The following is a 144,179-nucleotide window of genomic DNA, read 5'->3' as shown; positions in this document are numbered from 1 at the left end:
AACTGTTTATGACATGTACTGCTGGAGGAAATTAATGTTTCCATGTGGAAAGAATTATTTTTTCTGCAAATAACAAAGGTATTTATGAGATTTAGCTTGTTCCTCAAAAATATCTTGCACTGCTAATATAAAGTAGTGCAGTACTGTGGTACAGTAACGGTAACAACATGACATCAACATTTCTATCTGGCACTTTAGTCTGGATTTCTTTAACAATCTGACGGGACAAAAAAGTGTGGTAAGTGCCCCAGTGCAGAGTGACATTAACACAAGTTGTTTACATGAAACTCTGGTTTCTAATTTCTAAAGTCTTCTGCTGTTACTAACCCATATTCAGGCTAAAAGTTGTACACTTTAAACTCAAAGCTTTAGTTAGAAGTTAAGTTCCTCTGCTATATTTCCTGAAAGGGAGACTTTAAATCTTGCTCCAGTGCTCACATTAAAGTTGTGCTGACGTATGCAATGAATGAATGATGCTTTATGTTGTCTTCCCTACATGATACTTGGCTATAATATGCAGGTTAATATCTTCAAGGCTGGGAAAGTGAGAAGTAAAGAGTTCTCTCGTGAGTACTTCCAGATACAATCACAAGATACACTCTCAATAGGACCTGCCTCAGTTAATTTTACAAAGATCATTTACAACCCGGACATTTTCCTGCTAGCTATTCTGTGTGCAAAAATTACTACATCTATTCCAAACTGCAATAATATATTATGCAAGCCAGTCTCCACTTTGCAGGCTCAGCATATTGCTGAGCTGCCAGCAGCATTGCATACAAACACTGTGCAAACATCCTCGAGTGTCTGACCCTGTTGTAAGCTGGTACCAAAATCTCCATCATCTCCAGGAGTGTAAGATAAAGCTCTCATTTGCTGGTTTGGGCCCCTGGTCAGAGTGCTGTGCATGGCGCTGCACAACAACACACGTTCCCACCTCTACAATCCAAAATGTCTTGGTATCTCCCAAAGCAAACCTTGTAGCCATGGGAGCGTAAACAAAATTTTGGTGTATCGCTTGAAATAAGAGGAGAGCAATAATGCCGATGGGAGATCTCGAAAACATCACTTACAAGCAAAGAGTGGAAATGGAGATGTTTAGTCCAGGCACTAAAAGAAGTTATAACAGCCTTAAATTATACAAAATGGTTTTATTGACTGCTCTTTTCTTTGCAGTTCTCCATATCCACTGATGATGGGCAAGAAAGAACGAGCTTAAACTGTAGAAGGGAGTTTAAAAACAAGAAAAAAACAATAACATCCCTTCTGCTGTTAGGGATAGCTCAGCACCGGCAGCACTGGAATAGATTAACACAGCAGGTTCTGAATTTGCCCTTATGGGATGAATGGACAGGGAGGGGATCTAAGGACAAATCAGACAAATATCTGTTAGAAATGGCATAGAAATAGTTAATCCTGCTTTGGGATCAGGATTATGTGACCTCTAGAAATCCTTTCCAACTCTATTTTTTATTTTTATATATTAACTATTGCTGGAAGATTTCTACGATCCCTCTAGGCAGAGATGATTCTGGGACTGATCAAAGGCAGCAGTATTTCTCCTAAGGAGAGTCTCACCTAACAACAGTGGATATATGGATTGCGTTTACTATTACTATGTGCACCAAGGAAGTAATTTATTTAAAAGGCAGCATTAGGTATCTCCTCCCTTGGTTTGTTAAAAAAGATGGTTGTAGTAAAAGCAAACTGGTAGGTACTCAGGTGACTGCGGGGCAATCTAGAAATAAAATGCTTTACGACAAGATTTATTTCCTACTTATTTCAATCCACAAATAATCTTCAATCCCACCTGATATTTATAAACCACCGCAGTCACAGTGTGTTCCGTCCTAATGAAATGACTACAGCACACGCACATTTTTCCCCAGCATGTGTTTTTCTTGCCAGCGTGTAGCTTATGAACTGGGTACTTGCCAGACTGCTGGTGTTTCAAAATTTATCACATTTCCCCTTGTTCTGTCCCTCTGAGGTACTTACGTTAAGGTGAAATTATAATCTAGCTATTTCATTTTGCTCTATTATGTCACTTTCGAAAGTCATTCAAGGGAGGAGAAAAAAACAGAAATGAAACAGCCAATATTTTAATTTGGAACATATCACTGGAGCATATAACGTACTCTCCATTTACCTGCTTCTTTCTTTCTATCGTGCAATTTCATTATTTACTCTTGACACAACACAGGGATAGATATAATAAAATCCAATGGAAGATTCATAGCAGCGAGCAAACTAACTATTGAGCAAACTACCTGTGAAAGGAAGACTAGAAGGAAGTAGAACTGATGCAAGAGCAACTGAATCAGTTATTTGACCCTGTTATACAGATCTGCATAGATGCTATAGATCGCTTTGGTTTTAACCGTCTCTCAGTGCGCTCACGTAGGTATGGAGGTACGCAGACAGATGCATTTCACAGTTCTGTTCAATGGAGCTTCTCAGATGTTCTTTCAGAATAGGGAGTTATTGAAGGACGAGGCAGTACAAATGCTCCAAACAGTACTAATGTTGGGAGCCTGTCACATCCTCTGTATTATAAGTCCTTAAATTCTAGTATATGACAAGAATACCACGTATTCTAGATGAAAAGCGCTGTTTGAGCCATGCTCTGCAGAAACCTGTTAAGAGGTAAGCAACTGGCACAATAGCGTATTAGACGTAATTATACTTCTTAGAGTCAGCCACAGTCATACGACTCCTTCATTCAAAAACCACAGTAAGTGTTGCCTGCGGATACACTGAATTGCAAATGAATGCGCAGACGTCCTTACTATCCCGAGTCATTGAAACAAATGCTTTTATATTTAATTATGGCAGAGAACGGTCAGAAGAATAGGTCAGACACAGAGTAAAGCAAGTATTAGCTTCTTTTTGTGTAATGAACACTACGTCGCCAGTGCCAGGTATACGGAAAACGTATCAAGAGATCAGCTCCACATACAATACGAGTCACCAGAAACGAGCAGGTAACCTGAAGACTGGTCACCTCCTGTAAAGATAGGCTGTAACTGAGTGCTTTTTAGGACTTAACAGTGAAGTCACAGATTGTCTTGTCCCCTGCCTATATACCCGGAGATTGCTTGTGTATCTGCTTTCCTTTTTTCTTTTACTAGTCTTTTCTTAGGTGGACAAACAATGGTTAAAGATATAATTAAAAAAAAAATCTGAAAAAAATTAACACTGAGAAATAAAGCATATTCTGAAGTTATTCCAAAGGTTGATTATTCTAACTATTATTTAAATGGATTGCAATAATACTTAGAACTCTGAATTCAGACCAGAAACCAGGTTTCATTATGCCACTTATTGGAAGAGATATATGACAGGGGTACCAATTTGCTGAACTTGTCAAAGAGATGATTTAATAATTGTCTTCCACTTTTCTCACGATTCTGTTGCTCCTGAGACTGCTACCAACATCAGAAATCTCTGAGCACTATAAAACAGAATAAACTTACCAATAAATGTTTGTTTCTCTTTTGAACACTTAGAAAATTCCACTTAAGTGGATGGCAGCTTGAATAATATCCATGCCTGTAACAACAACCTGTCTCTGAGGTGTCTTATTACTGCAATCCTTCTTGGGTTGAACAACAGCTTTAGATCAGCAGAGGTTACAAATTTTTGAGTGAGCTACTCAGCAATTAACTTTTTAGCCCTGAAAATGGTGATATATCAAATGACACTTTTTTAATAAACAAGTTATTGAATTTGTTTTAAAATTAAAAATCTGTGACCAGTTTGCCCTGAGTCTTGAAGAGGGATAGATACAAAAACCTCATAATAAAAAGCACTGCAAAAAAACCCCCTCCTAAAACTCCTGCAAACAGCTTTTGTTACGCCAGACCCTGGAGAAGTGTGGGTGCAATGCAGGCTTCTGGAGCTGCTGCTTCCCATCTGCAGTGCCCCGAGTGTGCTCAGAGCAGCTCCCCAGAGGTCCACGGCAGGGCTGGGGCAGGAGGAGCCCACCAGAAAGCACACCTTCCACCTAGAGAAGCACGAGGCTATTGCTAGCTGTGGCGGGAGCAAGGTCTGGAAGGTGAAATAGCTTCTTCCACACTTACTGGGCAGCAGGGTGAAAAATGAGAGGACCACAAGTACAAACTGACATCACGCCCTGGTCGAGAAAACTCATCCAAGAAATACCACAAAACCGTTTCCCGTTTCGCAGAGGTCCAGAAGTCAATATATGGTTTTCATTGGCTTTATTGGGTTTATGCTTTAAAAATTACACACATACCTAAGACACTGTGTACATTGTCACATAATCTTAGACACTAAGGCTTGCATGACTGAAACTCCCTACAGTTAAGCAAACATCACCTTCTAACATAATCATTAAAATCTTGCGATAGTTTTGCTAAGCAAGCCTGTAACTGGTGGACCCAGGCTCATGACAGTCTGAGAGATGGCCAGAAGTACATGTTCCTTTTCATTCTTCTTAGTCTCAAATATAATCCTGAAGATATTAAATATTCATGATACTAAATATTTAAATCTTTTCACCCTGCTGGCCTGGATACTTCTATATTCACCAAAAAAGAGAAAAAAAGAGAGTTCTAATATATGTAGAAAGCTAAAAAGAAAAAATGTGCTTTCAGCACATGAAGGTAAGTATTTGGGAAATAATAGCTCTAGCCAAATGGTGATAAAGAATCCCACACAAAATAGAGATGAATTGACATGTACTGCAAAAGCATGACAAAGAGAAATGACCTTCTCAGGGCACAGTGGCACACAGAACTGAGGGTCTGTGCCAGCTCATTTTACAGACCTGAAGGATTAGATACAAAATTTAGACCCAGATCTGAATCTTAAGTCCTCCAAACTTTAGTATAATCACATGCCAGAGGCCTGCCCTGTTTTATTAATAACACATACCTTTCTTTCTTGGAATATCCAAACACTGGGATGGAAGGCATTAGTAAAGCACACAAATAGGCAACGGGCCAGATACATTTGGGTCAGAGTTTAGGGCAGACCTATTGAAGAATAAACATACACAGATCCTCTGGGGACGTAGTTTTCCCTTTTCTTTAACATTTTATTAACAGAAAGGGAAGAGGGCGGAGAGGGGTGTAAGACAATGCATTAATAATGGATCTCACTGGAGAAGCTCAATATAGGAAGCCCTCTTTGATGGGACCTCCCAAAGCAGGCACCGGTGAGTGACATGCTCCAGGAGCAGGCTTCAAACCAGACTTAGCTAACTTGTGGGGTTTCAGATGACGGAGAACTTCCTCAAGAAAGGAACTGCTCCCCTCCCAGGAGTCAAGAGAAGAATATTCTCAAGTCATGATGGGTTAACCTTTTATGAGGGAGCACCTACTTTATGAAAGACAGTTTAAGAACCAATAAATTGAATTCAACATGACCTCTTTTCCTTAGATACTTATTAACTGAGACATCCAGATCTCCTTGCACACTTGATTTTTACTGTGCAGCCTTTATGTTTTTGAAAAACACATGTGAACCAGAATTATCCACAAACCCATGAAAAAATATTGATGTCAGTACTATGAATATAAAAAACACATGAGCAAATGTCCTCCAGATATATTATTAAAACTAAAGCAATAAAGTTTATCAGAGTCTGTCTGAAAACATAAAGTCACAAGCCAACAAAAAAGCCAGGCAAATAAGGAGCTAGTTTAACCTCGGCAGTTTGACTTTCAAATGCAAATCCATGACATTCAAAAGGAATGGAGCATTTCTTTCATTTCCAGTCATGTGAACAATGCCGAATTAATATATAGGTCGCATTTGAAATGTTTTGCTCCAATATTAGGCCTTTGAATATAATTTTTCTGTTCTTTATTTCTTTCTCCCATTCTGTTGTCTGTAATCCTGAGGTGTACACAGTACTTTTCATCTTTTAGTTCTTCAGGGTTTTATATGTCTTGGTACAGCTGCAACCTCTGCACTAGGTTACTTCACTGCAATACAAAAATGTTGTATTGTTACTCATTAAACCGTGATCAACAGTAATTCAGAGCTCTGAGGGAAGAATTAGTCCAGAGTAAGCCATTTTACATAATGGTTTAGAAGCATTATTCTTAGAATTTGAACTGACTGGGGAAAAATGTGCCAACTTATGAAATTTCAGATTTAATTGCATTTTCAGGATCTGATATGGACCCAATATATGGCACTTGAAATTTTCATGTCAAGCTTTTAGATCTAAATATTCAGTGATTTAAAAAAATATATTCTATGAAATGTGTAAAATATGAACTTCATACAGTACTAATAAGATGTATAAAATGTGTATATAGACATGATTACTTCTAATATGGTGACCTTCTTCATCCCTGCACAGCTGGGTGGTGCCATGTCCTTCATATCCACACCCACAGGGCATCAGAGCATGCAATTGGGGTGAGCAGAAGAGACGTGGTGAGCAGGACCAGCCTCTGCACCTGAGTGAGAGCATTCATGCCTACATGAAGCTTTTTGTTCTATTGCTTAATTTTGGCTGCCGCAACTCATTTTGCTCCGACCATAGGGTGTAGGCAGGAAATCAGCTTTTGCAGAACAGCAGAATGATCTTCTACCAAGCTGACAGAGTACGTACCCTGAAAAGCAGCTCTGACCTTGGCAAGCAGCCACACATTCAACTCTGAACCCTCCTAAAACATGACAGCAGGTAACAGAACCACTGCACACAGCTTTGGTTCTCGGCACAGCTAGTTAGTATAAACAAGATTATCAATAATAACAATCAAAAACTTTCTTTTCATTCCTGTTTTTTCTCTTCTATCTGATAAAAACAAAATTTGCTCATTTGACCTTGGCTACTGAACCAACTCACTTCCACATGGACTAAACTCCCCCATTCCATATTTAGGAATCAGCTAAGGAAAATCCTAAACAGACTGCAATAAAATCACCCCAGGAAGATTCGACTGATTCTCTTCAGTCACACAAGGTTTGTACTTAGATCATTCTCTCCACTTTGAGTGAATTCACAAACTGGAACAAAGACAAACAGGCAACTCATCCACCAAACGGGGATGGAAACTGAGAGTGGATTTTTAGGATTGCAATTCTGGCTTAAGTCCCTCAAATTCCATCATCTGCCACCCATTCCACCATCTCGGTCTCATCCCCGGCATCAGTATCATCATTTCTTAATCTGGCTCTGCCTCTGCCTATTGCATAGACTGCAGGAGCACCTCCACGCTCCTGATCCAGGTATTCACCCTGGCTGCACTGTGATCCCCTACTGCAGCAAGGTCCAGCAACGGAGAGGACTCCGTCCTGCTCCCTGGCTCCTGTGGGAAAGCAACCTGTGCGTGCAGGAGCTACGGCCTGTTTTCTGCAGGGCTGCAGGCTGGACAGTGAGGGGGTGAGGATCCTGGAGGGCAAGGATAGCTGCAATCTCTGCACCTCTATTCCCTATAGGCAAAAAAGGGGATAAGAGGGCCTTACCTTTCCTGAGATTGCAGAAGTACTTGTATTATAGCTGGTGGGATACTCAGATCCTATGACAAGGGGCCCACATACATCTTACACTGGAAGAATGTCACTTCTGTACATTTCCATCCTTTTCTATCAAAGACCAACTTTTGCTTTTACCCAGCCAGTTCCTTCACCAGGACTTACTTTCTAAGCAACTCCCGAAGCTGTTCTGCCCTCTGCCCCATAGGTGCCCACCACAGGAAGGGAAAGGGGTGAGGAGCCCTGTTGCAGTACCCCCTTTCCTCAACTTCCGTTAGACAAACTGTTTAATACGAGCACCGTCTGCCAATGTCACCCATCTGACAGTGCTCTGCATCTGCATGCCCATACGACTGCTTAATCTGCCTGCTTCATAAGAAGATAATCACTGCATGAGAAATTCATATTAGCATAGAGAGCTATAGCCTCGCTAATTACAGTGGCTGGTGTTTTGCTAGCGTGTCTAAACTAGTCAAGTTCAGACAAATTTTTTCAGAGAACTTTGAACTCTTCATTGAACATGAACGTTGAAAGGACAAAATTAGTATGGAGCCCAAAATCCACTACTTGTGAGCTCCATTTAACTAACTCCCGAGTTCACAGTCGGAACAGCCCTTTTGATTGTTAACACCAGGCAAGTGGGTGTGAATAATCCATCAGCTGCTTAAGTAACTTGCCTATGATATCTCCAGTTAATAAAATAGCATTGACTCTCTCAAAATAATTATATTTAAATAGAAAATGTCAAGGAGCATGTTAAATCTCTTTACAGAAAATTGTAACGCAGAACATTTTTCTGCATTTTGCAAATCAGTCCTCCAGGAATGTTACAGAGAAAACTCCCTGTTCCCAGCCTAACAAAAGTCAGAAGATTTCTTAAAGGAGATAAAGCAATGACTTTGCCTCCTACATTTCTCAAAATCAAGTATGAAATATCACTCATGGTGTGTGGCATGTTTATATTCTATAGGAGGTGTGCATGAGTATTTACATGTGTATATATTTACACACACACATATAAATATGTACAACACAAATGGTAAAAATTAAGAAAATAAAGTCATGAAGCATTATGTGGTAAAGGTAAACAAATTTTATTAAAAAAACACATGAAAACGATCCACACAAAAATGGTTGTTAGGAAATGTTCTTTACACATCATCTTTTGCATATATACTGCCTGAAATCTTAACTTATTTAAATCTAAGCTTTTAAAATTATATAAATCTAAGGACTTGTCATAATCCTCTCTCAATAAATAACTGATCCTTGCCAATGTAGGAAAAATATATTTATTCCTAAAAAAAAGTGTGTCTTTATGTGTTTTCCTTGGACGTATTTTTATGATTGCAACCAAAAACCAGTGTTACTATCCTCCAAACCAAGCAGATGCGACCGGACACCTCCGATGTTCTTGTACCGACAGACCGGGAAGGAAGCACCAGCCTCAGGTTTCATCATCGTTAGCGGACACAAAGAAAGGCAGGAGGGATGCAACAGTGAGACAGAAGAGCAAGATCTTCCGCTAGGCAAACACCACCAACCAGGCTGATATCAAAACAAACACAAGATCACTGAAGAGATGGACTCCTTGATGACAGACTTCTAAAGCTCTTCTCCTGGTACAATTTTTCAATGACTGAGTCACTAATTTTAATGACAATCTCTCACTGCTCATGACCTCAGAGATGACCTTAACCAGACCATTGCTCTTTGATTAAACCATTAATAAGACGTTTGACAGCAGCAGGATTGTATATTCCACTAAAGAGAGGAGAAACACCCTCTGAGAAGAAAGGTACTTTCCTTTAATTAAATGCCAAAGGAGAACAGTACTAAAAACTGAGCGAGAACAAGTCCTGCCAATACAGAAGACAATAGAGCCAATTCTTCTGTCGTATGACTCTACTGATTTCAAACACAAGGGACAAATTCACAGAATATGATATTTTAACAGGTGTTTGGGGTGATCCCCAAATCTCTGGCCTTCTTTCCTCTTCTTGTTTGTCAAAAAGACAACGGCTAACACTTGCCAAAGAAGATACTCTCCACAACCGTCATAACCCAAGCGTGGGCAGCTTGTGCAGCTCAGTGGTTCATTGCCTCCCAAACTTTGGAACCTTCCTACCCTGTTCCTGCTGGATAACTCATTGGACTAAGTCATTTTAGGAGTCCAGCTTCCCCTCTCTGAAAGCATGGAGTGTCTGTCATGGGTCAACTGACTTAGAGCCAGCTTTAATGCTAGATAACAGACAGGTAAGAAACAACGTTTCCTTAAAAACAATACATCAGCAACAGTGGAACCAAACTGCAAAAGACAAAATAACCAAAGATATTAAGATTGACAGTAACATCATTTATATGCTATCAGCAACAGCATTAAAGGCAGAAACAGATGATAAAGGTTCATTTATAAATGTGGCAATGTGATTTATTTTGCAATAACATTATTTTGCACAAATATTAAGAACAATTTTAAAAAGAACATTAAATAAACAGTTTAATCAAAATGTGTCACTACAATAAATACATTTCAACACCACTGGTCTGATTTTTTGCTCGTTTAAATCTCTCTTAGCTGGTGTAATCCCATGGAATATAAAAGCTTTATTCTTGAGGGGATAAAACCAGATGCAGCAATGAAATTACAACTGAGAATGATTTCAAAAAGTCAACAACATACCTTTCTGATCGCTCAAGGTGTCAGAGAAAGTCAGAAACTGGCAGAAATCATGGGTCTATATATCTGTCTACACTAGAAGACAAATGAATAGGCAAAAAGTAAATGTCATGTTAACCAGCACCAGACAACTCCATTTGAAATACTCCCAGAGGGATCTGACCAAGAAATGAATAAACAAAATCCAGAAATACCCAGCAAAAAGTCATGGTTCACTGTCCTTCAACATGCACCTTCATTTTATCTCCAGCGTGTGCCAGACATTCCCGACGGCAACTTCAGATACTTCAAGACTATTCCTTACTCATATAGGTATTAAAGCATTGATGCCCCTTAAAAACCTAATTTCTAAATGTCAGTGTATCAAAGATGCTGAAAGTTTATTCACTGAAGCAGGCTGAGAAAATGATTTTAATCCTAAGTAATGCCACATCCAGCATTATTACAACAGAAACATTGATCCATAAGAACAATATGGAATATGACTTCAAAGGAGAGATTCCAGGACTATAGCAAAATCAGCCTTTTACAAGATCTGTGAAACCAGCTTTCTTAAATGAAGAGTGTTAACTGTCATTCTGAGGCTATTTTTCATGGGAGTGCAGCTTCTGATCAGACTGCAGTAAATCTTTGTGCAGCATGAATTCCTTAAAATGAATGAATGCTAGCCCAGGGAAGGGATAGATTCAGCAGTGAACACTAGTGTAAAAAACAAATATCAGCATCACGAGCGTGAACCCAGTATCTCTTGCTCCACTACAGAGAGAGTCTGATGTGGCAGAAGTGAAGCTCACATGATATAACAACCTTGGACTCCAGAGTAAGTGCTTCTTACTTCAAATATTTTATCATTAATTTTTCAATGTGTATCAATAGCAGAAACTTCCCTGGTCTCTGATTCCTTTAGATTGCTCAGATCAAAGTCACTCAAACTGCACATCCCTTTAATCGGTACATTGTATTGCTCTCTGCGACAGGTTCTGAAGCACCAAGACCCCTCTGCTTCAGAAATATTGTGGAGCATACTCCAAAGCTTATTTTCTTATTATTTCTTTGTTGAGGAGCTAATTCCCTACTAGATCTAGCCCCTAGTGTGCTGGGTCTTGTAAAGACAGCTACTGAGAGACGATCCCAAGGGTTTTAACCTACAGAGAGGAGAGTCGAAGTATCAGCATCATTCCACAGATAGGAAATTGAAGCACCAAGGGTCATGTCTTCATTAAGTGCAACATTTAAGGTATGCCTGGGGAAAAAGGAGCCTTGGAAAGCAAAAATGAGGTTAAGCCCAAGCATGTTATTTGATAGGCTCAGGTAACGCAGGAAAACTATGGCGTAGATAAAGCACTAAAGGATTAAAATTAGGTTTCTTTGAACCCACTCAGAAGGACAAATAAATAGCAAAGAACATAATTGCTTTAAGAAGACGAAACAAGGGGAATAATCTCATGCCCCCTCAAAGCTAATCTATCCAGAAATTAGCTCAACCTTCTTTTCTATAGTGACTTTATTTGAAATAAATGCTTTAAGTAACAGCAATAAAATCGTTTTCCTGTCAATTAGACATTGAATTGTGAAGCAGCTAACTGAGGAGGCTGGGGTTTCTGCATAAAAACAATCAAACATAGTAATATAAAAAAGTCATTTGGAATTTTTTTATGACTAATTTTACAAAAATGTTAATAAAAAGCCAACTGGCACTTTGTTGGACTTTCCTCATGAATATAGTATCTTAAATCAGTTAGTTATGAGACAGTATTTTTGAAGAGTCCCCATTTGTACTAACAGAGGATATAACGCTTAGTAAAATCAAAATGAAGGAAAGATTATATTTTTATCTAGTCAGCCCAAACAAACTTAACTGTGGCTGAGTGTATTTGGAGGAAAGAAAACATTTCTCTGATAAGGCAACATCTTCCCCACCACGTCGTCATACAAAGGGCGCGATAAAGGACAACCTTGAATTTTGGAACATGCAGGACAGGGTGAGATAGTTATAATCACTTTTCTATGCCAAGAAGATCTCCAAAAGGGCCATGAGTAAATCAGTATTCTGGGCATGCCTGGAATCAGTAACTAAAAACTGAATCTGAATTTAATGGGAATATAATGGAAAGAGTATATAATGCCCATATCTTTGTATTGCATCTCCAACCAGGAGAGCTTACCCTTATAACAAATTCATGCCAACTTCCATATGCTGGACACGTAAAATCATAACAGTTATCAAGGACTAAATGTTGCACATAACTTTTTATTAGACTTGTGAATGTAATGAAATGAAAATCTGTTTAAAACAAAGTATTTTCAAGACTACTGAATATTTTATTAAGGAGTGCAGTTTTTGACTACATAACTGCTATCAGCTCTTACTATAAAGAAACCTTAAGAGAGATGCATATTGTGAATCTACTAAAACAAAGCTTCAGAAGAGCAAGGAATTGCCATCAGAATTTATTTTTAACTGATGAAGTTCAAATGTATAATCATTAGGCAATTAAGTTGACACTAAATATATTCTGGATGGGACTACAATTCAAAGGACTCATCAGCCTAAGATGTGCTAATATCAGCTAAAGACTCTTTTACAGCCTGAAGTGGCTCTGAAGTTGAAGATACCAGGATATTAACATTCCCCTTCTATAGACTTTTCCGCACACAATCTAATGGTCAGCATCACTTTATCACAGTCTAAACCACACAGCATTGGTTTCGGCCTGGAAACATATGGTCCCTCTCATTCTTGAACAAGCACTGACAGATTTTGCTTGTCATGTCCACGTGAACGTTTTCCAGAGGCAATTAGCACGACAGCATCCTGTACGACTAAGATGAACAGAACAATCCTGGGACAGAGGTGAACATTATTGGGCCCTTAATTATATGTGTCAGGCAATTGGCCAGTTAATGACAGCTTCATTAGCGGTTACCACTAATGAATTATGGGAATTCACTCAGAGTCTCTCAGTGGAGTCAGAAACCCAATTTTACCTTGAAAAAGTTAATTTTTTTCATACAGGACTGACGTCCAAACAAACTCACAGTGCCCGGCTAAATCTGTTGCATCTATTCAAGGTCGAGCTTTCTGAGACAACAACCATCTGTTTGTCCTGTGCTCTTCTAAACAAGAAGGTGTCCAAGTCTATTCCTTGGATTCTTAAGCTCTGCTGCCACACCAGTAATGACCAAATGAGAGCAAAAACAATCTTGCCTCAGATGCCAGAGAGCCAGCATTGATTTCTAGACAATACTTGTGTAAAGAAACATGTTTTTTTTTCCTGGAAATCACAGAGCCATAACATAGCAAAAACATAGGAGAAAGCACATGGCAAGACAGACACTACAAAAATCAATGTACTCCAATACCCTGAAACACTTCTTGCTCTGGGAAGTGGAGTTAACTAGATCAGAATATAAATTATGAGGTTGTATCAGTTTACATGAAAATAATAATATTTCTGTAACAGTAAAATCATTATCAGTCCTACCAGAATGTAAATCTGCAATCTAATAGTCCCTCCAAAACCCTTCTGCAGCCAGCCAAAATATATTGGCATATGAAGCTACAGAAAGCTATTTCTTAATTTTAAAGTCTCATCCTAAAACCAGAAGATCGTTATAGCAGTTTTGTTTTTTCCAGTCACCTTAATTCTTTCCTTCTCATATCACCAGTAACAAGGAATTTGCAGTCCAAGCTATGCCCTCTATGTCCTTGGGTCCCTTTTAGCTCTCGTTCATCCCAGAGCTCTGTGTGAACATAGTGACCAATTCTGCTGATGGTGCACAAAAAGGAGGATGATCTAGCCACTCCTCTCCTAGCAGGATTGCTTCGACAAAGGTGGAGAGGAGAGCAGCCCCATCAAGCACAGCAGCAGTCACGTCACTGGGTACCAGCAGGGAATTGGAGGTGCTGAGAAAAGCAGCACAATTTTTTCCTTAGTCATTGCTGAGAATAGATTGCGCTTTCAACTGATGCCTTCTGCTAATTTTTTGCGCTTGTGTTTAGATCACATCACCTCAAGTGCCCTCCCTGTTTTTATCTGCTGATGCATTTACAGATGAAAGGAGTAAGCATCTGTATTGATTTTACAAGCTTTTGCAGTAGAATATGAGCAGCAGGGCTGCAGAGTAGAACACCAGCAATAAAACACTATACTGTTGCCTGATAAATAAAAAGGTGCACTATATTTCTTGGTTCATCATCATGGACTGAATCACAGAGCTGCGTCCTGAGAGGAAAACACGCTGATGGACGTTGCACTGAACCAGACAGATACTGCAGTAGTAGTACAAAATGGCAGCATCAATAAACCACAGCAGCAACCAAAGTTACAAATTATGAATTATTAAAACTCTTTAGGTATATGACTAGGAACCAGAGAGTTGAAGGAGGCCACTGAGAGCGATACTAGAGAAAGCTTACTCATATTTCTACTGCCTACGTTACTTTATGAGCTTGTACCGATTTGCATTATTCCATTGTAATCAAAATCTTTTCATATTTCTAATTCTCACAGCAGATTAAACATTGCTAGAAGGAAAATGGACACCTATACACAAAGTCTGGGCTCAGCCATTGAGCTTTAGTTATCTAATTGAGGCAATTAAAGTAGAAAGATAGTCCCCTCTGACTTGCCATATACTTAATAGAGAAGGACAAGCAACAGGAGAAAGAGTCAGCCTATCTGAGATCTCTGTCACTCTCTAAGGAGCTTCTGGCTTTCCACTATCCGGATAAATAGTCTGGAATGAGTACGATCCAAATGAGTCTGCTTGGTTAAGTGAAATGGATCTAAGCCAAGTGCTACCATTGACTTAAGTCCCTCTAAAACACTTTTAAAGGGGGAAGTTCTGAACAGGGACATCTTGGAGACAGAGCTCATCCTGTGCATAAAACGCATGCATTAATGTAGCATTACCAGGGACTTAAAAGTTTCTGCAGTCTTTCTCTAAAACAAGGTAGTTTGGGGAAGGAAGTTTACAAGGCAGTAAAAACATTTTAACTGAATATGATGATCATTTCTGCTTCTCCAAAGAAGAGAGGTGCATGGAGACATGCCTATTGTATTTCTCCATGTAAAATGGTTAAAATGAACTACAGGAATTCTGGCTTCAAGACACAAAGAAATATTACAGTTACAATGAGTCTTCGAATTCCCTCTTCCCCCTTGCTTGCTGCCATACATTTATATGTAACGCCAGTGCTTGGTTATTTCCCAGGCAGGCAATAACAGAGCAACTGGTAATTAAGTTACCTCACTGGAATGCCAGATGCATTTTGAGCCCCGGTAATATCCCAGCAACTCAAACACCTTTCATGTCCTATTGTTTAATTATCAAAGGAGCAATGAAAAGGAGCACAGGAATGAGGTGTAGATGAATATGAATTATTGAAAGGGACTGGGATGAAAGCACCGCAGAAACAGGGGTATCTGTCATTCAAGCTCTGCAAAAGAGGTTTTAAAGCACAAAAGAGAGCATTGAATGTGAAAATGCTCTGACTGATGTTTATGCTGCTTAATAGAACATAGGGAGTGTTTCAGTTCCCCTCAACCTGGGGAGATCAGTTATGGCAGGAATACCCAACGGGTACCCAACAAGCGTACGTGGCTTCGGTACGGCTGCCTCCTGTCCTCACAGCTTCAGGAGGTACCTCAGTGAAGGACCACGGGACACTGGCATTTTCCAACTCCTCCCCTCTGTCTGCTGGGCCCTTCAAGACCATTACTTCTGTTTACAGCAGGGCATCTTGCCCTTACTTGACCCAGTGGTAAAACCATTTTCTCAAATGACATTGTCTCCTGCTTACACTAAGAGCTTTCACTCACTCCTCCAGACCAGCCCGGCTGCTAACATCTCCTGGCAGGACAAAACCTCAGCATAGAAGAGTAGCTTCACCGAAAAAGCTCCCTTCCCTTCAAGAGTCGAACTGACCTTTTTGAGAAGATATTTTCTGTTGTCTAGCTCAAACATTCAAACTGACATTTTCTGTCTGTTCTTACCTGTACCACCCTTTGCTTCATATTAACATTATTCAATAACTGCAGATGGTTATCATGTCACAGTTAATAACTTAGATAAGTTATTCTTYTTTTTTGGGCCTTTTTTCCTTATGACCAAATTTTCATGGTTTTAATTTTGCCACCCCCACTCTAGACTCCTGTCAAATTCTCTCTATTTTTATCAAACAGTGAAATCCAAAGCCACAGGAACTGAAAACCCAACACTACTTACATTTAATCCATGACATCACCCTTTTAAATATCTCTACCAGCATATTCTGATTAGTTTCGTGGATATTTTATTTTATGCTACTACATCATATTATAAAACCAAACAGCATTTCTGCTTTCCAGAMACTTGCTTTCATTGCATGCATCTCTCTTCCTACTTTATGGCTGTTTTCCTTTAGATTATCCCCCCACATTGGACATATTAGTCTGTTTTTCCCCAGGTTCAGTCTAATTTTATTAATGCCTACCATTTTCTCTAATCTTTCTAGCTCCATCTCTGTCTTTCTATCTATCCTCCTGCATATTTCCCTTGATTTCATCATTAATTAATGCATCTTTGTAATGTCTACAACAAAAGCATGATTATAAACGTGAATCACGCATCCGTTCACCACCCAGCCTGAGAGTCAGACCTTTTCCAAATCAGTGTGCTGACAATTTTAAGATTAAAACGAATGAAACAGTTTGATATTTTTTTCCTTCAGGTATTTCAGCACTGGTAGCTGATTAAGTCCTGACTTTGCAGGGTGGGATGYGGGGAATACAGATTGAGAATAGAGCAATCAATTTGCAAACACTAATGGACCAGCAGCTTTGCTTGGGGGAGCTCACAACAGGGACTTGCACCTTCCTTATGCTTGTGCTGTTGCATGCCAAGCCAGTTCCTTAACATACCTTTAAGCAATCCAAAAGTTCCTGTACACAAAGGGCTGACACAGCAGCCTAGCAGTAGATCAGTGAGGAGTAGAAGATACCCACCTGTTGAAAGCAAGGACAGGAATTTGGGCTATGCTACAGGTTCTTCACCCAAGACTTCTTCACCCAAGACATCTACAAGCACCTGGAAACACCCAGCCATAGACTGGCAGAGGAAGCTACAAAAAGGCACCTCAGCAGATCTAGGATCTAGGCCTCGGGGTCCTATAGGCCGAGAGTGAGTCTGTCCCTTGGCTGCAGACGCGAATTTCCAAACAAAGAGGGAAAGAGTTTGTTGGGAAAAAAAAGCAAAAATCAAGGCTTTGCAGCTCCCAATTCACTCAGGATTTTGAAATATGAACCTGCACTGTGAAAACAAAGAGTAAGTGTTGCTGTCAGATGGACTGAAGCAAAGGTCTGAAAGGGGTTTTGAGGGAAGAACTGGGTTTCTCACCTGATGGTGGGGTTTTTTTCAGTGTCAGCCCAATACTGTTCTCACCAGAGGTAGTGGTGGAACTCCCAGAGCAAGCACAATGAGGAAAAATCTCTCCTTTTCTCTCAAATGGAGAAGTTAGAGTTGTTCAGAGCCCACTGAATGGGAGTCTTCCCCCGAGTTTGCAGAASCCGCAATGCAACTATGTAGTCAGTCTCTTTCTACTAGTTGTATCCTAGTATGATCAAATCATGATATCTTTGTATTTTAGCATGAATGAGGCTAACATTTCATTGATTAAAATAGATACAGGTCTCTATGAGAAACTAACTAAATCCTTAAGAAGAGCTTAGGGTACATTTYAACAACTGGGTGGTACTATACGCACAACAACGTCTTTTATGTATATTGCTTTTTAACACAAGGCCTCAAGCCTTGGGAAGAAATATAACTAGAATAATGCTTTTTTTGACATTTCATGCATCATAAATGCGGGACTGGATTCTTATGGTAATTCATTTGAACAGTAGGGTATTAGAAAAAAACAAGATGAAGCAATCAATTCCACCAGTAACAACTATACAAATACTCTCAGACCTTCCTTCACTAGTTTTAAATAATTCTAGAAAGAAATCCTTACAGGAGAGGGAAAAAAAATCAGCAACATTCAGTATTCAAATCCACTTCACCTGCTTAGCAATTCACATTTTAATCTGGCAGTTCGTCACAGTGGCTAATGTAATTTTAACATTGTTTCTGTTTTATACATAAAAACTGAAAGCATTTGATTTGGATTCTGGAACTGTAAATTTCAGAAAATCAGTCTTATTAGTAACTTATCCACCTATGAAAAACCAGTCTTTTCCAACACAGTAAGTTGAAGGTGTACTTTTTTGTGCCTCCTGTCCTTCTCCCTGTACGGGTGCTTGCTGTCATACTTTACTATCACAGAGTTCTCCTTAYAAGACCAGGCTGGTTGTATGTATTTGCTTTAATTGCTTTATGGAAAGGAAACCAAGGCACACAGACATTAAGTGATGTGCCTGTGATGGCAAAGAAAGATTTTGACAAAGGTAAGAGATGTACTTACTTCTGAGACGTAACCACATTACCTTTTCTCTTTTGACACTGTATTATCTCACGGAAACAGCTTACCCAGCAAGTCATGTGTGTGTTTATGCATACGGATGGATACTGGCTCCCTGCAAGTTCCAAAATCAGCTACRCACAGACACGAGTAGCCCCGGGTGAGCTTCCCCTCAACACAAAGTAACAGTGTTTGTGTCGCTTGAACATCTGGTTAAGTGTTTCTTCAGTTTTTCTTCCTAGTGAATTTGTAGCACCTTCTTCTGCCCATTTCCCTCTTCAAATTCTGAAATGAGTGGTATTTTTCCCTAACTCAGGTAGYACAGACACAATTTCTCTGCTACCTATCCCTCTTCAGATTCCCTTCAAGTAGCTTCCCTTTGAAGCAAAGCTTTCTCTTTCTTAATCATGTCTCTTGTTACTGACAGTAGAAGTGCATGAAAATGGTAAAAAAACTACCTAGGTCATCAAATGACACTCAATCAGGTTTTTAGAGAGCCTTCTGAAATAGTAGGAGTTATATTTTCTTTTATCCCGTACTATATAGTGGGGCTAGGTATTTGCCAAACTACTGATTTCTATCCTGAGGTGGATGATTGAAATGTCCCTTTTAGTATCTGTCATGAAAATGGTGTGATTAATAAGTGCTTTGAAACCTGGAAATGAAAAGCATTTGGTAAAAAAAAGTCTGTATCATTTCCAGTTTTTATCCCACCAAAGGTCTTACAGTGTCAAGATGTTTTCTACAATGATAGAAACATCAAAATGCACAGTCCAAATTTGTATGCAGAAGAAATGAGAAAAAGAAAGTTTGTATTCCCAAAGAAAAACCTCCATTTAATAGCAACAATCCCACACTGATTATCACTGAGGACTCTGTTTTAATACTCTCAACTGTTGGGGTCTCAGTGAGGTCAAAAATGTATCGCACCAAATTTTTCCCTGATGTGCACTTAGAGACATACTCTCTTTTGTTTGGATTCTGAGGAAGGGAGGGTTGCATGTGTTTCCCCCAAAAAAAGTTTCAGCATCTGCTAATGAACCAGTACATATAGATGGTAGAAAGACTTCTTCCTCAAACGCTTAGCTTGTGTGTAGTGCTCAGGATGAGACTGATCACCAGAACTGGAATAAGGAGTGAACTATTCTCCAGATCAGGTTATAAGAGATTTTACATTACCTTCCCCTGAAGCATGCCTCTCRGATTACCTGGGCTTCTCTCACTTAACCAATTTCTTGCTATGCGGAGAGCATACTAGCACTCAGCTCTAAGCCATGGCATTCAGCTCTCAATTTCCTCTGCCCATTGCACATGACAGTTTAATCTCCTAAACCAAAGTGATACAGCCTTTAGGCAAAATTCACTGGAATCGATATAGGAATAATTATCCATTTGAAATTAGCTCCCTTGGATACTGTCCATTAACAGGTATAATTTTCTAGAAAGTCCAGAGGAAATGAGCAAAGAAAACTTCAGTAAACTTAACTAAAGTTAATTCCTAGGTTCAGTCTTCATGCATGGAGAAGAATGAAGGGATACAGAAATTTGTACGCGTTTCATATCATCAACTTCATTTTATATTTGCATATCTAAGAAGTGCTCTAAATAGTCCATTGACTTTAGTGGTATTTTGCCTACTAAGAAGTGACCCTATTTGGCTTTCATCAAACTCAACAGAGAAGAAAAAAAACAGATTTCACAGTGATGTATATACGGAATAAAACACTGCCAACAATACGTGACTCAGCTGTCTAAGACAGTTTGTGGCATATCAGGGCCACAGACCATGACTGGGGTTTCTAACGGCTGGGGTAAGGAAGACGCAATATATTATAACAGTGCTTAACAAATCAAAGGTAGCCATTGCCTGATTTACCCCACATACTCCTGGGTGATCGCTAGCATTATTCTATCGGAATCAATAAAGCTGCAACTCAGTAAGACTTGAATAACGAAAGGGTGAATCTAGCTCTTTACTGTCAATTTAATTATCCATACAAACTAGGCATTTGCCAAGAAAGGGTATTTCCATTGCTCTATAAAGACAAATTATGAGGAAATAATCAGGAACATGAAGCTAACACTGCTGGACTGAACAAAATGTTGGCATAAATCCTGAAAGTTTACCTTGCAATGTGCAATGTTATAATTAAACTAAGAAAAGAAGGCTAAACTCTATTTTATGCCCAATGAGTAATAGGAGGATCTGAAAAGATGTTGAATTTCCATGCAACAAGGCTATCTAAATCCAATTAATTCTAGAAGTGTTAACCAACTGTGAACACAATGGAAGCATTTAAACTAAGTTTTGAGTGTTAAAATGCTCCTTTCAATCTGTGTCAATTATTTTGCAAATAAATGAAAAATTATTTTATTTATCAGAAGAATTCACATGGCACAGACAAAAAGAACCTGGGAAAGGACAGGTCCATGCATTAGCTGAAGCTTAGAAAAGATTTAGTCCTCACAGACAAAAGGCTAGATGCTCAGCTGACAGAAAAAAAAAGCATCCAATAATTTTGTGATGAAATTGCACCAACTAAATATTCAGCACTGGGCTAACTTCTAAGCCTGTGAATGAAGCAGTGTAGGTTTTGAAACTGAATTTCTTTTATTCTTATTTTTCCTCCCTTATATGCTCATTTCTTCAGTGCATTCACATTTCCTTAAATAATTACTTTGATTTACACTTTTGTTTTCTCTCTGACTTTAAAAGCCTGAAAGGCGTCTTCTGTTATAGATGCCGGGGAAAGTAATTATCTTGGTATTACATTTAGGCATTACAAAAAGCCCAGTTGGGAAGGAAGGAAGATTGACAGTAGTGCCTTTATTAAATTACCTGCCTGTTCCCTGCGGAATGACTGGAAGACCTGAAAGCACATGCAGTTTCAGAATGTGCAGCCTACCCCTTTGTGAGATTGTCTATTATAAACAGGCATCATTAGTCTTGAATATATACACACACATATATATACATACATATATAATCAGAGTTTTGTTTCCAGCTCTCTTTTGCTGTTCTGACAGAAAAATACTGCCAGGAAAGTACTGCATGATCTACCCAGTAGAGCCTAGGCCACCCTCTTTGCCCTTTCCCAGCATAAGAACATCTCCACAAGGTCACAACCAGGTCCATGCAGCCCCCACGTACCCATCTATCAGAAATCCAAGAAAAAGCAGATCAGGGCAAGTATGCATGTTGCGATATTTTCACTAAAATACCTCTCTGCTGCCTAGCAATATGTGAATTCCTGACTTTCTGAGCTAGATGTTGGATTGACCTGGTGGACCCTCCTCGTATGAATTTGCTCAGTCATTTTCTGAATCCTTTATATTTTCAGCCACTGCAACATCCTGTGCCCATAAATTCCACAGTTTAATTATGTGCTTAGTGAAAAAAAGTACTTACTTTGGTACATGTTAAATCTGCTGTTTGATATGAGATTCTGGCATAATTACAGAAAACAAAATGGGGAAAATGAAATCACAGGTAGGAAAAACACTAGAGCCAGTGACCTTCACTTGGTTTCCCATTTTCTACGGCCTTTAAGTATTTATCAATACCTAAATACTAACCCTATGAATGACTTCATTACTGAACTACCTAGGAAGAACCTGGTGGGATTAATAATGGGATGATTCTCCTCCGTGTTCCATACAGACATGATGATAGCTGCACAATCATATCCACAAGGTTTCAAGCCAGCAGATCTCTGCCACGTGGATTTGAATTTGAATTCAGTAAGAGTTTCATCAATTACTGTAGTGCCAAGATTGAGGCTTTTACCTTGGTTTATATAGGACTAGGCTTGGCCCAGCTGAGAGGGCTGTACAACAGCATTCGACTGCTTTGTCCCTGGAGTCATCTGGGCAGGAACCACCTCTTCTGCTCAGCTTTCTTCTCAGCAGTAGCATGTTGCCCTCCCTGTGCAAAGGGGATGTGAGCAGCAGGTCTAAAGCAGATTACTGTAGACTGGCAGAAACAATAAAAAGGGAAAACAAGGAGGAGGAGACAGGATTGCTATTCACTTTAACAAATAAATAAAGTATATGGAAATTGCATTCAAGGTGCAAAGGGCACATAACAGAAATTGCTAAGCAGCAAGGAGAGAGCAATTCCAGAAACTGTAAAGGAAACAGAGAAGAGAAAAAAAGAGAATTAAGATTATGAACTTCATACTGAATAGGGCAAATTCATGGAGATTTAAAAGGAAAACTATAGCATTAGTTATGAAAAAGAAAAAATAAGTGAAAGAGCAAGCAAATAAGGAGGATCTCATGAGATTGATCTCTGTGGTAGTGGGGTTCAGGAGAGCAGAATGCACAGTTTGGCTAGAGTAGGAGCATAGCTTTGGGCTGAAGTTACACATTCAAGACTTTCAGAGCTGAGATTGGGGACTGGCTTTGTCAGATACCAGATAAGGTATTTATCATTTCTGTGCCTCCACTTTCGACTGATAAAATCAAGATAAAAATATTTCTATCTTTTCTCTGTCTCATTTATGAAGACACACAGCTCAAGGACTGACTGACAGATACTTGTATGGCTCTAGCTGGCAATGAGGTCCTGATCTAGCCACAGACACAGCTGCAGATCCCAATAAAATAATGACTAATACTAGAAGTGAAGACTTAAACATTAAAAAAGTGCATTTCTTGACAAATACATATAACACTTAAATTATTCTGTGCTTTGCAATATTTACTTATTGTTTCGGATTTATTCATGTCAGCTGGTCTCAGAAATACCACCCTTAACAACACCACACAAGGGCGTCACAAGGTAAGAAGGAAATGCTAATTGCTTTTATCCTTTTGTGAAACAATCCATCCAAAGTTAATTAGAAGAGGTTTGCTTTTTCTTTCCAAAAAATAATCCAAAAGAAAGACTGATAGGCAGAACAAACCGCATCTTGCACAAAGGTGGTAGGATTTAAGTGATTTTGAGCTATGCTCCCAGAACTCCGTTGCCTTCAGGCATCTATCTGGTCTTGCTCAGTGGATGGCATAATTAGGACCCGAGTGTAAACCCCAGTGGTGAAGCTTGATAAGAAGTTAATCTTCTGAGCACCACGTGGGCCAGGAGAGATGTGCCAAAAGGTCCAATTAGCAAAGACTCCCGCGCTAGGCTGTGCCTAGGAATGTGTTGCTCAGCACTGATAAACAGCTGCGGCACCTGCTCCTGGGCGCCTCAGTTCAGCAGCACGCAATCCTGCGGACGTTACGAGGGTAAGCGGCACAGCGCAAGCAAAGGGCACCACCTGCACCTCCTGCTCGCTGCGCAAACGAGAGAAGCAGCAGCTCTGAAATCCAAAGTCCGAAAAACACTTTGACATAGGACCTTAATTTTTGCAATGGGATAAGTAAATCCTGTGGATTCGCACACCTCAGTGGTAATAGGGTTCAGGTTCAGGGGTTTCAGCCAAGCTGGATATAAACAAAAGCTAAGGCTCTTCTTAGTGAATTTGGGAGTACCACAGAGGGCACTTGTCACGGGGATCTGACAATAAGCTTCCCGAACCCTCTAACTGAGGACAAGTAAATAGAATACAGGTCAAATCTGTGTCATCCCAGTTTTTGAATGAGGCAGCCCAAGACCTACTGGCAGTACAGGACCCCAAAGCATTACAGCATGCTCAGCCCCTCGCAGACGTAGGTGAGAAAAGGGAGAAAAGGATTATGTTTGATTTTCCATCATGTGAAAAAGAGACAAGAGGAAGTTCCTGATTGCTGGAAAACCACTGCTGAACTGGGAAAGCGAGTGTTCAGCATCTGTTCCTTGCAAGCCAGACACCCTTTCTTTTATGGGAGGAAAGCACTTTCCTGTTAGCCAAAGGAATGCTGAGGCCCAGCATCCCTGGAACCAAGAAACTTCCCTCTCCATCCAGGGATATTTAACATCAAATCCCTATTTCAATAGGGAGGCAGGACATGGAAGCTGCTCCTAAGGAATGTGACTGGTGTCTCCAGAGCAAGCAGTTATGGGATGACTATAACAAAGGCAGGAGTTAATAGCAATTGGAATTGTTTTATTAACTACTTTCGCCAGAATTTACTTAATACTAAACCTGATTAGCAGGAGACTGTCCTTGTACTCCATGTTCTCACTCAGTTGCTGCCTGCTGCCTGCTGAATAGACGGAGGGATGCTGGAGAGATTATTTCTAAGCCCTTCCCCCTTCCCTCTCCCCTCCTCTTCCAGGACCACATTGACAGTCCCATGGGAAAGAGAAGAGAGACAGGGAAAGGGCAGGATCCACCAGCTCTCGCTCAGCGTCTTTCACCATGAAGCCCCAGGAGTCCAGAAGAGGAGCTGCCACTTAAGACACTGCCTCCTTTGCAAAGGATCTATTAGTACAACATATATTATATGAACACATAAGAATATTTTCCCCTTCCACAGAAGAAGAAGAGAAAGAGAAAAGAGACTGTGATCTCCAGAGTGCTATTTAGATTTTTCATGTAATCAATACTGTAAAATATCCCCAGGTCTTTCTGCTGGATTGCAACTCGGAGGACAGCTGATCAGTTTGCGGCATGTACACTTCACCTGCGGGGAAGCCTGGCACTGGGCAGCAGCCCATGGCGGGGTGGTAAGTAACTTTGGGGAAGTTTCTTTGGGATTTTTGCAGTTCACTGACTTGGGGTAATAAATGCCTGTGAACCTTTAGAGATTATGAAAAAAAAAGGCTTTTGTCCATGAAAGGAGGAAGGGAAGGGGGGGTCTTTCGATTGCTTCTCTCCCCCTGAACTGATAGAATACTTTGCTTTCTGTTCATGTAACACAGTTTTCTCATGGGTGGGCAAATGTTCACCGTATTTTCTCAGTAATTTGCAGCGACATGAGACTGGCTTGATAAAAATACTCATCATTTATGCAGCACTTTACATCTTCAAAGCATTTTACAAACATCAGCTAGTTAATCCTTGCACTATCCCTGAGAGGCAGGCAAGACAGGCATGTAGTGAAAGGAAGAGGAATTCCAGGCTGTGAGCATTCAAGTTAAAGCAATTAAGAACCTCACATCCAGCTGAYGGCAGATAATTGACCACTGTAACTCTAATATTAAGCAGCTTAGTTGAGTTAGCGTGTATTTAAGGRTTTAGAGAAATAAGCAAGAGCCGAGCAACAAACAACATGGGAAAATGCAGAGAGGTAACAGTGACCACGAYGTGCTTCGTCTCGGGAGAGACGGGTCTGTTCACATTTTGATTTGCAGGCAGCCGACTCTCCGCAATAATTCTGAATGAGGCTTTAGCCTTTCCCCGTGTCTGTGTGTTGCCAGACAACCAATCGCACTGCAAAGCAAATTGCATTCACAGCCTGCAGAGCTCAGGAAGGAGCAYAGAGGTGACTTTTACTTACCAACAGGCACTCACTAATTTTGTCATTTAGGAAAGTAGCCTGAAACACCCTTTCTCTTGCAATAACCTCTACTATGTTTTCTCCTCCTTCCTGTATCTTTTGGCTGACAGATAACCCTGGTCTGATGCCATTTCGGATGTCCCAGTGAGAACTCTTAGAGATGCCTATTCTCTCAGGAGGCAGCGACCAAGACTACAGTAACATTAGCTACACTTCTTGTAATTCTCTGAGCCATTTCTTTCCTGTCTCCGTTGAAACCCCTTCCGTCAAAGGGGTCCATTACCAAAGAGCCAGGAGGATTTACCATCCTGATCAAGTCTCTGCAGTCGATCTAAAGACAGAGATTATGATAAATGTTGGAGGAATCAAATACCTGCTACCCTGGAGTACTTTAGATGAATTTCCCCTGACCAGACTGAGCAAACTAAAGTTTTGCAGCAGCTATGAAGAAATTATACAGCTGTGTGACGATTATGACGAAGACACCCAAGAGTTCTTCTTTGACAGGAACCCCAATGCTTTTGGGATGATTGTCAGCTTCCTAGCAGCAGGGAAGCTGATGCTCTTAAGAGACATGTGTGCCTTGTCTTTTCAGGAGGAGCTGAGATACTGGGGGATTGAGGAATCCAACCTGGAGAACTGCTGCTTTCGAAAACTATTTCAAAGACTGCAGGAGCTGGCTGAGATACGCAAAGAGGAGGAGCTCCGGAAGAGCAAAGAAGCTGCGTGTGTTTTGGATGAGAAAACCAAATTCGGACAGTTTATGAACAGACTCAGAGATATGGTAGAAAATCCCCAGTCAGGACTTCCAGGCAAAGTCTTTGCTTGTCTCTCCATTCTCTTTGTGGCCACCACAGCTATAAGCCTTTGTGTTAGCACAATGCCAGATTTAAGAGCCGAAGAAGACAGGGTAAGTAAGTCCCTTTTWAACTAGTCTTACAACCCTCTTTAAATCTACTACAGAATTACAAGAAACTTGCCTGCCCTGTTAGGTATACATCATTAAAAAAAGCTAAAAAAGATACAGAAAATCCATAGGAATGACGTTCAAAACTRCTTCTGGTAATGAAATGGTCTATAGCAAAAAAATGCAATAATGGCTTAAATTACTTTTGTCAGTTTCAAAGTGATATTCGGTTAAAAAATAATGCTAATTCTATTAATTGTCAGCTAAAATACAGGAAAGACCTTCTGGACAGAACAGATATTTCAGCTCTATAATACAGCATTGCTCTTCCTTTCTAAGAAACAGCACTTGCTAGTGAAAGTTATTAAATTAACTTGTTAGCTCTGAGACTCTCAAACTCACACTGTGGAGTTTTCTCTTCATCAGGCTTTACCCTCTAGTTATCAGCAATCTCTTGTTCGGACATGTCAGCTAAAGAAACATTTTCCCCTGACATCTTTATTTTTTAAAATAGCTGGATGTCTTCCCTTGTGATAATTCTGCCATAGAAGGATTTTAGGAGGAAAAAATATTCATTAATTTTTCCCCCAGAATAATGTTGCAGTTAAATAGCTGCGCAAAGATTAAAGGATGAGAGATATATGAACTATTTTGACAGAAACTTATATTCAAAGCTGGGCCTCCAAAACCAAAATTTTATGTCTACAGAATTCTGTACTTGCCCATATATGTATTTTTTGTAGGACCAATGCCAAATACTAGCTGAAAATGAACAGCTAACCACATATAAACTCTCTTCAAGAAAATCATCTGAAGTAATTCAGGGCAAATAAGTCAAGCCTGTATCATACAAGAAGGATCCTTTCTATAACATCATATTGAGCATTTCAGTGTTTTAAAGATTTGTCATTCTAACAAGACAATGGAGGAAACTAACAATTCAAAATTCTTTCAGACGTAATAAGGTCCAAATTAATCAAATAACCTTAGATTGATCTCCCTAATGACTTCTTCGGTTCATTTGTAAACTGCCCTTCCCAAAGTGTGCAAGAAGCTCTGGTTAAATAAATTCCTGCCCCAGTCACTGCTATAAGACAAGACACTCTTCAGAGTCTTGTATATTGATGAATAAAACTGTTTTTACATTTATAGCGCAGCATGATATGCACAACACAAAAATCTGTGTACATTTTATTGCTCAAGCAGTAATTCAAAGAAGCGCAGAATGCAGTCACGGTGAAGATATGTCATGGTATTTGATGTCTTTCAATAAAACTAATGATTGCACAGAGGGCTGAAATTGAAGATCATTCCCTGTTCCATTTAACCCCTTGAATATTAACTTACATTTCCAAAGGAGGACTATTACGTTTCAGTAGTAAGTCTGGTGCTTTTAAAATCCTCTACAGATATTACTTTAGGAAGGAAAAACTGTTACAATACTTCTTCCAAGGAAGCCTTTTTAAATACTGAGCATCCCTCTTACAATTAGATGTGAAAACAGCACCAACTCTCCTCTAGGAAGTGCTTCCTACTAACTTTGTTTAGGGAAGTAACCCCATGTATCTGATCTTAATTTTCAACCCACTGCAGGAAAAGCTTTTATCAATATTTTTTCATGAAAAAGGAGAACCACATAATGGTTCAGATCTCAGCTTAATATAATAAGTTGTGTGTTTTAAAAATAATTAACCATATTTTAGAAAGGGAAGAATCTTCAGTGTTAAAAACATATCTGGTAACTGAAAYGCAGCTGCTTCACAGTCCCTGGATTTTCTATAAAACACAGACGACATCATTACCACTTAGAGATCTGCATAAATCTCACTACTTTAAAAACAAGCAAACTGGATTTAAACAAGCTCAAAAGCAAGAMTGTTTAGAGTGCAGAGGAGAGGATGAAGGATGAACTTGAGCAAAGGACCACATTAGTCCTAATAGTAGGAAACATTACATAATTTACACCTACAGCACCCATCTAACACACTTTGTCATTGTGTCCCAGGAGCATAGAACAGAGTATTGAAAATCCAATTTTCTGAGTCATTTAAAATTAGAAAAAGCATAAGAAAGCATAAGCAGATAGAGGAGACTGAACACTCATGGGCTGCAGAGAAGCAGAGAACGTGAACAGCGAAATATTTTCCATTCCTAAACTCTCAGGCTGCARCACCCAAGATCTCCTCACTGGGACCTCAAAAGAGTATTTTAGCTAGAACTGGCCAGAGAACTCATATAACTTAATCGACTAAAAATACTGCTTCTTGATTGTGGCTGAATCATACCCACGCAAACTGCAGTTCTCCTAAACTGATTTGTAACTCAGAACTGCTCCCTGGCTGACCTCTGCAAATGAGCCCAGGACGGGGACACGTTTACCAGCAGCCTGGGACAGGCACCCARCAGGGGAAACGCTGGCTCTGGGGGCTGACCATGAAGGCCACACGACAGCCTTTTGCCCAGTGACTAGAAACAGGGAAACTCCTTCAGTYGAGTTTCTGGGGTTAACCAGGAACAACCTGTAACTCCACACCCGCCTTCGAAGATGCYCCAACCTGAGGTTTATTCGTTTCTGGAGTTACAGCTGGCTACACCTCCGTGCAGGAACGTGCAACCAGGTCCTGCAAGGATCCATCTTCCAGTGTCGCTACCACTGGAAACAGAATTTATCCATTCTGAAGCATGAAGAAAAAGGGCTTTACCTCTGCTGCATATGTACCACTCCAGGCTCCTTTCTCCCATCATCACAGCCACACTATGAGAGTAAGAACCGGCTGCATTTCAGCTGCGGGAGAAGAAAAGAAAAGAAGTAGGGAAAAATACTACAAGGTCACTTCTGCTCCACTCGGAGGCTTGGCTGTTCCCACCGGCAGGCATGCGATCGCTTGTGCTTTCGGCCGCCGGCGAGCCCGGGCTGCTGTGAGGAGCAAACGGGAGCCCTTGCCGGCACCGCTGCCGGGGAAGCGATGGAGCGAGGGCGAGGAGCCGAGGGCAGAGCAGCCGCATCCATGGGGGAAGCCCAGTTGCCCTGGCAACACGAGGGCCGCCAGGAGCCACCTCCGGGGCACGGCGGCGGGCGAGGGGGGGCTAGCGCCAGGGCGGGAACCCGGCCGAAGGTAAAACGAGCAGGCGACGATAAATCATACGGGGCACGTCCCCTAGAATACTTCGGACGGCGCTTAGAAACCTCACCCTTAGAGATATGAAAGCAAAACGGAGCCAGACGGGCAAGCGGTTCCGCRCCTATATAAAGCAACCCAGCGTGTCGTGGATCCAAGCCCCAGGGAACGGCCCCGGGCTGAGGAATCGCCCAAAAACCGGCCCAGAAATTCCTGCCGAGCGCTAGCGAGCTCCAGGTCAGTCCCCGGGGCCTGCCCACGGGATGGATGTACAAACGGACTTACCGCACGCAGTGCCGACGGGACCCGTCAACAACAAATTAGGTCATTTGGGGATAAAACAACTGAAAATTCACACCCTCCAGCGGCAATACAGCCTTCCCTCGGATATTTGCAGCCATTCTTTATGAAGAGCAAACTGTCATCAGCAAGGAAGCAGATATAAGCGTATCACCAAAAGGCAGCGACGGAGGGACGCAGCGGTGCGGGGAAAGCAGAGGGGTATCTGCAGGCGAGGGGCTCCGTTGGTCGCTCCTGGCTGAACGGGAAGCGTAACAGCACGGCAGGTCCGAACCCGGGAACGCACGTGTAGAATAAGGAAGTCCGAATGACAAATCCACAAACATTTCCCTCCGGTGAAGGAACCGCGATCAGCCCGTTAGAGACGAGCCACAAGTCCCACCTCAGGGTTACAAGCAGGATCCGAACTCGGAGGGGCAGAGGAGCAACTGAAATAGTCACTGCTCRGCGCACGCGATCCAAAGGAGAAAGATCCTCACACCATGGAAAGCTGGAATAAAACCACCGCAGATGGGCCTGGGCAGGGCCACTATCTGCTTTGAAGCACCCTCGGGATTTTCTTTCGGAAGAAATACTTCTTTTAATGAGTCCTTAAGCTTGGCATCCTCAGGAACAATCATTCAGCAGAAAGGACACAACAAGGTCTTTTCTTCAAGAAAGCCAAGTAAATTAAGATTAGGGAAAAAAAAAGCAAAAAAAGCAAACCCAGACATTTCCATTCCCTGTCCCTCAGCACTGGCAACAACCAAATCTCTTTCTCCTGGTGTGGAAGGCAAGCTAGCCGAGCTCCCAGCAAACCACATTTACGTGATTTCACATGGCCCTGGTTAAGAGAGAAGGAAATGTCTATCCTCAGTTCTCCCTCTACTATCCAGCGACCAGTGAGGGGTCAGGCCTGGTTACTATCAATTTTTGCATTTGCTCTTTAACCGACCTTGAGAAGCTTGTAATTGCTTCATGTATTGTATATAATCTAATGAAACATAACCAACACATATGTTGCGACCAGTATTGTCAGGCCTATGATCTTACCTTGAAACTGAGAATACCCATTTTTTAAAGCTCCAGTTTCTAGGGTCATTTGATTAAGAGCAAATCAAATTCCTTCTAAAAAAATAAGTTTTTAGCCTCTGATTGCACAGAGAATCCAGAAAACATGCACAAAGGAAAAACACCCAGTAGATACATAACACGCAGAATCTTTTTTGAAATGATTTTTCATTCTGCATCATAATTTTTGGGGCCCTGACTTATGTTTTTTCAGTGTTTAATGTCGCTGATGCTGTCTGTATCATACTGAAAACAGTCTGTTTGGCCTGTTCACTAGAAGAAGCTGCAGAGAAAAGCATTTTTTTTAAAAGTGGAGTTATGATACTTTAAAGGGGAAAAGATCATTTATTGGGCTTCCTGTGAAGAGAAAGAAAATCAAACAAGATATTTGTTTCATCCGGATTACTATCTCCACAGCTAAACGTGATAATTATGAAAGTTCACATTGACTTCTCTTTAACCAGTTCAGTATGTTAAGGTATGTTTGCAAGAGATATATCCTTAGTATTCAACCTATTAAATCCATTCCAAACACATTATAGCATAACGCTCCAACCCTGCCCATAACCCACAGATAATGTCAAACAYCTCTAGTGCATTTACTAAAGGAAAATCTGGAGAACTTGGAGTAACTGGAGGAGATAATAATCCATATGAAAGTGCCCCTGAGAGGTGTGTAAAACCAGTCCTACAGCTCACATATTCTGCAAAGATAAGCCTCTTCATCAAAGTGTAATTTGGCCAAGTGGTAGAAGCAATCACCTTTGCTAAATTGGATATGACAGTCAGGTTTTGACAAATACTGCTGGCTACCTTTTTTATAGCTTTTAAATAACGGGGTCTAAATATTGATCAAAAAAAAATTTTTCTAGCTGGTTAGCCAGGGCAAAATGATTCCTGATGAATAATATCTTTTTCAATGAGTAGTTCAGAGTAGTATTAATGAAGCAGGGCACTGCTCAGAATGTATCTGAAAAGCAGGGGTGTTTGACRCTAACTCTATGTTCAGACTTATCTTCTAATATAAGGCATACATCTCACAAAGCGTGGCACAGAATGACATGTTCAACTGCCAAGAGATTCATGAAGTTCTGACTTTCAGAAACACTTCTAACACTCATTTAAAAATGTAAGACTATAAAGGCATATATGTATATGCCTCTCTATAAATACATTGGTATATAYATGTATATAAAACCTGAAATTACTTGGAAGAAAATAAAGCTGGATGAGCTTTGGTTTTACTGCATCTGCTCAGTACATTTTTCTGGGTTCTTATCTGAATAATTAYTGTGGACACTCACTTTCCCAACTCATCTAGTACAATTCTGATTTCTTCCAACCATTTTGGTCAGAAGTTAAAATATTGCAGCATTTTAAAGTATGAAAATGTGTTTCACTGAAGCACCAAAAAACTTGCAATCTACTAGGTGCACACAGCACAGTAGAATCCAGCTACCTTATTTACATCATGGATTGAATTAATTAAATTAATATAATCTGGAGAAAGATAGAAGAAATAGAAGTATAGTTTAAGAAAACCTATGGATGCGAAAAATCAGAAACCGGAACACTCAAGTCTGGGACTTTGATAAATACAGGTTATTGCTTTATGGGACATGCCTTTTTTGAGGTTTGCATATACATACAGTAATGTCCAATGCTCTGACCTTGAAACTGGACTGTAACATTAAGACTCTCATTAAATAGTTGCAAATTGCTAGCAACTGTTTTGCAGGGAGAGCTAATCCAAGCATCCACAAACAAAAGCACATATTTCAACATTAAATCTAATTTGTACAACATTGGTGGAGTTTACAGTACTTACCTGCTCTACAAAACCAAAGGGGGGGGGGAATCAGTGGGAGGCAGGTGCTGCTGAACATCTGTGTCTCAGCTTACCCCTGCTGCCACACAGAACAATTTTCTTTTAAAAGTCTGGACACTCTGTTTCAGTGAGTAAATGRATTCTGCATGGTTTTCAAATGCTGGCCCTGCCAGCGCAAGGTCCAGCATTCAGAAAGCACAATTAGACATTATTAGTTTGCCTTATGTCCACCCAGCTTTGGCTGCAGCCCAACAGCAGTAAGTCTCCTGGCTTTGCACGCTACCCTGAGGGAACACCCAGCTGTTGTAGCTGCTCCGCAACGGGCAGTCAATCAATTGCAATTCCGTGTGCTAGCAAATGTGTCCTTTTCTGGCAATCATGCTTCCTTTTCTCTTTTTGCTGCTTTTAAGTTTGTAATATCTACAATGGGAAAACAGTCCTGTTCACTTTCTCCACTTGAGTTATCTCAAGGGGTTCAGCAGGGATGGTTACTTAATAAAAACCTCCTTTGAGATGATGGGTGTTTCCTCAGTGGCACTCTGTCTTTGGAGAATGCCATTTGGAGTCAATGCTCCCTCTGAGTTCATAGCAATGATGCATCAAGTATTAAAAATAAACCACCATCCAGATTTGCATGTGCTTTACAATTCCTCCTCAAATATGACACTCTCCATTCTACTACTACAAGTAAATTTAGAGACTGGTATTTTAATTCTGAAGGGGTTTGAGCAGATTTCATTGCTCATTTCATTGCAGCCTCAGGGCTATGAAAKGCATATGTTGTGTTTACTGCCACAGTATCTGCTTCTCAACCATATTTTGGACCCCACTGTACACGTACACTCTGCACTATACAGTTACAGTAACAGGTAGTCTCTGCTCCAAAGAACTTACAGTGCAGCCACAAAAGAAGCAGAAAAGAAACAAGAACAGGGCAAATGACTTGACCAGCAGCAAATCTGGAAATTGAAGATCTTTCTTCAGAGTCTCTGACAAATACCTTGTTTGTTTGACTGTGTTGTTCCTCACAATTGCAAACTGAAGTCCACTAAATTTCTTATTGGAAAAACAAAAAAAAGATTTCACCTCTTTCTCCCAACCCAAACATTTCAGGGTCACCTCTCCAATTGGTTTAAATCAGTATCMCTTCCTCAAATTCATCAGACTGATTCTCACAGAGGTAGCAGAATAAGTACCCAAGCTTAAAACATAATTGAAATATTTTATTTTAGTTACATTTCTTCCCCAGAGGAGATAATAATGTGTTGGATACAGAGATAATAATTTCCCTTTCTCTATGTTCTTTCTAATGTCCACATTAATATAAACCCAATATTAGTTCAGTTTCCTCGAATGTACTAGTTGCAGCAATTGTTTTCACAAGTCCAGATTTCTTTCCCCTAAAGCAAAGTGAGTGGGAAATGGTGGTGTGATCAGAATACACAGCACTCCTTTAACAAGCTCATCATTCTGTAAATCAGGTTACAGTCTCCCTCTCCGTAGGCAGTAAACCTTTCCATTTTATTGCATCGGGTCTGTAACCATAAATCCAATAATGGAGTGATCCATAACATGGGGTTTTCAAGTTCTCCCTGACCATCATTTGATTCAATGGAGCATGGTTTAATTATTCAGATAATAGCAGCAACGCAGTCATGATGATTCAGCAGCACCTGCGGCACTGCAGTTAGATCCTCACAGCTCCAGGTATGGAGGAAACACTTACTAACACATACTAACCAAATTGCCATTTTGCAGCCAAAATGGATGTCTCCCCTGCACCTGTTCATTTCCTGCCACAGACTGGCATGAGGAGATCTGGGGAGCCCGTTAGGTATCTCGGTTCCCTATGCAAAGGTCTTGATTTGTCTCTTCTCCACCCTAACCACACTCTCTTGACTTTTTGACTCACTCTGTAGACCCGCTATCTTGGATTGTGGGGAGGCTGGAGTAAGAACTGAAGCTGAATTTTTTCACTAGTAGCTTGTATTTTATCCCACAGAGGGAATTCTCTGGGGAGAAGCTATAGGTTAGGATGCAGTCCCCAGGAATAGGCTTCAGAAGTGCGTGAGGCTGGACAACAACATCCTGCCCAAGAAGTAAGTCAACCTGGGGCTTGGAGAGGAAACTTTCTGTGGGAGTTTTACTTCTAAATCCTCCATGTACCAGGCTGAATGTTTTTTATCTGAGTGGACCAAAAGGCCAGACAGCAAGAAGACCAACCTTGCTGAGATAAGCCTCCATTACATGTTGGATAGCAGGCAGTCCATACAAGCAGGCAGCAGGCAGGTTCTACTTTTCTTTAACAGCCAATAGCCACAAAACAGAATGATCCCACCTGCTGGCGTTTCTGTGGGCCCTGGCCTCACTCCACAAAACTGTGTGTGGGTCTGAGCAGTAACGGACAGTATTGGAATGTACCAAATAAAATCTGGAAATGCCAGGGAAAGTTCAGCAGATGTCAGYTGTGACCTTGTATCAACCGTGCTGCCAGGCCCTGAGGTTCTGGGTGGAAAAATGATATTCCAGCAGCCTATGCTTCATTTGCTGGGTGCAAGGCAGGCCCAGATCCTGCCTTTCAGTATTTAGAGAGACTCTCCTTTAGGACTCCATAGGAGTCTGAATCAAGAAGAGTCAAGCATATTGTTTGAGTTTCCTCCCCGCTTTCTTTTGAGTGCCTTTGTTCAGTATCTTTCTGGAGACCTTCTGAAATTGGGTGACTAAACATCAAAACAGCCTTTACTCAGAAGCAATCACTTCTGCACCTAGGGTGGATCTAGCTGGGAAGAGCTTTCATATCCTTGCTGTCTGTCACTCATTTGTTTAAAGATGATGAGCCAGCTGGTTTCCCTAAATATGCCTCCGGGAATAACAGCGTTTGCATACAGTGATTCCATCACAACTTCTTGCTGAGTTCAAGGACTTTTATCAGCATTGCTTCACAAATAATACTACTTGCCTTTCTCATAAGTATACTGTATAAACAAGCTGTTTCAAGGCTTAATCTTGATAAAGCAACATATGCATGTATTGCTAATGTATAAGTTGCTTCCACTATAAAGCTTTAGAAAACATTGCTCTTTGTAGGGATGGATGTGATTCTGAAATAAATCATATATTGATCTAGCAGTAGATATTAGCAAAGTATTACATAATCATTGATGCAACCTTGGCCATTTAACTAGGAAATAGATGATCTTACACAAGAAATAACTTAAAATCTGCTAACATCACCATGAACAGTGTTCAGTGGCAAACATAAAAGGAGATCATGAGGAATGCTGCAGATTCACCTTTCCTGTACTTCAGACTCCACCCTATTTATATACCTGTGTGAAATTCCAATTTACACACCACAGAAAAGAGGCTCAGATTGCTGCCAATGAACTTCCAAGGAGACTCAGTAATACCAAGGGCAGAAAATTGGTACTGCAGTTGCTGCAGCAGAGCTGCAGCACTGCACTTCTAATATAATGGGAATAACAGGACATTTTCCCATTTTTCCTCAGATTAAGAACAAGTTTGCATGCCTCTGATGCTTTCAGATAGTTTAAATCCCCTTTTTTACCCCTCCAGAAAACACTTATAAAGGATTTATTTGTTTGGTTAGGCTTTTTTTTTTTTTTTTTTTTTTTTTTTTTTTTTAAGAATCAGTAATACGACATGAAGTATCCATGCCCACAATGTAGAGCAGGTGGGGATATAATACTCTTCTTCAGAAAAGTGCCAAACTTTGCTAGTCTGCTGGTAAGCAGCCAGCTATTACTTAACCATCAGAATTGTGCCACCAATTTCCACAGTGCTCTACAAAGGATTACAAAGAACAGATCTGTTCCAAATGATACTGGTAAGGCAGCCAGAGGTAAAACCTGAGATCCTGTTTCAAATTCAGGAAAAATGTCCTTTGTATCAATGTGCAACATAACCTTCAACTGCTAACAATCCAGACAGACTCAGGTTCAAATATGCAGAATCCCCAGATTATATTATAAGAAGATCATACTGGAGTGTGCAATGTGCAAAATACAAATTCTTACTTTGTGTTTGCTTCAGCATTTATTAAAAAACACCTTACAATGGGCTAAAGGGTAAATATCCACTTCAAAAGGTCCTGGGGAAAGTCTTCAGCAGTAGGAAGTTGATTGGCAGATAAGAAGGTAATGATTCAGAACAGGTTTTTCATAGCATATTTCAGTTATAAGTGTCTTAGAGCGCAACCAAGTGGGCCACAAAATGGTAATCAGAGAAACAGACTCTGAAGCTATGAGGACTGTTCCTTGCTATTCTCATCAAGTTATCTATAAATGAGTTCCAGATAAGGAGAAAATTTATTATTATGAATATGTAACAAACTATATTGCATCTGAAAACAGAGGTGGATGGATAAGGTATATATATTCCCCAAGGGGGAAATACCGATTCAGTCTCCCTGGGCATYGCTGCAATTATTGATGCATACAAAAATATTATTTCCAGTGGATCAGATTTATGTCCCTTGTAAAATGGGATAGTGCAGCATAATTCCAAGATCTGGTTTTGTTTATTACCCTACATGTCATTATGTCTTAACTAATGTTCATGGTAAGCCAAGAGGGCACTGGGCCAGGAAATGTATCTTATTTATCTTGCAAGCCGCACATATCTCTTTAGTTTATTTAGCTTGAGTTCACAGTTAGTAAGTTCTGTAAACTCACACATGCATTTGAGGTCTCAGATTCAGCTGACACACAGTACCCGGGCTAGTCATAGTCTCAGAGGTGCTGAAATCACGAACGGAATCACACAGAATCACAGAATGGTTGAGGTTGGCAGGGACCTYTGGAGATCATCTAGTCCAACCCCCTTTCTCAAGCAGGGTCACCTACAGCATGTTGCCTAGGATTGTGTCCAGGTGGTTTTTGAATATCTCCAAGGATGGAGAGTCTACAACCTCTCTGGGCAACCCGTTCCAGTGCTCCGTCACCCTCACAGTAAAGAAGTTTTTCCTCATGTTCAGACGGAGCTTCCTGTGTTTCCGTTTGTGCCCGTTGCCTCTCGTCCTATCGCTGGGCACCACTGAGAAGAGTCTGATCCCATCCTCTTTACACCCTCTCTTCAGATACTTATAGACATTGATAGGATCCCCCCTCAGTCTGCTCTTCTCCAGGCTGAACAGGCCCAGCTCTCTCAGCCTTTCCTCATATGAGAGATGCTCCAGTCCCTTAATCATTTTAGCAGCCCTTCGCTGGACTCATTCCAGTAGCTCCATGTCTCTCCTGTATTGGGGAGCCCAGAATTGGACACAGTACTATAGATGTGGCCTCATCAGGGCTTAGTATCCTCTTGAAAAAGGTACTGGATGACAACTACAGTAAAACTTACCAGCATCAAAAAGTTTCTCTTAATTAGAAATATTACATTCTAATCATTGGCCCTACATGGATCCAATYTGCTTACACATTTATGAGGAGCGTACACTAAAAAGGCAAAATGTATTGAATTGCTGATTATAAACTGACTATACATCTGACTATATGAATCTATAGTTCACCTACTTTGAAACTGCAGTCCCAGTCCCTTTCGTCTCAAAAAGGAAAAGGTCCAGAGACAGGCAAAGAGGGTGGAATTGCTTCGTACAAGCAATGACTACGGCAGGCAGAGCTCTTCAGAGTGGGAACAAGCTGACTGCAGGGGGCTACGACAGAGGTCTGCAAAATTGCAAATAGCAGGAACTGAGTGGATCAACTAATCAACATCCCTTCCAAAACGACAGCTAAGGGGCATCAGATGAAACGAGCAGGAACCTAGCTCAAAACAAATGAAAAGAGGTGAGTCTCTATGCAATAGGCTGTAAACAAAAGAATGGCCAACTTTACGGTAGAGAAATTCAGTTACAGGCTTAGCTCAGGCTTACACAAGCACCATGCTTGGCTCAGGAAGTTCTTGAACTGAAAACAGTTAGAGGCTGGGAGATAGAGATGTGCCCGTTATCACTCTTCCTTGGGCATTTGTGCTTCCTTAGGCTGTTGGAATAGGACATTGGGCTAACTGGACTCAGTACAGCTATTCTCACATTTTATTGGGATCCTATTTTTTGATATCCAAAGGAAAGTTAATAAAAGCATCCTAAAATGAGCAACTTTACGGTATCACTATAAACATTCCAACACRTATGAGAACCCATAAAATGAACCAACACCTTATACGGTGGAAGGAAGTAGTGAAAAGGAAGCAGGAATTGCTTATTATCTCTGGTGGTACAAAGCTTTAGTACAGCTTTGGTGGTACGGCCACCAAAAGGTGGTTTGAGGTGGTTTATGAATTTAGGAAATCACTTAGTATTTCAGCCATCAGGCTCAGTATATATCTTTTTATATACAAATCAGTGTTTCCTTCACTGCTGAGCCAAATTTTTTTTCCACAGGTAACATCAATACCAGGAAGTTGTTTTATTATATTTATATCATACTTTGTAGAATTTCAGCTAGACACAAGTTCCATAAATCCTGATAAATTCTGGTATTGTTCAAAAGTAAATCTGCAGGATGAATAAGGTATGAAGAATTAGCTGCTCACATGAGCTCAACTTTATTCTAACTGCTCTCTCATCAGAGCCGATGACAGTTTGAGTACTGATTGCTACTACAATAGATACAAAACATCTCAGAGGGCTTTGCTGAAAAACCCACCCAACGTATTTTATGGTCAGTTTTATGTAAGACCTGATCATTTCCTCATGTTCACAGCCAACACCATATTTGCTTAGAGCTACACCATGATACTTTGGGTGCAAAAATGCAGACAGTATGTGAAGGAATTCAGGGACAAACTGGACTCAAAGATTAGAAAATAAAAGCTCAGAATTTTGCTCTAGTTACTGGCAAGGCCAAGAGAGGGATTTTTTTCCATTTGGTTTTGTTTTGGCAGCTACTGATCGCTGGAATTTCCCAAATGTGTTTGCTTTGATCAGCAAGGGGAAAGATATATAAGCTCCCATGGCACAGAAACTGCTTTATTGACCATTTATGCAAAACACGTTTCACGGATCAGAGTACTTGGCCTACAATTGCATTGTCAGCACTTGATACTCAGGACACTCAGGATGGGATCTTAGGCGTCTCACCTCTAGATCATTGCTAGCTGTCCTTCACCAGTTTACTGAAAGTAGCTGGCATCTGATGACAAGTTAGTGACAACAACAAATTTGAAATTTACCACTGACATAAAGGTGTCCATATTTTGGTAAATATATAGTATTTAAATCAGTGTGTTATTCTGCCTGTTCTTTGGACATTAGTTGTATATGGAATAAGAAACACTGAAGTCTGAAACCATCAGAAATACTGGGAGAGGTTTGGTATTTAATTTTTCCTTTTCTTAAAAGTTTTCCTTTTGTTACCTCCTTAAGGAAAATATTTCCTTAAATATTTTCCTTTCCTCAAATATTGGCTTTGGTATTTAATATTTCCTCTTTTACCCTCTTACCATTCCAATATTTGCTACTTTTGAGTAGGATGTTCAAAGGATCTGCTATCTTGAATAAGATTGATGTTAGAGAGGAATATCATCCATAAACCATGTCACTTATATTACATACTATATACAAGCATTCCTAATAGATAAAACATTCACATATGAACTCACTGAATGAAATTTATCTCCCAGTGTGAAATTAATGAGCACGTTCTCATTAAATACTATAGAGCCAGGTTTTTACACTTCATTTCCAGACATTCATGACAGAGAAATGAGCAGACAGAAAGAGAGGCTTGGAAGTGTCTGACAGACGTCGTATATGGACTGACTAAATACGGGTGCACATCTACACTAGGCTGCGGAGTGAAATAGCCCTGCTGCGAGATGATAACCCGGCTGCACTATTTCTAGGGCTCAGGTGAGCCGTCTCCTCATACAGAACTGCGCTGGGCTGTGTGGATATACCCATTGCCTCCGAGAGAAACAGAGCTGCCTTTGCTGCATGCCTTCCCGTAGTGTAGGCATGCCTGAAGCAAACACGTCCTTTTTCTCTCTCTCATCAGAAGAAAACGAAGCACAGAATTGCATTGCATGAGTCACGGAGTCAGAAATCGTGATATTCTCACTCTTTTGTTTGCTACAGCAAAAAAAAAAAGAGACTGTTTTTTTCTTACACAGTTTCTAAAATGTCTTTTGCAAGTACCTGGGAAAGAAAGCACGCTAATAGGAGAGAACTCACCATCTCTTCCATCCACACCCCCAACTATGCACACAGGCGAAATAAAATACACAGTAACATCCCAGAAAGTTTGAATCAAAAGATGTTATTCTGAAAAATGAAATATGCATTTAGGAAGCTGATTGCACAGATTGCTTTCTCTAAATATATATGACTTTTCATGGGGATTACTGAGGCAAAAAAYCCCTCCCAAATCAGTCTTTACAATGTTACACCTTGAAATTTCATATTCAATTAGAAAGATAGCTTAGATCTTAATCGTTAAAATTCCCAACAAACAAAATTTCTTTTTTGTATTTTCCAAGGAAGGAAGAATTGTGAAAGCAACAAGATGATCTGAGAGCAATGTCACCTGTAGAAGTTTTTATTGTAGAACTGGTCGTAAATGTATAAAGGCAAATAAAGTAGCAGATGCGCTGGAAATTCAGTCCAGTTAACAAAAAATAAAATAAATCTTCATGGAAATAATGAATAATTCATAGGACACATCACTAGAGTGATCACAGGCAGGTAGAGTCCAGGCTGCACGGYAAAAATAATTTACAACTCAGAAAAAGTGAACACTGTATAACATGATTGCTGATTACAAGCGATCTTACAAGCCAAGTCAGCAACTCTGCAAACATCAGCGCGCTCTAGGCACTGCCACGGCAATGGCTTCAAATGCAGCTACAAGCTGATCCTCTCCGCATAGCTCTAGCAGGGCAGAGGCTTCGTTCCCTTTTGAGATGTTTACTTTAAGAGACAAATTATGATCATGACAGTGTACATTGCAGAAAAAGGAAAAAGCCCCAAACAGTGCTACAGAGCTAAATCGGTCCAAGGGACAGATGGGCCAAAACACACAGGGAAGGGATATGTTGCCATTTTACTTAGGAGGTAGTCTCAGGTAGCCAATGACTGTACCAGGTGACAACTGCAGAGCTACACGATATAAATACTGCTTGAACAAAAGACTTACTATCTCCTACRAATATCAGTAATTCTGTCACAAGGGACAGTCAAAAACCAACATCAGTTAACCTCTGCATTGCTTCATGAACACTGGTAGTAGGTTTAATTAGTAGCAGAGGTATGAGTTTTCCATGCGGTACTTAATATTGCTTGTGAAATTTGGCTGAGAATGGATGACRCTGTATCAGGAACTGTTCCTAGCCTAATTTCAGAGACAGGCTATCAGGAAAGACRCATACAGCAGCCTTTACTTTGTTGCACAGAGTTTACCAAAAACCCATTCAAGAACCAAGAGTCTGCAGTTATTCCTGAATACCACATGGCCACTCTGCTCCCCAAAAAGGARGCTCTATCTCTGCACAGATCCTCCTTTACCCTTCCTGATTCTGCCTGATCTTCTGTGGTTGTGAGCATCTCACAGATGCAAGTCACTATCCCCTGTTCAGCGAGCATAAAAGAAGATGCTTTATTCTTCCCAAGCCTCTGTGTATCAAAGTTCCAGCCGGGAAGAGCTATTTGCTAAACATTAATTTTCAAGCAACTTAAGTATATAAAATGAAATTGCTCCCTTAAAACTATGGTTTTCTGAAACATGGAGTGATGCCCCATACTCTAATTTCAGTCTGGAATTTCAAAGGATAATGACAATAATCTATTAATCCACTTCTCTGSTTTCCATTTATGGCTGTATCCAGGATTCATGGGACAGGAAGAGATTTCTCATCTCCATTAAAAATTTAAACCCTGTATACTTCAGATACCTACATTTTGATTCTGTGCTCAGGGCTGCTTCAGAGTCAGCCAAAGTCCATGAAAGATTCCAGCTGACTTGAACTGGTTTTGGATTAGACCTGTAATCCAAATACTTGCATCAACGCAAGTTCTTCATTTAAATAATGGCATGCCACTGTGAAAACATCATGCAAGTACCTCTTAGGTGGTGTTCTTCAGTAAACTTGCTCAAAATGCTTAAATGAAAAAAACAGTCCAATCACAAGAGAAGGTCTCTTAAGAACATATTGATTTTCCTTATAAGTTCGGGAATGTATTTATCAATAGGATGGATAGGGTGTGTAAGAAGGCAGTGATATCAGCATTTAAAACTAATGAGTGCTTTTCAGGAGGAGGTGTTTCAGCTGCTAAGCAGTACATGCTGCTTTAATTGTTGCTTTTTTGTCTCATATAAAGCAAAAAATGGTGAGCAGTACCTGTTTCACTTCCAACCAATTGCAATATAGCGAGCAGGCACCGCGAATATGAAGGCAGCAGTACATACACCTCATTCACTGCACCAGACGCGACCACTTGTTGGTTGTCTCTCTGGCTGGTTCCCTAGTGGCTCCCCATATGCTGCTCATCACTTAAGGACAAAGCTCAATGTATTCTCTTGCTTACCCAAATAATCACGAGCTAATTTACATTTGCCTCCTCATTTCACTGGAATAGGCCAAAAGAAGTTTCATCTTTTAAGTTCAGCTCAGGAAAATAAAAAATGGGCATCCAAGGTAGCTGAACTAATGCAATTCCTTTGATTACAAAGATCAGAAAGTATTGCTAAAAGCAGGTGGCCTCAATACTGTGAAAGGATTCTTCAAGGCAAGTTTCACCTGCCAGATGGGTATTTATTTTCCTTTAGACTGTAATTATYGTAAAACATTTGCATGTACAGAAAAAAAAAAGATTTGTATGGGCATAACTGAGCCAAGGATTCAGATGACTTAATGAGTATCTCTGAACCACTTCTAATTGCACCAGAGTACAAAGCATTTGTGCAAGCACCATACACTGAACAGCACCAGAAGTTTGCAGAGACATTCACACATTAGTCTGTCATTGCAAGAGAAATTACTTTCTRTGCAGACTTACAAATCAGTCAAGTTTAAATTAATTTCTGTTTGAGAGCTGAAAGTGGGACTTATTTGTGACTTACAGCCTGTGTACTGAGACTTTACACAGAGAAGAATTTCATTCATTTGTACTGGAAGAAGCAACATAATAAAATAAGCAAAAGTTATATCAGTTCGTTCAGRTATTTCATGCACTTATTACCTTTTACAGACTACTGAAAGATGGCTGCCATACCATCACACCTGCTAGCTGGAATTTGTTTATTTCTGATACTGGTGACTCAAGTAGATGCATGTTTCTTCTTCCTTAATGTTTTTGGATGCTGGTTCACAGACTGTTCTTTTATTTAATTCTCTTTTTGTTTTGTGTCAGGGCGAGTGTTCCCAGAAGTGCTATTACATCTTCGTCATAGAGACCATCTGTGTGGCTTGGTTTTCCCTGGAGTTCTGCCTCCGATTTATTCAGGCAAGGAGCAAGTGTCAGTTCTTCAAAGGGCCCCTAAATATCATTGACTTCTTGGCTATTTCACCCTATTATGTTTCCCTCATCCTGGCAGATGATGACTCAAATGAGGAGGCTGAGAGGCCAAGCAGCAACACATATTTGGAGAAGGTTGGTTTGGTGCTACGGGTTTTACGTGCCTTGAGGATCTTGTACGTAATGCGCCTTGCCCGGCACTCCTTGGGCTTGCAGACTTTGGGCCTCACGGTTCGGAGATGCACGCGGGAATTTGGCCTGCTTTTGCTCTTCTTATGCGTGGCTGTCACTCTATTTTCTCCGTTGGTCTATCTTGCTGAGAATGAATCTGGGAAGGTGCTTGAATTTACAAGCATCCCTGCCTCTTACTGGTGGGCCATCATTTCAATGACCACTGTGGGGTATGGAGACATGGTACCACGGAGCGTACCGGGCCAGATGGTGGCTCTGAGCAGCATCCTCAGTGGGATTCTCATTATGTCTTTTCCTGCAACATCAATATTCCACACTTTCTCCCATTCCTACTCAGAGCTGAGAAAGGAACACGAACGATTGCAGTCTCGGCTAAACAGAATAAAAGATGCCAATCACTCTGGAGAAAGCGACACCTTCAATGAGACAGACAGCCTGATCCTGGAGGAGCCAGTATCACCGATCAAATACATTTACACAGGGAACTAAACCTTGCTGTAAACCATTCCCAAGAACAAGAATAGGAATATACACATATGTATGTCAATGTAATACAAAGCAAAGCAACAACATAGGTTACGATGCAATTTTTCTCTTCTGACATAGGTATAATAAAAGCAGTCAAGCCAACTCAGCTAGCTCCAACACATCATTATGGAGTTGAAGGTTCTGAGAATGTCAAAAGTCAGAGTTTATTCAACAGTAAATACTCATTCTTCGCTATGACTAATGATAATACTCAACTTTGTCTCTGCCAGTTATGTATCTTGCTGAATACCTAATACTGAATGAGTAACAAACAAAACAGCTTCTGTTGGCACAAACACACTTGTTATTTTATTTGCCTTCGAGTTTTCAATGTTCTTTGCAATTAACACCTTGAGCCAAGCATTAGAACGGAGTCTTTCAGGGCTATGCACCAGTGTTGTTTTTACAATGCTTATCAACCAGGCATACAGAAGGATCTTTAATACAAATATGCATTCTATATCTAAAGCCACTAAAAAGTTCAAAATAAAAGCACTATATGAAAGCTTTCAAAGTTTGCCTGCAGTCAGATGACCAACCTATAAATAACAAATTGCACTGCTGTTGTACATTACTACATAGTGTTTGCAAGAGAATTTGCTTGAAATGCGGTTGCAAACTGTAAACATTTCATACCAGATAGCAAAAGTTTTAAAATTTCTTTTTCATATACTTATTAAAAAGAATAATGAAAAATAAAAAACCTAAAACTTAGTGACCATATAAAAAAGAGTTGGTGTTATTTTGTTTATTGAATTGTGATGGCTTCTCTGGAAGAAAGATAAAAAATAAAGTTTTTGAAAATGGTTTGGCAATCCATAAGTATCCAAAGGTATAAATAGTAAACAATGAAGTGAACAATTTCCAGAGAGGCAGTTTCCTAATGCAAATGGAAGATATCCCTTTTGGAATATCTAAGTCTAGCCAGAAGAAAACAATACGACTACATACAAGACAACAATACTGCTTCATGGGATAGTCTAGATGATCATTTATAAATCTACCTTACAGATGCTGTGAATGAAATTAGTGGAAATTAGTGAAGTTAGACTGATATGAAGACACGAAGCCCAAGTCTGTGCAAATATCTGTGGGTTTAGGACCTGTGCCCACTCAGGGATCCTCAGTTTGTCAGCAGTCCTGTTGATATCCATAAAACTTCAACATGCTGAACATCAGTCGTGTATTTAAGTGCAGTGATGATTCCAGGCCTAAATTCATTTTTTAATCCGACTTTGATTTTTCATTATTCCATTTCTTAAACCTTGCCAAGGCCCCATGACCTTGGGATGAAGCAAAGCTCAGTGAAGTGAACATTCGATTCAGGTTGTCAGCAGGCCACGTGATGGACGTGAGCATCGTTCTCGCACAGTGCGGCGCAGTTCAGAGTTGAGGGGACACGTGCCGGCTGTCATCAGTCGCCCACGTGGACACACAAACACATTCAAACGCAGAGCTATGCAACTTCATGCAGGCATCTGGGAGTTGCAGTTTTTAGATGCTATCCTCATTGCACCTCATGGCTTAAGTAGAGAAAAGCACAGTTGTTGGCACCATTTGGATCGCGTGGCTTGAATTAATCTCTTGGAATTATCTTGCTATTGACCCTATGACCTAAAACAGAGAAACTGTAGCAATTTATAGATGGGATGTTCCAACACAATAGGAGCAAGTACACACAAGACGACAGGCATTTATAGCTATACCGCAGAAAGGATGGAATTTCTGCCTGGCTTTATCCACAGGTCCATCTGGTCAGCATCTGATCTTCTTCTTTGTTTGTTTTTGTTTTCTTTCCCCCCCCCCTTTTTTTTTTTTTTTTTGCAATTAGCTCTTATTTTTTTGCCAGCAATTCTCTACAGCAGGATTACTCACACAGTAAAGCAGACCAAATCCAACCCCGATCAGGACCATTAGCACGTTTTACCCAGACTCTCCAGGCTCTTTTGCATGTGATGTCTCCTGCATTTCTCTGGGAGAATCTGTATTTCTTCACTGCTTTTCCAGTTTCTCAGGAACAACCATTGCCCACTGCCACAACACCCATCGCAGAAGATCCCCACTTCTGCCTCTCTGGTCTGGCAGAGCTGACGACAGAGCTGCTTGCTCTGAAGTGAGCGATCCCTGCTAGAATTAAGTACCCTGCTGCAGAATAGCTACACCCTTGAAAGACATTTCTCCCCTGAAGCACTGACACTCTTTGGAAATGCACACAGTTAGGCAGTATAATTGATTTGCTTTTTTTAATTAACAGTTTTCTTGCAAGTTCAGAAATTAGTTCAACATGGTCACACACAAAATTAGCCCAGCCACACTGCTCTCAAAATGTAAACAGGCGGAAAGATACAGGGAGCTTTTTTGTGCCCGAGCACTTGTAACAGCTTAATGTCCAACAGGTTCTGCGACGGAGAAGGAGCTGTGGGCTTAACGGGCACCCAAGCCCGTGCAAGTTCTTCCAAAGCACAATRCAAGAATGTGCTGGAATACCAAAGCAAAACAAAACAAAMCAAAACACAAGTTCACAATGCTTAACAGCGAAGTAAGTGTTTCTGCTTCTGGCTGAATCAGGACCATAACATGTATTTCCATTTCTAACTGAATCTCTTCCTATAGCTGGGTTGGGGCTGCACAAGCTTTCACAGAAATCATCCTTCATGATTCATTCTGTTATTAAAAAATGGGAAAAATATGTTGAGAGGAACATTTAGTTCCCATGTAATTCAACTGAGTAACAAATTCAGAACAAGCAGTTACAATTAGCAGATATTGTTGATGCCAAGTACATATCATTTCATAACCAGACTTAATTAAAAGAGCAGTTTAGGTGTCTGGCATGCAGCCTTTCTAGTTGAAAGCCTTTTTCCCYGAATCTAAATCCTAGAAGTAGCAAAGGAACAGCATCCCTTATCCTAGCAGGAACCATGTAGCTCAGCTCTCACCGATGCATTACAGCTCTTCTGAAGCTTGCAACTGGTACTCAGATACAGCGACATCCCTCTCACATAGCGAAGGGACCCACAAAACTGCTGCTTTTTGGGGGTAGACATCCTGCTCTGCAAACCAGCTAGGGACAGCAGAGAGAGTGACAGAGTCCGATGAAAATGATATACAGCACCCTACCAATTACCGGCCTGCCTTGGAGCCAAAACACACTGAAGGAGTTYTGATCATAGACTGAATGCAAATCTTTTACGACGCTGAAGAAGTACTGCGGGGCTAAGACCCTCGCTTTGACCTAGCTCTAATTTCTTAAGGGAGCCTGCAGATTGTTTCAAATTCATGCTGCAGTCCTCATAGCTCCCAGCTATTCTCCAGCTGTTTCTCCTTTTTAACTTTCATCAGTTCCTGAGGTAGCAAAGCATTACATAGATAGACRCATTATTATTTTACTAATGAACTCTCATCATTTTCATAGGCTCAGTAATTTATTACTTCAGCCTACTTCTAGATCTCCTGAAATCTGCTGGACCTTTTCAGTTGTCTTCAACAATCTGAAGTTTGTATTCTGTCACTAGTATTCATATATAATTAAGGATATCAGGTTTACTATTTAAGTCACATAAATTTACTGGTGGGAATAGTACACTATTCTAGTGAATTTTTCTTCAATTTATTCCTAAAGGTACTGCGTATCTTATGCATAAATTAGGCTGAACTATTTAGAACTTGTGTTCAGCAATACTGTTATTTCAAACATACCCAAACAGTAAAGCTAATTGATTTTCCCCAGCCATTATGAACAATAAAGCATATCTGCTCATAAAAATTATATTCAGCATGTCTCCTCTAATTACATTCCTAATGAAAGGTTTTTTCCTTTTTTTGTTCAGGAAATTATTTTAATGCATTGTAGTAATCTATGAATAATGATGAAAACCTAGAAGGTCAAGGAAATTAAGAATATGGCACATTCTCTGAAACAGCAGTAAAATATTTTTGCTTCCAAGTGTAATGAATTTTKTCAGCCATATATTAAAATAAAAACTGATAAAGGGCTGATAGAATACTCAAGTTTCCTAACTAGAGTCTGGGTTCTTCATGGCAAAAGGCWAAATAAATATTCTAGCACATCTTATCGAAAGCGTTAAATTCCTCCATGTGAGCTGTTTGGCTCACGTAGCAATGGCTTATCCAAGTTAAATGGGGCTCTCACCGCTTCCCTAGGTACCATCTCCGGCACAATACCTGGCAAAGCCCTCTGAAACTGGATGAGGTTGTAAATAATATTAAGCACTTACTGTGCACTCTGCAGTCTTTGCTGGCCTCTGCCACGTGACATGAAACTGGATGTTCCCAGTAGGCAAAGCACAGAGACCGAGCTGAATATTGCTCTGTCCTTGTGGATCCTGGCATTTAGCTCAAGTGAGGTCTGCAGTTTCAGTTCCTGAGAATTCCCTGGTGACTTTGGGCAAGATAGCTGTTGCTTACGGGGTGCAGATCTTAGCAGGTACCCTCTGTTCTTAATCTGCGGTATTAGGATGAATCCTAGCATTATAGGTACTCTTTTTTTTTTTTTTTTGGATGACTAAAACAACACTCGTGAGGAAAAACTGATGAAGAGAAAGTACCATGGGTGTTTCCCTTTCCGCCCTGTACTCCTACCTTCACCGTTTTACTGCCACCAGAACCTGTGTCCTCCCCAAAGTTTCGTGTTCCAGCCGTTCCCTCATGCCAGTATCTGATCAGCATGCAAAGCTCACATGGAGCTGGACGCAATTTATCCCAAAGCTCCTTCATTATAAGACAGACTTGCGTTCAGAATAGCACCACGGACCCAGGAACGGACTCACGTAAAAACTGCAGGCTTGGATCATTAGCACCAAGCAGGAGTGCTTAAGGAGCACCTCAGCAGAATATTAACACAGATTCAGCAAGAGTGAAGGGTACAAATCCAGCTTGGATTTCATTATTTCCATACTTGATTGCTGCCATAACTACGCCAGTTGTAAAAAGGAAGCATACGGCTAATAGAGCAGGACTGTAAAAGACCCTTTGGGTATTTTTCTTCTGAGAGTTATAGTCTGTTATATCACCAGTAATAAGTACCATAGCTAAGTAATAAAATATAATCATCCTGAAACAACACCTAATGGCACTTAAAATTTTAAATCTTAAATGAAAAGGTCTATTGCTTCATACTTGACAATTTTATTTGTTAAAAAAACTTTAGGACTTAATGTATTAGCACAGAACTCCACACAAGCAGATAATAAAGTCATAATATCTTCTAAAATTTCCAACTTGCCAATTCTAGTGTTCAGCCAAGTATTAGTCAGTTAGACACTAAGTACAAGTCAACAGGTTTTATCCTGATTTCTTCTGAATGATTTCTTTTCATCAGCTTTCAGAAAACTGCAACTATTATCAGTAAAAACAAATGGGGTGATAGAGAATTTTTCTTCTACTTAAAGTAGATGAGCTAAAATTTATACTGACCTTGCAGGACAGTGAATCCCTTAGAGCGCTTCTGTGAGCGCGCCATAACGGTTCAGTTAACTTCAGACAAACAGCAGGATCCTTTGCCGACGTTTCCTCCACATCCGGGTCCATTTCACTCCCCGTGCAGACGAGAGTTAGACCAAGCATCTCCCTAGTTCCAGGGCTGCTTTTGGTTTTTTGCCTACCCACACTTGGAATCCGTGCAAGGAATTGTTCATTTGCTATGCAACAAACCATCACATTACAGAATTTTTCTATTATAATTCATAACCTTATAGGCAGAGCGTGACAAGTACTAAAGATAACTGGATTGCTCTCATGAACAGCGAATGCTGATAAAACAAATGAATGGCTTTTCTGTCCTTGAATTAACAGGTCTTATACTGTCTTACAAGAGTCTTATACTGTCTTAAAAGAAAACATGTTACAATTTTCTAGTTAAAATTTCATTTGCAAATCCCTTCTTTCTTGAAATAACTTCACAGAAGAACAAAGCAGGTAACAACGAACAGAACTTTGTGCCTTGAGGATCTACTTCTCCTCCAAATTATAGAAATATTCATTTGCTTGATGTTTTACTATTACCCAGATATCCAGAAGCTTTCCTAACTGCTTAGTTCCATACCAAATTAGAGCTGTTCCACCTCTGAGAGGTTTTCATAAAAATCATCTCAGCTCAAAGACAACAAACTCCGGGAACTGCCAAAGCTTCAGACAGAAGAAAAAGCTATGAGCTACCAATGATTAAAGTAAAAAAATATATTACATAGTTCACCAAATATACATAAATAGACTTGGACAGTACAATTACTATGTTTTTAGAGGATACATTTAAGAAAGAGACGGTGAAACCATCTGTTTTGATCGCAGCTTCTGAGGAGGAAAGATCACAGACAATGCTAAGAAATCAGGGAGAGCCAAACAAATGCTCCACATGAGATACTCTCAAAATCACCCCAAACCCAGGCAATAGCAAAAAAACAACTCCATTGCTTCCTCTCTGCTCATAGATGAGTCCTTTCTCCGTTGTTACCAACGCCACCTCCATCTAGCCTTGCTACACCAGTAAGGTTAAAGGCAACACTGCTCACTTGGAATCTTTCTCTGCCTTTCCCACCATCAGTATATTTTCCGTTTGATTAATGCTATTAACCTAGCTCTGCCTGTAACTCCTGCAGCTGATAAATAGTTCATACTGCAATCAGTTGGATTTAGTACAGTCATTTCCAGAGTTGGTAAAGATAATACTATCAGATCATTAAGATGTAAGTATGCAGGCTTAAACAAATTAAACTAATTTCATACTATGATACAAAGATACCTAAAGGACATTGAAGGTTAAATAGATTTATGCCATAAGTGATTCAGAGATTGTGGAATGCTCTAAGAGGCAGAATTCTGAATTGCATTTCTGAATAGAATTGTAACCTAGAGTCCAGTCCTCTGAGTTATTAGATTAGTGGCATAAAAAAAAATAATCACAGAAATATATTTCAAAAGCAATATGATTGGAGGGAACACCACACAGAACAAAAGATAAATCAGTTTCAGATTATCTCCCAAAAGAGCAAAGCATGTCAGCAGGACAGGATAATAAGTTTGCTGGTCTTTAATTACTGTTTATTGAAATAACATCAAATTAAGGGCCTGGTTTTGCAGGTTGTTGGATAATTCCTGTGAGCTGCTAAGTGCCTCCGGCTTCTGCAGAAACCTAGAGAATCTGAATTACTCAGTATACTGAATACTCTGAAAAGTACAGCTGAATATTATGATAAAGTAGTTGCATTCTATAGTTGACTTTCATTGAGAAAACAGCGATTTGTTCAGACTTTCTCTGTTTTGCTAAAGTAACAGATTCTGACTGTATTTTTTCAGAAGAGACTTCTGAGTTTCATAATGCCTGCTTCTGAATCTCAGCATGGGATACAAAGAAAAGACACAAGAAATAAGGAAAAAAGAAAAACAGTCCGAATGCAGTGTGAATCAGTATTGCTCTTAAAATCCATAGACTTCATCCAACTTACCCCAGTTGAGAATATGGCTGTAAGCACTCTTACATTGCTGCAATAACATGTTCGCTGTCAAACTCATGCTTCATTAAGTGATTCTGAAATGTAAAACAGATTCAATCAGAAAACTAAAAAGAAAGATCGATCGTCCTTTTACTACCAACTGTGATTAACGAACACCTCAGTCTTTACAAGTTTAGTTCAAGTGTGATACCTGCAACTTCTTTGCTGACAAGAACTGCAATACCAGACACAAACACAAGCCTATGCATTTCCAGTCTTACCTGTACTTCTACTACTGCAGGCTTTTGTTTCATTAGGAAGTTGCTGAACTTCCTAAAATACAGACTACCCATTCTCTGAAACTGCCAAACAGAATGCTCCTAAGCACCCTGGTCCCAATTTCCAAAAGGGAGGGAGTTTAATAAGACTTTCAAAGCCTGTGTCAGATCTCTAGCATGGCTGATTCTGGGTGGAATATTAGAAGAACAAGGATGCAGTTCACGATTCATCCTCCATTTCCAGCAGAGAGAAGGGGAACCACAAAAGGGTATGTAACAGCCAGACAGGGAATACACTAACCTGAAGATCGTTGTTAGATAATTGCTATGCTCCTGTATGCAGAAGAGACTACCCTCTAATTAGAGCTACAGGGAGGTGCTGAACATGCTCCTTAAGGGCATGTTCATTTGAGAAAAGCTGGCATAATCGTAGTTGTTTGCTTGCTCAACTCTGGCTAAAAAGCAGCACTGAGGACTGCCAATATTTACGCGATTCTCTCATTTTATTCAGAGAGCAACAGCAACCAGCCAAAAAGTCTTGGAGAAACCTGAATATGAGCAAGACAGCAGAAGCACTCATTTCTCCCAACTGCTTTTTTGTTGAATAATCAAGCTTATATTAATTTTGGAAGTTTTCCTCTTCAAAGATGCAGTGGGTAAGTCAAGTGGCTTCTAAGCTGAAGACTCTCTGCACAGAGCTTAATCCTGCCCAAATTTACGCGTGTGAATTGTCCTAGGGAACTGTACTTGCATGACTGGGCCTTGTATGATAGCAGCAAAGCAGGTCTAGAGAAACAAGCGCTCATGGAGGTTTTTCCTCAGGAAACCTGTGGGTTTGCCACTGAGAAATGACTCCAAATTCCACAGCTTGCTGGATGCCACCGATAGTGTCCTCTTTGCTGTCATGCCTTTTGTGCTGCACAGTGGAAACCCATTTTTATTCATAGACTTTAGGGGGGATCAGTAGATACAATGTGCCATAGCAGACAGCTTTTAAGTGAACATTTCCCCAGCCGTGGCCTGGAGTCTCACATTTGAGGACTTAAGTTTGTCTTTGTAACACTGCATTGGCCACCCTCCCAGTGTAGTCACTTGATATATTTTTACTGGCTAAAGAAAATTATTGGAGAAATCTCTTATCAACATACATGCCAAATGCCCAGATGAGTGTAACTGAATTTGCAGGAACACCGCTTTGGTACTGAGCTAATACTAAGATAATAGTGTTCAGGATTTTCTCCCACTCCTCTAGTCCATCGAGGAAATGAAGCACATGTGGATGGATGGAGGGGATAACTCTGAACTGGCTGTGTTCCAGATCTGCTCCAGCCAGATCTGAGCCAAACCCAAGGGGTCAAATGGGATCCCCACAGCCAAGTCAGTGTCCTGGTCCCCCTTCTTACTCCAGGTCCCATCTGTCTGGCTATTATATACCCTTTCGTGGTTCCTCTGGGAACTTCTTTAACACGAACTACCAAATCAGAGTTCACTTAGCTGGACACACTGTCTGCTAGTGGTGGCTTATAGAGAGAGCTCTGCCTACAAAACCCCATGGCAGATCATGAGCACCCTGCCTCTGAGTGATGCTTTTCAGGCCAAAACATGTAGTTCATTTTCAGTTAAAAGCTATGATCCCCATCACACAAACACCATTCAGCATGATCAATTCTCTCTCCTTCTCCCATCCCACCTCCACCTCCCAAACTTTCTGATAGTGAAGACCCTACCTCAAAACCCACTAGAAGGAGACACTTTGGAAGGGCCCTGCACCGATTCCTGGTCTGCCCTGGGTGCCTTCCCAGAGGCCCTAACTCCCTCTGCTTGAGAGCCATCTAGTGGTACCTGCACTGTTTAGCAAGGCAGAGGAGTAGTTAATCCAACAGTTCAATGGGGGGTATGTCCTCTCCTGCCAAAGGTAGAAGCTGTTTTGGGAGTATGGAATTTATAGCCTTTATTTATGTTAATTTTATTTATTTGTCATTATCCTAAATAAAATTGCCATATATTTCTATACATTAGATGCATCACTACAATGCTGTTTGCAGCTGTGGTTGCCAACCATGCTCTCTGGTGCATCCTGCCTCTGAGTGGGAATCTCAGGGGTGAAGCTTGAGAACAGTTAACGGGGCTAGCACAGCTTCTTCCTTCACACAGATGACTGCGTAGGACCTTCCTCTTGCTCTCTAGGGTGAAACTAAGCAGGGGGTATTCCTTACTTCTGCCTACACTACTGACCAACGGATGATTGCTCGACAAGGTTCAACCACTGACACACCCTCTGAAGAAACCACTCCAGCCTCTCTGAAAGTCCTGCCAAAAGCTTTCATTATGAAATGTGCACAACAGTGATCTTGATGGCAGCCTTGTGGCTACCTTTAGATGATAGCCTACTCCTTCTCCCCTATTCCTCTCTTATCTTTCCACTGCTCTCAAGTGTGCACCTACCTCCTTAGGCAACTCAATTAACATTAGGTACAACAGAAGTTGTCAGACCTCTTCTACAGACTAGGCATTGCTATGGTAATTTGCAGCTTATTCAAAGGACTTCCTGCCCACTGYAACAAATACAACCTGAGCTTTTCTGATTCCTTCTTCAGTTGCCAATTGCATCCTTTTGTATTTTAAATGCTCAGCTTTACACCACCTGCCCTCAGAATCACCTAYAGATTTTTATTATGCTTTTGTCTCCATATATCCCTCCTCTTAATCTCCTTTTATCTGAGCCATACAGACCAGACCCATCACTCTCTGTTGTCCCACCAAAAGCAACATACAGCTAGAAGAGCAACAAAATATTTGGCATGACAAAGTAACAGAAACACATGTAATGCTGATCACATTTCTAAGCTCAGTAGACCACTACACTCATTCCTAACTACAGACATTTTTCACTAGGCTTGAGACTTTACCAGAGCTGCACTGCCTCGAGGTACTGGCGACTGTGCAATTAACAGTGAAATATGTTGGGCAGCTTAGCATGAAGGCAAGAACATTGCAAGTTAATGTTAAGTTTTATTCAGGTTTACCCAGAGGGCAGGAGTGCACTCCAGTGTTAAGGGAAGAAAAAAAGATTTAAAGARTCAACATGAGCATTCAGAGTCAGATATGACTATTCTATATATTAAAAGCAAATCAAAGGGAAACCTACTGCCTCCACTGTTTGCCTTCAGCAATGCACACAGGGCTGAATTTAGGGTAAATCAGTTGTCACAATTCAAGGAAAAAACCCTCATGTCTGCCCTTGCCAAAAGCATGGTTTGGACCCAGAATACAGTAGCTGGTCAAACTACCTTCCAGTATCACATCTGAGCAGCATCAGGYAGATTACTCAGCCCATGGCGCTTGATAGAAGGAAACCCTGTAGAYAGGATTTGTAGGCATCTGAGTTCTGGTCAGCTAGAAAAATAAGGACATCAGAGGTCTCAATAYACTGGACTTCAAGCTTGCCTTTCTTCTACCTCCAATACTTTCAAGCCCTAACTTAATTAAACCTCTCAGCTTATCTCAAAAGATGATGCTTTGTAGAGAACCTGAATGCAATGTTTTCCTGCAATGCACAAGAGGGACATACAAAACCCTAGCACCAATAAATAATGCAGGAGCAACTAGTTCTAAATTTAAAGATTTACAGAAAAAACTCCCTCTTATTTCCTCCAACCTGAGCTCTCTATACAAAAGAAAATACCTTTCCTTCTGTCTGCTAGCAAGCAGGCCAGCCCCAGATGTTTGAACTTTCTGTGAGGCCTCTACTGCTGCTGTTCCTAGCAATTTATAATGATYCCCAGCTGGTCCTCATCCCCCAGCCTGATTAATTAACACAGAGATGTTTCTCACTCACTTGGGTTCTGTGACTCTTTGTAAAGTCCTGCAAACAAYTGCAATGAAGACAAGAAACAGAAAAGCTTTAGCTGGCTCTCATCCAAATATATATCTTTATGTGGAAGATAATATCCTTAGAGAGGTAAATGATACAAGTTTTCCAGGATACAGTGTGGCAAAAGGATGCTGCGTGATGCACTCCTTGCAAAATGCACTTCCAGCTTTTTTTGCCTGTATTAAAAGGGCTGAGGTTTTTATCACAGACCCTTACACTAGCTCCTTTCACAGTTCAGAGGCATCAATCACAGAAAGGTCTCGTTCTGCGATCTGCCTTCATTCAGAATGAATTCACTCTGAAAGAAGTAAACAGACTCGATTACTGATGTGTACTGGAGGCCCAAACTAATAGCTCAAGAGCTACTGGCAGGCTKGTGAAACAAATTACTTTTTTTAAAGGTATTAGAGCAAGCAGGCCAAATTACACAAGGATTAAAAAAAACAGATTCATATTTTGTCATTTACAAACCTAAATACTATGTGTGCAAGCATAGAGAAAAGCAAACAAATTAATTCCTACCACTCTGAAACTTGTAAGGCCAGATGGAAAGAACACATAACAAAATGCATTGTTCCTTTGACCTTACAAACAGGTAAGCCTCAGCCTTTTCTCTGCAGATAAATCGCTATTGAAATTAAATGCAAAACAAGCCACATGACACAAAACCAAAGGAAAATTCAACTTAGTAATGTAAGATCATTGGGAAAATGGGAAATATTGAAAGTGAACTCACATCTTTATATTGGCAAAAGATTAAATGCCATGTTTTAAAGATTTTTAATTCCTTGATCACATATTTATATTATATTAAATTTAATTAACCTATAATTGGCATAGTTTTGACAGTGGTTTATTTTCACACTTAGTCATATCCAATGCTATCTGGAGTACAGCACGTAATTCTTAAAATACTTATTCTTGAACACAGTGGTTATTACTGCACCATGTCACATTGACAGGCACCTACAAATGGGAAGCCCACAAACATGATTTTGATCACTGAGTCTAGCCTATAGGCTATTCCTTCACATCAGGCCACTAAAATGACTGAAACTCAGTCTAACACAGGATTACTCATTGCTAATTGTCTGTARGTACAGCAGCATTGTATACTGAGTGTAYTACCCCTGGAGTAAATTAAAGTTTCTGCTTAGAAGAGTTTACTGTCAATACAAAAGGTAAAGGAGAGAAGGCGATTTATTACGATCTTTTTCCCTGGGTCTTAATGGTTCCACATTTTTATGTCATCTCCATATTTTCAGCCATCTATTTTTAAAATGTCTCAGAAGGAGCCAGTACYGATGAGACAGTGAGAAGATTTGAAGGAGAGAAATTAAAGAGAAAAATAAAGCACCATGGACAACGTTAAGGCAGCAAGCCCATGCACRGGCAGCTGGCCTGAAAGATATACTGAGGTTGGAGAACTGTCTCACTAYGGTAAAGGCACATCTTGAAATGTGCAGGGATACACTGAATAACTTCATATCCTCAGCTGACCCAGCTCTCACAGTGGTGGTGCCTTGATCACTTTAAAGTAGCTTACTTTACAGCAACAGGATAGGAAGAAAGTCAGCTATGGGGGTTCACGATAAGACACCCACTCCAGCCGGAGCTGGAGTCAGAACAGACCTGACGCCTGACCTTGCCAATGTAGCTRTGCCAGAACGTGCCTCTGTTCCCCTTTTCCTTTGTAAATAAGCTTGCAGGTTCCTCAAAGCCCAGTCCACTTGCTTCGATCTCCTYGGGAAACTCTAGGGGCTGCTGAAATACAATCAGCCATCGGTAGCTGCAGTCCTGAAGCTGGTCATCACCAAGCCTCACCGACCGCCACCGTACTGCGGACCTGTCTCGGCAGTGCTGTCGAGCCTGCCTTCCCTGCGGCTGCGAGGCACGCACGGAGCAAGAAAAACGCGACCGTTTGTGCTCTCGCGTGACAGCATTAAAAATGCAGTAACAGCAGAAGCAGWGTGCTCATTAGTACTATTTAACAAGTAGATTTTCCCTATTATCAAGCACAGTGCAAAGCCATTAAGAAAATTCCGTTATTGACAACACGTGACGATTCAAATCCTGGGAGAACACCATGCGACTTTCACAAGATCAAGCTGAAAACTAAAGCCCAGCTTCAAGGTGCAAAGGTCAGTCCTGACCTAAATCTCTACTTCTCTGCTTCTAACATATTACTACATTAAAAAAGCCCTTTGGCTGTCAAAATATCACATACTAAACATGAAGAGTAGCTTAATGTGTTCAGTTCAGCCCGATTTGATGTTTTGCTGCTGCCCTGGTAGCTTCTGAACCGGAGGCTGTCCGCCTGCCAGCTYGTACGATTGCTGCTGCGGAGGCTGGACTCTTATGAAGATTGTCTTGTGCAGAAAATGAGCAGAACRTGACAGATTAGGAATACACATTATCTGAACTATTGTGATACTGCTGGAATGTCTTTAAGAGAAATTGTTGGTATGTCGTTTTTGTCTCACTTATTTCAAAAAAATATTTTTTCCTCATAATATATTAATGCYCAACATTTTGCAACTTTTTTCTACATAAATTGTTATTTTTTCTTTTTACCGAACAGCTGTTTTTCTTCCCAAGACAATTAAAATTGTTGACTTATGTGAAGCTAGATCAGACCTTYAGACATAAATAGCACCTGCAAATAACAGGTTTTGTTTCCTTACTTGTCTACTGATGAATTGGAAAGCTTTTCATATCACTAGTCTGCTCTAGAATATAAAAGGAAACCCAGCTAAAAATGACCATCAATGATGAGGATGCCTGAAATAATTAAGAATACTGTGATTAGAGAGTTCACTGAAAAAAAAATGAGGAGAAATACATTTCATTTTTTTCTGAAACTGCAGGAATTTTTAACACAAGCTTTCAGCTGGCATGAATTGTTTCTTAGGCTGAATTATCACTACATGTTTCATAAGGATTAAGTAGTATGTTGTTATTAGAGTAGTCAGTGATTCAGTATGCCAGAAGACTGGAAGATTAAACAAAAACTAATCTCCATAAAAGTAGGACAAAATCCTTTGCTTCTCTTTCAGGAAAGAATTTACAGACTGTAGGTTCTCAAAAGCTGGTTTCCCATTTGCCATCTTGGTAGGACAGAAAGTCCTTCTCAGCTGCAATACTTGTCTGCCCACATCTCCCAGAGGAATGTGGCTCTCACCAGCTGTGCATTATGGAATATCAGGAATCAGGAAGCATTAGACTCACGCTGATTTGTGTTGTTCATTTTTTGACACCTCAGCACTAATAGTGATGAATGTTTTCTATAAATCAGGCAACTTTTGTTGCACTGGGGGCTAGTGTTTGACACAACTGGAAAAGGCTGAGACATAAATTGCTGCCAAGTGTGAAGAGCTATTCAGCAAACCACTGATAAAAAACAAATGCTATGAATAATGCCTATTTATGTATTTTTAAAAGAAAACTGTTGACATAGGTTCAATATTTATTTCAAAACTGAATGCACAGTATAAAGGTTCTCATCACTGGCTTATCAGCTTTAGGATCCATCTTCTATGAGAACAATCAGATCAGTTGGACGCTTTGTGTTCTACTAAAAATCCCTTTCTATGAAGGATATTGTCACTTGCACGTAACTGCGAGTGCTGCCAACCTTTACTTATTTTCAGGAGAGGATAACAATTTGAGTTTTGGATGCAAAATTTGAAATCAAATTGCTCCAGGTTATAAGCAATGCCTCTTTACTCTTCTATTGTTTTTTCACAACAGTCTGTAAATCCAATCCAAATCAGATGTATGTTCACATCTTAGCTTTTGACACTCTSTCCCTAAATGCAGAAACAATATATCTTCCATAAGTAAATACATAAGCAKGTATATTGTATTATAAAGTAGACATAGAGACACATTGATGGAATAGTTTATATACAGCTCTTGATTAGGCAGCAGCATATTCTTCAAGGACAAGGAAACAGATAAAGGTACATTTGGTGTGGTAATGAAATAAWGTTAATTTTTAATATGAGAAAGACGGTGAATTCAGAGCCAACTTCCTAATATAGTTCTATATCAGCTTTGCCTTTTATATTTTACAGGTAATAGTACATGTAAATAATTCAAGTAAATGTAGTATTGCCTTTTCAGCAGTGCCTCTCACCAAGTGCTCTATCAGAAATATTAGTGGCATCCAGGACTGATAAAAATATAACAGATAATAATGATAGACACAGTTCTTTGTAATAGGAGACATAAACAGAGAGCAACTGATATACCACCTACTCTGTGGTTGAGATTTTTTTTGAGACAGTTTAGGTTCTGGACACTATGAAGAGATTTTAGGAAGTATTTAAGGGACTTCCAACAACTGTCRAGTTGAGCTTAGCATGTCCAAATCTCTTCAGTAGCTTTGAAAAGCACAGGTCTAAGTGTTTAGTATTTAGAGCAAATGCTATCTATTAAATGGCTCTCTTGTGTACTTCCACTAAATAATTTTTTTCTTCTATAATAGCTAAAATTCTAATAGCTAAATAATTTTTTTAAACTTCCTATCCCAATGTCACTCAATATTTTGTCTYGCACTGGAAGAAACCTCCTTTCCAAGTGTGGGAGGTCTGCCAGGAATGGCAGTAACACAAATCTTTTGCAGTTCCTGGGAGGATTTACCCAGAGGAGAGCAAAGCCTTGAAACATTTGCAGTTCATAGCTGAGTGATCTCTTACTTTCCTCCAGGCTCCCTCTGCAGTCATGCTCTGCTGAGAGTCCCAATTAAACAGATGCAGCTGCTAAAATTAGTTACCGCAACAGTGATGCATCGCTCTGTGCCATAAACTTAGGATCAAAGGCACTSGGTGGGAGGCACTCTCTGACAGCTGGAAAGGTCATCTAGGAAGCTCCTGCTCATCCGCTCAGGGGTCAAATCTTGCCCTCGGCTTGGTCTGGACCCAGCAGTTAGTAGTGGGCACTGTTTGTCTCCAAGGAAGTTCTGACATGGATGCAGTGATCTGCTAATTAATTGTCAGCTCGCGGATTGGGGCCTTAGATTCGCATAGCGCATTCCCTTCAGCTGGACTATGCAGGCAAATGTTAAGAACGAGCTTTGACTTCCTGAATTTATTTATTGAAATATTTCTTGTCAGTCTTGCAGCACACAACTGTCTGTTTTTTCAGACTATGAAAGTCAGCACAGATTTGACAAGACACAGAGCGTGGTAATCTGTAGGAGAAAAATGTTAAAACACAGCTGCAATACATGAAACATTCACTTCAACAGGATTTCGCAAGTTACAACAATCTTAGAAGTCCTTGCTCCTTTTCTCTCTTCTGTGTTTTGCTCTCCATCCACTGTATTACCTGACTTAATGTTGCCTCTCAATAAGCATGAATCAAATGGTGTTCAGGGAACCCAGTCGAAGGCTTCTTACCGATTCCTAGTTTCATGAGGTCCTGGCTATGTGTTAAATATCATCATATAAACAAGTGACAGGGTTAATTAGCAATACAGACTAAGGGCAAGTATGGAATGTTTATTAATCAGATTATACACTCAGTCATGAGCTTGCTCTGTCCCCACAAGTTCCTTTGTCCAACCCCTTAAAATTAGACTAAGGACTCCTCAATAATGGATAAAGAGATAGATAAACTTTCTATAGTTTCAGAACTCACTGTAAAAAATTAACTGCTATTAATTAACAGTTACCATATTTAACAGTGTAACAATATTTAGCATCTGCTGCAAGTCATTCACGGCTAGTTATCAGCTCTTCTAYGGCTCCCAAATGACTTTCTTAGAGAGGGAGAGGCAAGGACAAACCTCCCACAGTGGGATGATTCGGCTCACACTGGCAGCCAGATCTAGCAAATGTTTCTCGAGTGACATTTTTGATGGACATTGCTGCAATGACACTTGTCAGTGCCACTTGCATCCATAAAAAGAGTAAGGGACGCGTGCATCTGTACCAGTGTGCTGTGCAGGCTGGCTGAAATAAGCAGTAAGGAAGAACCCAGCAGACTGTTACTGTTTCCAAAKAGCCATTTTGGAGGATTAATAGCTCCTGCTGCCTGAATAAAATGGCATTTTTTTTTCTTCCACTGGAAAAATCACTTTTCTAACAGACCCAGAATCAGATGGCGGAAGATCTGTTCAGAATTTTACATGCCTCAATCCTAATTTCAGTGGATGTTCTAATCTGAAATCAAAGGTATAAACACCATAGTTTCCAGGGCGTTTTGGCCAATAYGCACCTACGTATATTTGATGGGGAGGCCTTAGAGTCCTTCCACATACAAGATAMCTCGAAAACCACTGAGTCAGAAATCTTTGTTCACATTCACAAGTATGTATCCCCAAAACACTGTATCTGCAGTGATTTGTGGGAGACCTTCTGAAAACAAGGAAATATGCACCAAATCCTCAGCTGATATAAGCCAGCAGAACTCTGCTGAAGCAAACAGAACCAACTTCTAACAGCTTCAGATTCGGCTAATAATTTCTTAAATGAAACTGTAGAAAACTATCTCTTTGTGCAATTCATTTCTAAGGGAGAAGAAATATGACACCACGGTGTCTCCTTCTTYTAACTGGCTACATAATGAGCCCTAAGCACCTCTCTGAAATCAATAAAAAAGTGATGCCTCAAATCCCAGCAGCTGACCTCACTCTGCAATTCAGGTATGGTTACATGCCTGTTCAGTTATTTAAATTCTTATTGAATAACCATTTTGGCTGAGCTAAGCAGTTCACTCTCTGCTCCTGACACTGATCWTATATTTTATTATTCTAGGCTCACCATTGACTTGAATAAAGAAGCTGAAAAATCRACACATGGAATGATGTTACAAAGTTTTGCTCACATCAAGATTTAAAGTTATGCTGACAATTCTTGAAGTTTTCCTGAGATAGTTGGAAATTAAGGGAACGAGGAATTTGGTCTATGGTATTTTCTCTACACATAAATCGCACATGCAAAGTCACTTCCTACATACTGATTTACAGTTACCTGAAGATTCAGACTTAAAACAGGACTAATTCTAAGTGTCTCTGAGATACCTACTAACTGCTCTTTCTCTATACAGATCCACTCGTTTCCCCACATACTAACAGKTTTTGGAGGGCAGTTTCCTACTCTGGACACAGTGCCTATTTGTGCTCCRCTTTCATATCTCCACACAGTTAAATATCCTAAGTTTTTCTGTTTACATCCACAGTCGTAGTGACTGGTTGGGATCTTAAAACACACAGTAGGGACAGYTATCCATCAAAAATGCCTAGTAAAGGCTGGAGAAGAGGAAAATGCCATGGGTAAAAAACGGAAGGTATCCTTGCCCCCAAAAAACAAACCCACCTTATACAACTAGTAGCTGGAGTGGATCTGACCTGTGAAAGAAATCCCACCGATATGCCACATCCACATCCATGGTAAAGCTGGAGGATGTCTCCTCTYGCGCTCACCTCTAGCTAGGTAATTGGAGTCCCAAATTATCACCATTTCCACTGATGCTTTCTATCCTTGGTACTGTAAAGACTAGACTACTGTATGTGACTGCTATTGAGGGCGAGGTGCATTAATAAAGCTCAGAGATGACAAGGTACTAGAAATCAAGAAATACGAGCTTTGTTCTTTGCTCTGCTTTTGTCAGAGGTCCTAATGATCAGGGATTTTCTGTGCACAGTTGCTAAACGGACATAATAAGCACTACAATTTCTTAGTTGTAAATGAGATGTCTTTCCTTGATTACTAATTTCGTTTGAGTACATATTGCAGGCTTTGGTCTTGAACTTGTAAAAGAGGTCATAACATGACTGTATCTTGCCAGTGTTTCAGAGTAGAAAAAATGCATGAATTTATTAATTCTGACAAGTAGTCTTAAAGAAACAGAGGTTTGAGCTTTACCAGAAAGACAAACAAATTAATTTCTTTTATTTATGCTTTCATTTTGTTTTATTTAAAGATAAACTGATTTCTTATTCTTGTCTATTTATAGTTGCTTGACTTTTCTCCTGGATACCATCTTCTCGCTTAATTACAACAAAATGTCACATTCTATCCAGGTAAAAATGGGTAAACTCAGAATTTAAAATGGCCCTACTTCATTCTGGAAGATAAGCAGGCAAGTGCGTAGAGACACAAGGAACATGCAGTGGAACAAGCAATTGTACATTTGGAAGGCAGCAAGTTTCAAGCTATCAAATACATCAAGCCAAACAGTGTGCACTGAAGCACTGTATCTACTGACAGTGGATATAAATTGCTTTATTCTACATAATGAACCTGCAATTTGTACAGCCAGTGTTCGGAACTCAAGACAGTGAATTTATGTTGAAAGTTACCTGATTTTTGGCTGTCAAGCTGAAAACCTGTCTGGAGAGGATGGGAGTCAAAGACTGAGATTTGCTCAAATTTCAGGTGAAGACTGCTGTGACAGATTGGACCTAAACTGTGTCACAGAAGAGAAATACACTAAATGGTAAGTGATAATTCTGGATGTTGTTAGTTGGGAGTGTAGTTTCCTTGTATTGAGGAGAAAGTTAAAGCTCAAACAAATGAACAATTAAAGCTGTGAGCTGAAACAGCCAGAAAGAATGTCTGGAAGCCATTAAAACAATTACAGCTTAGAGTAAAGACTGGCACACAAAGGGGAGAAGATTTGATGTTTTCTGTAGGATCAGACCATGAACACAAACGATAAAACACTGCTATACTCCTATTCAGTTGTGCTTTACAACTTGTTTCACTGATTTCAACTTATTAGCAGAGTAAACTGGAATTTAGTAAGAGCATCAGTATCTGCTCTGAAAGTAACAGATCAGAAAGGCCAAATTAGCTCAAAGACTTTTGAGTCACCCAAGCACAAGCATGAAGATTGATCCTGAATTCACTCCCAGGTGAGAGGCAGACTTCTCCTGGTCACTTGCCTACCCACCCCGTTGCTAGAAAAACTGAGCCTCATGCAACAGCCCTGACGGATAATGATCTAGCTGTTGGAGCTAATGCCTATTCACTCAGCCAGAACAGGACTCTGCTTGGCAGTAATCATGATCCAGACCCATAACAGCACTTAATGTCACCAGTCATCTAAATTTACTGTGATAAATGGAATATTTCAGTGGATTCCTAATGATTTCTATTATTAGAGTATAAAAGGCAGAGACCTGAAAAACCTAAATCACACCTCTTATTGCTCTTTGAACGATAATAGCTCTGCTGCCTGTTCACCTGGCAGGCAAGGTGGGTCTCACAGAGTAGAATAGGGCAAGCTCTGACTATTTCTTTTCTCTAACCCATTTTAATCAAGCAACACTTGACCTGGGACCCTTTCATGTTACATCTGGCACATCATCAGAAAGCAAAGAGACTGCAGCTTGAAGAAGCTGAAGTCCATGCTTGCTTTGTCCAGCAAACAGTCTCTCAATATGGATTACCTTCAGCCTCCAAGTCCTTTAATTTTTTCCCTTTTGAGAAGTTCTCCTGAATTATCTACCAATATCATTTTTTAGCAATGGAAACTCATTTTAACCACTCTGCCTCCTAATCTCATTGCAATTGTAGCATTCAAGAATGAAAGAGTCTCAAATTACATAGAACTGATCAGGAGACACTCTGGGAAATGCTACATTTTAAGTATCAGATAGCCACCTGAGCCATATATTCAGAACAATGGAGTGTATTAACTAGAAAAGGAAAAGAGGGTTAATTTCAAATTACCTGATTTAAAAAGACACTCAGCTATAATCATTCTATAATCACCAGACTAATTCTCCAAGGACTCAGCTCTCTTAGAACATGTCATCTACCTAGTGTGATTCCTGCTGTACTTTAATTCTTGCTCATTTCAGAGATGTGGGATTTTTACAGGAGCTCTGTGAGATTTCTATTAGCTACCATTGATGCTTCAAGAGGGGAAAGTACACCAAAAATTAGGGGTATAGAGTTCACATCCTTCACAAAGAGAAGATACACTTCTCAGCTGCTGCAAGGCAGAGGCACATTGGCATGATCATTCTGGGAGGGAAGGCAAACTCTTGCCACTGTGCTGCAGGGAGTCTCATTTCTAGCTGAGTTTAGAGCTGACCAAAGGATACCACCTGGCACAGGCAAGATCAGGTAGATACTGATCATGACAGCTAATCTTGCCTCTGCACTGGCTCAGCTGAAATGTCCTGGAAGGGAGATAAATGTTTTGTTTAGGAAAAGCATAATCACAAACAAACAAACAAAATAGGATCCAAATTCACTCAAAGCTCTAAAGTGCTTGCGTTTAATGTTTGTCATACAAATATCTATATTCAGATACATAAAATAATGAGCTTGTCCAAATCCAGATGCCAGATGAAAACAGTCCAGAGTTTTGGTTTAGGCTGGATCCAGTTTGAAAATGTATGTATTTAAAAATACTCTTTCACAAAAGCAAAGGGGAAAAAAAGAAAATTCCTATCAATATTAATTGTGAATACAATGAATTTCAAAGAACTATTCCGTCATATACTGGGAGATTGAAATTTACTCACAGCAGGTTGAAGCAGAACCTAGGAAGGATGTTGATGGAGCAGAGGCTTATGACAAGCCTTTGCCCAGGGCTGGGTTTCCCTCTGAATGCCAAATTCACTGTAATACATTCTGAAAAGTTCTTACAATCATCCAAGGCATTTAAAACTGAAATGATCTCTTTACACTGTGATCAGCCTCCATATTCAAATGATTCCCCAAATCTCAAAGCAACTCTGCCCCATCTGCTTCAAAACTTCCCTTTTGACAGAGGCTGCAAATTTCACAGCAACGACGATTTAGAAATTGTCACCATCTGACCCAGAAATACAGTCGCTCAGGTGGCGGTCAGACTGCTACAATCATTCTGTATTGGAAGACTGTTATGATTCGTTATGGATATCAAGTCATACAATTAAAAGTCCTACAGAATGTATCTACACAGTTTTACAGCTAAGCGGTGACGGAAGTATGAATGGGTTTAAACTGAGGTTCACGTTAAATGAAAAACAAAGAGGTAAATGTCCCTGGAATTTGAACAGATAGTAATGCCAAGAGATAAAAGTTTACTACATGAAAAAGGAATTTTAGAACAAAATCTTGTATTAAAAAGCTATGGATTATTTCAGGATATTGAAAAAAAAAGATTTCATACAAGCCACTACTGGCTTGTATGTAGTTTTGTGAGAAAACTACTACGAATTGAAAGAGTTCATGCAAGATATTTTAAAGCATATGATTGAAGTATGGCAATCCCATTACCTGGTTCATCATCCGACACTATTGAGAAAAGCAGCTAAAGACATCTCAGAGAGAGGATTGGACACTTCTGTGAATAAGGACCTCAATGGCTGTTCTCTCTGCTGTGGTGAAAAAAGGTCGGGGTGTGCAAATCCATTCCTTAGTCTTTGCAGCATTCAGCGCAATTCACAGCAAGCCAGAATGCTGCAAATAACATAGTTAYGGGTGAGCACTGAAACTCTTCTATGCACACACAAAAGGATAGGCAGTAGATGGAGTTCCCTAATTCACATTCTTAATGATTTCCTGCGAACTTGACATTCTGTAAAAGCACTGGAAAATGCAAGAGGATGAGGCTATCTCATTAGCAAGAACCATCAATAAAAGCGTGCAATCCTATTGACTGTGCAGCATTCCCAAGGTGAGACACTTAACAAATCCATTCCTTCAAGATCAGTATCTAGGATCACTCTGATGACCAAAAGGCTTCGTACAAGATGATGTTGAGGCCCATGATACTTAGTGCAAGTTTTGCTAATGAATGAAAGCTCTTTCCATGGAATATTCCATTGAAGAGGAAAATTTTCTCCTAAACAGATGACTGCTTATTGTCATATTGTTTATTGAAAGCAATCGTTTAATAGTAAGAAAGAGTTTTTGATAGCAGGTTTCTAGACCGCAACCCAGGCTACTCAAGTGTTAGAGGAAAATTATTTCTCCCCTTGGGAAATAATTATTTCTTTACACTGAAAGATTATAAGAGAAAACAGAACTATGATTCAAAGACTGAGAAAAAAAAAAATTCATGACAACCAGAAGGGTCTAAGCCTTCTCAAAAGTTTGGGACTTCCTCTCATCCATTTTTTCTTGGTTTGTCAGGAAAGCACCAATGCTTACTGCACCACACTAGTCTCTTCTATTTAGCCTGGTATTTCAGGTAAGACTTACTATCTCATTTACACATCAGTACCTGCACTCAGCATTGACAGAACATCTTCCTTTTCAATGCACGTGCAAAGACTATTTTTATTCTGCAGCAAGCAGCATTGACCGCTCTATTATCACTCTGCTATGGTTAGTTTCCTCTACATCTTCCTAGTCAAACTCCATGTCACATTATATCAATCATGGTGGCAACAGCCTGATTATCCTTGCCTTCGGCAGACAAGCACGCTGCAGGTATGTTGGAAGATTGTTCTTTTGCTACCCCAGCACAACTGGGTTCTCCTAAACTATTAGAAAAAATCAAATTAACAAGTGAACTATGCTCTTTAAGCACTCTTATTTGACTTTCTAACAAGCAATTAACTGATGCAGCCAGGCAGTTTGACAAAGCACTAGAAATCTCTGCCAAGTGGAGGACTCTGGTGCAAGCATAAACCAGCTTTAGTACCCACCTAGGCAGCTACTTGATTCAGTTCTGCCCCAGATAATAACAGGAAGGGCTCAGGTGATCTTAGCCCTTTCCTAGTCATGCAAAGGAGACAGGGTGATTGCAGAGCAGAAGAGCAGGGATAATAATTTAATTTTCTCCCTTCTGAATAAATGGAGGCATAGCAGAAAATGAAATGCAAGAACCTTTGTGAAATGGAGCAACTCCTGCATCCTTTTAGAGCAAAGGAGCTTTTGGGAAGGAATGCCCCTACAGTTCCTGCTGAGAGTAGCACACGGTTGGATTTGGCTTTGATCTAAAGAATGAAAGAAGTGCTCTTCCTCTTACTTCTCCTCCCCAAGTCCAGCCAAACAGCCAGCACTTGTCCTTTTCATAGTCCAGCTAAGGGGTCTCATTGTCCTGTGGCCCAGAAGCTAAGCTATTGAGCACTGTGGACATTGGGATTATTGCCTATAAGAAATGCCAGTAAACAACATCTCACCAGTTCATCTCTTCTTGAAGATCCACTTTGAACTTTTGGCATTTCTGAACATGACCAAGGATTTTATCAGTCACTGGATTTTATAGCTGATTAACATAATACCTTGTAAACTGTCCTCCAGAAGAGGAGTCCATAGATATGTAACTTCGGAAGCAGAACAGAAACTGAACTGCAGCTCAGAAGCACAATCAGATGACACTTTCTTCCCTTGCTCTGTGAAGCTTTTGTTCCCTTTCATTTAGCTGTGCTGACTAAGGCCCAAAGGAGTGGAAGTTTGCTCCTCCTCACAGAAGGACAGGTATAACCTGCAGATGCTGCTTTCAAACTATGCTGTAATCTGCAAGCCAGTGGCAAGTAAAGGGAACTACTTTATTCCAAGATGAACTGACTCGGACAAGAATCCTCCACAAGTCCCCTCACTTGCAAATTGTAATAAAGTAAGTCTTTTTTAATTGCCATCATTTTTCAATATTTTTAGAACATTTTAACAATTTTTATTGAGACGCTGGCACTTAATAATTGTGGTATTCCTCAGATCCAGTACATGTAGAATTGCAATGCCCAAATTGTTAACAGTACATCATCTATCATTCACTGCACTAAGTGAATCTCTTCTGTGCCTGCCTTTTCTTTATCTGGCCTATTGTCATGCTATATGCACAAGTAACAAAAGCATTTGAGGAAATTAATTAACAAGCAAGCTTTTACTCCATTTCTGTTTCTGGCAGGGTCAATTTAGCAATTTGCAGTAATAATTACAGGTGCTCTGCATCTACTACTGTTTGTGTTCCCTACCCAGTACTAATGCAGACCAGAACAGAAGTGATAACTCAAACAGTCAGCATGCATTGTTAATTCTGCACCAGCTTAATTTCAACAGTCTTTGATTATTGAAAGTGCAGGAAAATAACCGCTAGCTTTAGGTGGAGTTTACATCATGGCTGGCTGAAATAAGAAATCATAATGTGCACAAATAATGTGTTGAGAAGTATTGATTCATAAGTATTTATCACATTGTTTCTCGGATCATTTTTCAGTTCTAATTTACTTTCAAATGTGATTCCTTTTTCCAGTTCCATCTTTCTCTTACTCTAAATCATATAACTACGTGTTACTGACTCTGCTCAAGTTACGTATTCTGACATCCAAAAGTAGGAAACTTAATAGTGCTTAACCTTAACTTTTCCCTTGACAATCAGGCACACATATACAATTTTTAAAACAATACATTACTTGGAGTTGTTCAGAGCAGGCAAATGAAAGATGACTTCTTGATGTCCCTTTCAGGTTATGCTTCAAATAAATTCCTTCTCTAGCTTAAAACAGAGTAGAAGTACATTTCTAAGATAATGTGACCAGAATTATGAGAGTTGGATTTCACTGCCATGCAAGTAGGGTGCTGTTAAAGTTTAATTCCGTTTCTTCTTGAACTTGCTGGTTCTTTCACCCAAATGGGCTATGACCATGTGACCCTTTCAATAAACCTTCTGCTTGGCATAGGCTTCACATTTTTGCACAGAGCTGGACAAACTATATTCATACAAACATGAGATTCTAACAGTAGTCCTGTGTACACTTTCATAGTTTGATATTGTATACTGTTATGCATTTTCCTGTATAAATAAGTACTTGCTATTGAACATCAAAAGGAAATATGCATTGCGTCTAAGAATTGTTTCAGTGAAAGACTGAAAATAATTAGGTACTATCAATCCTGTCTAAAAATAGGCAGCGCTTTGAGACTCAAGAACAGATATGTTCTCCCATATGCAGAAAAGTATAGCTCTCATTTATCACATGCTCCAAACATCCTTGTATACTTTATAACAGCATAAAGAAAGAACTAGTTCTCATCAATATTAGCCAGTCATAATAGTGATATAAAGGGAAAATAGATGAAGGAGCTGTTAAAACTTGCTCTTCATCATACCAGACAGAGAAATAGCCTTATAGCATATGCATAGCACTGTGTCATGGGTATAACAATGGACTGAATGGCAAAAAACACAGTTTCCCATAGGGAATGCTTCCTTGAAACAGAAACGGAGAAGGAATTTGGATCAGTGGACATTCTGCTTCACAGCCATGTGTTAATTGCTGTCCCTGTGCTGATTTCTGTAAGTCTTATTTATCCTAGCAGAGACATAAGTCCAATGTTAGGAAAGATTTGCTATTAAGTTTGCATCAGCCAGCCCTGTTGCATTAGAATGAAAAAAGACAGAATAGCATTGTTATAATTTAAAACAAAGATAAAAATTGATGAGGTGTGCTAGCATAAAAGGCTAGCAGGATCTTTAGATGAATGTATGTACGACTAATAAGCAGGACTAAGAAAGTTATTTTATAACACAGCTGAGGCTGAGATTGGAAGACTGTTCTGGTAGCCGCATTTGAAAAAGATATTCAAAATCATGAAATGATGGATGAGCGGTGTCTGGTACGCAGAGTTCTGTCTGACTCTTGCATGGCAACAAGGGGCGCATACTTTCAGTCTGGCTCTTGTTCTCAACGGAGCTCTTTCAAAAGGAATAAACCTGCTAGCTGCAATCTTTCCTGCCGCCCTTCCTCCATCATCTGGTCTAGTATAGAGAGTGTCACATTCAGGCTCAGGAAGATGGTGAAAATTTTTCATTCTTCCTGTAGAAAAAGGAAAGGGGCCCAAAAAAGAGACAACCTAGGAGCATTACGCCAATATGAGATTTCACCTAAGCATGTGTCAGGCACAATGTACAGCTGAATGAAGACTAGGTGAAGTTGAGGTGAACTTGCTAACCTCAGGAAACTTGGTTGAACCTCATGAAACTAAGTGGTTCTCTGACCAAAGGATGGGAAGAGAAATCTGACATTTATAGGGTTGATCAGTTCTCTCTTCAAGCTCTGCTCAGACCTGTCTAGAAATACATGAGCTCTTCAGCCCATATATGCACAGTGATGCAACGTGGGATTGCACATAGTGACCCAAGGACAGATTGATGACGCAGAGGCACAAAGACAGGAATGTGAAAGAGTGAAAGCAAATCCTAGTAGACTAGGCTGTGACAAATGATAACCAGTGCGGGGAACTAGAGCTACCACGTGATGTACCAGAAACAAGCCAAAGAGCAACACTGATGCACAGTCACCAGGCTCTTGTACCTGCTACAACAGGCCTAAAACTGATCTCTCTCTTCAGGACAACAAGACTCATCTGATAACCCAAACACCTACTGTTAAAACTCAATTGTTTTAGCAGTCCAGACATGCCCTATGTTTTGTCTTGGCCAAGCTTCACTATTCAATGCTCTGGGAAATGCCACTTTATCCTCTGTAAGCAGTTGCTCTGAATTTTGAGATGGTTTGGAGATTAGAAGTTTTCTGCTTTCTCTGGACATTTTTCTAGAGTCAAAACACCAAAGTCTTTCTGGAAAATCATTTCTTAGTAAAATCCAAGGTCCGATCCACACAAATCTACATGCAGTTTATCATGTGTTATCTTTCTTCTTTGACTGGCTAATATAGCTTGTGAAAGAGTATTCTCTGCTACAGTCTTTTGTAATCAGAGCAGATTTTTTTTTTTGAAGCACCTGATACAGCCAGTTTTGATGTTCTTGAAAAAGTACCTATTTATCAGTAGTACTATTTCTAGTCTGTCTGTGATAACAAGCAATTTTTCTGCATTTTTTCTATTTAAGATAGTTCAAGCTTTTCTCTGAGGAAGAGAAGGGACTAAAATAGACTACTTTCTTCCCACCCGTGGAAGAAAAAATATATCAAATCTCCTTTGTCCTATTGTTAGCAAAAGGCCCCAGACAAGAAAGAGTCTCAAAGGGGGGGGTGAATGGGGGAACTGTTACCAGCTCAGGCAAGAAAGAGTCTCAACAGGAGCCTCGGACAAACATACCCAAGGACACAGGTGCAGCTGTGACTGATACATCCTGAGAAAGTACAGATAAACCAGCAGAAGCCAGTTGGAGCCAAGATTAGGACCGAGACAGCTTTTCTCAAACAAGGAAGCAGGCCAAGTTGAGACCATGTATGGAAAAGTAGAGCAAAGTTCATGGGAAGACACTGGGTGACACCTCTTCAGAGACCACTAAGGACCCCCAGAGACCACCAGAGACCCCCACAGGAGACCCCCAGAGTGGCGACTCCACCGGGACTCGAACCCAGAACCTTTGAATTTTTGCTGTGTGGTAGAACAAATGTTACATACACAGTTCCCACGCCACATTTACAATTTCAGGAAAATCGGAATCTCAGGGCTTGAATTTTACAATGCCATTTGGTAATTTTTTGAGCATACAATCTTCCCTTCCTGTGACAGGGGCAATAGGGCTACCCCTGTCCTTTCCACTCCACTCCACTCCTTACACTCTGACTGTAGGACTGAAAAAATAAGTGTCTCCCACACTGAGGCAACTAACATGGTTAGTGGCTACTGTCAGCAGTCTAAAGGCTCAAAAATCCAAAGTCAGACGCCAAAACCTATGAAATTGCCCCCAATCAAGATGTATTTTACTAGAAAAAATGACGTTCCTGTCCACAAATGTGTTATGTCCTTTTGCCCATTACCTCTTGAAGGGGATCCATGCGAGCCCCAAATCCCACCAGGATTATTCAAGAGATCCCTTTCACTCCAGTGGTTTCTGGTGTGGATTCTCATGAGCAAACTGGCTTTTGCTTTTCTGATTCCTATGCACAGACAGTGCCCCATTCATCCTCACCCCAAACTGATCTAAACTGTCCTAGAGGTAGAGTGCAATGCCATTTAATGATGAGGATCTTGCCTTCACTTTATCAAGGTCTCTCTTGGGAGTGCTCATGATAGTCTGAGAGAAGACGATCACATTATCAAAAGCTCCATTCCTGGTAGACACAAGTCTTGAGAGTTTGTTTACATCAGACATAGTGATTGAATTTCATTTGACATGTCACAAGCATCCACTCTCTTGGCCACAGAATAAAGTGAATAATTTAGCAGGGAAGTGCTGTATGCCAAGCAAAGAGGTTGTAAAACAGTTCTGTACAAAATCTGGAGAACCAGCTGTTCAGATCTGAGGCACAGAATAGTATTTATTGCTTACGCACCATGCCAAATTGCTAATAATATGGCCCCGAATTAGGAGAAGGATGAAAAAAACAGAGGAATTCTTTTTTGTTGTCTATCCTTAAAACCTCTTCTTTTAGCACATGGACAATTATACGGAGAACTAGGGGACTGCAGACATTATTTCCAAGGTCGATAACTTCTAAAGAACGGTGTATACTGAAGCAGATATATCCACATTGCAAACAGAGAGAAGAATATCGCAGTCTACCTACCACAGAAGAGAGAAATTATGTGATGAAAAGCACTGATGCACAGTTTGGTCAGGAAATGAAAAAGTCATTCTAATGAGTAATCCAGGAAGCTAAATGTAGACCTGTATTTTCCTAGGATGTTGTAGTTACAAAACCCTTCCACTCATATCATCCTACTGAACAAACAAATGTTGGTTTTATTCATTACCTAGTGGGTGGACTTTGCAAATGAGCTCAGCACTGGTCTAACTCTGATATCCCTGGAATCAATGGGAATTTTACACCAAATTCAGTCAGAGTAGGAATTGGCTAACATTGACTCAAGATGTCCAATGCTACAGATTTACACATTCTACAAAGCCTTTATAATTGATCCATTATTCAGCGTGGCTACAGACACCATCTAACTGGCCCCTTTCCTCGTCTGGCTTTCCTGCTGGCTTCCACAGCTGTTTGTTTTCTAGGCGCCACCTATGTCCTCTTACAAAAAAACACATTTCTTGTGGCTTTACAGAGTTGGAATCAGAAGGAAACATTTCAAATTTCAATGAGGAACAATTTTGACTGTCCTTAGTCTAAGCCTAGGATACGTAGTTGTAACTTTGCAATTAATTTGCCAAACTTCTTTCAACTTAATAACTCATAAAGGCAGAGCAGATACTCAAAATAATTACCTATTCTCCTCCACACATGAAGTTTTTCTTATAATTAAATACACCCACCTTAGTCTGTTCGAAGCAACAGAAATACCAATGCATTCTTTAAAAAAAGTTCAAGTAAACTTCATTAGACTCCAATGAATTTAAAATTTCAGCTTGACTCTTTTCAGTTTTTTAATTAATATCACCCTAAATATTCTGCTCAGGTACATCTGATATGCTGTTATATGTTGTTATAATTTAAATGTAAACCTCCAAGTAAACTAGCTTGCTGCCCAAAAGTTATTCCCGTTCCTCTTGCACAGAAAAACGACTACAGAACTAAATATACTATTTAGAACTCACTAACTAGCCTTAGCTTAACATGGGAGGATGAATAGTAAGACTGTATGCTCAAAGTCAAAGTTCAAAACAAGTCTGGCTACATCTACAAAAACAACAAACTTTCACTGAAGTGGGTCAGACACTATTTTGACCACCATCCTTGAGTGCTCTGCAGCAACACCATCTCTGTAATATCAACTTAATGCTAATGCTTACGGATAAAACACTGAAATGTCTCTTGATGCACAAATACTTTATGACTAAAAGCCAATTCCCCTCCCTGCAGTACAGTCTACAAAACAGCTTGTTTTGTCTCTGCTCCGGTGGTGTATCATCAGGAAATGCAGAGATACGAGACAAAGGTAGATCACATCCAGTGATCCCGGAAAAGTTTCATATCTCACTGGTTCTTTGCAACTCGTAAGTCTGGATGACCAGAGCCACTCAAGCACTTCTGAAAGCAGCCCACCAGTTTCTTTTAACAGATGGTCATTTGTATTAAAGGAGAAAAGCATCAAGAGCAACCACCTATACTACAGCCAGATCCAGTAAGGTACAAAATATTTTACTGGCATCACTGCCTAGAGAAGAACCTGAATTTCCACTGAGAACTCTTCTCTTTCTGTGCTGCACAACTCCCTTTGTAACAGAAACTTTCAGACAACATTCCTACTAATTACTAGATTGAAAAATCCAATTGCATTTAATTAGCACTATAAAATTACTCCTCATGTCTGTGGCAAGCTTGCTCCTTTCTGGAACCTTAATGAGATGCCCTCTGGAATGCTTATAATTAAAGGAGAAAAAGGACTTCAAGTTTCCAAAACCAAAGGTTTTTAAGCACTGTAGGCCATAAAATGTCAATGTATGTGAGAAGAAAATATTTCATTTTGGTGCGCAGTCCACACTGCAAATAGATTAACCTTTACCAGTACAGTCCTGGGCAACCACAAAGCTCACTCGCTTCCACTGAGGCCAAACCCTGTGATCCTTCACACAGAAATCAGTTGATATTTGTTGCTGAGGGTCATGGCCAGACCTGGCAGTGAAACAGGAGAGGGCTATCGGAGAGACAGCTGTCTCTAGAACTGCTCAGAGGAGCCTGGGGCTGCACTAACTTGTGTTAGCAGAGCACAGCCCTTTCCCACCTCTCCATACTGCCTTAGCTTCAGTAGCACTGAGACAAGTTGCAGCTCAGACAGCTGTACACTAACAAAAACTTGCTCTTCTCAGTAGGAAGTCCTCCTGGTTCTTCCACGGCAGCCAACTGAAACTGGATTCCTCAGCCCTGATTTTTCTGTTCTGTGCAGGTAGAACCTGCCTGGATGCCCATCAGAACTAACGGGACTCTGCATTCAATGGTCCTCACAAAACCTTTCTCAAGGCAGTTAGAGTTGGAAGCTGCAGTTTTAAAGTAAAGTCTCTTTCTGAGCTCCATCCTTCCTGCCTCAAAAAGTTCCTTCCATCCTAGAATCTCTCTTCTGTATTAGAGAGACCTCTCTCATCTTGCAGTCTTTTCCCATGCTCAATTTAAATGGCCCCATATGTAAAATATCAAAACTCAAATAGCTTTATAAAGCTACTAAACTTTTTTGCTCTTGTACAGTCATGCATTTCCCTTGATGAACTTAATTATTGTACTTAATGGATCACTGCCGAGTGAATTGTACACATGCTGACCTCTCACTTTTTGACCAATACCTCCAAACACGGAGCCTAACAGAGGACTGATGGCAGTGTGAAGCTTTCTGTGAGCTGAATACACAGCATCTAATTGTTTAGATTTCCTCCCGGTCAAGGTACAGACTGTGAAGGAAGCCTGTGTGTTTCCTTTTTACTTCTACTGATACTGCCATTACATATTACCGCATAGAACAGGCTTCTATCTTTCCAGAATCTTACTTTCTTACATTAGTTATCACCAAAGTGACTTTCCAAAGAGTTTTGAAGATACTCTAGGGAACTTTGTATCTGCAAACAGGTAGCAGAGTTCAGACGCAACTTTTATACCCCAAGGCAGAAGACAGCTAAGGACATACTCTCATGAAGTGGCTGCTCTGAAAGCTAACATGCTTATGGTCACTCCCGTCATGTTTGTGTAAATTTCTCTTTTGCTTCTGTTGCATTAAAATATGAAACGAAACTTGTTCCCAGTTGAGCAAAGCTTTTGACCTGAAATGAGCTTTAAAAAGACGCTTTTAAAAAAAAAAGGCAAGATCTGTAAAAGAAATGAATGTAAAATGCTAAAGAAGGTGCCATCCTGTCCTCACATAGGATTTAGCCTCTGCTGCATGTACAAGAACACTCTGCACCTTTGTTTTACACTAGGGTTTTCCATGCACAGCTTTATGGTCTACTTGTATCAGTGGTTAAATCCTCAGCTGAGACAAGCTTAAGACTAACCTGGCCTGACAGTCTCAAAGGAGTAACAGTTCATTCAGCAAAGGCTGAGAGGAGATACGCACTAATCCAGCCTTTACAAATTCTAGACACGTAAGGGAGATTTTGTTTATAAGCTCATCACTAACTAAAAGGGGAAAACGTATCAAATCCCATCATTAACGCTATGTGGCTACAGCAAGGATGGGTTATTTTCTATTGAGAAGTAAGGCAAAATATGTCTTAGTAGTTCCTTTTAAGGCTTGCTTCTTGACAATGAAAGTATCAGTGTTTAGGTGACTCTTCTACTAGTAAAATGTCTGTTTGTATATCTACGATTTGTCCTTCTCCTTACATAACCATCAGTACCACTAAAGGTAATAATGTATAAGCTATCCTTTGTCCTTTTATAGGCTAGTCTTCGGACACAGCGGTTACACCTTGTCCTGGCCCTAGAGACACCGGTTAGCAATGCGTTAACATTGCCATAGATTATAAAGCAGCTATTATTAGGCCACTAATATTACCATATATTGTCACAGTTTGGCACTGTTTCTGATTGCTTTCTGCTGCTGAAAGCTTAGTGAATCTAAAGAAAGAACTGTGTAACATCCTTCTCCTTCCAGCACCTCAGCAGCAGTTTTGAAAGAGTTGTTGGTTTTGCGGCTGTTGACTATCAGCAAGCCTTTCCCTTCAAGAAAATATGGCTTATAAAAGCTTTTCCTCTCTCAGTCACAAAAGGTCTCGGTAGCAATGCTAAGGAGGTAGTGCTCTGAAATACCTGTGTGCACGAATGAAGCGGAGGGAGGGGAGGAATGAGACAGTGCAAGGGTAACCTGTGAAATACGATAACATCCTTCATCTCTCCACATCTGACCTTGCTCACCTGCTTCTGGTCCTGCCTCCTGGAATGAAATCAGTCTGCTCTTAAAGAGTCCTTCCTTGTCTTTCTCTTCCCTCATGTGGCCCAAAAGATCCGGAGTGCCCAGGGAAGTACTCCTTGATCAGTTCTGATGCCAGGTAAGAGCAAGCTAATCAAAGACTGAAAAATGCAAAATACAAGAGAAGTTACCAGAGGGGAACAACTACAATAAAAATCATTTCATTATGTAACAGGAAACTTCATGTAAGACATGGACTCACGCAAAAGCCATTTGTTTTAGTTTCTGAAGGTTAATCTGAAAAAATACACTGAATTACCCCTGCTTTGCTACAAATCACTTTCCTATTTATTCTAGTACTGGCTTTGCTGTTCCTATAATTTTTGATATATCCAGTTAAATATTATTCACATGAATCATGATATTGAGCATTTACTTTTCCTTTGGCAGTTGTTTTCTAAGTACAGTTCTTTGTTTAATAAGTCCCGACCTCATGTATATTGAGTCTCTGAGAAGTGTTCTTCCTCTGAAAGTAATGAGTTCTGTTTGTTACATTTTTATATTTTCTCAAGAATTTCTGCTGCGAGCCACTCAGGCTGCAATTGAGATATTAAAATTTAATTCTCAAGATTTTATTGTAATTCTTTGGCTTGAAAACAAAAAAAATGTGTTTGTGATTTTAAGTGCTGAGACAGTACTTTAACCTCCATAAACTGAGCACACTCAGATGAGGGAGCAGGCAAGAACGGCTGTAGCAGGTTTAGTGGACAATCTTTGTACGAATAACATTCAGAGCCACTGCAAGCCATTGGGGAGCCGAAATAAGATCCGACAGTCAAAACAATTAACGTGTAGTTGCTATTTATTGCTTTACAGAACATACAAACATAATACTATAATCTCTTCTGAATTATTAACACTGAGTTAACGCACCAGATTTCTACCAGGAACATGGTCCTCTGGAAGAGCTGCATTTTAAACAAGATGCAAATCTAAGACCACAACTGTTTGAGGTCATTAAAGAACCCACAACACTGTTCTTGGTAAGAACAGTGTAGACACAAGCATCCGCAAAAATTGCCTTTGGAAAATTTTATTCTGCCTTTTTAAACTTACCTTTTTATTTCATTAGATGCCTCCCAAMCCCCATTTTATGACTGCAGGAAAGGAGGCCTAACAGCAAATATACAACTAATTCTGCAGCATTAACTACTTATGGTAATTTTGTCTTTAACTGACACAAAAAAAAGGCTGTTAAATCAACAACCTTTCTTTAAGTGATTACCTGATGAGGATTATATTGAGCCCTATCTTACATCACTAAAGTAAAACAGGAACTGAATCAGATCTAAAGAYGCCAGTACCAGAAATCCCTATCAGGTTTCCACACAGGGAAAGTTCATTTTCAGTTCTTTGGAAAACTGAAAATGCGCCTGCTTTTGTGCAAAGACTGACCATGACTTACTGCTACATGAGGTCCAATCATTCTGCATTGGAATTACATGTCCCTGCATTTTAAATGAGTTCATTAACTGTTTTTAAATCAATCTTTGTAAATTCCCTTGATTTTAAGGAACGTAACAGCCTCTTTGTAAATTCGAAAGGTCCTCCTTCTCTGTACACTTTAAATTAAGACTTTGTCATTAAAAAGCTAGCAAGAGAATTCAGCCTTCTACAGCTCCATTCATTTCAGTAATCTCTGAACATTACAGTGAAGGATCATTAATCCTACCACTCCTCCTGGCACAGCATTTTCTCTCAGCCCAGTCTTAAAAACAAAAGGAGACAACCTCCCCCCCGCCCTAAATTTTAAGTTGGTCATTGTTTAGCTATGCCATGCTAGGAAGCAAATGAATAATGAAAATGTTTTATCCTGCCATTAAAGAAAAAACCTTAACGTTAGGAGAAGTATGCAGCCGCTCGACATTTTTTAGAAATCTTAATGGCCTGAGGACCCGTTATGCAGTTTGATCTGACTCCCTGCATAGTAGGAAAGACTGTTATACCTGCTTTGTGGACAGGCATTTTAAGTAATATGTCAAAGACATCTAGCGCTTGTCTATACCCTAAAATGGAACATGGTGTAGCAATGCTTGAGTTAGAAGAGGCATGAGCTGCGCCTATAAAGTTCCACACCTAAACTTGCCACGCTTGGTAGCAGCATGGTCATATTTACAAAGTCTGAAGCCAAAGGCTGAATTCTCCATATCAAGCTGCAACAACACCATCTAGAAAAAAAAAAGGCTGGAGAATGAGGCCAGTCCATATTTTSTCCTGTTAATCAATGGAAAAGCGATAAAGGCATGTGCATTGTCACTTACCGAAACTCCTGAAAGACTGCTGCGGGTGGGTAGTGGACCTCAGACCATATGAATTCTCCTGGCAGGTGTCTATGTCACAGCTGTAGCTTTGACACCCCGGTCTAGAGGCTAGAAGAAAACAGAAATAGTCTGTCCAGCAGCTTGAGGTGTCAACTCATTTTCAGAGAGCTACTCTCCTTTTCTAGACTACCTAAGGAGCTGCAAATACTGAGAAGATAACCACATACAGCAATTTGGTTTTATCAGGAGGACACGTACTAGAACAAAGATTGCCCTCAGCTCAGAGCAAGAAGGCACAAGTGCACAAGTCAGACCTCTCCTGCTCTGCATGYGCCTCTCCCCACTGCCATGGCTTCTCGGCCGCCCCGAGCAGCACGTGGGGCACACGGCAGAGGGACCGCTGCAGTGATCACCACGTCGTCTCCCTGTAGAGTCCTACGTTCAAAGGGCACAGGGGAAGATACGGTTCCCAAAGCTGCTTTGCCACATCCTCCAGGGCGCGAAGCAGCCAGGGAGCAGCCACAGYCTGACCAGAGAGGCACCACCCTCTGCCCCACGACTCACGTCAGCATTCAGGGGAGTTGAGAAATTTGCAGTTGGATTTGCGCTTGGAGACCAGGTATAAGGACCTTTTTGAAGYGAGAGTTTATGTGCTTCAAGAAACAGTCAAATAACCAGCCACCATTTGTAAACACCTCAAACAAATAAATGGGAGTTAATTTCTTAGCTTTTCCCAAAACTAAACGCTGTATTTACTTTTCAACAGACAAAAGAATTTCCCCAAAGTGGCACTGAATAGTTCTTATATTACTATCGCAGCGTTCCAAAAGGCAGCATTTCTCAACACTAGAAGCTATGTTTACTTTTCAACAGACAACAAAATTTCCCCAAACTGGCACTAAATTGTTCTTATATTACTACTGCAGAGTTCCAAAAGGCACATTAATAACGTAAATACCCGGCAGCTCACATTTGCTGCTCGTTATGGGATATGGCAGAGTGTATCAGCCCATCGGCTTTCAGCAGAAATGAGCCATCTGAGAACCRTCTACTGTTAATGGGGACTGTTCTTCACCTACAAATCCATATTCAATGTTTCTGTTAACTTTGGTTTAGATCTTATCTCGGTATAGAGTAAGCGAGCCACATAAACATCAACTCACTTCACTAAAGAAAGCTGCAAATGGGCAGGCTTGGGTTGAAAAAGCCTATAAACCTTCCCTTAGGAAATCTATCGTGCACCATCCCCCCTGCAGAAACCTCTGTGAAGCTTTGCAGTGTTTTACGGACTACGTCACTAATCTGAGGCAGGCAGGAATTTAGRGTAAGGCACGCAACTTCGTTGTTTCTGCTTTCTTTTATGAAGGCAGTATGTTACAATAACATATCTATTTTCATCATCAACCCGCTTATATAACATTTCTGGCTTTCGCTAATCCATAATGCCACCGTTTCTCCAGTGAACGCAGATTACCTGTAAATGCTTGCTAGCCGGGCTTAACCGCCCGATTACGTTTTCCTTTTAAATTAAACGATAAAAAGGGTGAAGGCCTTGTCTGACAGCCCCATTTTTGAGGCTAGAAAATTGTATTTGCAATCTCTGCAAATTTGTAAAGTCATTTTTAAGAGCATCAGAAAAAACATTAAATCTCAGTATGAGAAAAACCTGTACGCTAAGCATAAGACAAAAACAGCGGGATTACGTCTAAGATTAATGCGCTGGCAACAAAAGGCGTTTAACGCCCTCGCTGCCCGCGCGGCCCTCGGGGGCGGCCTTCGCGCAGCGCGCCACTTCCAGGCAGCCCGGACTACATTTCCCAGAATGCCGCTGGGCGCTTCCTCTCGCGAGAGTTCACGGCGGAAGTGGCGGGGAGCGGCGCGGAAGTGCTGCTGCCTTGGAGACGGGAGCTGGGCCCGCGAGCGCCCGCCGAGCCGCCGCCGCCGCCGCGCCCCGGAGACCATGGCCGAGACCGACCCCAAGACGGTGCAGGACCTCACCGCCGTGGTGAGGCGGGCGTGGGGGGCCCGCGAAGCGCCGCCGCGGGGGCCGGGCCGGGGCGGGCGGGCCGCGGCCTCCCCGAGGGGCGACATCCCCGGCCTCGCCCCGGGCGGCTCCCGGCGGGGCTTCCTTGCTGCCTCCTGCTGGAAGCCGCCTTCACCGCGGAGCTGCCTCGCTTGAGCCCCTGCGGGGCCGCTCGGCTCGGGGCGCCGTCGCACCTTCCCCAGCGCAGCTCTGCGGCAGGCTCGCTGTCCTGCCGGCCGGGGCGGCGCGGCTCCCCCGCTGCGGATGCCGAGAGGCTGCAAGGGGGAGTTACCGTAGGGGGGCGGCGGTTGAGAGCAAAGGTTTGGGAGTGCGGAGAGAAAGGCTTAGTTTTGTCTCAGACTGTTACTCTGATACTGGAAAGAGCGTCACCACATGATTAACACAGCATGCTGGAAGCAACTGCTGTGGGTTTAGCCCCGGTTGTGGCACACAGGCATTTTCTACAACATAAAATTGTTTACCATGAACCTCGGTTCTCTTGTTTATAATATGATAGTTAAATTGGGAAATATACTGTGGAGTTTTTCATTGTTGAGCTCAACCATGAAACAAAACTTTGTGCTTACTTTTATTACATATTCTGGTAAAATGAGAGTAAGATGAGAGTAAATATTGTAATAACTTCTTCAGTGCAAGCAAAGCAGACTTTTTTTTTTCTTTCTCTCAGGTGCAGACATTGCTTCAGCAGATGCAGGACAAATTTCAAACCATGTCTGATCAAATCATTGGAAGAAATATCCTTTTTTAAAGTCAGATAACTACTATACACTATGGATGCACAAATATTTTTATGTATATTTGGCAGTGGAATTTGTAAGACAAATTGAACGTGATCATAAGAGTTTGAGCAAAGCCATAATCAAAAAAATAATTATTAGCTTGCAGTCATATTCCTTAACTCCAGTTAACTTGATGACATGAGCTGTCGCATAGATGACCTGGAGAAAAACATAGCAGACCTCATGACGCAAGCAGGAGTGGAAGAATTAGAAGGCGAGAACAAGACCCCTGCTACTAACAAGAGTTAAAGTGAGACAGTCGTTTGCTATCCCTGAAACAAATCCTCTCCTCACTTGAAATTACTGACTTTGAAGCAGACAGTATTTTGTGCTTTGATTTGTGAGGCAGTCTGAAATTCATGCAGAGTAGCTCTGTACTTTATAATACAAAAAGCAGGACACTAATCTGTTCTCCTCAGCAAACTCCTACTTCACCAATGATGTTTTCTTCACCAGTAATGGATGGAAGTTGTATTTTCTCCATTTCTAGTTAGTTAATGAGGAAGTATAGTAGCTGTATTCATCCTCTGTTGCTCATTTGCTCTGGTACTCTTAGTAATATCTGAAGTAATGACCGTCATGCAACACAGGAAGGGGAAGAGATGCAAAGAACTTAGAACATCAGTAACAAAGCGAGCTGATCTTTTCCCATTTCTCATTCCCACCCTTCATTCTGATTTCTGTAGCTAGAAAGTTACTGTTAGCTTGGTGCTACTCTTCCATCCTCAGCTGCATGTTGTAGACTTCAGCTCCCCCTAAGCTCCTCAGGCCTCCAGAACCTGTTGTTGTGCACAGGGGCTAATGAGTGAGTTACTCTCAATCACCTCTAAACTTCTCCTGTGTAAGTCAGGAACTTGCTGGGAGTATGTGACTCACTTGTGCCACTGCAAAGCAGCAGGTGCTGACTCCAACRATGAATGTAACAGAACACTCAAATGTTAGGCAAGGCTTATTTTAAGGGAACTTTCCCTGGAAAAAGAAACTTTGTGTAGAAAGGTAAATGTGGTGTTTGTTCTTACCATGTAATTTCTTGATTGATAATGTATCCCCATGTTATGCAAAAAGATCAGAAAAGCAGATGTTTCATCTACTTGGAAAGCAGCAGGTAAAGGTCCAGTACAGCACCATGTAAATAAATTCAAGTGACCAAGTAACACATACACAACATTTACAAGACTTGCTAAAGGCATTTCAGAGGATGGTGGCAATGCAAGACTGCCAAAACTATCAGAGCATAAAAAAGCTGTGCCGGAGGGCTTAGTTATCGTATATGAGCAGTGATATTTCACTTCAGTGTGCACAAAACTTGATTTTTTTTTTGTAATCAATGGAAAGCAGCTGTTAAATAAAGTACCAGATGTAGCATGTTAGCTTAACATAGTTTTTTAAGGTAGCTAATAAGGCATGTCTCAAATAACCTGTCTTATGCTTGAAATTCTGAGGTTGGTTCTAGAATACTATGCAATCTGTATAACTGGTATGTGTGTTTGAGGCAGGTATATATCTTGCCTTATTAAAGTACCTGTTCTTTGTGATACTCTGATAGAAATATAGGTTATTATGGGTCTCCCAGAAGCTAACTATTCTCTCAACCTGAACCCCACAAATAATATTTTTTATACTTTGTGATCCCAGCCCCAGGAGTGTGGAAATTTTGCTGATGCCTGATTTTATTGATGCTTCAATAACTGCACTATTTCTGATGAATGTGCTTCTCTAATTCTTCTCAGTAATTTTTTTTTATCTTCCCCCAACAGGTTGCCAATAACTTAAGATGAATGCTGGAACACTTTTTCTGTTTTTTGTCTCACTTTTTTTTTTTTTTTTTTTAAACAAGCCCTTGGAATTACAGAACAGCTTTTTGCAACTACAGTGTGTAAAAGCATTTTTATATTGTTATAGAGCTTGCATTCCTGATGTACAGCTAGAGATAGGTTAGTTTATATTTTGAGTCATGTACTGTAATTTCACTTTTTGAATTCTTGTTATGAGGATCAATTAGTTGTGTTATTAAAACACAGATCTTACGGATCTAAACTACTGAGTGAATTTTTTGTGAAGTCACTTTTTCCCTGTTTCTTATACTTTTTCTAGACGTTTCATTTTTGATAGCTAAAAATCTAGTGACTTCCATCAAATGGAAATCTTAACTTGTCCTATGTAACTTTGTGGAGTGAAGCACAAGATTGAAACTTAGCATTAATCTTAGTTCTAAGCATCAGTCACTGAAGCAGTACAGGATTATGTGTTGTTTTCTAGTAACTGTAATAAAGTGATTTTGGAAAAGTAAGGTGCTGAACATCAAAATCATATCTCATACTCATGGTATTACCCTACCTGTGTGTTTCTCTAACAGAACAGAAATGCTGATTTAACATTAGAGGTGTCTATACACAGTTGAGCAAACACTGCCATTCAAATCTATTGTATTTAGAAAGACAAGGAACTACTAATTATGACAAATCTCATTATGAGACTTAATTTCTTAATACTGTAAAACACTTGAAATTGACGATGTGTCTTTTAGCAGCCTCCTGTTTGAACAATAATTGCTATTAAAATAGCGATATTTGACAGAATAGGGATGGGATTGGGGAAGTGTCTGCACCTGGTCTTTCAGTACAAGTCATTGGCTGTTTGAACAAAACAAAGTTTGCTACCTAAGCAGTGAGATATTGAATAACAAAACTGGAGAGGATCCCGTTAGGAGAATTGTAAAGCCTTGCTAGTCTGTGAATAACACATAGCTGGAACTTTGGAAAATACTTGGTTTAGAAAGGTGTTTGCTTTTATAATCATACCCACATGTATAGGCCTGAAGTTTAATGGAATGCATTAGAGTATTTTGGAAATCAAAAGTGTTTTAAAAGAGTCTTTAATATGTCACTGTTGTGAAGAAAAATGACCTATGTCTGAATAATGCTGACAATCATTGCAGTGCTACTGCAGCCTGAAATATAAATTTAAGAAAGCACTAGTGGCAGCTAGCGGTTATACACGGACCACACTTAAGACTACTATTTGAATGCCACTGCATTAGCACTGGTGTATTACAAAGGCAATAGATGGGTCATTTTTCAAAATTGAGGGGAAATTGTGATAAAAGCTCATAATAATAGCGCAGTTTTGTGAACACAGAAAATGTATAAATATACCTTGTAATACCAGCCTTAGGCTCCTTGTAACGTCATTAAAAAAAATCTAATAAACTATTATGTGGTGACATAAACAGGTCATATGTATTAAAGAAAAATCTAGCATATGTATGTCACTATATGCGAGAACTGTAGCTTAGTTACAAGTTATGGAAAGACTTTAGCATAGCCTCTACCTATAGAATATAGTCTAGAATATGGGTATATTCTGTATAATAAAAGGGTAAGCACAATTCATGCCCTGTCAAATCTGGATTTTACCAAATAATTACAATAAAGAGCAAATCCATAGTGAAGTATATTAAAATAGAGGGTCATTTAGTTCCTATGTGGTAGGGTTATATGAGTATAAATTTTCATCTGGCCTTCTACTCATTCTTGAATTTTCTAGCACTTTCATAAATACAGCAATAATAAGCCTGCTTTCTTGAAGCTTATTCTGTCAGAATAATTATTGAAAATTATTTCAGCTTTAAGGAGAGGCTAGATTCTTTGAGTCATTGGAAAGATTCTAAACATGTTTCAGTAGGGATAGCTTACCCTCATAATTTTAACATTAACTGATTTTGAAAAGTAAAAATTTAATTCAAAACATACCTTTCAGAGAGGAAAGTATTGGTTGTAGCCCTTAAAATGATGCATATTTTTGAGAAACATGTTTTGTTCTTACTCAGAACCTATGGTAGAGCAGTAGAAGAATACTGAAGTGTTACTTTATGTGGCTTTGATAACACTTTATAAAATAATAGCATCCTTTTTCTTTCTGAATATACTGACAGAAGTGTATTCTTTCCACTGGGCCTCCTCACTTTTGCAAGGTTGTGTTCTGCATTAATAAAACAGAAGAAAAAAAAATGTCTGAGGATCAAGCTCCTGAACAGGGACTGTCTTTTGTATTAGATCATGGATAAAGCTGTTGCATATATTCATTTAAACCAAACTGTGTAGGGCTGCATTCTGTTTAAGGCTGTCCTTTGAGACTGCAGCTTGAATTTTCTTAGTTATCTCTGTTCTGAAGTCTATATAAGCACTTTCCAATTTAAGAGAAATTCTTGCTGACTGTCACCATGGTAACAAACACTTTGCTTTTATCACTGGCATATTTRCATCCTAAAGTTTATTTTCATTCATAAACATTTACAAATTAAATACACCCTCCTCTGGTTTCCTTGTACAAGCAAACCTGGTGTAATGCACAGGCGCAGCAGACCTATACTGTGGCAGTAAATTGCTCTGCCTCGGCAAGTGGTTACAGGTGTCGGCTCCTTTCTGCCTCCTGGCTACCTACAAGAGGGGAAAGGGTTTCTGCTCTAATAGGTGGCACATCTCTAATGTAACACTTGCCACCTAGGAAATGGTGAGATGGATGGAAAATCTACTCACCTGAACTTCCCAATTGTCTGTGCTGGTCATGCTATTTCCTTCTTTCCTTCCCTTAATTGGCCCAAGCAGCAAGGAAGGGGACAGCAAAGCTATTTTTCACAAGCAGCATGAGAGAGAAGGAATTACACGGAAAAAGAAGAGAGGCCATGGGACCTGCATTTACAGGGAAAAGGAAAGATGGAGGAGCTAAGGAGGGGGAAGGCAGAGATCCTCCCCTGCTCCTGCTCCAGCTCTATCTGCACTCACCTCCCACACCTTCTACCCCAAATTTTCATTAACACCACCATCTTCAACCCCTGCTCCTGTTTCTCCTTGACTCTGACTCTGCAGAGCTCAGTTACAACTGCTAATGAGGAAAGAGCCTTTGTTTCCAAGCTGTCTCCAGGTAACTATTCAGTATAGAAGCTCTTTCACAAGGAGTCTGTATTAAGAACATGTCACGTAGGCCTTCTGACCAGCAACAATTAATCTGCTCTGGAGGTTAAGGCAGAAAGGGTGGTTGTTTTCGGTGGCAATCAAGCTTCATTTGTTGCAGGAGTTGAAAGCTGCACAGTGAAGGACACAAAGGAAAGAGGTGTATCTCATGGTGAATGTAGCCAAACACCTCCTCAAGAATAGAATCAGTCTCTTTCTAAGACAGAAGTTATGGGTGACACCATGCAAGTCTTCAATCAAATTTTTCATAGCCAATCATTAATAGTAGTATCATTTTCTGGTTGCCTGACTTAAGATCTGAGAATCCAGAAACAAGCTGAAAGTCACAGGAGCTGAGTTTCAAATGCACAAAATTGTACACAGTGCTAAACTGAAAAGCTCTGGACTAAGCATTTCAAGCTGGGCATGAAAAATAAATTTGAAACTTCTGGCTTGACGCTTTTGGTGTCTCGATTCCTATCTTTACAGCAGGAATGCTACTTTCATTTCAGACTGATAGTGTTATAATAAATCCATCTTTTGAAATGCTAAGGCCCACTGATAGTGATACAGAATTATGGAATCCTTAAGAGGATTTTTCATTTAATCTCTGCCCTAAAGACAATGTACAGTAAGTAAGACTGCACATACACAGATAGCTCTTTAACTAATACCATCTGGTCCCTGCACTGAGTGAACCTGGTTATAGGCCAGAGACATCCACTGTGCAACTACAGCACTCACTTGATGTGCGCAAGAGCCAGCTTCAAATCCCTCCTTTCCTTGAGCTGAACCAAGTCTCTCAGATGCCTGGCGAGTACCATGGCCTGCACCTTTCCCTGTCTTGTGATGGAGTTCGCGAGAAATAATTAGTACTTTGCCTTGTAATTCTCACAGTGTGTTGCCAGCAGGGGAGACAGGGAGCATTTGTGCAAATTCTTGTTTTCTGGCCTCCTCTAGACTTACCGTTATCTCAGCGTTCCCACTAAGGAACTTTGGTTCCTTTCCCCAGAAGGAATGAGGCATGGGAAATCTATTTGCCCAAGATTACTGTGGAAATATGAAGAGTAGAGACCTAACCCTCCTGTCTTTGAAATCCTGGGGAATTGCCAAAGTCATTCAGTGCTTCTTCCTCCAAACTTGAAAATTCAAGAAATGCATTCTTTCATATTGTCAGTATATTTGACACTTTGTGCCATCAAAAAGAAAATACATGTTGATTCCTTATGGTTTTGCTGTGAAATAGCTGGGACCAAGGCTAGATACACTGTCCATCCTCTTCCTAAAAGTACACCCAAGTCTTCAGTTCTGGAGGTATTCGTATGGAATTATTTATATGAGGCTCTTTCTCCACTCTTCTTTTCCCCAGGTTTATAATTCTCTAGCAGATAGTGCCTTCTAGTGGGCACACTCTCACTAATAGAAGAAACACAGGTTAGTTATTTGCTTACCTTTAATATACAAGTTCAGATGTTAGGACTTTAATGAGCCACATGCTGCTCTGAAATGTGCTTATTACACAAGGCACTCGGGCTTTGTTTACAATTAAGAAAACTAATGGGATATACAAATCCCTTCCTGAGCTTTAAGCCTTACCGGGTTGTGAAAGGACTTGATGCTTGCTAGGGCTTTTTTCTGACTCTGATGTAGAGTTAATGAAATTAGGTCATTAGGGAAATAAAGCATGGAAATCAAAACTTGATGTCACATCGTCGCAGTGAGTTAAGAATGGTTAAACAGGTATTAAAAGAAGGGGCTCTTGCACTACTTTGCTGGAGACTTGCGACATTTCTATTTATCAAGCTCGTGTAGTTAGATACAGATATAACAATTTCTCAGGTTTACAAAGCTTGGAGTTAGATACATATGTAACAATTTCTTCAGTTTACAAAGGAAATACACGCAATCCTGGCTGGAGAGGTTAAATTGTGTTAAAAACAGCAAATGGACAACGGGAAACGACCCATTAAGTGTTTCTCAAGTCACAGGTTTAGGTGTTCGTATGATAATTCTGGCTGGAATTTTGTGCAAGACCCTGTATAAACATAGAAAGAGGCCCTGTACCAATATAGCAAAAGATTCCATCTTCTCATGGGCTAAATGGAGAAAACAGGCAAAGAGCCACCTGGAAAGCGGAAGCAAAAGAGATGAGACAAATTACTCGAAGCTTCACAGAAGAACCGTGGTTGAGCCAGACCTTGGAGTCAAATCTTCCTTCAGTGACCTGCAAAACCACTGCTCCTTAGACAGACAGCACTTGCCTGTCTCCCAAAATGGGCCGGCAGGAAGGTGCCCTTGGGAAATAGAGGTCACAGCGATCTCATCTGAAGTCCCTCAAGAGTTCAGAGCAGAAGACCGCTTGTGCTCTGCATTCTGAAAAAGTCTTCTGCAACAGGTATCCTACATTTTGATGCAGCCCAGTGTGCTGTTCGCGTAYGTGTTCAGTAGAGAAATGTTTGTCCGAAGAGTGCTGTCTCATAGGTACACATCACCAACACAGGCTCGGCAGATTACCGATCTGGCATCCCACCAGCTGACATTTCCAGTCTCTCTAGCTCAAAGCAATTCACCTGCAGGGCAGGTTATTATCTGTTATTTATTTTCTGTTTTACAGCCCATCACAGCAGCTGGCTGACCTCTCCAACCACCAGCTACCCCTGAACCCAGCTCCCAGCTTGGCCAACACCCCGAGCTGCTGGCTCCATCAGCAGGCTCCAAACACTGGGTCAGGTCCTTTGCAAGAATTTTTTCAAGCGTTTTCATTTGTAGAAAAATTCATTCTTGTGACTTCTCATTCCACCTCAGTCCAATTCTTCCTCTCTCAGAATACAAATTTTCCACACAGCTCTAATCTCACTTATTTCTGTTGCAGAACTGTTTGTTTGTTTCTTAAAGACCAAATCCCTGAGGCTTTAAACCATATTGGGGAAGTCTTTTGCATTTTAACCTGCACCACACTGAAAGAGAGCACAGAAATCTGTTGTTCTCAATCCACTGGCATAGAAACGTTAAATTCCTTAGGAGCAACATAAGACGTTTTCCAGGAAGTTTTAAAAAACAAAATACATGCTGAGAAGCCAGGAGGCCAACATTTATTCATCAATAACAGGCAGATTATGCATAATTTGGAAAGATTAAAGCAACTGATAACACAAAGAAAAGGCACAAACTTTAAGACATGAGGCTATCTGCTAGCGCCTAAGCATTTAAGACACCACCTGAGCAGACGGTGTGCGACGAGGTGACCATCATGGTCTGAGCCCTGACATGCGACGCATCCCAGTGGCGATAGGGAAGAAGGGTTCATCAGCTTCCCAAAAGGCTGCTCAGCGGCAGGACAGCAATTCATCTCGTTTGCCAACAGCTAGGGAAGTTGTGTGTCGTAGAACAGGTGCTCAATTCGGTTAGACTGCAAGAGGCTGAATTTCAGCCAAATCCCCTCTTCAAAACAYGTTCACTCTAAGAAGTATTCTTTAGAGCTAGGAAGCAATTATAAAAAATAAAAATAAAAAAATCAAAGAACACTGCAATAGTTATGYATCCAAGGCCCCAAAGTGTAGATCTCATCCATCTTCGCAAACAGATTGACTCTGCAACAATTATGTTCCCTCATGAAGTACCAGAAAGATAAACTTCAAGGCTTATCACCAGCAACATTTAGAAGGAGAAAGCGTATGAATTTCTTTCATGCTCCACAAAGCAGTGAGGTTTTTTGTTTGTTTGTTTTAATGAAAATGACTGGTCACCAAAGAGAAAACAACCTGAGTGCTTGCCTGCCTAAATTCATGCATAGAGACACAACTACGGGACCTCAGTCACATTATCTTTTTAAAACATGCCTGGTTCCAGGAACTAAAAGAGCCTGATTTTTAATGAATTTTAATGTGATATTAGGAAGAAAAACCCAAACATGAAACCTAGCGCTTTCCTCAGTCAAGCCAGCCCTCCTGCTACTAACACACAAAATAATACATTATAATCAGACCAAATCTGTTTAAAAAATTAATGGGACTGCAAATGTTAAAATTAATGACAAATGCAGTGGACATTTATTAGCAAGGACAACACTGGGATCTCCAACAAGTCAGGCAAAAAATTTAATCAGGTTCTTATCAGAGGGTTACAAATAGATCTGTCATTTTAATACATTTGACAAGTGTATTATGCAATTGAGCACCGGGTGCACTGTAAAAGATAATTAACCATAGATCCTCTAACGGGATTCACTGCCCTGACAATCTTTTGCAAGTGCTTTTCTTCTCCCAAATTGTTAGTGCTACCCTGTCATGCGAAAGGGTACAGAACTGTGCTCTTCATAAACAGCCTCAATTCCCACCGCTTTAACTGAACGTTTATTGAAAAGTATATTCAGAAGCTGAACACACTCGACAGACAAGAGCTCTTCAGTTCTCTGAGCTCTGCACGGTGGCAGTGGGGGAGCTTTGGCAGGTRCCTTTGATAATCTGGTTTTGAATGTTCGTAATTTTATTTCTATACAAGGTCTTCACATTGACGTCGCTTTTCTTTAAGGTCAGAACCACTTTTAAATTAAAAATCAAGAGAGCGCTCTAAGACTTTTATATATTAAATGCAGAGATCTGTAGCCTGAGCGCTGGCTCCCCTGCTTAACCATCATCATCTGAGCTCCRCTAGAGCAGCAACCCCAGCAGCGCCGCTGGTGGGAACCTCCATCCGGGCCAGGGGAGCGTTCCCGGGCTGAGGACTTCCGTGTCCACAGGAAGGGACAAAGAGTGGAAACAGACCCACCCAAAAGCAAAGCACCTTGCTCAAATTCACTCAGATGAGAGCCAAAATCAGGCCTACTGTCCCAAGCAGCGCTGCGCACTGGCCCACACCAGACCCAGGGACGGTCTTCGTGCTCACCCTGCCTGGTGAAAGGGAGTCCGTAAAGTATGGAGCAACTGCGGAACTGAATGTGACCGTGACATTTTCATTGCTTCACAGAGATCCCAGAAATGCTCCAGGCCTCCTCGCCACCCCCCCACGCACGCTCTCAGGACACGATTTGGAATTGGAGGTGATTGAAGCTAGATTATTAGTGCCACTCACGAGCCAGAAACTTACTGAGCTGAAACACTCGAAGGAAAGGTCTGTCTCCTGCATGGTAAAGCTCTCGTTTAAATTCCACTTGAGCACTCCTAAAACAACTGGCAACAGTAAACAATGTTTAGCAGGATGACACCATCTGCCGTTTCTTTCCTTTTTCTTTTTTTTTAATCATCTTTCCAGTGTTTTAACAAGGATTTGGTTATAAATACTGAGAACTGGCACTATAAGTTACGATTTTCTGCTCTCTGAGGAGTCAGAAGCAAAACCAAATAGAGCACAAATTTAAAGCTCAGTTTCCACACATTACTGAGCTTGCAAGATGCGCTTCCAAAGCAACCTGCTCCCACCTCCCTGTTCATGGGAGGGGATCTGGATGCTGCTGAAGCAAATTCACCGAGGTTTGCGATCAGTTCTACATGGGGTTGGGCCAGCTGGAGCTGTGGGTAGGGTTCTGCTTCTTGGAGATAGCAATGGGATGAATGGGGGAAAGAGAGGAGCAAAATAAATCCAAAGTCACCTTTGCATCTTTATTTTGGGGCCCTTCATGTCATAAYAAGTCACAGTGCTGTTCCTTCTAAGGCTCAGAATAGCAGAAATGTTCTGTTCTCTCAAACACCATGAGATTTACGTGTGCTTTGTGTTCCTCCAGTGCTATGAGGCAACAAACAGAATGGAAATTTATGYTGTCTTTATACAGTTGCATCCCCCCTGTTCCAGTGTGTCTTAGGAAATCCTRCTCCTCCCTCCGAAAGCACTGAACAAAATTGCTGTTTCACGCATCACACAAAACTAAAAACAAATTTATTGAACCTGTGGCATCTTTAAAAACCAGGAGGCTTTTCATGCCATAAGTTACTTTAAAACATCTTTGAACCTGCTCCATAGACTGCAGTTAAACAATTAAAGTGCRTAATCACATTTAAAAAGCAGCACCAAAAATGTAAGTCATTTTGTCACAGAGGCTGCTCCAGCACGGTTTGATTATTTAACGTTATGCTGTAGAACCAATTTATACCCTATACCCTTGATCTCTATTTCAACTTCAGGATGTTAATGCATGCACCATCGCTGTATTAGCTGATAGGGCAGAACAAATACTTCAGGAAAAGTCACGGTTAGAATTTGAAGTCTCCCTCTGCCACGTTCGATACCCAAACAAACTCACCTCGCCGGCTTTTGCTTCCCCACCGGGGCCCACGTTTTACACCTGGAAAGAATGATTTTTCAACATCCGTAACGGGTAAGGGTGGAGCTGTGCAGAGAGTATACAGACGCAGTCATTCCTGCAATGAACACTAAACTTTGCAGGCACCGACTAACTCTCTTCAAAACGAGCAGTTAGAGACCAAGAGCCTGTCTCGCAGGGCGGGGAGAGCCAACAGTCACCACGAACCACCCTCCAGAAATCTCGGGACCCGGACAGTTCAGTGTGAAGGTGCCTGAGGCTCAGTTCCTTTCCCACTAGTTACTCGTACCTCCAGTTTCTGCGGCTTTTCCTCTACTCTTTGCACTGACTTTGTTTTGCTGTGTACAGCCCTTCAATGAGAAGCTATTAGGGGGTTTGGATCACTGAAGCAAGTCACGTATTTTGGAGGCTGTGACATTGTCCCAAGTTCCATCCATCTGCTACCCAAGGCAACAACACACCAGACAAACAAGCAGGCAGAGCCACTGTTGCAAGATGCATCATTTTGTATTCTGAGCAGCGGCAAAGAAATGAGTGAAATCTGATTGCAAACTTATTTATGTGAATTTAGCTGGCAGGCCACCTTCCCCTGTATGGTTAATGCTTGATTAATTGCATGCGTGCAGCCGGTAAAGCAATTCATTAGCTTTTGTTGTTCAAGACATCGTGTACAAATGCAGTCCACTGTTGGAATATGTATTCCCAAGGACCTCAGACTAAGTACTTGTCTAGCAGAAGGATATAACACATACAACCTACGTGTTCTTCTGCTCTCTGCTGAAGGCACGGGGGAGCAACTGCTCACATCCCTCCTAGATTCCTCCAAGGAAGGAAGATTATTGCAGATGATTGCTTGAAAGGCACAGGGAGATGGAGGCAACGTAGAGGACGTATATGCCCATGACTTTAAGAGCAGTTGGCGTGGATGCAAGGCTTCTCCCCCTTCAGATGGCTGCACAGATATGAGCCGGTGCCAGCACAGAGCAGTTGTCATTGCAGGGAGCAGAGGGACTTCCACCGGAACCGAGAGTTATGCAGCTGCCGTCTGCCTCGGAGAAGCTGGAAGACCAGGGCAATGTGTCAAAACAGCACAGCAGCCACCTTTAYTAAGTCCACAACAAGAAAATTGTCTCAAAAAGCCTGCTAAATAAGCTCCTATTAAAAGTAGCAAATAATTTGGAGGAAACAGTTTTGCCTGGAAGAAAGCGAACAGCTATTTTCACTGCATACTGCAAATTCACTCCTATGGATTTGCCTGATGTTTGGGAATAAATTGCCATTCTGAGGACAGAAAGCCTTCCTTTTTGGTATCTGTTTAGCTATTTGTTATGATTTTACAGCTTATCTCAGAGGAGGAGGGTAATTGCTCTCTCTATATAACATTCTTTCAGAAAACACAGGAACAAGTGTCTCATTTTCATAGCAACGCCCATATATTTTCAGAGGTAGGTTTACTAAGCAAAGGAACCGTAACATTTATTCTGTGAAAGTTCTGCAGTTTTCCTTGTACAAGACAGGAAGGAATGGTAAAAGTAGAGAGTCGTCCTTCAAGTGCCCTTGCCTTAACAAAATGAACAGCTTGAGTGCCTGTCATTAGCAGGCAAAACACCTCTGCAGGAGGCACTCTGCTTGAAACCCCGAGAATTCGGCGTGATTACAGCTAAGTAACTCCACAGAAATCAAGCACAAAGTTTTCCTGAGGGAATTTACCTACGAAAAACTGTTTACACTGAGGTTAGCRTGTATTAACTGGGTCTGAGCAGAAAAAACTGTTATTTGGAGATAAACAGGGAGTTTCAGCTCTCAGAGGGAGAAAGGGCTGAGCGAGTGCATGCCCCCAGCACAAGGACACAGAAGATGTGTGCTTCACCGCAGGGCACCGCAAAGAGCATCTCCGACTCCAGGGTGATGGCTGAACACTTACTCATAGCATAAATACACAATTATTAGAAGGGAAATGTGCTTTTTTAAAGATGGGGAAGGTTTTGCATCACACAGTTCAAGTCGAAGAACATCTGTCCATCTGTTTCTGTTAAATGTGAAGTTGGAACTGCTGATCACAACTACGCCATATCTTGGAAAAAAGCCCAAGTTCTTGGCCTCAGAAATGCAGAAAATAGAGCCTGAAAGAACCTTGAGATGTCAGTTAATCTCAGCCTGCTCCAAAGCATAGCTAATACTATTAGGTCTCACAGGTTTAGTTTAACTGTTCTTAGAGATGCTCAGTAATAGAAGTTTCAGTGAGATTCTGTCATCCTGCAGCACTCCCACTCAACCATCCTCTCAGACCAGCCTCAAGGATGATGCTCAACCTGTAATTCCTTGGGCTTTGGACGCTGCATGCAACAACGTAAGAGCAGAAACAATGAGAACAGGTCAAGGAYGTCAACCCTTTTGTCATAAACAAGGTGCTTGTGTACTTCTGTAGGAAGGGATCCTACAGGCTATGCTTCACCGTAAGCTAGGTACAAGAACTATTGCTCAAATACGTCGCTAGAATTCTTTCCTTAGCTAAGGAAGTTGGATCCATGCCTAGCAACTCTCTAATCTTTACCCAAATAACTATTTCTATTTAAACATTGGCCAATCTGACTTGTTACAATGGAAGTTTGTTAAACCCTAATCTTATAGCAATGTTAACTGACTAGAGTTTCACTGCTCCAGTGCATAGAACCGGATTGCCAACTGGGTGGCAAATATCTCACTAAAAGGAAGAAGAAATACTTCTGCAGGTACCACGACAAATCTTTATTTCTCAAGTAGATGTCTCAGGACCACTGCTATAATCCTGTCACAGGAGCCTATTATCAGAGTTTTACTTAAGTGTGAAATTATTCGCTGTTGTTTCAAGAGTAAGAATGACTTGCATAGAAAATATCTAAATCCTGTATTTTAGCCACTGGTTTCGTTTTACCACTTTTCAGGTATGGTTGTTGGAACTAACCATCTTCTGAAGAGATCACATCAGTGAGCAAACAGATAGGCCAGACCCAACCTAGCCCCTGAATTTTGGTAAGGTTCAGAGCCAAACTTCATTGCCTCATTCAGCCTTTAGCAAGATCAATAACTGAGCGACAACCTATGAATCTGCAGTTGTCACACCGGAGCCAGAGCATCGTGACGGCAGCAAACCCTTTCCCTCCCCCTAGTCTTCAAAGAGCAGGGACAGATTTACTACCCGAACGGCACTGAAGGGTTTACAGCCATCTAACTCTAGGGCCAACAGGATTGCAAGCGTTCCAGATTACATGAAAGGAGCAAATTTTTCCATTTTCCCCTTTAGATGACAGGTGTATATATATTGCCTTTAAAAACACCCGGGATGGTACCACTTAATTCATTAGCAGTAGAAAACCTCAGTACTTGTTTAAGAATCTACCTCCATTTATGGTATAATCCAGCCCACCACGTGAATCCCATATTCCCTGYGTCTCTCAGAAAATTAATGTTCTCTGTATGTTTATCAGTGTAATGGGGAAGCTTTCAAATAAAAAACATATGCAATAATCATTCATAAACAACTGAGAGTTCAAGGGCTATACAGTTGCAAAAGATCCTAAAAACTAATGGAAGTGTATACGATCTGGATAAAAATGATATATTTTTATGAAACTTGTCAAATGCTCTTCAAAAATGACACAAAACCACACAGGAAAGTAGCTGGAAGGATATGGTTTCAAAATTGCTTGTGTGACCATTATATACTAATGATGCCAAGTTACAATATTATCCATTACTTATGATATAAGCATTCAGCTCTAGACAGAGCATATAGGAAGACTTAGACCAAAATGAAGTGCAGAGTGCTGTCCTAAATGAATATTGTCAGCGGAGAGGAATAGGATAAATCGATACAGGTGCAAAACCACTTCCCACTTTCGTAGAAGGTACAAAACCACACTGTCAGCCTCACTCAGTAGATGGCACTCGACCCTCTCTAATGAAGCAATGCTTCAGCACAGCGTTAAGGGAAGGACTGGGCTCTGGATGAAGAGCACAGCTGAGATCCTCACTCCTCGTTGTCATCAGATGCTCAGATACCGTGGCAACAAATGCCACTGATGGGCCTTAACAGACAGCAGGATCCAGGGTGGTTTTCAACTCCAGAGCTGACAGCCCAAGGGCCCAGTCCGTAGTAGCACCTTTGTGAAAGCGACCTTTTGGGGAAGGCTGGGAATCAGACCGCAACCGAATTCCCCGTGGGGTTGAAAGCAGGCGGAAGGGTATCCTTTACTTCCTGTCCTAAACCACTGCTGATTGCAGTATTCCAACCCAGTGCAGAGGCTGCATATCAGCTATGGATATAACTATGGGGGCATTTTGGAGATGCAATATGGATGGAAAGGTACTGTAAAATTGAACACAATCAACATAATCAGAAGGTACTTTGTATTTACAGTAAATAGAGTGACTGAAAAAATAGAAGTGGACCAGAATCTCAACAAAGAGATCATGTTGGTGACTGATTAGGAAGCACCATTTCTAGCCTACTTTCTCCTATAAAAACAGGATGTTCCAAAATTCTTTCCAAGCAGAAGAATYTGTAGCATTTCTATGTTCCTTTGCAAAAATCCTATTCTCTTTCATCACCGCAGCACCATGAGCAAACACTCACTTTGGTGAGGCAGAATCAGAATAAATATACACCAGGTGCGAGGAAATAAATCATTTTGTTCCTGTAGTCAAGAGAGAGATTTCACCCATCATACTRCTCCCATTTCCCCAAACAAAAAGAGGAAAGAATGTCAGCTTCAGCATTCTTCTGCAGAGGAATATTCATCCCTATCCCTTAGTGTTTCAGACTGAAGACAGCTTCTACTTTAGTTTTGAAGAGTGTTTTTCAAAATGAACTCATTCTGCTATGATTCTTCTCATGACACTTTCCATGTTTTTTCCACACCAGCAACTTTGGAATAGCGGCAGAGGAGGAAAGAACTCCACCAAATCACATTAAACAAGGAGGTGCATTGGTAATTAAAGTGGGACTGGAGATAAAGGAATACTGGGTAAAGCCTGTTGGAATGTCTCTTTTGGGTATTTTAAACATTTTTTTGAAAAAACATTTCTGTCTTTCTGGAGTTAATTATACATTTGCTGCACACTAAGCAGAAGGCTAAATTAATTAGAAGAACAAAGGTAATTTTCTGAGAGTTGGAATGAGGCCATTGATGCTTGTTTCCCTTGGGGGAGAAGAACTGATGACCTATCCTAGGCTTATCATCAAGAGAAGGGATGCAGGACCAGAACTTGCATCCCACTCAACCCATCATGCAGCAGTTCTACTCTCCAGCCTCCTCYTCACCCCTAGTTGTGCCAGCCACTGTGACTAGTGACTGGGCAAAGCAGCAGGTGGAAAGTCTCTCTGCCTCTCCTTCCAGCCTGCCTCCTTTCTTCCACCATCTGGCAGTAGATTGCTTCAGGAAGAGCTGCCAAATTCAACAAGTCAATATTAATCACCAGACTCATGATGGAGTATTTGCAAGGCCCATACTCACATTCAGCCTGTCATATAGAACATCTCCTTTGTACTTATTCTTTGTAAACAGCTGGAGACCTTTAAACACCTTATTAAAATAAAGTAGATCATCAGCAGCTGGAGCATTTCAAAGATGAACGGGCTTTATGCCAGTAAAKACGGTACTTGCCAAAAGACAGGCGGCAACTCTATCTGTGACTACCTACAAGACTGCTGCTTTTGCTGCTGTATGTATTGATTTGTTCAAGCTATATGTGGGACAGGTATTCAATACCTATCTCCTCCTTCCAAGTTTTCAAATGTTGCAAATATAAAACATGGATGCTCAGACTTCCAGAATGTCTGCCTAAATATGTAGCAATTCAGTAGCTTCTTTTCCTGATGACACACACAGCACCAAAAAAAAAATAAAAATCTGCTGAATATTTAGAGAAATTGATTTTCTACAAGGTACAAGAGAGCCTATATTGCCAAACTTGGAAGCCACTCAAAAATATACATTTCCGTTTGAGATACAAGTGCTTTTTGGCAAAACATACAAATGCAGTTAGTGTCTTTAAACTCAATTTTATTCCTTTATGAGAAGGATTTAATTGGCTTCAAATAAGAAATCACTGTTTTACATAGCACAATCTTTCACTTAATACCCAAGAATCCATGTCCTGTATTTAAATTACAAGTAAAATACTTACTAATGAGCTAGTGTTTTGCAAACACCCAGAGAAATATTTGAACTTAGACACTCTCCTTTTAAACAGGACATGTTCTAGAGAGGGAGATATTTTTCTTGAGTAACTACAGTATTGGTAAGAGAATAGGGTTGTTAAAAAGCAGAGTTTGGGCCCTTCATTTTACTCCCAGCATTTCCCTCTAATTCACTTGTTTGACTTCAGGAAAGACACTTAACCTCTATGTGCCTCAGTTCACCCGTCTGTAAAATAGCAGATAAGTCACCTAATTGACAGGGATGTTATGGAGATTAATTAACTAACGTCTGGAAAATGTCTTAAGATCCTTCTGTGAAAGACATTATAAGGGTAAAGGATAGTAGTATCACCATATGCAAAAGGCTTTATCGCTTGGCACAAGGCAGTCTGGTTTTATTCCCTTTCCCTCTGCAGCATCACTGAGTACTTTTACAGGGACCATTGACTAACAGCAGAGTCACGCAGCTTTGCAGAGTACCATTATCCGAAGTCACAGGACAGGTTGTTTCATCTTAAATAAAACTGTTTAGTCAGTTCATGATGTTGCTTCAAGATCCCCAATGAGATCAGAGCCCTGGCACGCTAGATGCTGTGCACAAACACAGTCCTTGAAAAACAGTCCTTGAATATGCAAGAAAGCTGCATCTATTTAACATAAGAGATTTTTAGGCTAATTTAATCAAACTGATAAATGTGCTATGCGGGCTGCTCAAGGCAACCGCCTGCTTTGTCTCCACCTGGAGCTGGCCGTGAGAGTACGGTTGCCTTGAGCAGCAGACTGCTGTGAGGAGCAAAACAGCCGCGGGCCTCCTGCCAATTTTGCCAGTGCCGGATTCACAAGAAGTCCAAGGTCCCCTCCGAGCCCTCTTCCTTAGCCACTCAGACTATGCTAAGCTCCACTTGTTACCCCCTCTTAGAGCCAACTTTAAAAGTAGCGTTAGTAAAAGAAAAATAGCCGTCACAGCTGTGTTGCCTTCAACTGTAGAACAGCATGATGCAATGGAGTTTTTTATTAGGAAGAGGATTAGGAAAACTTTGCTTTAAAGCAGCTGCTTATCTTCCTGAGCTACTCTCATTCACAGTTTCCTTTTCAAAAGCAGATCTAGAAGGGCAAGGGAGCGGGGAGAAAGAAAGGTTGGTCACAATTTAGAGTCATTTGTTTCTGTCAGAATTTATATGAGCTAAATCTCAAGCCCAGACAGACCTTAATAACTATCAGATTTAAAGTTCAGCTTTACAGGGGAAGACTTCATGGCCCAAGGGGATAAGTAATGGAATATAGAATACTTCACCTTTTGTATGCCCATTCATACCCAATCCAGCAGGCACAGGCTGGTCCTGGCCTTCCAGAGACCTACATGACGCAAATTTAGTGATGTCTAGCAAATTCCCATTGGGCTAAACAGCTGCTAATTGCTGTCATTGCTGGTCACTCAGTAGGTCACTGATAAAGCCAAAAGAGCTAGCTTTACCCCATGTCCTGTGCTGGAGGGATGTGAAAAAGTCTGCATTCTCATGATAAATTGACCCATCAAAACAATTTTTAGTGTTTCTATACCTACTTTATTTTTACAGTCAAACAAGGCTTGTTTCAAGAGAATATACTCTATTGAGACACTAATCTAAAACATGATAAAAAGCAATGTTTGGGCAGACAGTTTTTCTGAGGAGTGAGGTGCATTGAGGATAGTAAAGATACAAAATAAACTGAGCAAGAGATGCTCCTCCATTGGAATGCCACAAATCATCAGTACACAAATGGAAACATCCCTACAGAAAATTTAGGAACAGCTTTAGCAAAGTATTGTTACCACTGCAGACTGCTAAGAAATGAACGATGGCAGAGCAAAGTGATGATCTGCCAATTACCTCTTCCAAAATTGGCCATAAACAATGTCTTTCCTTCCTTCAATTCAGAGCTTCCCTGCTCAGGATTACAATATTACATGCTCCTGCTCCAGAACAGAAGAGAGCTATCACTAGCAGCATGCCTCTGCCAGAGACATTTTTAGTTTAGCTGACAGAGGCCTGTGTTTTCTGCAAGGCCCCAGGGTTGGTCCCTGCTGACCTGTGGCAGGGACGTTTGTGTTCAAGAGGCATGAACAATCCTGCTAAGAAATCCCGCTCGCAGAAAGCAATTCTGATTCTATAGCACAATTCAAGACCAGCGTGTTCAGCAGCAACCTATTTCTCATTAGCGGCTCAGTCATGCAAGACATCCAGCAGCAGCAACAGTGTTCCCCGTGGAACTGAATGGAAGAAGCTGGTAGAGCCTGATGCCTGTCTGAGAAAAGGGTTGGGGGGGGGGTAGAAGAAGAGAGAGAACAAAAGAGCAGGGAAAAACGTGGCTAGGGATAAGTTCAGTCAGACAACCACCTTTGTGGGCATGTGGATGAATGCTAACAAGCTTGAATTATTAATCTGATGTGAAAAGGTTTGGCCCAAGAACCTTTTGTGGTATCTCTCTGGGTCAAGAAATCTCATTCAAAACAAGATCTGTGAGAGATATTAATCTGACCAGAAAACAAAACTCAGAAGTTTCTCCTATAACAGCCGTGGCTAGAGAAGGCATAATTCTCCAGCACAAGAAGCTGACACCTTTCGCTGTCACTAAACTTCTTTTGGCGAGGAGGACAAACGCAAAGAAAAGGTGTGACATTCTGCATCGTGTCCGTCACCTCACTCAGAGTCCCCAGCTTCTGCAAGCCATGTCATGCAAAAGTGGATCAGGTGCCTCCCGACAACACCTTCCTCTTACAGTTCACTTCATGCAGCCACAGCCCAGAAATGCAAAGGTTTGTTATTTTTTACTGATGGTCAGAGAGCTCCCCCTTCTTCAGTGCTGCCTTCCATTTCGGTTAAGGGGCAGCAGCAGAAGAGTCAGGTCTGCAGACCGTGGAGCCTTGTTATTTATCACAGTCAAGTACGTAATGAGATGGAGACTGTCACAGGATATCAGCCACTCAAAAGCTTGCTGATTAGTCTGCTCGTTGGCATCCTTGCTTGTCGGGAACTACTTTGACACATCCCCACCTAATATCTTTCATGTGGAAACTGGGACCCTGTGAGACATTCTGGTAAATAAGGATTCTAATAAGGACATTCTATAATATATTCTATATTCTAGTCTACACAACAAGGAAGAATGAATGTCTATGAAAGAATGTGGGAAAAAAGTTTTACTTATTTTTTAAAAAGTCAATCTCACCATTTGTTTTTAATTCTGCAATTTGAAGCTGAGGCCAATTTACAATTGGTAACACCCGGTTTGCATAGAAGAGAAAGATAGCTCTAAAATTAGAGGACTGAATAATCTTGGGTTTAAAAGCATCATAAATGCTGGTCTTGTAAACACACTCATCAAGAGAACTACAAGTATGCTTGCCATGTAATTGCATATTCAAAAAATACAGAGAGAGTATTTTGTAAAGAAATGCAAATTTAGCACTCATGAAAGGTCCTGTCCAGATAGCCACAGAGAATGAAACTGCTCTGCTGACTCACTAAGGAGGTTTGGCAATAAGTCAGGTCAGGTCCGCTCACAATGGAACAAATCAGTGCAGACGGCCTCTCGTTGACACATCCCATTCCTGTACTTCACCCTTCTTGCCCCAGAGAAGGCTTCCAGCCTTTCTTTGCACCATCACAGATGGCAGATCTATAAGGATACAATTTCACTGATTGTCCTTGGCCACTTTACCTCAAGTTGTAGCTTGCCAATAAAGTACAGAAAACTGCTTGCAGTCATAATTTCATTTCCTTAGACCTCTAGTCTTCATGATGTTCAGCCAAAATCCTTGCTACACAGCTCTTCAACTTCTGCATAGCTTCATGTTTTTTCCAAATCCTTTTCTCCTTAAAGAAAATGTGATATGGGAAGAGACTTCAAGGTAAGTGAATAAAAGGGGTTAAAATAGTCTCCATTTTTAAACACTTCAGGGGACTGGTTTAGGCTGAATTTATCTCCAGATACCTCTATAGTTTGTGTTGTTGTTATAAATGGCCAGACTTGTTTCTTCAAAATGGAATTAATTTCAATATTATGAAACTGAGATGCCACTACTCCAGTGATCTAAACCCAGACACTCCCACTGGTGCTCAATCTTCAGACCGAAATACTGCAGTTTTGAATTATTCTCAGTATTGTCACACTTGCATACAGCACTGAGTAGAGAATGGCTCTATAGAGCTGCCACTAACCACTGAACAGAGGCATACTTGGAGGTTTCTCAGAAAAACCTCTCTACTCTGCARTTTCAATGTCTTGAAAGGGTGTTTGCCAAAATAAACTCTAAAACATCCCAATTTTATAGGTTTGCTCACAGCTTTCAGACAGGTCTAGGATCAGCACAGAGCCACCAGATGGTGTCAGATGAGTGCACTGAGCTGTGACTCAGGGACCAGATGGAATTGCCTTAAAGAGCAATAGAAAAAAAAAAATAGTGTATCTGGTGTAAATAATACATTTGCAACTCTTGCTGCATTTTCACACACAGACATGTTCTTCAAATAAGGTTTGAATCTCTGCTACAATCAAAAGATATTGAGCAGTACATTACGCAGCTTAAAATAGATCTAGAGACTGGTTGCACCGGTTAGTGTAACTTTCATCTGCAAGAAACACTTTACTGAGGCATAAATAGTGGCTACTGTGAAGGGACTAATCCTATCTCTTAGCATACAGATCCCTTTTGAATATGCAATCTCATTTACAATGTGCAAGATGCAAAGCAAGTCCTGGTAAACAAAGCTGGCATCATCTTTATTCAGGTGGAGGCATTTTTTTTAGTAAGGGTGAGATGAAAGAGGTGGAAAGCAGTATGCTTTGAAAGAACACTTTGAAAACACTTCAGCAGGTACTTTAATGAGATWCATGCGAGAGGAGTTGCTTGTAACTCTATCCCTGCAACTATCCGGGTCAGAAGCGATAGGGAGTGATAACAACAGTGATGGAAGTCTCCAAGTGTTTCCAAAAGGATTTCTCCATTTTACAGCTCCCCAAGTGATATTGTGTGCCTGTAACAGTGTCCAAAGCCTCCAAACTCACTCTTCTGAGGGTCTGCTCTGACAGGTTCTCCAGATTCGCCTAGAAAGGCACAAGCTCTGAAGAGCTCAGTCTTATTTGGCCTTGCTAGCAAAACACGCAGGATCTSCATCAAGAACGATAACTCAGGGTGAATAAAGATTTTACTGGCACGGAGTATGAGTTGACCATCTTTCAGAACAAAGAGCAAGGTTATCTGTAGCCGAGRCAGTTTAGCAGAATCTACCGTGATTAATCAGGGTATGAAGAAGGGGCATTCTCCTGCCTCTGGCAGCAGTTAACACCATTCAATTATGAAGGAGCGCTTCTCCGGGAGTTCAGCCACCTCACCCTTAAGGTCTTTCCATCCAGACAAGCAAGCTCAGCTTTCCATTTTGCAGTACAGACACTTGAAGCAAAATTTATGAGTGATGTTCAGCTGGAGTGTTTGCTTTCYGCTAACAACCAATGTGCTTACATCCTGGCTCAGCTCAAATGTAGCACYGAGTATAGGCACTCCTTCTGAGGATTAATCATCGAAATAGGGCTGGAAGAGAACCTCAAAGGTCATTCAGTCTTCCTGCCTTAGGCAGGCTCAGCTACACAAACTATTCTTGACAGACGGTTCTCTAATCGGTTCTTGAAAGCCTCTAAGGATAAAGACTTCACCACCCCCCAAGGAAAGCTCTTCCATGCTTAACCACCCTTGCAGTTCCAAAGTTTCTCCTACTAAATTCTCCCTCAGCTGAAGTGACTCATGAAATAGCAACACAGTATAAAATGAGGTCAGAGAGACCYTCCCATCTCAATCTTGCACAATTCATTGCACTGATTTTTTTCCACCCAGAGCATATGCCCAGTCCCAAGTTTAGACTTTACATTCAGCATGATGTACCTGCCAGATCCCTGCATTTTGTCTGTCCAAGATGCCAGCCAAGTGTGAGTATTATCACGACAAACTCAGGACTGTTTCAGATTGTAATGGAACAATAGAAAAAAGTTTGAAGTAGTGCCTGTAAGAAGAGGGCATCTATAAACAGAAGTTAGTYTAAGTTTTCTCTTAACCTGACTGTTAGTTGAACCATTTTCACTTTTAAAGATTTCACTAGGTTTCTGTGTTTTTGCTGTGACACAGATGGAAGAAAGCATTGATTCAAAGTAGGTTCTTTCTGCAATCCTATCAACATGGGAGGAAGACTGTTCCCCTTGACCTGAAGCAGCATCACTTCCCTCATCAAATCTCTCCCAGATCTCATGCCAGTAATTTAATTTCATATTGGACTCAGATGATGTAGGAGACCTCAGGASAGTTTTTTCTTCAGGTGTTCAGAGCATTTCAGAGGGACTTGCCCTCAGGTCAAGATATACAGATTTTAATGATCAGAAAGCAACCCTGAAGGAAAATGGAACTAAGAGCCTGAGCAGCTAAACAGGAGCCCAGGAAAGGGAASCCAGCACAAGGATCCAGTGAGTAGCCAGACCATGCAGAGAGGTACCCAAAGCCAGCCAAGAGATGCAAGAAACAAGATCCTCAAGACCCTCCCCTAGCACTGCCACAGACAGCCAGGTCAGAGGGCTGTGCCTGCAAAAGCCAGGGAAAACAGTGGAGAGGGCTTTTGCATTTRCTCAATAGAAAATGACAGCGAGTCCCCCACTAGGCACAGGTTTGCAAGCTTTCACTTYTCCATAGTGATCTTCCCCTTCAAGCAGAATTTAACTCAGCAGTGACAGTCCCAGAAATGGAGACACACAACATCCAGAAGATGGTGCTCTTGGGCAAAGCACAATTTCTGAACAAAAAAAAAAGTTTAAGAAAGATTCCCTGGCTTTCATGCCGTAGCAGGATTCCTGCACATTTTGTTCTTAATTCACAAAGGAAGCCCATGCAATAATCACCAAGCAGCACAGAGGAAGGCCTAAGGAAGCAGTTTAATGGAAATAGCACTGTGCCATTGGGCAAATCCTCCCCCCACCCCTTGAAAGTGTGTACACACAAACAATAGCAAAAAAACAGTTTTGCAGGCAGTTTGATCAAGATCTGTTCAGGATCAAGGGACTGCTTGCAGGCCTCCTCTAAAACATGGAGTAGAAAATATGCCAGCAATTTTTTTTTTTTTTGGGGGGGGGAGGGGAAATAGGTAAAACATGAATATCACATCTAGCAATTCCCTCTCAGCCCTCAAAAAATGTTTCTTGGGACATTCACTGGGGATCTGGCGTCCAAAAACAACCACCTCCAATTCCTCTCTGCAGAGAAAGGCAGGCTACTGCCAAGGAAGCAGGAAAGAAGTGGCTGCATTGCAAAGCCTCCTGAATCAATGTTATTTAGCCAGTGTTTCATGTTTAAGCACATCTATCAAATATACAATATTTTCACTCAAGGATCTCTAAGTATTTTACATAAGAAAATAAAAATTATCTACATAGAGACTGAAATGGATTTTCACTGCCAAGGAAGTCTGTTTTCCTTCCCTTTTAAAAGGGCAAAACAATCATTGTACTGTGGGGATGATGCATTAGAGTATGCTACTGTGACTTGCTCCCAGATTTCATAACAATTTCTACAGAAAATATGTAGCTATTTATATATAAAAGCTTAGTTTGCAGATGAGGTAGCTGTGCTTGCATCTGAGGTCTAGTGAAGTCAAAAGCAGCTGGATCACTGAATGGGTTTTAATGTAGGCTTCAAGTGACTTCCAAGGCCAGGTACGGAATCTGTTGGCAGAGCCAACAGTTGGGCATCTCCRGCATTCAGCTGAACCCACACCACCACCTTTAAGCCCTTTATTTCAGTCAGAAGAGGCAATTAACTGCTTGAGCCAGCTTCACTGTGGGCTTGCAATGAAGCCCAGGCTGCCTTTGTGCTAGAATCAGGCCCCCCCTGCAAGATGCTGAAAGCACAGTTTCTCTTTCCATTAATTTAACAAAAAAGCTAGCAACCCTCATCTTTACGTTTTTAAAGAATAACCTTGTACTTCAGTCCTGGGATGGAGGAAAAAACTTTACCAAAAACAAATTGAGACCGGCAGGCTCAGAAACCTCTATTCCCTAAACTGAGAGTCAATTAGTTATAATCAATTAAATAAAATTAAGAAAAACAAAGTCACATGGGGCTGGGAAAGGGAAAATGATAAATGAACTACCTTTGTAGACACTTGGGGAAAAAATGTCTCCACCAAGGAGAAAAAAAAAAAGAAAGCAATTAAAAAATTAAAGACTTTCCTTATTGCAAGGAGATCAGGGAGTGTGCCAGCCCCCAAGGTTTTGTCAGGACTTCTCAATTCACTTCATTTTTCTCTTTGCTGACAGTTTCTGGTGGGCTGAGGGAGGTACTTAAGCCACGAGGCCCCGAGCCATGCAGAATGCCCTACTTTGCAAACCYAAGCGTAGTTGCCATCACTTGGGCTGAAGTGGCCAGATGCTTGCAAGTAGCTTCAGTCAGAATGCTTTATCCCATTACACTTTAAGAACTCCCTCTAGGGGCAATGGAGGGTCCTCAAGTCTACACAAGTGCCAGCTTGATAAAATGGATATCCACAGCCAGGAAAACCTCTAATTAGACTCTACAACTGCTCTACTAGCTGCACCTGTGAGACCCCAGAGAAGAGCCAAAGATAAAAGAGCTTGAATGCAGCATTCAGGTCATAGCGCAAACAAACAAAAAAAATAAGTCACAAGAGTCCAAATTGCCCAGGACATAGGACATCATCCTGATGATACCTGCAAAGCCTTCACTGTCTGGATTTGAGTCCAGACAAACCTGACAAGTCTAGTATTAATATATCTCACTTCTAACACAGATGGAGCTTCCATGACACTGTCAACAAGAATGTCAGTGAACACCAGCCTTGGTGGTAGGTTTCAAAAATCAATATAATCAGCCCAGTGYTCTATTCACAGGTTATAAATTGCTGTCACAGTGGCTAACTGCACAGTCCTATCAGTTCCAGAAGCCTTGTTAAAACTGCTTGAAGTTTGTTGGACAGTTTTGTCACAAGGTATTTTAATGGCAGCTTAACACTGTTCAGTCTCTGTCCAGAAGCTCCCCGCACTGCAACAGCAGAGAGGCCACAGAAGAGAGAAACATGCTGGGCAAAATTTCGGGAAGGCAGAAACAAGAGTGGTGTATTTGGAAATATAATAGTTCTTTTCTTCAACAGAGGCATTCTTAAAGGCCATGAATTTGGGAAAAATTTAAACAGAAGCAAAAGGTAGAAAAATAAAGCAATTATCATGTACTGTTTTCTACTTCAGTGATTCACACTAATGCTTTACCACAGACTTCCAGACATCTGAAAGCACAGGGAGACTGAAACAGGCTATTTTTCACCACAGGACAATCCTACACCACCCACAAGGCATATATCCTTTCAACACGAATTCACATAATTATCAACCAACTAATTCAGTCTTTCACTCATCAGGTAATTAGGTGAAGATCTCACCACCCACTTTCTGTAAGCTCAACCATCACTTCAGAATTCCTGTGATACGCGCCTTGGAACCCAGTTTGGCAGTATTTCCTAATCTTCCCCTTGCTACTCCAAAAATAGCTTTTTCAAACAATTTGAATCTAGTGAGTCAGATCAATTCCTGGTATAGCTCCCTTGATTTCGGTTGAGTTACACCCTTCAGTTCAAAACTTTTCAACATGTTCTTAAAGTTTTGAGGGATAAAGTCTTGTTTTTCTCCCAGACATTCCCTTAAGGCCATAATGTTTCATCATGACCCTTAATTGTGAAGTGTCATTTATTAATTTTTTTCTCTACTGTRTATTTTATCCTGCTGCTATCAAGATCTACAGAAACCAAACCGCAACCCAATTCAGGTGGAAAACTACTACCGCAAATCTACAGAGAGGGAAAGACACGTGTTAAGTGATTTGCCTGAGACAGTTGAGAAAACCTGCGTCAGGGCTGGGAAATGAACTGATCCCCCTTGGCTCTTCATTTGGTACTTTATTCTTGGAATCACTCTTATCTTTCCCTCACATTAGCTTCAATAGCCTGGAAAGACAACATTTAAGCGCCTTGGGTGGTGTCATCTTCTTTCATTCAGCCCTGCAGCTCCTGCAGCAATGACAAGCTCAGAAAGCATGAGTCACTTTCATGGGCAAAGCAAGTTTTTGCTTTTTAACAAGAACACTTGCCTCAGAGTAATAAATTTCAGTTTCTTTCTTCCCAAATGATTTCATTAGTTTCAAGCYACAGAGATTAACCCATAATTCCCTGGATTTTCTCTTTCCTTCACAGGGTCATTGTGAATAWGGAAGAAGCTGATGAAACCTCTTGCTGTCAAATTCATGATACCAAAACACCAAGCTGCTATAGCTATAAACTTCATTTGGCAACTTGGTATTGCCTCCTGAAAAAGAYGGGCCACATTAGAAATATCCAGTATGAAAAAAAAAGCAGTCTTCTTCAAAGGCACTCTAAATCAGCAAAATCCTTTCTTCTTTTTTATTTTCTCTCCATTTTCTAAATCTCATTCTTGAAACTATTCACAGGATTTTTCCAAAAAAAAAAAATCAGATCACAGCTTCAATCACAGTACAATCATGGAGATGAGAAATTATCTGGGAGAAATGTAACATTTTTYCCAGTCTGCTATGTTGAAGCACTATGTACAGTTTGGCTATAGATGAAATAAAATACTCTGACTAGTTGTAAAGACTTCCAACACTGTTATTAGAGTATCATTTCAACATTAGTTTAGCTAGGCCAAACTTTAACCAAAAAATCTGACTGCCAAGTTACCTCATTATAATGAGGCCAAAATGTACTTTGAGAACCTCCTTGCTAATTTACTAACAGTTATTTCCACAATCACAGCACTGAAGAGTACTAGCATGAACCAAATCAGGTTAGATTCTTAGTATATGAATTTGCAGCTGAACTGGTCTYGACTCTGTAGATGTTTTCTGTAGATAGAAGTCCTTGGAGAAGCTGAATAAAAGTGCAAAAGCAGGTTGCTGGCAAAGGGGATCACAGATCACTTTTACCTGTCAATCCTCTTTCTTTCCTTAAAGGACCTTGAACATGCACAGTCCTTATTGGTGATACTCTGCTTTAAGYGTAAGAACACTTCCTCACTTTCTTTCCCCCCACTGATTTCTTTGRCAACTCATCTGTGAGCTATGGACAAATATCATCAGACCCATTTTGTAGCTAACTAAACAGAGAGACAACAAACGTCTGTCACAGTCTGGTTAGAAAGCTAAGAGAACCACACTTCCCATTTCTGCCCCTCGTCTTACCTCCGCGCCATGCACCATCTTCTCTGAGCCATCACACAGCTATTGAAATCTTTTTGCATACATTTGTCTAAACCTTCTCAATTTCCCCCTGGAATATTTTGCTCCTGACATGTGCAGAAATGGAACCATGTGGCTGCACTTTGCTCAGATTCTTCAGCTTCTATTGTCCTGTGTAACATCATGAACATTACTGATAAACCCAAYACAAACGCTTTCAAACATCAGCTGTCATTCCATGTTAAAAACACTAAGTCAGATGGAAAAAAAAAAAATTGCTAGATTTTTTACCACCCCCTTTCCATGCTATCCCCACCACCATGAGCTCACAGATCAGTAGCAAGATAATTCTATTTAAAGGTAAACCTCCACAAGTTCTGCTATAATCACTTTTCTCCCATCACCCCCTTTCCAAAAAAAAAAAAAAAAAGACTAGTTCTAGTTACTTCGAGCTGTATTGCTGCTCAATTTCTATGTGCTGGAAATATCTGCCATTGAAATCTTTCCAACAGGCAAAATCTGCCTGTTCTTAATATGGACAAAAAACCCCTTGACATTTCAGCCTTACCTACATTGCATCTGCAGTCACTACACAGATAGACCCAAAGGTGCCTCTCTTCCGGAGAGAGAGACCGTATCTTTTCAACAGGAATCCAGGGCAGTAACAACTTTGAGTGATTCGTACCATCTATGTACAGCTAATTAACTTCAAGTGCATTATTGAACGTCTGAGCCTGAACCCAGGGCACYGGGTAAGCAAACCTGCTGATCCCCTGCTGGCGGTGATGGTGATGCTCCCTCAGCACAGCGGTGCTAAGRAGCAGACTTTGCGGAAAGGTGGAGCTGTGAACCACTGTCTTTCAGTCAAGAGGCGACTAGGCTTGTCAAAGCCTTCTCCTCTGCTTAGACTCATATTCACCCTTTCCTACTAATAACAGAGCCTCATAACGCCAGTGCCCAGAGCAAAATTCATGTCTACAGAGAATATTGGATCCTCATGTGAAAGAGGCAAGATCAAGACAAGGCATCACTTATATGGATATTTTTAGAGGCAAAGGCTATAATGTATCTTACCCCATTTGACAGGTATCACAAATTCAGATGAAGTTACCCTGGGGTTCCAGCTGAGTACTTTCCTGCAAGTATGTAGATGACTGTGGTTGTAACCACAGTCATATAGTCTCATAAATGACCCTGATTTTTCAGAAACACTCCTTTTTCAGGTGTAATTTTGCATGTACAACAAGCCATGGATTTCAGAGAAGCACTTTAAGCCTCTAAATATCAGACTGTGTCTACAAATTGTTTAGACAGATGTTTTTAATATTGCAATTTTTTTAGTGCAATTACTTAAGCAGGCAAGACTGTACAAGAAGGCACCAAATAATTAAGACCACCAAATTGGAGCCTAGGGCATCATTTTAAAATCTTTTTTAATATCTAAATTTGGCAAGTGGAGGGAAAAGGTCCTTAAGGAGAACATACGTAGACAACCAGGACATAAGCCTCATAGTGCACCATACAATCTAGTTTCACTTATTGAAGATTATTTTTGAATGCTCCGATTCTAGAGTTATCAGAATTGACTATTGTAAGTAGTTGATGCTGCTTGGCTTTTCAAAGCCTCATCAAGATTTTAAAAACACAGATGGCTGTTCCACAATAAAAAAAGAATCTACCTGCAGTGATGAATTTACATCAGAATAATCAGGCTGTGAAAAGAGAAAAAGAAAGCCATATATTCAATATGGAAAGCTATATCCATGAGCTCTGGGTATATCCATGAGCACAAACAGGTGCTCTGCTGAAAATGTGAAGCCTCATTAATGCATCATTTAATAAAATGCACCATTTTCTTATCTTCCAGGTCTCTTTACATCTTCCATAAAGATTTGCTTTTCTAAGTCACTCATCTCAACCCAATGATGTGATAGATCTCAAATCTTAGAAAGGGTTTTGACTACAGCAGTTAACAACATAAAATGCTATACAAAAAATACTAAAACCTTTATGTGATTAAGGCTACTCAGAATGCTYCATCTATAGCCCTGAAAATAAAAAGCTCCTTGCTGCTTGAAAACGTTGCTCCAGCAGCATTTTAGCTCAAAAGCGTTGTAGGAAAAACAAGAGACAAAAAGCTTTCAACAATCCCCCTTGCAGAAAACCCATTAAACACAACAAATTTCACAATGTCAAATCAGTAGCTTGCAGCTTTTTTGCAGGCTCAGTATTTGTAGTGGGGAAGCTGTCCAAGCCAACAGAGCATGGTATGAAGGGACAGAAAAACCTTGCAGAATCAGTGCAGGAGGAATCCTGGAGCCAAAGAAAATGAGAGGCAGCAGGGTGGAGATAAAACCACCGCTTGGAAAGTCATTTCTCTGCAGCCAGCAGAGAAATCCCTTTAGAATTAGAAAGCTGACAAAGAACCATCTTCTCGCTCAAGAGGGGGCAGGCAAYGTGGTCTCCCAGTGCGTATGGGCACAGGGCAGAGCTTCACCCTCCAGACCTGGGGAGGGACAAGACCACCAAGGTTCTGATTCTCGGAAACAACTAATCTACCCAGAAAAAGTGAATTGCAGCCTTCCACTATCAATTTTTGTCACCTCCTCAGGTTAAATTAGGCTTCTGAACAGCTGCTGGATTTGTCAGCTTAAAATTTAAGCCCCATACGGTTTAWGAACTCTGGGTTTTGAGACGTAACTATCCAAGAATTTCAGATCTTCCAACAGGAATTTTTCCAATAAATGTTTGCCTATTTTTGGCAAAYTGTAGTTTCCACAAAATCTTTTTTTTAAATCAAGAAGATCAATAACTTTCTGTAAACACATTTTGATTTTGCAAGACAGTTAATTGTCTAGCAGAAAATTCAAACTTAAATATTGCTTCCAGATCAATTCCATTTTCCTGTGGAGCTGCAACACCTGAACAGGACCTGTGAATCATGTGTCTCTCACTTTGTTATTTTACTTTCCCCTGGGCAAGCTAGGGCTCACTTACCAGACAATAATATGCATTAAGAGACTATAGGCATGCAGTCCCCATGAAGTATCAAGTCTTCCTCTGAGTCTCAGGGTAGTTCATGAGATGCAGTTCAGTCAGGCTGCAGAGTCCACGTATGGAAACATAAGCAACATAAGCCTGAAACATCAATTCTTTGGGGCTATGTAGTTTCAAATACAAACTCAGCTTTAAGTTAAAATGATTCAAGTGTATCATTTATGTTCAGCAAATCAAATGAAATGTTGTGACTCACAACATCCACATACTTCACGGTGATGAGAAAAAAAGTGTCAAAACAAAGCCTTCTCCAAATCAACAAAATTCTTTCCCTAATTCAGAGTATAAACAAACATGGAAATACTTGAACTTCCTACAGGGCAGAAATGAGGCAAATCAGTTTGCTCAGATCTGCTCAGAGTACAGGTCTCCACACAGGCCCGGCACACTGGAGTTGGACCTTCAGAAGTTCTCACTGTCAACACGTCTCTTCTCCCAACAAGATCAGAAGCAAAATTCCCCTGACTGCATGGAAAGTGATTATATTAGGGATATCTTCGTATTCAAAGAAAGGCAAAAACAACCAACAAGAGGAAACCAAGAGAGGACTCTCTGATGTCTGATTACGTGGCTGAGCTTACACTGCAGCCTTTTCCACTGTAAGGCCATTTACGTGGCTTTCTACACCCTGCTCAGTTGCCCATTTTCACAGTTGTTGACACAACACCCTTGATGCCACCATGTTTCTGTAAAATTTGGTTGAAATTAGCTAACAGGGTCAAAAGTTATTAGAGGAAGAAAGGAGAGACAATGCATTTAAAAGTCTTGAGTTTTTAGTAAACCAAAGTAAAAGAGATAACATGAAAACTTAAAACCTGAATATTTCACTTGTTGATGAAAGTGATAACGATTGATGATAACATGTATCTCAAGAAGTGCCTTTCAGCCCATTTCCTTCACGAGGTGGATTCTCATTGCTAAAAGTTGTAACGTTAAGCTGTGGTGTGCCTATAATCTCTTAGAAAGCAGCTTCTGATTTAATGATCTAAGAAACTTTCATTGAAATGAGGAYAAATAGATGGATCAAGATGAGGAAATGTTTTGTTTAAACAGAGATCACAACCACCTACTAGCTATACAGTAGAAATATTCAGGCACTCATTACAGCTGTGCACATATTTGTTTGAAGTCATGTTGCACAACTCTCTCTAGGATACGAGATTTTCCCTCTATTAACCCCTTTTGTGCTGCACCCTTACACATACGTGCAGACTCATGTTTTAAACTACATTCTTACAATAAGAATTCTAAAAGCTTCTAGAGACAAGCATAACACCAACTCGACCCCAAACTCCTCACTGAAGAGCCCATTAAGTAATACTTAAAAATAAGTTTGTTTTTTTTTAAGGGGGGGGAGAAAAGCCAGATAGTTATCAGTTGCAAGGTAACCAGAGATCTTAGAATGAGATCCAAAGCACTACTGCGTTATCACGTTTTTTTCCAGCCTAAATAGGCCAAATCCACCCTGATGAATAAAATTCACAGTAACACTAGTACTACTCCGTAACTGCCAGACTACCTAAAATTTGTCAGATTTTGCACAGCAGGTTTATCATGTTTCTCTGTCTTGAAGTTTATCTTTCCTTTTTATGCTCACATCCCAAAGTAAAAATAAAACAGAATTCTTATACACTCAAACGTTAGCACATACAGCAGCTGAAAATACCTCGAGGCAGCTTTCCCCTGTGTTTTGTTTTTTTCCCCCTCCCCTTCTCTAAAGCATTATTTGGGGTGATCCCCTCAGCCTCAAAATAAGCCAGGAAGTTCTACACTGAAGTTACCAGCCTGTTCTTGATCCAGTGCACAGTAAGCAAATTCCTACAGAACTTTTTCATTTGATTTCTTCATTCCCTTAAAGGAAAAAAAGGGCCATCTTTAATGCAAATAAAGCCATTTCATACACCACCACTATTTCTATCAGCTGTATTATGTAGTCTAACATCTAGGAGACTCAGTCAGGATCAAGTCACATCCTGTCAACAAAACCTCATAAGGAAATCCTTAGCCCCAAGGAGCCCATATCAGAGGAAAAACAAGTGTGCATCTGTTTGTGCGTGCATGGAGGGGAGATACAGGTTGGGGAAAGCTATAACATGCTGTAAGGAATTAAAAACAACATGATGCAAGGGCTTTGAAGTCCCTACAACTATTTCTGGGAAACTCTTTAGCTAGACAATCCATGAACAGTTGCATCTATATTCCACCTTGCAAGAGCTACTTCAGTCCTAATGTATCAGAAGTGCTTCCGATGCCTCAGCAGGGTCCTTCTGTCATGTGGCTCCCGACTGAAGAGGGAAAGARCAGCAAGTATGTGGTATGCAGAACCCATCATTTTAGATGAAGTAGCAGTTCTGTTTTAACATGAACCATTTATGTTTTGTTTTTCAAATAGTAAATAAGATGTTTCCTTAAAAATAAGATTTTGAAAAGCAGGCAGCTGACACTTGCATGCTTAGTTTCAGTATGTGCCATTTTTTGGCAAATTTCAGAATAGAAATCATTTTTACCTTTCAGCTGAACTATTTGGGGATGGAGGGAAAGGTAACAGAGTCCTTAGCATTGACAAAACCTTCAAGCAACAGCAGCATGAGCAGAGACACAGATTTCAGCACAAAGATGAGGCCCACAACCAGAATTCTTGTTACAATGCAGTCTTTGATAATGACTGTTAACAGCAAAAAAAAGCACAATAGGAAAGGTTAATGTTCTCTACACTAGCATTTTCCTAAAATTTATTCCATTGTTAAAAATCCTTAAGTCACACTGCCTGCTATTTTTACTTTAAATATAATCAGGAAGAATGAGAAACTAATATTCTCAAATTGCAATTATGAAAGAAAGTATGTAACATTTTAGGTGCTTCATTTAGAGAACACTCCAGGTTAATTACATGATTTTTCTAATGAAGATATTTCCATGAATACTTAGGATTGTTGCATTCATCTCCTTTGGTAATGAATAGATTGATCCGCAGATGATTTCAGCATTTCATTAAAATAGCTGCAGAATAAATGCTGAAATTCATTCAAGTGAATTGAGAAAGTTAGTTCCAATTATGCTGCTTCCCAAGTTTAATTAATAAGTTGTATTGTTATAATTAATCATAGTGAGATGGTTACAAAAAGTGAGATTTTATGATCTGAATACTTTCTAAATGCMCACTGTGATATATCTACATCATCCAAGTCCACATGCAGGAAAACAAGCAACATCTGGTAAATAAGATTTGGTAAAAAAAGTTGGTGAAACAGCCATGAAGATACTGTGAAACTCTATGTTGAACTATATACTGATCTGCTTTTTGGAAGAGTGATATCTAGATGCTCACTGYGACAGGAAGCTGTGGGTAAAGTGGGCCCAGGTGAAGCTGTGGATAAAGGTCCCAGGCTCAGTCTCTGCCCAGAGGCAGGAAACTCTGCAGTACAGAAAACAGAATGCAAAGTCTGAAGGACTGACGGGGAGAACAATTGAGTGGCTTTTGCGTTGGACTGCTGAGTTTGCCAAGCAGGTACAGCAAGATACTCTTAAGAGCTTTATAGGAAGGGGAGGAGAAGGAAGAAAAAGAAAAATGAAAAAAGGAATTTTACCTGTTCTTCTCTAGACAGATTCCCCCCCTTTTTGTAGTAGGCAACTATCTCACTTAAATCACACTTGGCCAGGCCAGTGAGAATTTTCCTTTCTCCCACAGTCATTTCCCTTTGAAAAAAAACAGCAAAAGAGACTCAGAAGTTCAGAAGACTAGAAGATCAGATAGAAACATTACATTTGATGTGATTAAAAGCTCATCTCCATAAATACAAATGAGCAAAGAGCAGCAGCAGGCAGAGGACCCCCAGATCTAACCAGAGCACAGGGAGCACCCTGGCCCTGCTCCTCCCGGGCTCTCGGAAGACAGCGACCCCACAGCCCGTGTGTGACACCCGTCAGTTGGGTCAACAGGAGAGATCTTGCCAGACCCCCTTACAGACTGAGGGAGGTCACTGCCTAGGGAGTATGGGGTCTATACGTACGTATTTTCCATTAATGGACTTTCCTTCTGATCAAGGGTGCTTTTTGTGTGAGTGCTGTTTTCTGCTTGCATTGGTGCATGGTGGCCAGCTGCACATGTACATACCGTGTGCCTTAAAACACGCTCAGCCTCGTGCCTGGCCGGACCTGGGGACGCAGGGCTGCAGCAGTCCGGCCTCTGTCCGGCTCCTGGATTCAGCAGCTCCCAACACCAGCAATTTCAAGTGGCAGCGATTTCAAGACCAAGGCAGATCTAGTTGCAGCTAGGGCAGCAGACAGCTTGTACGGATAATATTTGCTGGAAAAAAAAAAACCAAGAACACCTCCTAAAGGTTTCATTTGCTTCATGTACATGAGGAGCAGGGAAGGCGAAATCTCTTCCCAGCTTGTGCTAGAAGTCCCAGCTAGAAAACCGTTTTTCACAGCCTGCCACTGCCAGGCACCGCTGCAAGCCCTGCGCCGGCCCTTGTCTCCCTTAAAGCCGGCTCTTCGCAACGTTTCTTACCTGCCCGCTTTCCCCCCTCCCTTTGCTTTCATTTATATCACGGCTGTGGGTGTAGTGGACCTGTTCTGGAACACGGTGTACACGGGTAAGTGGTACTTCCCTTCAGCTGGAGGAGTAAAAGTACCACTGCCACTCTCAGTCGAGGGCTCATTTCTAACCATAAAACAAGCGACCTTCTTTCRACCTCCTAAGACATCGTTTGGTTTTCTACTTTCCCTGGTCACTCTGCAGCTTTCTAACCCTCCATCCTTTAGGGTGTATTAAAATAACTTCTCCTCTTAACATGGCATCCGAAAGCGAGATTTAAGGACTTTTCTCTGATAACAAACTAAGAGTCGGATCCAAGGGCCCCAGAAGCGGCTAGAAAGCGAGCYCCGTTTGGCCCCTTCCGTAGGCTCCAGATCGCAACGCAGGCTCACCAGTGCGTCCTCAGTCCTTTCCAAACATGCTCGCTCACAGGTCTGCCAAACCGGGGGAACTTGCACCGCGGAGGAGGAACACAACAGAAACTGGAAGTAAAGAGTCCATACGTTTAAGAATCAACTATCCAAGAGGAATATAATTAAAAGGTATTATTTCAGATTTCCTCTTCCTTTGTTTCCAGTTACAGTTAAGATATCGTATAAGAACTATTGGCTCTTTCAAAAGATCAGAGATGAATTGCTTTCATTGGATTCAGACTGGCTGAATACAAAAATTGCGCTAACGCTTACAAGTAGGTTCATCTGCAAAGAGCACCGAGGTTTCATTCCCTCACCAAGGTGATATACGATCTTCTRACAAAGCGCCTTGAAATTAGGCGGTTTGTTCATTTCTAAGCCACCATAATTCGGGAGCTGCTGGTCCTGTAGCTTTCTGAAGAATGACCTGATAGCCACGTGTTGTTTCGACATGCTATTTATTTTGSGTTTCCTTCACAAAAGGAAAGGTGACTTGAATAACTAAAACAGAAGTTATCACCCAAAAAATATTTTTGAAGACCTGTACCAAATTCATTTTAATGCAACAGTGATTTATTATTTGGATGCCTTTGTGCTATATGTGACCATATTATTTCTATTGAACATTTGGTGACAAAACTGTGTTTTTTTTAATCAAACCATCATTAGCAACTTTTCATTTTGGTCAGAAATGATTTTAAGATTCTTCATTGTTGTACAAAAATCTGACTGCTGAAAAGAAAAACGGAGGCAGCAGCTACAAAGTGTTTTCCTGATCAGTCAAAAATAAAGTTACATGGGGTGGGGAGGGRAGGAAAGGATTATTTCCTCCCTTGCTCCTCTTAAATTTTGCACAAAGAAATCAACATTTTTCTTACAGGCCTGGTTGGATACCCATACTCTGGCCAAAAATCTTAACCTGTTGAACAAAGACAACATATCTTGCCTCCTAGCAGTGTTTTACCAACCATTACGTAATCTTCTCCTTAAGCTCTCTGCAGAAAAGCAGCCCAGCTAACCAGGGCGCAAAGCGAGACTTAGTCTCTCAATCCTCATAATTCCCTTTGATCTTTTCTGGAGTCCTCCCGTCAGCCAAGTTAAAGTGAACCAGCTGAAGTTGGGCTTTGCTGCGTGGCCATTCCAATCCTGCATTGCTTCCGCAGCCTTTTCCAAGCAAATGCTCACTTTCACATCATCAGCGGATAGTAGAGGTTTAAGTTCCCATTATCAGGTTTGCTACTTGAACACACCTAACAGATATCTGTTTTTGGTATTTTATAYGCAGTAATGCTGAAGATCAAGATAAAATATTTTTAGGTGGATTTTAATGTATTCCAAAGATCTGACTGTAAGACAACTCCTTCACTGAAGTATGCCTGCCAGGATCTCTAGATTTAAATGCTCATTCACACAGGGGATTCTAGATGAAGCATTAAGTAAGGGGGGGTGGGTAGAGCAGAAGACATTACACTTCAATAAGACCTCAGTTTCAAAAAAAAAAGTCATAAAAATACAAGGCAGGAACAATAAAAGAGACTTCTTAGAGGTGAACTCTAACCCAGCTGGGGACCAAACTCTGCAGAACGCACAGCACAAAAATCAGTCTTGCCTAGGCAATAAAATCATCAGTCCAGGTCAATGGACAGAAAGATGTTTTGTTTTAAGTGTTGCAATCTATTCRTTTTAGAGACACAAAGTATTGACAGTTTGGCAACAACGCAACTCACCGAAACTTTTCACCCATAGGATGGGAACTTGACAGTACAAAGGTTGATAGTATCGCCTCATTCAAGAAATATATAGCTGCTTCTTCCCCTAATAAGCAAGGGCAGTGCAGTGAAACTACCAACGACTAAGATGACCGGTCTTTAATAACCATTTCTTTACATTTTATACTAGGTATTGGTGACCCGAGATGCACAGTCAAGTTCCAGAAACATTCAATCAAGTCCAGGAAGTGTGGCATCCTGGTTGCACCAAGATGATATAAGCCAAGAATTTACTTTCTAGGGCAGTTCCTGCAGGTCATTTATGCTAAAAGGCATTCCAAACCATTAGTACAGTATATGAGGAGACCTACATTTCTGGGAAGCTCCATTATAAAAAAAATAATAAAAAATGATAGTTTTGTGATAGCGCTCCACTTTAATTGGTTGATGTGGAAAAGGATGTGCAATCAAACCACATCATTGCACTATGATTTTTTAATTAAACAATAAATTAACAGTGTGGAAATCAATACTCAATTCCATTTGAAAATGCCAGATGGACCCAAATTCARAAAAGGTCACACACATTGTAGATTAGCTCTCCTGAAATAATTAGTAAAAGAAGATTCAGTCTAGCCTCTTAATTTGGAGCACATTTTGAAAAATGTGAGTAATTAGTTATTCTCCATATTAGTAAGTTAATACAAAGATTATTGAAAGCCTAAAAATTTTACACATCTTGAAAAAAGTGAGCTGAAGGTTGCAAGATGGATGCCACATTTAAAGGACAAACTCAAACCTACCTGGGCAAAAGCAGGAGAGGCATGAAGTGTTTGCATTCTTGTTCTCAYCTCTTTTGGTAGACCTTCCCAGCGCAGAGAGACATATGCAATTTCAAGGCCTATAGAATTTCTTCTATCCAGACATGGATAGCCAAAATTGAGCTTACCTATTTAAGCAATAGAAGGTAAATAGAAAAATGGCAGGACAGAAGCTGAATAAAATCCACAAATACCACTCATTGGCTCTCAACTAATATCTAAAGTACTGATCTGGCTATTTTAATATTTAGATTTAAAATGCAATTCTCTTAAAAGCTGCAAATGATGCACTATTTTTCACTAYATAGATATGGCTACAAGGAAATATCACTAACATGAGTTTTCCCATCTACCCGCATGATTCTGCCAAACCCGAAATCCAAACTAAAGATAGTTTCATCTAGAGAAACCAAAAGCAGTAAGGGAAACTTACAGCAAATAAGGACTTTCCCAGGTGTCTTCTAATCACCCAACTGTGTTGTACTGTGCTGTTTGCACTGATTTKCTGATTGCACTGACAGCTAAATCCTGAAACAGGCCAAGCATTGCTAAGCCCTGCTGGAATGCTTTTAAGGAGATTCAGATGAGCCTCAGCACTGGGCAGATGCAGCGTTTGGGTACCCTGCAACTGCAGGAGCATGATAGCGAAGAGTCCCTCCCACAGCGCTCTAGCCTCCACGGTGAGTTCTCCTTTATTTAAACAGCCAGTTCAAAGTTACTGRTTTACTCAGGATTTTGCAGATAAGAACAGTAGATTGCTACTGTAAAGGCGGCACAAGGGAGAGACCCAAACTGTTGGCCCAAGTACCCATGTTCAGAATCCAGTTCCCTGGAAGAAAGGTAGGTTCCTCCATCAGGCATTTCAGAGCATGAGCTTAACTTCAGAGTCCTGCTCTCTATACACCATATAAGGAGATTAGTACTGTCTAATTTTGGACATCTATATTAGAAGCTTAGAGAAAYTAATCTCTGCTTTCCTCTTCCTCTAAACTTTTTGCTGCTAAGGTCTTGTATTATTTAGGCCTCATGGATTACAGACAGTGTCCCATCCTTGTAAAAAGTTCCCTAGCATAACTGACAGAAAAAGAGGTGCCTAATTATTTTAAGCTGCTGCATTTATGGGACTACACTTCATGATATAGTCAGGCTTCTGAAGCTCAGGCTAACCTGAAGGGCTCCAATTTACTCACATTAAGAATCTAGCTCAGAAGTGCTGAACATAGATTAGCTCTGTTACTTGAGATTCTTTATGTTATTGATCAAGATATTATATTCTTCAATAGGGCTTAATAGGGTAATAATGGAAATGGACAGCCTGTAGAGGATTTCTCATGTTCCAGCAAGCTAGAAACRTACCTGCCAGCTCTCAAGTATCAGGCCCTTAAAATGACTGTGAGCCTCCAATTGTCAAGAAAGTCTCTGCAGATAACKAGAGAAGCACGTATCAAGCTGGAATCACGCCTCAGTATGGGAGAGACTAGCTTAGCAACAACTAAATCATTAGTAAACTGGTAGCTGCAAGTCCTAATTACAGTTAATATTTTTTAATCTGTTAAGTATCTGATGCAGCGTTGAAAGAAAAGTGCAAAGAAGGACACTGAACCAATGAGCAAATACAAAATGAAGCCTGCATCTTTTACGAGAGAGCTTCTTCCTCACTCTTTACAAGGGAAACTCTGTCCTRCAACAGGCTGCAAGACTGATTTCACACAGCAGCAGCTGATGCCTTTTCTCCCTCCCCAAAATCAAAGTGCTATTCAGCCAGGAAGGAGGTGCCAGTCTGACACCTTCGGCAGACTAAGTACTCTTGCTCTCTTGAATCCTTTAACGGCCTGAAAAAGCAACATAACTCTCAGGTGGGAGAAACCTAGAAGGAACGCATACACAAGATACATGTGTGCGCATACACCCCCCCCCCACCACCCTTTAAAAAGGTATACTATAATTCCAGTTCCTTCATTTGTATGATATAACTATGGCTTGAATGAAACCACGGTTTCCAGGGGCACCTTACCACACTAGGTATACGGTGCAGCTGAAACCCTTCTGATAAAGGATTACCATTTAAGAAAACAGCAAAAAATCCTCCAGCCCAGAGCAGGTCCTAGCCAACAAACGGACGCTAAATAGGCAGATACAGAAAGACCCTAGGTATCTCATGGGCACCAGGCAGAACTAGGCACTCTTCTGCCAGTTGCAATTGATACAGACTTTTCCCTTACTTTCATTGCATTTCTGCAGTGGTGTTTAATGGAAAAATCTGTGTTGGAAGACATTAGATCTTTAAGGAGAATAAGAAAAATAAGTAGCTTAGCAAACCGAGGAGCATTTGGGAAGAGGCAGAGGGAACCTGTACATCTCGTTCAGACTAGTAACATCAGCACATGCCAAAACAAAAATCTGAAACAGAGTATGTCAGATATTACATTTCAGCTCAAGCTCCTGAAAGGCCAGTTTTCCCTTACAATTTGGTTTCTAGGTAACCAAATCCCTGTCTCACACACAGCCTCCCACACTCCCACAGCGGACACTGACATGAGCAGCAGAGACCACTGCTATCAGTACGTAATGCTATATCTTTATCTTTTTATAAAATGTCACAGAAACACAACATTACATTGTCACCTCTGACTGGGGCAGAAGGAAGCCGAGGCCCGGCTGCGTATGTCTGAACGATTGTGCGCGCGCTGCGGAAAACCATTAGATTTCTATAAAAGCACTTTGCAGGGCCGGAAGGTAGCAACCTCAAGATCTGCAAAAGCATTCTTGGTCGAGGAGAAATGTGCTGTCACAAGGATTAGCCTGAAGCCTGTGAATGCCTGACAGACTTTGAGCTATTGCCATCTGCAGAATGATTAGACTGATGGGAAAGCAGCTCAGAAGCTAGCAGTCACTTTGGATAGCGATGCCAAAGCCCTATAGTAGCAGCTTCCTAGAAGGAATCACAGTTCTTACAGACAGTTATTCAAAAAAAACACGCTAGCGTTAAGGCCTGGCCCTTAAACAGCAGAAATGGTAAGTCAGAGGAGGAGAGCTATTTGTAGGTATTGAGGGGACAGACTGACAGCACCCACTGGCACGCGGAGAGCTGCAGCGCCTCGGCACTAAGAGCGCGGCAGAAGTCGCTGCACTCAACCCGAGGCTGTCACTGAAGCAGAGGGTCTGAACGCAGCAGCCACAGCAGAACCCAGCATGCAAGGGGGACTATAAGGCGAGCTGCTTCACAGCATGCTGACAGAGGAAGAAGAGGACTTTGCAGAAAAATCCAGCACAGATTGGAAGCAGACACGGACTGAGAGGATGATGAGGTGGCTGCAAATCTGCTAGTAGCGCTGCCCTGAGCAGGCCATTACGTGGCAATGTCACGGTCCTCCAGCTTCCCTCTTCATGTTGTAGCTCACCCAGTCCTCTTGGGGTGTCTTTAGAGAGTAATCCAAGCCCTACAGCAGTGCTCTTAAGCCAGATGCAATACTATTTTAGAAGATCTTTCCCATGAGGCATCTTATGTTCCCTGTAGAGGCCACAGGTCAGATGATATTTGCTGACAATATGAACCCAAAAGCCCCAAGATGCAGAACCATCCAAGGAGAAAAGCCTAGTGAGGGAARATGAAACTGTAAATGCTTATGGCCCTTCTCCTGCTAACAGCTATGAGAACTATCTAGATACCTGTTACTACACATCTGGGAGTATCATGGATCGGAAAATTAGTGTGGCCAGTYTCAGTCCAAAATAAGCCAGATCCATGGAAAGCATCCACATTGACATGAAAGGAAAATTGCCTAATTAAAGTTCCCTTTACAAAAAAAGACACTAAGTTGAGCAGCTTTGCTCTCCTGATCCACAGAAGGAGGAAAAGCAACATCTCAGCTTGAGATTCCTTAACTTGAGRAGGAAGGTTGGCAACAACAGAAGTCCCTGGATTCTTCTTGAGGCATCGGCCCACTGCTGTGATGAGAAGTCCATCAGCAATTGATGAGCCTCATTTAAGAGCCCCAAAATATTATCAAGAATTGAAATCTCACCGCAAACAACATCCTTAGGATTAGAACTGRCAGACGAATGCAGACTATCTGGATTTTTAAGCATTGCAACACCCTGAAAGTTCTACTTTTATTAAAGCCTTTTAAGCTTAAAACAACAATAGCTAACAAAAAGAACCACATATCAACCAGAATGCAGCACCAAGAGATGTAGCATTTGATTGCTTTCATCTAAGCAGCTTCAGCAAGCTGTGTAATTGTCCAGCATAAGCCAGATCCTCTCTCCTGCTTTGAAGACCTTTAATACTTATTTCTTATAGGGATGCATCAAGGCACAAAGTAATTAGACAACAAACCATTCAGGCAGTGCTGGAACTGAATTTTCAAGACCTAATTCCTGGCAAGTAATCAAAAACTAAAAGCAATAAGTTATATTAAAGGTTTGAAACATACAGCCAGACACTATTAGCAAAAAAGCAAGTGTGGGAAGAATGACCAATGCTTACCTAGTTGAAAACTGATATACCAAAAAATCCCCATAAACTTTTAATGCCAGTATAAAGACTCCATTGCAATATATCCAAATATTAGTTTCCATGAAATTGAGATAAATGTTTGTTAAGAAGTTATAAAGCCTTTAAAAATGCATCAGAACTGGGTCCAAAAAAATTTAATGATTTATTGATGAAAATTGTCTATCAAAAAACAATTACTTTGCACTCAAGTCTGCAGAAAAAGCCCAGGAAGCCATTCCCATTTCTCACAGTCAGGTGGTTAGATCTATTTTTAAATCTAGATAAGAGGCATTGAATTTCTTAAGGTTGATGTCTGTTTARAGTTTTAAGGTTCTAGCAGTGACAGAAGCTGAGCTTCTCTCATCAATGATGCCCTCCTCTGAATTGCACCAACTGTTTGGTCAGTGGCATACCAGATGACAGCTGAAGAAAAGCTGAGAAGTGGGGTGGTGTTTCAGCCCAAGTGGAACAGACAGGGTGGAATAAAGCTGCCAAACTAAATACAGCTTTGAGGAAACCTGCAGCCTTGCACTAGTCTTGCTATAAGTACTCATTGCTGCTGTGCGTGTCTGAGTTCAGAGGCCTAAAYGGGAGATAGCAAGGGCTGGAGCCTCCTGATACAGGAAAGAAAATCCACAGGGAAGGAGTTGACTGATCATCACATTATTCAGCTCATAATCCTTAAACATATCAGAAACATTTCAGAAAATCTTAAACTCAAAGTGTGAGTGCAGCTTATGCAGATACATCCAAACTGTTGCACGGATTGACAACAGCACAGCCGTGACAATTACGGGTCAGCACAGACTGCACAACCTGCCTGGGGCTCTGGGCAAGCACTTGCATAGCTAACTTGAGGGGTCATCTGAGCTGCAGGAACCCCCCTGCTCTTCGGGCCCAGTCAGCACTACTGGAGCCAGTTCATCTCTACTTCTGCCCTGCAGACCACCCATACCTGCAGGTAACACTAGCACTGCAGCAAGGCAGCAAGATTCCTCAAATCCAGTGTTGGTATGTGTGCAGATACTAATCYGCACAGATACTAAATGCACCACCCAGCTTTGAAGTCACACTTCAACATTTAGCTTTTAGAAATCTGCTAAAACTAACATGCTCTTTTTCACTTGGACCCAGGAGGGGCTGGGCACACTGTTCAGACCTCAGCGAGTAAAGTCCACGGATTTAACCAAGAAACATTTTGCTCCTCTTTTTAATCTTCCAGGTTTTAAATATTAAAAACCTCAAAGCCTTTTAGAACTACCAGAGCAGTAAAAGATACTTTTAAAAGTCTTGTGATGAGAGCCCAGATTAGGTTTCTGGATTTCCAGCACAGTTGCAGCTTGCCAGATATGTCCAAGTTTGTATTTTTCCAAAAATGGATATCACTGTTGTGGCCAGATTTTTGTCTGAATATCCCCAAGATTCTTCTGGAGTGATGTCAGATCTTGTAACACCTGTGGGAAAGTGTTGTGCCTTATACATCACTTAAAAAAAGCAGTATGTGGATTCCCAACTCCAAAACTACTGAAGAAAAAAAAGCTGCAGGAGACCATCAAAATCCTTGAATCAAAACAAAAAGCTTATTTAAGGCATTTTGTATGAGCTAGAGAAAGGACTGTTCATTCAGCATCTTATGACTCAGGACAGACATCTTTATTCATTACTAACATGGAAGATTAAAAAAGCCACAATGGGATTTTACACTGTTTTTCCAACCAGTTTTCCATCCAACAGTAGATTCATCTTGTACATGCTCCTTCTGCTTCCCTTTTGAAAATGTCATTAGGATAGCTTCAAAAAATCCTGCTGAAGTCAAAATACATCTTCTGTTTCTCCTGTAGCCCAAAAGCTTTTGCCCTGTCAAGCAAGGAAACTAGATAGATTTGTCAGGAACAAAAGTTCTCTCTTGCTCATCTCTTACTTCTCTATTTTCACAATAGTTTGGTAATTTTTTCAGTACTTTTCTAGGAACTGAAGTTCACCTGAGTGGTCCATCATTTCCCTGGGCCCTCTGGGTAATTATCCCTTTTCTAGCATTTCTGGCACCTCATCCATTCTGTCAGTTCTCAGTCACTAACACTGACTAAAGCAATCTCGAAGAAGAGGTCTGTCATGCCTGTCTTGAAAAACTAACTTACATAAATGTTCTTTAGGCTCTTCTTCGCTTACCTTAGGTGGGGACATTCTTCTGGTAATAACTGTGCAAGCCATCCATGTAAGTAAGCCATGTAAGTAATTCTTTCTGGCAAAGGATGATGAAAAAAGATACAAGTAAGAAAGTTTACAAGCCTACCCTTTTTTCAGGCAGCAGGCCAACATTTTCCTTAGTATTTCTCTTATTGCTAATATACTCCTAGTGAAGGTCAAACCAGGGTTGTGTGTCCACCATACTTCCAATGGACTACATCTTTCCAATTAGTCTAGAAGTCAAAGCAAGCAACAGAATTAGAACAAGGAATTTATATCAAAGGCTCAAAAATGCTTGCATCCTCCTCAGTTTTGAGATATCAACACTTTGCCATGCTCTTTTCTTCATCCACTAGCCCAATTATATATGAAGCATGCATTGATCCCCACAATTATTATACATATTAGCAGAGCTTACCAATTCGCCATATAGCACTAACATTATCAAAATTTGTGTTTTAAAACAAGAATTCAAAAGAAAACCTTGGGGAGCTGATCTCTATAAAATGATTGCTGGGTGAGATATTTCTAAGATTTACTTTTTCTCTTCAAATTATCCAGCAAGGAGTTTGATGAAGACACATGTAGAACCTGCTACTGAGAAACATCTGGACAGGATCCAAGTTTGTTCTGTTATCTTAACTACAGGGAGCAATGTGAAATTTTTATTTAAATTTCCAACTAAAAACTATATTCTCACTGAAAAGAGACTATTTATTGAAAAACAAAGATGAATTCAAAATGATTTCAACTCCTCAAAGCCAACTTCATGTACAGCAGTCATTAAACTCACAAAGTATAGCAGAGATTTATTCTTTGTAGTTTGTGTTTTCCAGCTCCGTGGTTTAATGTGCTATTGTGTGCGCATCATTATAAATGAAACAACCATTTTTAACTCATGTGAACTTAGGCCATGAAAAGGTGCTGATCTGGCAACTGCAGAAACTTCTGTTTATGCTAACAAATACAGTCAAAAAGCAGCTCATATTTCTCCTGCGTTGCTTCTCCCTTCTCTCTCCACCTCAAACATATCAAGGCTTAACACTAAAGCCGTCACAGCTTTCCAATTTCTTTTCTTTTTTCCCCATCAGAACTTAAATTCATGAAGGTCAACAACTCTTTCTGCAAAAACGTATGCCAATTTCTTGAGAACTTCAATACCATAATGGAGTATCTGGCCAAAATACCCAATAGTGCCACAGCTAAGATGACAAATTCAGTGCCCTGTTGTACTAGATTGAACCCAGAGCCCTGGTATCACAGACTGTCTAACCTCAGACAGATGACATAGATCTTCAATTTCTTCTACTGATGCTGTTCCACTTTGCATAAAACAAATATTCTTCTGAGTCAGGGGAGTCAACCTTTATCTTCCATATATCAATGGAGGGCCCAGGCTATGGAGCTACAGATTATTCAGATTTCTTTCTCACAAAAGAAAAAACTCAAGACAGATACCTTGTTTTGGTCAGAGCAGAACGGCTGTTTTTAAAGGAATGAAAAACATTTGCAAGACAAGAGGCACACCCTACCTCTGATTAACAAAGATATTTATAGCTGTTTTGCCTCTTTGCTGGGTGCAGACCACATCATCTAGTACCAAACGTGGTGATGCACGGACACCAGTCTCAGGCAGTTGAACCAAAACCAACAACCTAATTTCAGCTGGTCTAATCAAAGGTTAATGGCAACTTCACAGCTGTTGCAATACATCAATCTGCAACTATAAATTAGTGATTCCAAGGATTAAAGATTCCAATTATGTCTGTGTTCCCTCCCTCCCCAGGGGGCTGCACAGGCAAAGCATAGCTACATGTCACTTGCATGTTGCATAAACTTTTGGGAAGGAAAGGTGAAAAGGCAACATGTAAGGCTAGCGATATGACAGTATGCCACACACTTCGTGTATATTATGTGAATTACTGCAACTTTGGTATTTATGAAAAGACTTGCATAGTTGCTTCAAATGTTCCATTTGGAAGTTGGGCTCTAGAAGACATTAGCAGCATGCGATTTTTCTTAATCTTAAAACTCTGCAGCTGTAACAAGTGCATATACTTTAATCAGTATCTTAAATTAGGGAGTATTTCTGCTGAAACTATAGAATCTTTTCAATAGCTTTCCTTATTCAGCTCTACTGCGACTATTACAGTAATTACCCTTTCATCTTTTAAACCTATCATAGGTTTTACGACGCACCACTTTAATGTGTCATTTATACTCTTGCCACTTGAGTTCCAGCCTTTGTCCAAGACTCCAGTGCCATATGACAGTCTGCTCAATCTAAGAGCAAAGCAAAATAATCCCATTTCACTTTCACAGGGGTAACCCATTTTACTTTGAAATGTAAATAATTTAAAGTGTTGGAGAAGTGAAAGAGAAGTTTCCCAAGACAAAGTTTCTGTTTAACAGCTTACAATACAGTGTTCTGCCCCAGTGCCACTGAACTCAAGATTCTGGCTGCAGGTCAGCAGAAGGGATAACAGCATGTTAAAGTCCTGTTGATCAGCATGGGACTTGCATGTTTGGTCAGATCAATGTCTACACGAACAGAAAAGAGTTGTTACCTACATGTGCTTCACATTAAAAAAGTAATCCCAAACTGCCAACAAGCCTGCAGATAACTAGAACACGCACATGAAGTCATTCACATCAGCCAACATTTGATGGATTGGTGTTTTTTACAATATGCTATAGCAGCTGCAGGGAAAGGTCATTTATTTCATCACATAGCAACCAGTGTGCTTACAGCTAGCTGCAATTATCCTTAGGGAACAACTGAAGTCCCAGCTGATCTCAATTAAAATGGCATCAGTTCAGAAGAACCCCAGTGAACCCAGACTATAAGTGGAGATGGCACTTAGCCATTTTAATACAGGTAGTGCATTAATAGAAGTTGCCAACATTCCATCCTAAACTCACAGCTTACTACAATTCCAGAACAGTTTTGACCAAAAAAGCTATTTTAAAAATATTTTTTCCTAAAACAGTTTTTAGCTGGAGCCAGGAAAGCAACTGTTTTGAATGATTCTGAGCTGTTCTAGGACAACTTGAGTTTAATGGTATTAATAAAACAAATGCCACCATGATTCTGGAAACACCACAGAGTAGGTTTGGGAACCTTTGCTTTCATACAACATATTTGCACTTTTTGTCCCAATCACTGCCATTGGCACTCAAATATGGAAATAAGAAAAACATAGCAGATAATTTTATAGACAAATCAAAACAGGCACCTCATGTTCAATTTGACACCCAGTGTAGGTTATGCATACTACATATACACATAGTAGTGTCTCCACTGTTAAGCAAATAGAACGGTCCTTAAAATCTAGTTAGATTATTGGCTTTTTGTTATTGTTCCTATGCAGAGAAAGACTAAGATTTTATTGCTTTTCCAAGAGCTGAGAAAGGTCCTGTTCCCTCTGCAAGTTCTAGTGTATTATTTTTCAAATTCTATGAGGCATTTCGTTATATGAATTACAGGTGGTAGAGTTGACCTTGTTGCAATTTAAATCGACACCCACAGGTCAACATTTGCAAAAACCACTGAGCATCTGAATCTTACACACGTTTTTCAAGCAAGTTATAAAATAATAGAATTAAGTCAAGAACAGCAGCATTTTTTAATTCAGGCTGAAAGATAAAGCAGAAAATATATCAGGATTGATGCTGCTGAACCTAATAAAATTTTAATTTCTTCTCTCCACACACATCATCTTTTGTTTAACTTTGAATCAATTGCTAAGTTCATGCAAAACTCAATGGATGTGCAATTATATTACCTGATCTGAAAAATGCTCAACGCCTACTTTATGCACGGAAAAAAAAATAAATCTGTGAACTGGAAACTGTTCTGTATAACAAAAACCCTCCATAAGCAAGATGTTTAGATTTTACATATCAAAAGCTAACTAAAAAATGCTCTAGTACATCTTCGGAGAACGATTATGTCAGAGCTTTGACATTTTAGGTCAGGCTGCATCATTTATTTGTCCACCTGTGCAAGGATGTAGCTGCCACCATTATAAACGAGGTTACTCTAATGAAAAGCTCAGGGATCCCCCCTCCTGCCCCTGCTCACTTTCCTCCACACAAATAACCACTACTGTACTGTGCAGGGCTAATCTAAAGCTCGCCAAGGCAATAGATAGATTTCAATTATTTTAATAGGCTCTGGATCAGAACTGTGTATGCACAATTGGGCCAGAAAACATTTTTATTATAGGATTCATCAATGAGCACTGCTTTATTTTTAGAAGAAAGTACGAAGTGTGAAGGGAGGGCAGTCAAAAGATTGTTTCAAGAGCCTTTAAGATATTTCACTACAACTGTTATAACTCACAGTTCTTTCATTAATGATTATTCTATAGCAGAAAGTAATTTTCTTGGCAGAGGTAAATTATGATTATTTATATGCTGCAGTTAGTTGATTCAGCATTTGGTTCCCTCCAAGTAGATCAATTATATAAGCTACCAAGCTTGTTTCAGTGGCTACCTTAAAACCAAATAAAAATCCATACTGAAACAATTAGTGCTCATGAGCTCATTACACAGGACATTAAGGCTCATTGATCAATAATCCCATCAAGCAGGTGATCACCATCACAATAAAACTTCATAAGCCCAGACAGTAGGTCATAGGCTGGGGTGAACAAACCCCACTTTTCCAGAAATCTCCGTTTTTTCCATCTTCCTACTTCCTCTCTCCCCACCAACAATTCATAAGAGATTTAAACTTTCCAGAAGGCTACTGGGAACCGTTAACAAGTCAAATACATTTCTAGGGGCTAAATAAAGGAGTTTTTGTTCACCTAATTACTACCTCTGGCAAGGACTTGACATAATCCTAACTCTCAGAAAGGCAAATCCTCAGAACAGTAAAAGCAAAATATAATCCTGGCTGTTTCTGTGTATTTTTATTTATAGGATAGAGAAGGAAAAARCTAGCAAGATAGCTGTCATGTTAACATATTACCCAGACTAATTTCAATATTAAAAGAAATTAGTCTTATAGCATATGAAATCATTTTTTTCTAGACTTAAAACAAAAACCACCACCCACCCCCCCCCAAAGCATAAGATCACTGCTTTTTTTTTCCCCTCTATTGCTTAATTTCAGGACTGTCTGATCTCTACTCCAAAACACGATCAATCACTTCTGGCATATACGCATATACCACACTTTGCTACCACTTTGTCAAGCTTAGTTTTCAAAGCTTTTTTTTTTTTTTTTAAATGCAACATTCAGTAAAGGCTGGATATGCTTTTCATCTCTAAAAGCCCAACATTAGTTCTTACTACAGCAGATACCGAGAAAAGTGTTCTCATTTTACATAAAACAGAATGTATTTAATAGGCACTACAATAACATAAATAGTGAATTATCCAAAATGCTGTGGACATTTAGAGCGCAGTTTCAGAGCACAGCAGAAAATCCTGACTTCCAGGATTATGCTCAGACCACTGGGCAGTATCTTTTCATGAAAGAGTCTGAAATTACTCTAATCTAAGTTAGTAGCATCTCATTAATAGCAACTTGTCAGTGATTTGGCACTGATGTTGCTCTTCAGCAGCTGCTCCTGTTACCAGGCAAATGATACAAAACTTGTTAGAAAACACATTCCAAGGAAAACATTCCCTGTGAGTATTGCTCCTTCAGGTAGTGCTCTGGACATACATTTGCTGCATTATGATGCCACCATCACTATGCAAAAAGTTTCACTCTGAAATTTGTTATTTTAATGTGCACAGGAGAAGGTTAGCAAAAGAAAAACGCCTGCTTATTTAAAGTATAAAGCAATTATCAGACCAATAGCACTGYATTGTAGAGACTTTTCTCGTTTTAAACTTCAGTCTTGATTAACGCTTTTTCCTCACATCAGTGTAAAAGCCCTAGAAAACCTTGGGGAGCTGAATATATAGGAAACATTTAATCATTTTTCAGTATAGAATATTCTTAAACTGATGACTGTGTTAAATCCCAGTGGGCAGTTGAACATTTTACAACGTTGAGTCATTTAGATGCACATTTGTAGAGCTACCTTGGAATTTTTCATAATCACACAGACTGGGAAGAAAAATACTCTGGACACAGGCCACCTTATAAGTGTAGAATACCATCCCCAGAAGAGATGCGCTGGGTATCAGTGCGACTTTACAAGTATAGCTCCTTCGCTCTGGCTGTGCAAGAGCGCACGGCTTGGGGCCGCTCAGGGAGACTGATCTGGCCTTAAGTAATTTGTTGCTTTTATTCCCCCAAAATGAGGCGGCTGTATTTTTGTTCTGATCTAGTTCATAGCACGGCTCCATGATCCGATGCTTCTCCTGCAGGGGTGACCTGCTATGGCAAGGAGACGGAMAGCCCTACAGCTGGACTGCCCGCTCTGCTTCTGCTGCCACAGACGTGGAGCCCTGGCGTTGCTCTGCAAACAGGCAGGAGTCAGCTGTATGCACACAACCAAGTTAATTTTAATAATCTAACAGTTCAAATAATAAAACCACAAAAACTATGGAATTGAGTTTGTAAATGTTAATTCATTTATCTGATAGTCTTCCATAAGCTTATTCCAGAAAGTTCAACAGTTTCTTACCTGATAAAAGCCAAAAAAGTAGCCATAGATTTATTTGCATGCATTTTATGCATGCAATGGTTAAACCAAAACATGATTGATGCCTCTGAATGAGAAGTCCAAATCATGGATGAAGCTTCACAGCCAGAAATCTCAGAGTTCACTACTTCACAGATTTAGAGCAAGGCTTATCTCCTCATTTCCCCCCCAGTACGAGGAAGAGTACAATACACAGATGCAAGTCTGCTTTTTTTATGCACATTTTGAACTGGCACAGTAGTACTACACAGCCGAGTGAAAATCTCATCATCACTGCAGTGTGAGGCTCTGAACATCTGTACAGCGCAATCTGATACTCCTTAGTATCAGACAGTAGGAATATAGATACAATAAGGCTTGATAATACACAGAGGCTAGAGTCATTTGAAAGATTTTTCCCATTCCCCGAGGCAATAAGTGCTAAGTGGTGCTTCAGTACAGTTCAAAAATTATTGTTAGCATAAATAAGGAGCTAGAGTGCTTAGGCATGGGCAGATGGAAAATTTCCTCAATTTTGAGGGGAGCTGGTACAAAACCTACAGAGAATACTGCTTCCATCTTAAAGCTGGAAAAGTTTAACAGCTAGACAGGAAGGAAAAAAAAAACAAAAACAACCCTCAGCTACTAAAATAAGAGAACTGGTTTGCATTTGCTCATTCAGAGCTCTCCTAGGCCAGCAACCTTGTAAAGAGCTGCCTTTTTTATGTAGGTGTGGGGACACCATTGCAGAACAAGCATCCCGAGCTGCTTTTCACTCTGTACATCTAGGTATAGTGCTGTATGGATATGAGTAGTCTGACCACTTATGTAATTCACTTAAGTGTGGGCCTTCATCACTCCCACCTAGAGGGTGACAAGGAGAGTTCAAGGAGCCTACGGTACCCAAATTACCATAGACCCTCATGCATGAGGGAGAACAAGAGATCTTGAGTTCTGGCTCTGCTGACCACGCAGTCAGAAACAGTCAGTTCAGAGGCATAGCCCAGTATTTTATACTGCAGCGATGACATCTCTCAATTCCTCCTGGTTCTCATCGTACTAGAAGTCTATAGTATTTGGTCAGATTCACTCCAAGATCACAGGGAAGAGGGGAAAACAGCCACCACAAACACAGTGAAAGCAAGGATGATTTATAGACTTTTAAAGCCACTTAAAAAAAAAAAAAAAGGAGTGCAAGTTCTAATGTGATGCCTGAGCAATGGCTGCTTTCAGTTTCCCTTGCTAAAGCCATGCTGTACACCTGGCTCAATTAAAAAAAGCACATTCACTCTAGAGAGTCACCTTGAGCCTGCATTAAATCCCACCCTACTTCTCAGGGATTCTCAGGAATAGCCACGTCCAGAGAGACTGATGCTCGCTTGAAAGAGCTGCATCTCAGACACAAKCAATGAGGAATCAAAAGGCCACAGAAGCCTGAACCACTGCAAAGAGAGCAAATAGGAAAACAGTGCAGTGTAGGAAAGTTGACAAGCAGCATCTGGAAAAAAAAAAAGTCTAGCCAGAAATGCCCACATAGCGTGAAGACAGCAGTGTCATCCCCAGACAAGCATCCCCCTCTGCTTGCCATGGGCTGACAACAGGAGCTTGCTCAGCAAGTCCAAGAAAACATTCACCTCTAKTCCTTTGTGTCTATGACTTCTTCTTACTTTTATGCAAGAGTGAAGATAGATATTGTGCAGAATGGCAGTAAAATAGAGGGCTAAAGTGCAAYGCTCCCTGCACTCATGGGGACAGTCCAGGGCCAGGCTGCAGACCATATAGATCRGGTCAAACAGCATAACAGCTGCCCTTCTTTTACCTAAATGCAAGGGAATAAATGCATTTCTTCCTCTAGAGCATAGGCCCATACACTGAAGTCCCAGCTCATGAGGCTCATGGACACRAGTCAGACGCAGCATTGCCTCCCTCTGAATACAAGCAAAGGTGGAAAACAGATGCAGGAGAAATGGCAAGGGGAGATGCTTGGAAGTACCAGGTTGCRTAGTCCTGACAAAAGCCTAGGGGCTGCCTCCGACATTGAGAGTTGATTGCAAGAGGCTTAGATTTGTTGGGTCAGCTCTRCCTCCTGCTGTTTTCTCCAGCATTCAAGAAAATGACGTGTTACTTGGCTTTTCAACTCAGTTATTCATGCTCAAACCTTCGCTCAGAAAGGCCCCAGAACTTGGTACAGGGTAGGTGAGGAGGGCAGGAAAGGAAGAAAGGGTAAGTCTGTACRTGAAGAAATTTAGCTTTTTGAAAAGGGAGGAAGGAGTCAAACTACTTTGAGTATCAAGTGTTAGGAACATTAAGGCATTGTGGACCAAACTTCAATTATGAGGCCTCAAATCTGTATCAGAGGAAATGCTTTCTTGGGAATCTGAGCAACACCTATATTTTGGGAGATATATCCCTCAGGAAAGGTCTCAAGGATTTACAGAAGTTAAATCARGGAGAGAAGTTCTCTTCCTTAAGACAGGAGGAATTTCTTGAACAGGAGTCAAAGGTAAATATTAAACAGAGTTTGCCTCTTATTTGGACAATATAAGATTTACCTACATTCACTGCCAGGACTGCAACACCACCAGACAAGTTTAGTGGCGAATAAAAGTGAGTAAACGACCACTTCCYAGCCTCAGTGAATCTGTAGGAATGATCTAGTAGGTCACATCTCAGTCTTTCCAAATAGAGACGGTGTTGAACAGCATGAGTTGACTATGTGGAAATATACAGAATAAAACATTAATAAGTGTACTCTTTAGCTGTTGTAATAAGAGCTAGGGAATTTGCTTTAAGTGAACAGCTTTAAAAAGTTATTACTATGAAGTTAATCTGGGAATAAAAACATCCATTTGTCTTCCTTATAATTCTGGGGTGAAAMACTGTTTGCTGAAGTCAAAACTTCACCTATATTGAGTTTCCAGGAACTCATTTGCCTCAGGTCTGTCAACTTTGATATTGATTTGGTAGGAAAAACTTTTATTTCAATAATTTTTTTTTTTTTTTTAAAAAAAAGTCCCTTTACAACTTTGAAACAATAAATAAGGGATATCAAAGAGGAAAACCTCTACTTTGCTTCTAGTCTGTGAAAATAACCTGGGACTGAATACCTGCTGAATACTAACTTGCTCCAAGGAAGAAATCCAAATAGAATACCAGGGGAATGTTATCATCCACCAAGAAAGAATTTAAAGTAATYYRGRMWTMTSMKSAKAWKYCYRRATATTAATCACCAATAGCACAGATCAGGCAAAAAAGAAAYATTATGAAACAGGCACAAATATGCGAGTAGCAAACGAGTGACGAAGAAAAGTCTTCAGAGTAACTTAATACATCTCAGTGAAGCTAGAGGCTGGTAGARACAAGCCTTCATTTGGGAAATGGGCAGCTTCTCACTTTAAAAACCCAGATCCTYCATTGAGATAAGAAAATGTTTTTCTTATTTCCATTAGTATGCACTGAGTGATGTCTCTGAAGTCTAGTGCTTGGAGAAGTTCAGTGAGCTGCAGTTTCTCTCTTCAAATAGTGATACCGGAACTTCCTATTGCACTGCAAATTTATTTTAAAAAACAAGCTCTTTGGGGGAAAAAAGGAAAATAGCAGCCACTTATATTTTGAAATACATCTTTTAGCTTTGGTAGAACACCAGTAGCTTAATCAGCAAGGCTTTGTCTTCACTATACCTTCTTCCTTTTCCTCCCTCCCACCCCTTCAGACTGTACCTCTGAAATGCCAAAGAGCAAGTCTCAAACAGGCTGGATATATTACAGCTGATTCTCAATTACCCCTTCTCCAGTTGACCTTCCAAGACCCTCTACAACTCCATAATATCCCACCCATTGGACATTAGTTGCTAGAGCATACATAGCACCTGCTCTGAAGTCAACTCTGTTATCCTCCAGTGGCGCTTTCCTAGTCAGTGATGACCAAGAGAAGGAACTTGTTTTAACACAGCGGCAGTTGTGCCTCTCTGCCTATTGCCAGTAAGGGAAGCAAACCGGAGCCCAGCTCTAACCCTTCCTATTGGATCCAGGCACTATTCTCAACTGTTTCTCACGAAGGACTYCTCTTGCATGCTGAAGCTATGCAAATAAATGCAATTCACTGTATGAACTGACTTTCACATGCAGAAAGACAGCTTCCCCACCACCACCCCTGTCAAGGCTGCTATTCAAATTCTCCCAAGTCTTTAGTACCATTTTACACTTCATAACACAACTGGGTTTCTCAGTYACTGCTAGCCCACAAGTCTCACACAGTACGTTTTTATTTCTCAAGGCGATGAGGGTGACTATGGCCATTCATTCTCTTCACACTTGATGCCTGCTTCCTTTGAGAACTTGGTTCAAGTCCTATTGAAAATAGGATRTGGTGAGTGGCTTTAACACTGATGGCAGTAACACTTATTCTTCAACAGTTCTGCAACACTCCAATACACCAGGTCAAAAAGCACTTAAAGAAATACCAAGAACCATGCGTTGAAGTACACCAAGGTCACCCCATTCTGGTTCGCTATACAGTACGCCTCCTCAAACACTAACAAGTAGGTAAGTGTCATTGCGTTCCCCAAAAATCCAAGCAGTACAGGATAAAATGCCACATAACTATATGAATACCCCAGGCCAAAATTCTGATGTTAGTACTCAGATGCAGCTGTCAGTTTAGTGAAACTTCGCAGTGACTTCAGAGTTCAGCCCAAAACACATGCCAGTGCTATTCTGTTTGTATAACATTCTTAACAGGATTTCTGAATCTAACCTAAGTTCATCAAAAAGCAGGAAATATTTCCATTCTCTGAGGGGCCTCAAAACCCAAAATACATTGGAAGAAAAAGCACTGTACACACTATGTGTGTACACTGTGCTCTGCACATACAGGAAAACTTGGAAAGGGGGATTCTTATGTTCAGGTGATAGTCAAGAATTCAACTGCATTTGGAAATAAATGGATAGTGAAGCATCACAACATTCTACTGCTGAATGAAAATGCAAAATGAAGGTGTTTACAAGCAATTCCTGTAATTYTAAATCAGTTGTAAAATATGTACTAACCCAGCAATGAACTCTGATATTTATGGGTAATGACTTTGAAAAAGAAAAAAAATCAAACCATATTTGCATTGATCGTGGGTGCTGCATGGGGAACACAATTCATTTTCAGAAGATAACATCAGCAAGTAGCTGAAAAGAAGAATTTTAGTCTGCKCCAGTGGAAAAAGAAAAATGACTAGAGCTAGTGGAGTAATGCAGGAAGYGATTTGCAAATGCCTTTATGATAAAGTGTCACAAATTGATTCTTTCTATACTTACATTTATAATGTCTGTATAAATATTTTCTAATAGATATTAGTTTGTCTGGAAACATTTATGAATCCCAGAGCTGCAAGAATATTTCATTTGAAAATGYTTCAAAAGTGCTTTTCAACTTATTTTTCCTTTAAAAAGGCTCAGCAAGCTAGCCAAAATGTAAGACAGACCTTTTGAACTAACAAATTACACACACACACAAAAAAAAGAGACAATCAGTATGGGTAGTTTGGCCAAAATTCACAGCCTAGAATTTCTCTGCAGAAGTCAATTACTTAGAAATAGTTAGTACTTTGAGATTTTCCCTTCCTTATGAATCAGGACATGGAAGATTYGCAAGAAGTGACAAAATTTAGAATTATTATTCAACAGGATTTTTACTTGACTTGCTCTAACCCAGATAAAACTCTAACAGTCCTTTTAGGGAACACATTGCCTTAACCCTCCCCACTGAACAAAAAATCCARAACAAAAAACCTCTTAGATCATTTGAAACTAAATTGAAAAGACAGCTTAAGGAATTACAGCAGCTTGACCTCTCACAGCAATTGGAAGCATAACTCTAGAGCCAGGTACTAAGGTTCCCAAAACTCATTTTCCTGCAGCATAAGCCAGCCCTAAAGATCCTTTCAACACAGTAGACCTGTGCAAGTTCACATGTGAGCACAGTAAGTGTTTTTCTACTCTGAACGCAGCCCTCTCTTTTCCCAACATACCATCATTTACCTGCTACGGATGCTACCAGAGCAAGTCCAAGAAAATGGGTTACTGCATGTTCAGCTGAATTTGGTGGAGCTACCATGGAATGTTTTGCAGTATAAGGAAATCAGTTTGCTTTGTGTGTTCATTTGAGCTTTAAACRCACCTCATACCAAAGGTGAATGTTTCACTCAAATGACTAATATTTGCTAAAAGCAAATCTAGAGTTACACATTCAGATGCAAAATTCACCRTTTGTACTCTGTGCACGATCACTAGAAAAAATACCCCCTTGGATATTAAAACTTTTGTTTGACTATACATTTGGTCCTGTTTGTCCTTCATTCACATTTGCACACATACCTYTGAAATGAGTTCAAGCTTTTCTAGCATGATCATGCAAAAAACATGAACCCTCAATTAACCATCCTGTTAAGAGTACTTCCYTCATAGAAGCTCTAACTAGAACATAAAAATCAGATCAGTACAGACATTTGYACAGATAACTGAAAGCCAAGAAATCCCTATTTAGACACTCACTTTTATTTATAGGTCAGTAATGAAACCCAGGAATTTTCCAGGATGCTCACTCTGCAGAGGTCTAGCATATAAATTTAGTCTGGCAAAGWGATGCTGACAGCTTGCTTCTTCCAGTCATCCCTCCTCACCCCTTCCAGAACTTACAAGAGGAATTAGCTCCCAGTATTAAGGAATGGCAGTTTCAGCACAACAGTGCAAACCCTTATCAAGGGGATTTCTGAGGCTTTACAGTTTCAGAGCCATTTTGAAGACTAATTAATTAATTCTTCCAGAAAAGAGTGCTCCTTTCACCACCAATAATGCAAACGAACACAAGCAGTTCACTAAGAGCAGTGAAAGAACTAGATGTGGCTGGAATTAAAGACATTTCTGGCTTGTACTATTATCACCAATTAGAACTCCTAGGATCAGGAAAAGAAAGAACCCCCCCCCCCCCACACACACACGCACACTTACAGAAG

General features: G+C 40.6%; 2 protein-coding genes and 1 long non-coding RNA gene across 3 annotated transcripts; 2 read left to right on the top strand and 1 right to left on the bottom strand.

Annotated features, from left to right (window-relative positions):
* Nucleotides 1–26,109: 26,109 nt before the first annotated feature.
* Nucleotides 26,110–45,307, top strand: KCNG4 (potassium voltage-gated channel modifier subfamily G member 4). Its single transcript, XM_026060265.1, has 2 exons — nt 26,110–26,859; nt 44,522–45,307. The coding sequence occupies exons 1-2, from the start codon at nt 26,110–26,112 to the stop codon at nt 45,305–45,307; spliced, it is 1,536 nt and encodes a 511-aa protein (XP_025916050.1).
* Nucleotides 45,308–47,334: 2,027 nt separating this feature from the next.
* On the bottom strand, nt 47,335–83,607 carry LOC112963337. Its single transcript, XR_003252573.1, has 6 exons — nt 83,346–83,607; nt 81,872–81,979; nt 79,556–79,711; nt 52,810–52,892; nt 50,783–51,658; nt 47,335–48,010 (listed from the first exon to the last, which is right to left on the bottom strand). It is a non-coding gene; the product is annotated as an uncharacterized LOC112963337 (long non-coding RNA).
* Nucleotides 83,608–83,744: 137 nt separating this feature from the next.
* HSBP1 (heat shock factor binding protein 1) lies at nt 83,745–86,984 on the top strand. The gene is made up of 4 exons (XM_026059601.1): nt 83,745–83,876; nt 84,583–84,649; nt 84,825–84,944; nt 86,452–86,984. Exons 1-3 carry the CDS (start codon nt 83,832–83,834, stop codon nt 84,941–84,943), a joined length of 231 nt encoding a protein of 76 aa, XP_025915386.1. The 5' UTR covers nt 83,745–83,831; the 3' UTR covers nt 84,944; nt 86,452–86,984.
* The last annotated feature ends 57,195 nt before the right edge of the window (nt 86,985–144,179 follow it).

The sequence above is a fragment of the Apteryx rowi genome, unplaced genomic scaffold, assembly GCF_003343035.1.
Source record: "Apteryx rowi isolate R43461 unplaced genomic scaffold, aptRow1 scaffold_1, whole genome shotgun sequence".
In the NCBI taxonomy this organism is placed as follows: Eukaryota; Metazoa; Chordata; class Aves; order Apterygiformes; family Apterygidae; genus Apteryx; species Apteryx rowi.
Note: the sequence above shows the minus strand (reverse complement) of the source record. Positions and strands in the feature narration are given on the sequence as shown.

Bases quoted from the DNA above. Each gene is read 5' to 3' on its own strand.
- KCNG4 (XM_026060265.1), top strand. From the start codon at position 26,110: ATGCCTATTCTCTCAGGAGGCAGCGACCAAGACTACAGTAACATTAGC. The intron at 26,860-44,521 runs GTAAGTAAGTCC...GTTTTGTGTCAG, and splicing joins TAAGAGCCGAAGAAGACAGG to GGCGAGTGTTCCCAGAAGTG.
- HSBP1 (XM_026059601.1), top strand. From the start codon at position 83,832: ATGGCCGAGACCGACCCCAAGACGGTGCAGGACCTCACCGCCGTG. The intron at 83,877-84,582 runs GTGAGGCGGGCG...TCTTTCTCTCAG, and splicing joins TGCAGGACCTCACCGCCGTG to GTGCAGACATTGCTTCAGCA. The intron at 84,650-84,824 runs ATATCCTTTTTT...ACTCCAGTTAAC, and splicing joins TGATCAAATCATTGGAAGAA to TTGATGACATGAGCTGTCGC.